General features: G+C 38.0%; 2 protein-coding genes and 2 long non-coding RNA genes across 5 annotated transcripts in view; 2 read left to right on the top strand and 2 right to left on the bottom strand.

Moving 5' to 3' along the window:
• The window catches only part of ptrh2 (peptidyl-tRNA hydrolase 2), a 3582-nt gene extending 2113 nt beyond the window's left edge, over positions 1 to 1469 (bottom strand). Inside the window, exon 1 of one of the 2 annotated variants that reach the window (XM_088321394.1) lies at positions 1372 to 1469. Coding sequence is in view for 1 of the 2 variants with exons in the window: in XM_088321393.1 (XP_088177519.1) it covers positions 1071 to 1087 (17 nt within the window). In the remaining variant the exon portion in view is untranslated. Of the gene's footprint in view, positions 1 to 1070; positions 1259 to 1371 lie in introns of those variants that run through there. The other variant, XM_088321393.1, reaches the window with a different exon arrangement.
• Positions 1470 to 11318: 9849 nt separating this feature from the next.
• Positions 11319 to 107529, top strand: LOC148349607 (uncharacterized). The gene is made up of 8 exons (XM_088321700.1): positions 11319 to 11436; positions 13236 to 13333; positions 23629 to 23784; positions 43341 to 43471; positions 59339 to 59387; positions 72257 to 72338; positions 98797 to 98893; positions 107206 to 107529. The coding sequence occupies exons 1-6, from the start codon at positions 11319 to 11321 to the stop codon at positions 72287 to 72289; spliced, it is 585 nt and encodes a 194-aa protein (XP_088177826.1). The 3' UTR covers positions 72290 to 72338; positions 98797 to 98893; positions 107206 to 107529.
• LOC148349608 (uncharacterized) lies at positions 33115 to 34004 on the top strand. Its single transcript, XR_015847299.1, has 2 exons — positions 33115 to 33212; positions 33629 to 34004. It is a non-coding gene; the product is annotated as an uncharacterized LOC148349608 (long non-coding RNA).
• Positions 34088 to 35551, bottom strand: LOC148349609 (uncharacterized). The gene is made up of 2 exons (XR_015847297.1): positions 35312 to 35551; positions 34088 to 34555 (listed from the first exon to the last, which is right to left on the bottom strand). It is a non-coding gene; the product is annotated as an uncharacterized LOC148349609 (long non-coding RNA).
• Positions 107530 to 123605: the final 16076 nt, after the last annotated feature.

Below are 123605 nucleotides of genomic sequence, written 5' to 3' on the forward strand. Positions count from 1 at the left end.
CATTCGAGGACACCCGATGCTAGCCGGCCGCTCTCTAAATTGCTTTCTTACACTGAAGGGAGAAGCCATCCAGTTTGTTGTACTTTTTGTACAACGAAAACATCCTTTCAACTGCAATTATGTGTTGGGTGTTATTAATTGTAGATCTATATTTTTTTGTTTGTGACAGTTGTGAACACAAATAACCTCCAGTAAACCTACGAAATATAAACAGCTTATTGTCATGGCAGCAATCACAAAATCAGTGGTAACGATATTCAATACCCCTATGAGTATTACATTTAATGAAATTTAAAACTGTTATATGGTGATTTGGTCTGTTTACTCGCCAGTAGCCCTCTTAAAATAGCACAGTATCGGTATCAGAACAACATTAATTATTTTTAGTGTAGTTAAGACGATGTGCAGGTTTTTTTGCATTAAACTCCTGTCACGTTTACTATGCTTTATGTGTGTGACTAGTTCTGTGTCATTGCCTTTTATAACAAGAGTATTTATGATTTAATAGTTTATAAGGGTACACATTCATCATACATCTTGCTCCTTGATTTTGCTCTAAAAATGCACATTTTCTTCCTGGGGGCATGTCACTGGACCACCCACCGGGGTCTCACAGTCATATGGGACACACTACTTTATTTGACCACTAGATGTCACTGTATGGTTCAGTGCAACCGAAAACAAGTACTAAAATAACAAGAACGAATACAAACTATGAGATTTTCAATGACCAAACTACAACCATTTTTGTTCTATTTTTTATGCCCAGGATTTGACAAGGTTTTTGTTATTTGTGGTACCCGTAGCAGCAAGATGACCGACAATCCGGCCAGGTCCCTTTAAGTGAGCCTCACATAATACAAATGTGAATATATTATGTGAAATAAATATAAATTTCTTGACCTACGAGTATTTACAAAATGATAGTTTAAGTATTTCTAATTGTTCTTTATTATTATGTCATGTGTTATAATTATTAATGACATGAACATTAGGAGGCGCTACATCATATACAATGGCCCCTTGCACAATGACTGAATTCTACTGTAGACATTTTAAATCCTACTTACAGTGGATTCAAGGCCATCTTGTCTTAATCGACTCTCGCAGTTATATTGTCATTGTAGAGATAACATTTCAACAAATGTCTCCTCGATGAAACTTAATGAAACAAAAATCCAAGAAAATGATAGTTCGTGTTGATGCAGGTTTAGAATGCGGCAGCGTGACGGGCTAACGTTAGCTTATGTTAACACTTCGTCAGTAGCTCATCGATCACTATGACAGTGGCGTAAACGCCCGATTCGCTCCTTTGATTAAGTGCGACATCATTTTTGGGATGTTTTAATAAAAGGACACATAACAACTTACTCAAGTTTGACTGCTTCACGAAGGAAGTTGGAACACGCATGGACACAGAGACCCTCTTCCTCGTTTTTTTTTAAGTAGAGGCAAAATGGCACGTGTAGCGCCCCCTTCTGTATTGGAGGTCCCATTGCCACCGACCCTTTTTAAATGGTTCGTGACTTTGTCAGGAATGTTTATCTCATCTCGTCCCATTAGCTGCACCGCTTATCCTCAGTAGGGTCGCAGGGGTGCTGGAGCCCATTCCAGCAATCATCGGGCACCCTGAACTGGCTGCCAGCCAATCGCAGGGCACACGGGGACAGACAACTCACTCGCTCAGTCACACCTAGGGACAATTTGGACCGGCCAATTTACCTGAAATGCATGTCTTTGGAATGAGGGAGGAAACCGGAGTGCCCGGAGGAAACCCACACAAGCACGGGGAGAACATACAAACTCCGCACAGTAAGGCCGGTAGCTGGATTTGAACCCACGCAGGACATACAAAATAAACTGAACATTGTTTTACTCCTCTTCATTATAAAATGCTGTAATTTAAATTGTTACATTTCATACCTGTCAACCTCCACGGCTCCATGTGCAAGTTAGATATGTATACCTCTGTGCCAATTAGTCAGGCAGAGCTGAAAACTGGGAAAAAATTCACTCATAAATGCAGCCACAATTACTTAGTGTGTGCGGGTAAAAAAAATACACATTAACAAGATTGATATAGTCATGTCAAGTCATGTTTTTTGTATAGCCCTTTATCAGAAGGAGTCTCAAAGGGCTGCACAGACCACAGATTATTGCAAACTACAGACTACACCATCCCCTGATCTAAAACCTACATGAGAGCAAGGAAAAACTAAAAACCTTAACATGAGGAAAATAAAAAAACTTCGAGAGAGTCATTAGCTGGTATTTATTAGCATGTACTCGTTACCATCCACCCGTAGAGAAATGATATATTTTTGAACTTTTTAAGGACACCGCTAACTAAGCACTCCACTTTTAATGCGTAATTCTTTTTAGCATAAAATTATAGTCAAAGAACACTCTTAATGCTTTCGGTTTAGGGTGTCGGAGGACAAAATTTAAGATTGGTTAATATTGTTTTAATAATTCTCTTTTTTCTATTTCAGTTTCATGACCAGTCCTGTACAAGATTGATGACAAAATGATTGTTTTGAATTTAAATATATAGATGACACTTGTGTGCGAAGCTGAATGAACCAATCATGGTAAAGTATATGGCTCTGGAGGGCAGGACATCGGCCGGGCTGTCATTCCTCCACATTCATTCCGCTGCCGTGTTTGTTCTTCTCAGAAACCTTCACATTTTAAGCGCGTCGAAAGTTAACAGTAAAGCCGGGTATACACTGCGATTTTTTTTAAAGTTATGGCTAAAGCTAGTGCTCACACTGTACGAGTGAATGGCTCAGAAAATGCTCTTGTCTGTTTAAGTGCGTGGCGAAAAATAAACAGCTGACTTTCATGTCTTGTTCTCTGTGTTTGAACACGAGGACGAGAGCTCCTCAGGACATGCTTGACTCAACGGGACCGATACAGAAAGTCGCCACACACAACACATTACATCACTGTGGCTGATTGGCTGAACCAAACACACACATTCACAGACTCCTTATCAAAACAAGAGCGTCAATAACACAGGAACTGTCAAAATACACTGTTAGTTATGATATTAAGATGCCCCTTATGTGCTTCAAATGGAACTCATTGACTTGCAGTGCAACTCTGCACTCAAAGCTAGGTTCAGGGACCTGAGTGGAGAGGCTGACGATATTTGAGAGAGTTGATACCCAGCTTCCATGGACTTTCCCAAGTGTTCAGGTGGTATAATGTGCCTTATTGGGAGCATACTTGTGTGAGAAGCTCTTCTCCAACTTAAACTTGAATATGTCCACGTACAGTTTCAGGCTTACGCATAAGAACCTTCAAGCCTTAAGGGTCTCCGCTGCTTCTTCACTCAGGCCAAATTTGAGACTGGGAGGTCGCTGGTTCGCGCCTCGACCGAGACATACCTAATTGGTATAATGGCGGCGCCCTCTGGCTGCGGCTGCATCGACTCGCTACAACGGGTCAGATGTATCGACATTTCGTTCTGTGTACATTGTTACAAAGAATGACAATACAAAGGAAATTATTATTATTATTATTATTATGTGGCTCGGCTATGTGAGAAGAAGTGCTGCCAAGTCTCAAGCAGCAAGAATTGGCAAGAGAAGACTTGTTCAGAACATCCATCCATCCATTATCCGTACCGCTTATCCTCAGTAGGTTTGCGGGGGTGCTGCAGCCCATCTCAGCTGTCCTCAGGCAGTAGGCAGGGGACACCCTGATCTGGTTGCCAGCCAGTTCCAGGGCACACAGGGACAGACAACTCACTCATTCAAACCTAGGGACAATTTTGACCGGCCAATTAACGTGACGTGCATATTTTTGGAAAATGGGAGGAAACGGGAGTGCCTGGAGGAAACCCACACAAGCACAAAGAGAACATGCAAACTCTGCACAGGAAGTCTGGTAGCTGGATTTGATCCTATGACCTCAGAACTGTGCCGCGGATGTGCTAAACACCCAGCTGCCGTGCCACCCTGTTCAGAACAGTTCAGGTTTAATGTTATATTCCTGTTCAGAAAGCTGAAGGTTAAATAAAAAGAAAACAGACATTTGAAACTGAATAAAAATAAATAATTTCTCTGTTAGCATGCACCTGTCCGAATTTTTGTACCTTGTAGGGGGATGACACCGTATAGGACAATGGAAAACAAACTAATGCCAGCTGTCGTTAATCATAATGGATGAAGAAATGTCAAAGAAAAGCACCAGGGAGCAGTATCAACGTCATTTTAGGCATATTCTTTGAGAAACATGGCAACAATTTCAAGCTAGATTTCAAGCACTCGTACAAACCCTGACACTACCTGTCTTACACATCTGTTTTCTGTTGTGACATTGATGACAATCGCATTTCTGCTAACTATCAAATAAAACGGCCTAATTTAGTGTATCATTTTGTGTTGTCATTCATTTTTTATTTTTATTTTTTTTATTTTTATTTTTTTCAAAAAAAAACCCTAACCCCTTTTTTGTGTTTTTATCATTATTATTGTATTTTAATTTTAAGTTTAAGTTTTTTTTTTCTTAAGGTGACCCTAACCCTAACCCTAACCCTAACCCTAACCCTAACCCCATTAAATATATAGGAGAGACAGGAAATTCTATCAGATGTAGATTAGCACAACACATTTACAACATTAGGAATATTAGACAAAATAATACACATCTTGTCGCCCACTTCATTCAACATGGACTACAGGCTTTAGAAATATGGGGCCTGCAAAAAAATAAACAAAGACTTAACACCCTTTTCCCAGATGGACTAAACGAACGCAGGTGAGAAACGTTCCAGTTTCCTGGATGGCCAGTGCAGAAACTTGGTTTCCCAAGGACCTCCAAAAATTTTTTGGGGGGACCTTGAGAAAGTAAGATTGCTTCCTAACCTAACCCTAACCCCAACCCTAACCCTAACCCTAACCCTAACCCTAACCCTAACCCCAACTCTAACTCTAAATTCTAACCCTAATTTTTTTTTTTTTTTTTTTTTTTTTTTTTTATTGTAACCCTAACCCTAACCCTGCATAGTACAGTGGTAGGAAACCTATGGCTCGGGAGCCATATATGGCTCATGAGTACATATGGCTCCGAAATAAAAGTATACTATTGCACATCTCTCCGTGACGTTCCAAAGTCAAGTGACCAGGGTCCATAAAAAGCGGAAGCAACTTAATGCAGAAGTTCGATAAGAAACCATTTAAACTGATAAATAAAAACGCTGGCAAAGGACTTTGATTGGGTTAGCAGTACAGGTGGGCGGATCCCTGCACACAGCACAAGGCATTTCCTTCTCTCTCTCTCGCTCAGTGCAGTCTCTACCGAAAGTGAATATGACGATATGCTTACCGTTTGCAGTAATTTGTGACATTTTAACAAAAGAACTCTACATGCACATTGTTTTGAAACCGTTATTAAGGACAGATTTCATGGAAAAAAATTGCCTCAACACTCTTAACTTAAGGTGGAAGACAAATTGTAAATGGCATATTTACATTGATTTGGGACACAGGATTGGGCATTATTATCATTTCATACATTTGATTAAATCATCAAATGACACAGTGAAATAAAATGTGCTGAAGAACTAGCTTTTTGTCTAGAGAGCGTGTTTGGCAGTTTTTTCAATTTTGTCTGAAAATATATGATGTGGCTCTCTCAATTTCTTTTTAAAAAATTCTTTGCTTTTATGGCTCTTTGGGTCAAAAGGTTCCTGACCCCTGGCATAGTAACTCAATCTTGTGCAGTATTGTACCATGTTTCCTTTTATAACTTGTATATAAAAATTAGTCCATGCTCGTGTTTCTGTACTGAAAACGTTCTCTGCCACCCAGTGAACCTTTCATCTTGAACTCAATGCCCTCTTTCTTTCTCACTCCCCCTCTTCTTTTTCAGAGTTACTCAACAGGTCTGGGTTGTTTTGGTAGAAGCGATTGCACAATCATCAGGAGCTGGAGCTGCACCATGTCTTGCACGGATTTGAATTTGTTTTCAATGTACAGAAGGTGATTAAAGTTTGAAGCTTCGTCAATCGCACGAAGGTTAAAACATTTATTCTGATACTTGAATAAGTTTTGGGACATTTTGTAATTCTAGGAGTATTTTTAAATCACTATACTTTTTAATTTCACTTCAGTAGATTTGTGAAGAAGAAACAACTCCTACTCTGCTACATTAGGCTACATTAAACCCGTTACTGAAGTAAGTATGCGCATTCCCCCTTTGCTTGTTTTCTTCATGTCCCCTGTGTGAGAGCCGATCTATGCGGCCCGAGCCCCACCCCTTTTAAAGGGGCATTGTTACTAGCCAGGCTGGTAGTGTGTGATTTGCAATGAGACCCAAAGGTAAAAAGGGGAAAATAACTGCACAGGAATCAAACTTAAACTCTATTGATGTGACTTTATTTTCTCTAACTTTTTAGAAAGTTGCTAATTTATTTTTACGAATGAATTTTGGGTTGCCGACCCCCTGGGCTAGCTTGTTGTTCTGCCTGCAGAGACTGTTAAAAAAGTACTGGGGCTTTAAATTTGCCACTGGCGCTTAATTTATTTCTTGGATTTATACTATTATTATTTATTAAAGTACTTTATGTCAAGTAAAGTCATGCTTATTCGTATAGCTCTTTATCACAAGGACTCTCAAAGGGCTTCATAGACAGCATATTATTGCAAACTAAATTATTACACCATCCCCTGATCTAAAACCTATATGAGGGCAAGGAAAAACTCAAATACCTCAACACGAGGAAAATGAAGAAACCTTGAGAAGGGACCGCACATGAGGTCATCCCCCTTCCAGGATGAGCAGGCAGCAAACGGATGTTGCAATAACTAATAATAAACAGACATTGTCAACATAAAATGTAGGTTATTCATATGCTATAGAATAGAAGTGTGTTTTAAGCCTAGATTTAAACTGTTCCACTGAGGTTGCAGATCGAATCTCAGAGGGGACAGAGCATTCCACAACATCGGGACCCGAATGGAGAACGCTTTGAGCCTGTAGTTCTCGTCTTGGCTCTTGGGTACACTAGTAGACCAGCATTTTCAGAGCGGAAAGTAAATCTGAAAGATATGAGGGAGCAAGTCCATGCATGATTTTGTACAATACCAACAGAACCTTAAAATTACATCTTAAGATGACAGGGAGCCAATGCAGGCTAGCTAAAATCGGGGTAATGTGATCAAACTTTCTTGTCTTAGTTCAAAGCCTCGCTGGAGCATTTTGTACCAGCTGAAGGCTCTTGATTTCGGACTTCGGGAGACCGGAGAGTAGTGCATTACAGTAATTGAGACGGGAGATAAAAAACGCATGAATTATAATCCCCGCATCCGGCTGAGACAGCATAGGGCGAATTGTAGCAATGTTTGGAGCAATTTTTGAGAGCAAGTCACAGTATTTAGACCAGTACCAATAACTAACATTTCGATCTTTTCAGAGTTAGGGCGCTAGAAGTTGAGTGACATGCATCTTTAATTTACTTTAATCATTTAATCTATTTCAAAATTTATTTATTGTTGATTGGATGGACTTTGACTATTTGATGATCTGATCCAATGGTTGTTTGAAAAAATAATAAACAAGACGTTACTACATTTACTCAGTACTTCAGTAGTTTTTTTACTTTTACTCAAGTAATCATTTGGATGACCACTTTTTACTTCTACTTGAGTCACGTTATTCTGAAGTAACTGTACTTTTACTTGAGTAGAATGTTGGCTACTCTACCCAAATATGGTGGAAACCCATAACATACCTGTCAACCTGTACGTTTTTGCCGTACAAAGTACGTTTATTATGCATTTTAAGACGTGTAAAACGTACAAGAAAATCTGTACGGAAAAATGCAAATTTGTCACTTATGGGTACCATCTGGTATACACCGACTATCACGAAACGGCAAATCAATCAAGTCAAACGAGTTCGAGTTGTGTAGTGAAAGGAAGTCCGTCTCTTTTTAGAGAACCGGCTTTTTCGGCTCAACTCATTGAAGAGAGCCGGCTCTCAAACGGCTCACTTGCTTTGATGCATTATGATATGAATTATTATGTTGTATAAAGAAGTTAAGAAAAAAAGGTAGTATAAAAGTATAAAAGGAGAAAATGAAAAAAGACAAGTTTGTGGTTATCCCTTTAATCAGTATATTACCAACAACAATGAATTAATAAGTTGAATAAGAAAATATATTATTGTACTTAATTATATTTGCATGTATTTTTTCCTTCTACAGTGAACGTCCAAGCTACTTCAGTTTTGAACTTTTTTTTATAATAAACCTCATTCATGTCAACAAAATGTTAATTAACAATATATATGATATAACGAAACACATGTACAATATAACATGTTAAAATACACAAATAAACACGTTTGGAAAAAAAAAACATGGTGTAGGATTTTTTTGTATTTTGTAAGGAAAAATACGACAGTTTGTAAGGGCATGGAGCCCTGGAGTGCGACAGGTATGCCATAAAGCTCACGCTTGACTTTTTGTCTGTTTGTGTTTTCAATGGAAGTAATTGCTACATTATCTTTGACGGGTCGAGTAGTGGCATGTTTGAAATGCCAGGATTTTGCTTTTAAAGCCTTTTTAAGAACACATGCGATTCAAATTTCCGCATTTCTAACGGCTGAAGATGACGCTAAGAACTACTCCTTTATCGTTATTACAAAGATTTTTTGCCATCATAGTGAAATGCGAGATAACACATAAACACACAACATTCTAATCTTAATTTTAGAAAATTGAATGAAAGTATCTGAAAACCTCTCAATCACAGTTTTGAAAAAGAATAAAAGTTGAATTGTGAATTGTGAGGTCTTTGATAAGTTTATTCTGCTCACTTACAATAAATGTAATTCTCTTTTTGCTATCGGACACCTGCAAAGGAGATTGGATAGGATTCCGTGGTTGTTTATTTTGACAAATATTGCTCAGTTTTTTGTTATTTTGACTATTATGCACTGATTACTGCAAACTCACTATTGGCCGAAAATGTTGCTGTTCTTTGAAATCCACTCCCTTTAAGGCGGATCTGTCTTTTTTAACTTAGGAGATTTATTTAAAAAGGGCTCCAGGTAGAATATGTACGTTTTTGCAGTGGGCTCAAGTGAAGGGGAAGCAGGGGTTCTCAGAATAACGATGGCATCTATGAAGAAAACCAGAAACAGAGTAACAAACAAAAACAAGCATGTGCAAAGCAACTAACCAAATTTCTAAGCCAGAAACGGTAAACAATATTTAACGTAGCAATCATAGTAGTAATGAAATTCAAAGAACAAAGTAACAAACTAAAAAGTAGTGTCACGTCTGGCGCGGTTGCCATGGCGCCCAGTTGGTCCCAGCCGGGTCGCGCCGGATTCTGGCGCGGTTGCCTCAGCGCCCAGTTGGCCCCGCCCATGAACACCGGCTGAGACGCATTTGACTGATTGCTTTTTAGAGTACTTAAACACGTTCCTTTAAACTGTGCTTGGCTGGAGTGTTTGTTACACTTGTTAAACTTTGGTGAGACTTTCTGTTTCTGTTTAATTCTGCCTAGTCTGTAAATCTTCCTGTGTTGGATCCTGTTTTGTTTTTTTGGTCTGATCCATTTGTTTTGGACATCTTTTCTTTTGTTTGGATTTCTAATCCACTCCGCGACCATCGATATCCAGATCGAGTGTGCGCACCTTCCTCATCCTCCCCCAATAAATTGTGAATACGTCTACGAGAATGGGTCCTTATTTCCTGTTTCCCGCTCCGCTCCGTGACAAGTGGCCACTACTAACAAAATGTCCAAATAAGAACCCCTCCTAATAAAATAAACCAAGCATGGTGTGGAAGTAGAAAATCAGAAGTAGATTAGAGAGGAATTTTTGCATTATGACCTAATATATTACTTTGCTTCAATTGAACAATTTGATGAAACTAATCTATATAAAAACAAATATAAAGAAGTATAACATGTAGATGCGGCATGACAGGTGACTGGTTATCGCGTCTGTGACACAGTTCTGGGGTCATGGGTTCAAATCCAGCATCCAGCCTTCCTGTGCGGTGTTTGCATGTTCTCCCCATGCTTCTGTGTGTTTCCTTTGGGCATATTCCAAAAACATTCATGTCAGGTTAATTGGGCGGTCTAAATCTAGGTGTTAATGATCAAGAGAGTGGTGTGACTCTGTATGCCACTGGCTGGCAACCAGTTCAGGGTGTCCCCTGCCCACTGCCCGGCGATGGCTGGGATGGGCTCCAGCAGACCCGAGACCCAACTAAGGATAAGCGGTGTAGATAATGGATGGAGGGATAAGATGTAGATGTCAGTATATACAGTATATTTATTCATAAATGGAAAAAATGGATTGGTGCCTTGGACATATTTTTTTAGCCCAATGCAGCCCCCATCTACAACTAGTTGCCCACCCCTGCGTTACACAGAAACAGGAGCAGGCCACGGGGGTTGTGAAAGGCCCCGAGTTATGATTGACAATCCACCCTATGATGAGCTGCTTGTCAGAGTCCCCACCTCACTGCTCACCGCCACATTCCCTAAATACCTGCAGTGAGAACCACACTTGTAGTCCTCCAAAGGAAACTACATGGGCAAACTTTTTCCTAGGATCGCAACGGATGGACATACTAAGAAAAATGAGTAAATAGTGATGGGAATTTCGTCTTTTTTTATTGAGAACTGGATCTTTCAGCATGGCTCACTCAAAACAGCTCTTCAGATTTTGTTGTTACTTTCATCCAGTGCTTCTCAAATATTTTCTGCCACTCCCCCCATCGGTAGAAGAAATCCTCCCATGCCCACCCACAAGATCGATCTTTTTTTTAAGTGAACACAAAAAAATGGATAGGGACAAAACGATGATTGCTCGATATTGGTGGTAACACGTTACGATCAGTGTGATTGGGTTGTGATTTCTTGAAGCGACAGATTAATTGGTTTGCCTCGATGCTGTCCGCTGCCAACATTTTTAACAGGACAAGCATGCCGGTTTTTGCTCGTCTCCCTCCGTGGTCGCAGTGAAGTGCTGCAAATGCTTCGTCAGACTTCCTTGTCTTAGCTTTCGGGGGGAGACTTTTGTCTGTCTCTTTACCCTGTCTCTCTTTGGCTCTCTACTTATTTCAAGTCAGGTCAAGTCATTTGTTTAGCCCTTAATTACAAAGAGTCTCAAAGGGCTCACAGACCACCAGTTGCAGTATTTCTGTGGTGTTTTTTGAGATTTTTGCAGTAGTATCTCTAATATTTTTCAGTATTTTTTGTTGTAGTATTTCTGTTGTAGTATTTCTGTATTGGAATATTACTGTATTGGTATTTTTGTAGTATTTCTGGAGTATGCCACTGCCCATCATGGCGAAAATTCGGCTAATATCTGAAAAGCGGGATGATGCTTTACAACGAAGACAACAGCCACCAGACGATGAAGGTGCTATATCTGAGTCAGATCAGGAGTTGTATGCTGCCACTGGTATCCATGTAAATCAGTGTTTCATGTTGAGGAGAAAACCCCTGCCCAATAAAACAGCCTGGAGAGACATGGGCACCGCCAGGCTGTCCTTGCCCAAGACACACCATGGGAATTGGTGCCTTGAGGACCCAAGTGGTTGTTTATTTGTTTCATTGCTGCTTTTCGGGATTGACTCTCTTGGCTTTCATTCTGAAAAAGTTGTAAGAGTAATGTTTCACACTCAGTTATGTTTTTATGCTAGTTAAAGGTGGGGTGGGTTCGTGGTTGGATCCCTTCACCATATGGCTCGTGAGCCATATATGGCTCTTTCCATTAGTACATTTGTCTCAGGGATAAAATAGTACATCTGCTATTATTTAAGACACCAATGCATGTAGCCCCGGTTGTCGCACATGCAAAACCGACATTATATTGGGGTGCAATGGGTTCGGTCCAGTATATATAGGACACAATTGTAACTACAGTTTTCAGTCAAGGTGTCACACCAACAGACCCTGTTTTGGCTGTAAATCGATAAAAATCCTTTATATGGAATGTCATTTAACAATCCATGTTCAACAAACTGTTTACCCAAAAGCTCTAGCAAAGCACCTAGAGCAACTTGATTGGGTGAGCGGTAAGAATGGGCAGAGTTATACGCAGGGGTGGCGCACTCTTTTTCCTTACACAGTGCCGTCTGCACCAAAGGTACAGTAAATTCATTGGTACCCTCTTGAGCAGTATTTTGTGACATGCTTTGCCATCACCTTGTTCTGAAATGGGGACGATTTTAGGGACCGAGTTTTGACGATGCTGAGCCCCCAGACTGTCCGGCTGGTTCAAACCCCTTTTAAAATTTCACTTAAAGTGAAATAACATGTAAAATTCTATTACGATAATACTTTAATAAAACATTTTTTGCTAAAGGCATTTTATTTTGAAAAGGCCAATTTTATCAATTGAATGTTCGCTTTAAGACTGTTTTTATCAACTGAATGTTTGTTTTAAGGCAATTTGCATATTTTGAATCCTTTTTTAAATTGAATTATAGCACATTAGACTATTACTCTGACTGTAATACACCAAAGCCTCCACAGACTCCGCCGCTATGCCGCAAGTGACACTAGCCAAGGGAAAGGGTAGTGGGGGGCAGGTGCTAGGAATCAAATCAACCAATTTAAGGCAGTGAAGTATTTCCCTCACTGTGTTTTTCACATTATTGTTTTGTTTTCCTTTTTTTTATATAGTTTACCCGCTTTTTCTTTTATTATATTAATGTCTATACTGTCTTTTGATAAGGAAAATGGAGTGTTAAAAATGCTATAATTTTGGGGGGCTGCTTAGGTGGAATCTGAGCACCCCTGAAAAACGGGTTACACGCATATTTTGAAACCATTATCTGAGACTAAAATGGCAGTCAAAATGAGCCTCAACACTCTTAAGTAACTGCAGGAAAGATATTTATATTGATTCGGGACACTGGCACTGGCATTACTATAATTTCATAGATTTTATGAAATCAAGTCAAGTCATGTTTATTTGTATAGCCCTTAACCACAAGGAGTCTCAAAGGGCTGCACAGACCACAGACTATTGCAAACTACGGACTATCATTACAACATCTCCTGATCTAAAACCTACATGAGGGCAAGGAAAAACTCAAACATCACACAGTGCAATAAAACGCCCTTAAGAATGAGCTTTTGTCTGGAGAGCGGGTGCGGCAGTTTTGTTGATTTTTGTCTCTCTCAAGAAAAAAATCCAAATATTTTTGCTTTTATGGCTCTTTTGGTGAAAAAGCTTTCCGACCCCTGCTTTAGAACTGAGTGAGGCCCCCAAGAGGGTCAGTGCGTGCATTGGGCAAGGCCTGGAAGTGTGTGCCGACAAGTGTTTCCTTGGTGATGGACAAGAGGATGTGGTAAGCCGCAAGCAGCGGCAGCAGCGTGCTGTCTGAGAGGAGCTGCTCTCTCGTCAACAACATTTCCAAGCACGCGGATCCACGCGTGCTTCTCAAGGAACACCGAGTGCAAATGTTTTCAAATTTACAATTCAGAACACGTGAATAGCATCAAGCCACGCGTGTCAAACTCGTGGCCCGCGGACCGTATGTGGCAACGATGAGAAAAATGAGCTGCCACGCATCAAGAATGACTTGTAGTTTTGAATATGTCCACCGAGATTGCAGGTTCGATTCCCGACTCCTTAGGGCTGACTTCGCCCTTGTCATGCAAGTGTGTGTATGAATGGGTGAAGTGTATTGTAAAGGGCTTTGAAGGTCCTCAGTGACTGATAATCGGGGTTGGGTAGGGTTACTTTAACTGGATTACTTTCAATTACTTTTGGATTACTCCAATACCAAATATGCTAATAAAAGACAAAAGAAACTAAATATGAATAAAATGATGACTCACAACACGTGGTAAGCTTTCTCTCCTGGCTTTGATCTCTTTGATCTCCGGCAAAACTAACATAAAATGCGACAGAAACAAAATGAAAATAAATCCAAACAGCTTGCCAACATCATTTTTGCCGTTCCATATATTCCGTTACTCCCCAAACCTGCACAAAATTTAGTCATTTTATTCTTATTTAGTTTATTTTGTCTTTTATTAGCATATTTGGTATTGGAGTAATCCAAAAGTAATTGAAAGTAATCCAGTTAAAGTAACCCTACCCAACCCTGCTGATAATGCTCTATATAAATGCAATCCATTTGCCATTTACCACTGGATGTCGTCAAAGCCAGGCACCGCTCCAAAAGCACCCACTCTAGAAGTATTTGCTGACTACCGTTGATCCACCAGAGAACATTGACAACAAGCACCCCCTTATTTTACTTAACCCTTTTTTGACCAAGTATCATGTAGGGTGCTTGAATTTTTTTTGTTATATTAGCCATGAAAGAGTCAGTAATCATCTCATGAGTGATTACTTTTGGCTCTTTTGTATCTAACATAACTATCGTGAAGAAATTAAGTATTTCAACACCCAGTTATTTTGCTATTTCTCCCACTTAAAAATGATGGAGGGGTCTGAAACCTTTATCGTTATCGGTGTATGTCCACTGTGACAGAGATAAACTAAAAAGAAAAATCCAGAAATCAAAATGCAAGATTTTTTTAATAATTTATTTGTGTGATACAGCTGCAAGTAAGTATTTGAACACCTGTGTATCATCTAGAATTCTGACCCTGAAAGACCTGTTAGTCCACCCATAAGAAGTCAAACTGCACTCCATGTATTAATCCTGAATCATATGCAACTGTTTGAGGTCCTTAGCTGCATAAAGACACCGGTCCACCCCATACAATCAGTAAGACTTTAACTTGTTTGTAACATGGCAAAGACCAAATAGCTGTTCAAAGACACCAGATACAAAATTGTACACCTCCACAAGGCTGGAAAGGGCTACAGAGCAATTGCCAAGCAGCTTGGTGAGAAAAGGTCCACTGTTGGAGCAATCATTAAAAAATGGAAGAAGCTAAACATGACGGTCAATCTCAATCGGAGTGAAGCCCCATGCAAGATATCACCTCGTGGGGTCTCAATGATTCTAAGAAAGGTGAGGGATCAGCCCAGAACTACGTGACAGGAGTTGGTCAATGACCTAAATAGAGCTGGGACCGCCGTTTCCAAGGTTACTGTAGGTAATACACTAAGACATCATGATTTGAACTTATGCATGGCACGAAAGGTTCGCCTGCTTAAACTAGCGCATGTTATGGCTCATCTTAAGTTTACATATGACCATTTGGATGATACAGAGGAGTCATAGGAGAATTTTTTTGTGGTCAGATGAGACCAAAATAAAACCTTTTGGTCATAATTCTACTAAGCGTGTTTGGAGGAAGAAGAATGAAGAGTACAATCCGAAGAACACCATCCATACTGTGAAGAATGGGGGTGGTAGCATCATGCTTTGGGTCGTTTTTCTGTACATGGGACAGGACAAGTGCACTGCATTAAAGAGAGGATGACTGGGGCTGTGTATTATGATATTTTGGGTGACAACGTCTTTCCCTCAGTCAGAGCATTGAAGATGGGTCGTGGCTGTGTCTTCCAACACCACAGCGACCAGAAGCACACAGCCAGGAAAACCAAGGAGTGGCACCGTAGGAAGCATATCAAGGTTCTAGATTGGCCCAGCCAGTCTCCAGACCTGAACCCAATCGAAAATCTTTGGAGGGAGCTCAAACTCCGTGTTTCTTAGCAACAGCCCTGACTGATCAAGAGAAGATCTGTGTGGAGGAGTGGGCCAAGAGCCCTCCTGCAGTGTGTACAAACCTGGTGAAAGACTGAAGGAAATGTTTGAACTCTGTAATGGCAAACAAAGGCTACTGAACCAAATATTAACATTCATTTTCTCTGGTGTTGTAATAATGATTTGCAGCTGTACCACTCAAATAAATTGTTAAAAAATCATGCATTGGGATTTCTGGATTTTTCTTTTTAGTTTATCTCTCTCACAGTGGACGTGCACCTACGATGAAAATTTCAGACCCCTCCATGATTTCTAAGTGGGAGAAATAGCAAAATAGCAGGGTGTTCAAATACTTATTTTCTTCACTGTATGTGTTAAGAGGATGTAATAACAGGTTAAAATGAAAAACAAAGCAAAAAACGGATTTGAAATTTTTGGGATGAACATGAATACATTTTAAAGACAACATACATCGAAAATATCAACTGTTATAAATATATACTCAAAAGGTTTTTGAGTCTTGCTCCCTCAGTTGTCCAAATATCTAAGGTGTTTTATGGCTAGTACAAGGAATGGTCCCCCTACGACATCAATGGTTAAGGGATCACTGACTCCCCTCAGTTAGATTTAAGTAGGGTTCAAGCCGATACGGTTATGATGATATGCATTGCACATTTATTCGCGTATATTGGGCTATTAAAGAAAGCTTGAGCCAAACCGTGTCTGACTATCGTATTCGAAATTAAATGCATGCAGTCCGAAGAACGAACACCAGTTGTTAAAACCTTAAAAACAAAAAGGTCAGTTGTTAAAACCGAAGCTGAGAATTGTAAAGTTCTTTCGTCACAGCCTTTGTGCAGTTGACCACTGAATGTACTTCAAAAAATTGACACATTTGTTCTGTTTACTGTTCTACTGGTGCCAATGCTGTCATGATTACCGATGTGAATCACCTGTGCCCGCTCATTTGGCGCCAACCGCAGCGGGTTCTGATTGGCTCCCTGTCCCTATTTAAACCCAGCCCTGTCAATCCCCTGTTGTCAGTCTGTCTGCGAACCTTTGTTGATACAAGGCAAGCCTTTTTTGACCCTGACTCCCGCCTGTCCCGTTTTTGCTCCCGTTTGTTTTCGGCTACGACCCGTTTTTGATTCCGACCACGTCTGCTCTCCCGTCCCGACTTACGACCCATTTTTTATCCCGACCACGTCTGCTCTCCCGTCCTGACTTACGACCCGTTCTGACCCTGACCACGTTTTTGCTCTACTGTCCTTTCCCGGTTTTTCCATCCCTGACATCGTCATCACCCGCTACGGAAGATCCACTTCCGTATTCGGATTACAATCCTATTGCGAGAGCGACTTGCTTCCAGCGTCCAGCGAGCATCGGATCGCGGGCGCTGCCCTTCCTCTTTCTTTCAATGAAATTGTGAGAAAACGTAACCCGATTGGGTCTACCTTGTGTGCCAGTCGTGACAAATGAGCCTGTTATTGGTTTACACAGGACCTTTTTTTTTTTACTTTGTTTTAATGATTTTTTTCCTTTCCCCTCAGAATAAACAGAAGTTTATTTCTGCATTTACATCTCTACTTGTCGAATACTGTACGTAATTTTCATTTCATTTTTGTAAGCGTCTGCGGTATTTGTAATAATCGATGTATTTTTCATTGCACCCATTTTTCTTGTGTTAATTATCACTTTCTACATACTGAAATTAGCTCTATACTAAATTAAAGAAAAAAACAATGATAATCCGATTTACTCGACAGATAGTCAATTGTCGGCTGCATACTAAAATAGTTGTTAGTTGCAGCACTAATTTAACAGATGTGAACTGAAAAAAACACTCGTTGAAATGTCCAGAACTTTGAAAAAGCATTTATTTTTTTCTATCTATCTATTGTCTTTCTGATGGAACCTCATTGTTTTGTGAACAGGTTTTTGCTATTTTCGTAGGCACCGTTTAAGAATTTGAGTTAGCCGACAAAGTAAGGTAATCATTAACTTCTCACCTCTGTTTGGCTTATGTTAACTAAACATAACAGCCTCAGACACAGAGGCTGAGAAACCCTTCTCGCTGGCCTCTACCGCTGTTTTTGTTGTTGTTCCTGCTGCAAGCCGTCCCTCTTTGAAAGCAGCCTACTTGGACACACACCCGAGTGTTGTGCAATCGCTTCGCAGCAACCTCACATTTACTCTTGGCATGACATTCCGCAGTCGTCCTACAGCAGCAGCGAGAGCGCAGAAGTCTTGTTTTTGTCTTGCAGGGTTCCCCGGCAAAGTCGAGCTCCTCTTTTTCGAACCCATTAAGAGCCTCCCTGTGAAATCACTTCTAATATTTCCGGCCTGGGTAGGCGTAAACATAAGGAGATCGTGACAATAAAGTGTGGTGAGGTTGTTGTCTGGTGAGGCACAGCCAGCGTTCCCAATAAATAAACCTACATCGTATTCATCATTTGATTTGCCAAGCAAGAAGGCAATATATAAACTGTCACAGTTTACAGATTCTTTAACCGGTTTTTGGGGCACCAATGAGAACGCAACTCTGGATTGATTTCTCCACTGTTGACGGTTCCTGGCCTGTTTATGAGGTCGTGGCAAAGTTGACACCAGTCCATTCTATGACAACCTGGCGAAAGGTTGGACAGGAAACTGAAGAAAAATTGTGGGGTTTGATCACTTTGAATCGCAGTGTCAGAACCAGAACAGATACAGGACCCAATCGCGTGACGTTATCACACTAGCTCTTTATTTTATGGGAAATGGGGAGTGATGGACGTTAGGAAGCCGGTCGGGCGTGGAAGGACAGGACGCCAGAGACCGACGAGATTGTTAAAAAATCAGGATAATGAAAATAAACAGGAGAAACGACACAGGAACAAAAACTGGAAAAACTCACAAACAGGACAAAAACCGAGGAAACAAAACTGGAACCCGAAATTAAACAGGATACAAATAAACGGAAACCATACCGGACTTAAAATACCAACAGGAAAAGGGTCAGAAGTCAGAACCCACGTCCTGTGGGGCAGAAGTTCGTTTGTGAGGAAAAAAGGACAGAACCCACGTCTTGTGGGGCAGAAGTTTGCGGCGGCAGTGGCTCAGGAGGTAGAGCGTTCGTCTTGGGATCAAGAGATCGCAGTTCGAATCCCGGCTCCTCCGTGTTACATGTCGAAGTGTCCTTGGGTAAGACACTGAACCCCTAATACCCCCAATAAGCAGGTTAGCGCCTTACATGGCTGCACGCCCGCAATTGGGAAATGTGAAGCACACTGTAATGCTCTTTGGGAAGACTTGACTTGAAAAGCGCTATAAAAATGCAGATCATTTCATTTTATTTCATTACATTCTTTGACGGGCTGAAAGCGAGAGCGCGCTGAGCTTTATATACACAGAAAGTCAATCCCTAAACGAGCCGCAGCTACGCCACGCGTGCGGGGCCAATTGGGCACCATGGCAACCATGACACTCGGGAGGGGCCAATTGGACACCATGGCAACCGTGACACACACGGGCGCGGCCCAGTGGGCGCCACGGCAACCATGACATACATGGGCGCAGCCAAGTGGGCGCCATGGCAACCATGACGCTCTGTAGTTTGCATTCTTTCTTGTACTTTTAGCAATCGCCTTGGATTGCACGACACAATACTGTGCCGTCAAATGATAACCTTTAACTTTCATGTTAAGATTGGGGTCCTTATACCGTTAACTCTGGGGGCCATATTTGGCCCACGAGCTATGAGTTTGAGATCCCTTATTCAATGTATTTTGAATTTGATATTTCCATGATGGCAGGTGAGGCACAGCCTTCCTTGACTGCAGGACTGCATTAGTCTTGTCCTGATTGGAATGACATTATGGATTGTGTAATGCACAAATTTTTACCGGCCCACGACCTTTGTCCTAAAATTAATAATGTGTGACCCTCCAGTAATGTTGATTGCAGTACAAAATAAATTTGTACCAAAATTTAAAAAAAATGTGTTTTCATCATAAAGTGAACGTACATATTTTAAGGAGCTTCCATTTAAAGGATTTCTTGGCGATCTACTGCCAAAACGGAGTATGTTGGTACGACACCCTGTGGTTAAAAATGTGCCATATATATATATATATATATATATATATATATATATATATATATATATATATATATATATATATATATATATATATATATATATATATATATATATATATATATATATGGGCAGCACGGCGGTGCAGTGGTTAGCGCTTGGGTTCAAATCCAGCTCCAGACTTCCAGACTTCCTGTGCGGAGTTTGTATGTTCTCCCCGTGCTTGCGTGGGTTTCCTCCGGGCACTCCGGTTTCCTCCCACATTCCAAAAACATGCATTTCAGGTGGATTGGCCGGTCCAAATTGTCCCTAGGTGTGAATGAGCGAATGAGTTGTCTGTCCCTGTGTGCCCTGCAATTGGCTGGCAACCAGTTCAGGGTGTCCCCTGCCCATTGCCCGGAGATGGCTGGGATGGGCTCCAGCCCCCCCGCGACCCTAATGAGGATAAGCGGTACGGATGATGAGATGAGATATATATATATATATATATATATATATATATATATATATATATATATATATATATATATATATATATATATATATACGGGACTCAACCTCGGGTTGTCCTAGTGTTGCTTCGGCTTCACAAGTATCAAAATTGCGGTTTAACTGTCAAGAACCGGAACAGGAGGAGGACCCAGATGCTTGACATTTCTCACACAAGCTTTATTTTACAGGAAATAGGGCAGTCATGCACGTTAATCCAAATGGCAGTGATGCCGTTTTAGACCCGGCTCTCTGTAAAGAGTTGAGCCGAAAAAGCCGGTTCTCTAAAAAGAGACGGACTTCCTTTCACTACCCAACTCGAACTCGTTTGACTTAATTGATTTGCTTTGTGATAGTCAGTGTATACTGGATGGTACCCATCATCGACAAATTTGCGTTTTTCCGTATAGATTTTCTTGTACGTCGTACACGTCTTAAAATGCATCATAACTGTACTTTGTACGGCAAAAACGTACAGGTTGACAGGTATGTAGATAATCATAGATCACTTTAAACATGCCAGACACTCTGAACCTATCTGTGAACCTATGACCGCCCCCCTGGAGTGGACAACAACATGAAAAAGTGGTTAGCAAAAATGAGCAATTCCGTCTCACTTTCTGAAAAGTTTAGACACCCCTGATGTGATGTCATCTGCCTGTTGTCAGAATCGTGAAGCTGTTGGTGTGTGATTGTGCTCGTAGCCCGGGGCCTTGTCTTTTAAACTCAAAAACAACCTCTGTCTTGTCTCTGGAGGTTTCGCGCACTAGCCCTCCCCCTCCCGCCTTATTTGCCTTCTTTTCTGATACACTAGGGATTCTCAACTGGTGGGTCGTGACCCAAAAGTGGGACGCGAGGCCATTTTCAGTGGGTCGTGGACCGTTGCCTTGGACTGAGGGTCCATGATACTCCTTGACAGTAGGTGGTGATAATATCAAGCAAATGTGAGTTGATACCCGCCATTTAACACCACAGAAAAAGACCCAAAAGTTTGTTTACACAGGTTGAGCAAGGCTAAACGCAATTAAGCGGAGAATATAAGGGATATAGATTCTATAATATTGAAAACGAAGGTACTGAGATTTCATAATTATAATTATTTAACCGCTACGCCTTATTGTGTCTTGCAAAAGAAAACGAATGCTAAGAAGCACAATAAAATAATAAAAACTGCAGAAACACAAAATGACCAAATGTTTTAAAATGCTTGAGCACGCCCCAAAATGGGCTGGTTACCCCCAAGGGGTAGGCACTTAAAAGCTTTGGCTTCAGCCAGGCCCAAGCCTTCATAGGGCCCTAAGCAAAATTAGATTTGGGGCCCCCTATTACTTGATAATTTGCATACCTACTAGAACTCTTTCCATGTTTTACTGCAGGGTGGGCAACTATTTGGAGTCAGGGGCCGCATGTGATATGTTATACTTCTTTTGAAATCAAATAGTTTCATCAAAATAGTATATCATGTCCCTGTTTTAGGCACTTTATTTGTCTTATTGTGGGTTTTTTTTAATCTATTTTTTTTTTAGTATTTCTGAAGTCGGATTTTTATGGAAGTTCTGTAGGTTTTTTGTAGTGTTACTGTAGTTTTATTTTTGTACTTTTCTTTTAGTATTACTAAAGTAAATTTTATGTAGTATTTCCATGGTCGAATCTTTTTAGTATTTCTGTAGTACTTTGAAAGTAGATTTTTTTGTTGTATATCTGTAGTATTTTTGTAGTATTTTTGTATTATTACAGGAGGTTTATGATTGTAGTACTTTTCTGGTAGTATTCTACTTTTTTTGATATTTTTGTATTTTTTAGTGTTTCTATATAATAATTTTTGTTGTATATCTGTAGCATTTATGTAGTATTTATGTAGTACAATGTTACTGTAATTTTATTTTTGTGATATTTCCATAGGAGAATTTTTGCAGTATTGTGATAGGTGTAATTTGCAGTATTTATGTTGTAAACCTCTTGTAGTAGTATTTTTGTAGTAATATTTTTATAGTAGTTTTTTTTATATTATAGGAATTATGTATTGGTATTCTTTTAGTATTTCAGTAGAAGTATATTTGATGTTTTTCCAAAGCAACATTTTACTAGTATTTTTGTAGATTTTCTTTGTAGTATTTCCATTGTAGCATTTTTGTCATATTTATTCGGATTTTTTAGTCATATAGTATTACTGTAGTAATATTTTTGTGGTAATTCTTTACTATTTTTTTTATTTTCAGAATAAAAGCAAAATAATATATGAAGTCCCTGTTTTTAATCAGTATATTTGATATTTAGTTTTGTACTTATTGTGTAGTATTTTTTGTTGTATTTCTGTAGTATTTTGAGTGGACACACAATGGGGACTATGTTGGCACCAAAAAAGTGAACTACTCTTGGGGCCCCCCTAGTGGTTGAGGGGCCCTAGGAAGCCGCTCACCTCGCTTATGCCTTGGCTTCAGCCTACACCAGGGGTCGTAAATCTTCTTGACCCGAAGAGCCATAAAAGCTAGAATATTCAAACAAAATATTTGAGAGAGCCACACCAAACCCGCTTTCCAGTCAAAAGCTGATTCTTCAGTTTATTTCACTGTGTGATGTTTGGTGATTTCATCAAATCTATGAAATAATAATGTAAAAAGCCTGTGTCTGAAATGGTTTCAAAACAAGGTACGAGTAATTTAGTAAGAATGTCACAAAATACTGCAAACGAGTATACCAAGGTATTTTACCTTCAGTGCAGACGGCGCTGGACAAGAAGTAGTGGGTGCGTCGTGTCCTGTGTACTGCTCACCCAACCAAACTGCTCGAAGTGGTTTGCTAGAGCTTCTGGGTGTTTAAAGTTTATTCTGTGGCTTTTCATTAGAAAGTGTACATCACTGAACATGGATGTCCACATAAAGGGTTGTTAAGCCATTTACAGACGAGGAGCCCCGAAAAGTTATCTATACAATATTCAAATCAAGACAGCAAAAATACTAACCACCCCATTCTATTGGTTACATGACATCTGCAATCTGTTTCTTAAGATGCTCACTGGCTCTCTTCTCTCATGTTCACAGATGACGCCCTTTCTTGCGTATGTGACTGTCTGGGTAGAAACACCTCACCATCTGGGTTCCCAGGAGCGGGGATTCTTCGCTCGGCCTTGGGCCCCCCACTCTTTCAATTCCTGTTATATCTGTCCAGCGATTAAGCCTCCAAAGCAACTTTAAAACAGCACTATTCTATCATTTGCAATACAGCCTTGAATAAAAAAAAACAGCATAGCAACCTGTCTGCACAAAATAATAAAATCCTTCACTGACACTCTTGGACACATGTTTTAATTGTACTGTAAGGCAGCTTTTTTTTTTGGTGCAAATACTTTATTGTTTTCTTTGGTTAATGATTGATGCTTCTTGTTTTTGTGCTTTGCGTAAATGTAAAAAGCCACAAAGACTTTGAGTCGTTTACCTTCTCCAAGTCCCGGGTCCGTCCCTTCCTCCCCCTCCCCTCCCTTGCCTTCCTTGTTTTGCTCAGTTTGATAGCAAGTCCCTGCCATGTGCTTGTGCTTTTTCTTTTTGGCCTTCACAGTTTGACGTGCAGAGGAACTTGGACTGCCTGGCCACTAGCTCATTTGGTAAGACACCATTCTTTTCACTTGATTCATAACAACAAGATTGCTGTTATTATATTGTGACTGGGAGGATCTTTCAAAGATAGCAAGGTCTGTAAGGGAGTGATTTTGAGGGCTTTGCGTGGGTTTGCTTTTACTTGGCAAAAAAATGGGGTTTGGGGAGAGGGGAACACAATATATGAGGTTGCTGCACTTGTTTTGACAGGCAGGCGCAGAACAATTGCACTCGCTGACCCCTTTTGCGCATGAGGATAAAATGACTCTCGCGCCTCCCTCAAGTTCCCCCCTTCTGTCACTCACTCACCCTCATTTATGTGTGTATTCTTTGTGTGTTTTTCTATTAACCCCCATCAGTTTGTATTTATTATTATGAATCAAAATGTCCTTTTATTCGATGGTATCTGCGTGTGTTTGTCACCGTAGCTGTCAGTGACGCACTTAAGAGCACTGCGCGCTAGTGATGGGTGGTTAGCGAGCGAAAAGGCCCAGTGAGCTGGCTCTTTGAAGTGAGCGATGAGAGCTGGCTCCCCATCAATGAAGAAGCAAGCTTCTGTCAAAACTTATTTATTTTCCTTCCTTCCTTCTTTCCTCCCTTAATTCATCCCTTTCGGTCTTTCTTTCTATCTTTCTTTCTTTCTCTTGTCCATCCTTTCTTTCTTTCATTCATTCTTTCTTTCTTTTGTTCATCTTTTCTTTCTTTCTTTCATTCTTTCTTTTTCAATTTTTTTTCTTTCTCTCTCTCTCTGTCTGTCTCTCTTTCTCTCTCTTTCCCTCTCTCTCTCTCTCTGTATTACTCTTTCTTTCTCGCTACACTTCCCTCTTTTTCACTCAATCTCTTTTTCTCTCTCCCTTTACAATTTTCTCTTTCTCTCTCTCCCTCCCTCTTTCTATTTTGCCCTTTCTCTTGCTTTCTTTCTCTATCTCACTGTCCCTTCCCTCTGCCAATATGAGAGGTGTCATATCAGTGCTGTGTCCTCATTATAAAAAAAATGAAAGCTTCAATTAGTTAAAAGTTCACTGTAGATTGAAAAAAAATATATGCTATTATTATGCTTATTATTTTTTTCCCCTTTTTTCTCATTTTTTCCCCTTTTTTTTACTGCCTTTAATTTTTCTCATTTGTCCCTTTAAAAAACAATTCTTCTGTTGCTTCTTTATCTTAGCTTTTTACTTGTTTTTCTTGTCTTTATTGTGTTTTTAATTCCCCTTGTAAATTTTTTGTTCTTTTGTTTTTATCATTTCTAGAGTTTAGTTTTTTTCATGCTTTTTTAAAAACCTTTTCCCCTTTATTTTAAGATTTACTTTTCTTATTTTTTTTCTTCATTTTTTTGCTGTATTTTTTCTGTTTAAAAACATATTTTTGTACACAATAATAGGTCATATATGAACTAAAACAGGGAAAAACATCTAAAGAGCCGTTTCTGAACCGAAAGAGCCGACTCTTTTATAGTAAGCTGTGCCAAAAATCGGTTTTCGCTGTTTTGGTAAACCCAAGTGATTCCTTCTCACCTTTGAAGTCAAGCTAATGTCGTCATCTAGCGGATTTAAGATGCAACTGCATGCTTTAGTGTCATTGGGTTCATGATGGAACTCCATGCTCCTTGTCGGGGTTGCTCTCATGCATTGTTTATGAATCAGTTTGTTTTTAATAAAAGGCTTTTTTTCGTTTGACGATTTACCAGTACCTCTTTTCAATTTGAATTTACTTTAGAAATATTTTAAATGAATCCATGTTTGAAATACAATTTAAATTGACAGGTATATCTGTTTTGGGGACAATTTAAATAGGTATTTAGAAGTTGAACTGTCTCTATTGTTATCCATCCCGACGTAGTAAATATTGTTCACCACTATATTAGACTTGTCACATAAAACTTATATATGTTTTTTCTTCTTAATATTGGTGTTATTTATAATATGGAGCATTTTATAGTCCGGAAAATACCGTAATTCACCCCCTACCCAGAAGGCCACGGGTGGTACTGCAGCCCCCATTATAAATGATCTGCATTTATATAGCGCTTTTCAAGTCAATGACTTCCCAAAGCGCTTTACAATGTGCTCCACATTTCCCAATAGCGGCCTTGCAGCCATGTAAGGCGCTAACCTGCTTATTGGGGGTATTAGGGGTTCAGTGTCTTACCCAAGGACACTTCGACACGGGCGAGCCGGGATTCGAACTGGGATCCCTTGATCCCAAGACGAGCGCTCTACCTCCTGAGCTACTGCCGCCCCCATAAATCAACAGAAGCTTATGTTGTAATAGTGGCGCAATGAAAAAACAAACTTTATGGCGAAAGCTGAGAAGTCAGGTATGGGAAGCAAGCGCCAGCAATCCGGTGATCGCTGGGCAGGAGGAACAGGGAACTCACGGCATTGGCGCATGGTCAGAGGGCAGGAATGAGTTGAGTAGCCAGGACGGGACATCAAAGCGTGGTGTGTGGGCAAACACGGGTCAAGTAGCCGAGGCGGGAGATCTGAGCGTGGTCAAAGGAAGAAAAAAGTCAGGGAGCCGGAGACGATCGGGAAGACAGGGGCAAATGAGCAAGATACAGGTAAGGACGGGACAGACGGGAGCCAGAGTTAAATCGTGCTTGCCTTGCATGTGCGGAGGTTCGCTGACGGACTGACAAGGAGTGAACGCAAGCGTTGAGTTTAAATAGGAGGTGAACCAATCAGGCAACGAGCAGTAGCTGGCGCCCAATGAGCGGGCACATGTGAGGGCAATGGGCAATTTAAAAAGTACAATACTGTATAATAGAATAGAAGAATATGTATTTGTCTTTATTGTTATTGATAACAACATAGTGAAGAAACTAGTAACGGCACTCCATGATTTCCCCGAAATAAAGACTTCTAAAAGAAAAATAAGATAATAAGAATGACAGGATAAATAAGCAAAAATATATACACAGTTAAGTTGTAAGTGCATCAGAGCAACAGTTCAATGAAAATGAGCGGCATTAAATTTAGAATAGAAAACAACGGGAATATTGTTAGCAACGAAATCCGACATGGGCGTCCGCGATAAACACTTAATAAAGAATTAAAAGAAAAAAGTTAGATTCGAGTCAAGTCATGTTTATTTGTGACACCCTAAATCACGAGAAGTCTCAAAGGCGCTGTACAGACTACAGACTATTATTACACCATCCCCTGATCTAAAACCTACATGAGGGCAAGGAAAAACTCAAAAACCTCAATATGAGGAAAATGAAGAAACCTCAAGAAGGGGCTAATCCCTCTCCCAGGATAAAAAGCTAAAAAAAAATCTCAGGACAAAATATTTACAGGTTAATACTTGGAGACTGAGCATGAAAAATATTGCAATGACACTGAGTAGCAACACGACTAAAAACTAAGTTGATAAATAAGATTGGAATAACCGTTTTTCCATACACAGGCAAGATATATTTTCTCCAAGGTCTCTTGTCCTTGTTTAGGGGGGTGATGGCCCTAAGTCTCTTCGCACTTGTTTTAAAGGACCAGTAGCGCCTACCAAAGGGCAGCAGGTCAAAGAGGTGGTGCCCGGGGTGAGAGGAGTCCTTTATAATGCCGTTGCCTCTGCTGTGATATCACGAGTTTGTTCGTGATTGATTGTTTATCTATAATTCGATAAAAATTCTGTCTATTGATTTTATTACTATCAAAGTAGGCATTTCTCAACACCAAGTTGTACCAAATTATCCTTGATTGTTGGGAGCCCCTGCTTTTTATAGGATGGATGTTGTTTTTTAAAGGTCAGTGCGGTGGTTTGCCTTACATGCGAAAGGTTTCCGGTTCGAGACCGGGCGTAAACATATGTTGGCCTGTAAGAGGGATTAGCGCCACCAGGCTGTACTTGCACAAGACACACCACAGGAAATTAAGGGACAACCAACAGACACAATCAACCGACCGATCGACCAACCAATCAACCAACAACACTCTAGGTGACTAAACTTAAAGTTGCTTCCCTTTATGACGATTCAATTTGATTCAATGCTAAAGCTTGCTTCTGACCTCTCCTGATAATGTTAAATAATAATAATAATAATAATAATTTCCTCTGTATTGTCATTCTTTGTAACAATGTACACAGAACGAAATGTCGATACACCTGACCCGTTGTAGCGAGTCGATGCAGCCGCAGCCAGAGGGCGCCGCCATTACACCAATTAGGTATGTCTCGGTCGAGGCGCGAACCAGCGACCTCCCAGTCTCAAAGCGGGCACACTACCATCTAGGCTACTAAGAGTGTCAGCTCTATGTTTCCAAATGAACACTAGAGGGAACTAGAGATCCTAAAATGGGCGGTAAGAGACAGTCAAGCACCGGGGTGTAGATTCAAGTCAAAAAACGGAAGAGAGGGGGAGATAAAGAGACGAAGAGATAGAGAGATAAAGAGATAAAGAGGTAACGAGGTAAAGAGGTAAAGAGGCAAAGAGGCAAAGAGATAAAGAGGTAACGAGGCAAAGAGGTAAAGAGATAAAGAGATAAAGAGAGGGATACAGAGAGAGATAAATATAAAGATAGAGCTAAAGATTTGGAGGGATAAAGATAAGGAGGAATAAAGATGAAGAGAAATAACAATAAAGAGATCAAGAGAGAAATAATGGTAGAGAGAGAGAGAGAAAAGAAAAGAGGGAGAGAGAGAGAAAAAATAAGAGAGAAGAGAAAAGAAAGAAAGAGAGTGAGAAAGAGAGAGGGAGAGAAAAATGAGAAAGAGATAGAGAGAATAAAAGAAAAACTGATGAAGGAAGAAGGAGAGAAAGAGAGAGATCAACAGAGAGAGTGCGTGAGAGAGGGAAAGAGAAAGAGAGAGAGAAACCAAAAAGTAAAAACAATAAAAACAATAAGAAATAACAAGATTGGTTCTGTTACCATAGTGACACCGAATTTACAGGTTTTTGTTCAGGAACAGTAACATGTTAACATTTTGGGTTGCTGCCCGTTGCTCTTTGCAGGGTCTGCTTTCTCTGGGTGTTGATTTCAATTTTTGGTGTTGCCACAGTACCAGACCACTTGGCATTGTACTTTCCTGTAGTTGAAACAAAAATGCCTCCTAATGCCCCCTAATAAGCAGGTCAGCACCCTGCATGGCTGCATAGCCGCTATTGGTGTGTGAGTGTGTGTGTGTGTGAATGGGTAAGTGTGAAGCACATTGAAAAGCGCTTTGAGAGGTCATTGACTTGAAAAGCGCTATATAAATGCAGACCATTTACAATTTACCATCTTCTGCCTGGCAGGCAGGATGCAGCAGCAGGCCAGGTAGAGAGAGGGGCTAAACTTGTGCTTGTCAGTCACTAACTGAAGCGCAAAGTGCTCCAGGGTGCTAGGTAAGTTGGAGAGATAGGCCGAGCTCTCCACACTGAGAAGCAGTAATTTGAGGACATTGGTGGCGGTGCGAAATATAGATCTCAGGGCAAGAGTGTCGATCCAATCGACCATACTTGCTTAGTATCAATAATGTCGATATCTGGATTGTTAAAGCCCACCTCTAGCTTTATCTAATAACATACCGAGCACCAATTGACTCTATTTAACAAGATTTTATGTTCAAGTACTGAAAGTCTCCAGTAGACAGCGGTGCAAGTCTTGACTCAAGTGCACAGTTTGATCGCACTTCTCTTGTTTATGGAGAGCTTTTCATGTTCTTTGACTTGGGGGACCAGCGCACTTTCTTGTGTTTTTTCAGGGTTCATACAAGTGCTTGAAATCCTTGAAAATGCTTGAATTTTAATGTTGTGTTTTCAAGGTCAGGAAAATACTTGAATTTTGGGTTAAGCGCTTGAAAATGATTAAAATTATTTCCATTGTTTCTTGGCAGTGTGACTCAATAGACTACGCAATAAATGAAGACAGTTTTTAAAAAGTGCATGAGAATGACGCTGACAGGCCTGCTCTCAGTCATTATGGTGTTGTCATGTGAGGCATCACTGCCTCCTACTGGTAGCACTTAAGAGGACAGCTCTATTTAGAAAAACGGCTCTTTAGGCACGATTCACTTTCGGCTCCCAATCTGCTGTTTTTTTTTTTCAATGATATATTATCAATCATAATAATTAAACCTTATGCACCAAATTATTAAGTGTGAATGGGTAAGTGTGAAGCATATTGTAAAGCGCTTTGGGAGGTCTTCATTGACCTGAAAAGCGCTATATAAATGCAGACCATTTACCAGTAACTATATCAGTAATTTTGTGTTTTGCAGGTGACCCCTAAAAACACATGAAATATAAATTTAAATATTCACAGATCTACAAAAAGGAATTATAAAATACGGAGCAATTTTAGCTTATTACACACTAAACAGATTTAAAGTCGAACAACAACAGAAAATCCCTGAAATTGCAAAACAATACAATGAAAATTGAAAATATTAACTCTTCAGTGCTATAAATAAATTATAAAAAGCACTTTTTAATTATCCATTATCTACTACGCTTATCCTCAGTAGGGACGCGGGTGTGCTGGAGCCCATTCCAGCTATCCTCGGGCAGTGGGCAGTGGACACCCTGAACTGGTTGCCAGCCAGTCGCAAGGCACACAGGGACAGACAATTCGCTCGCTCATTCACACCTAGGGACACTTTGGACCGGCCAATTTACCTGACATGCACGTTTTTTGGAATGTGGGAGGAAACCGGAGTGCCCGGAGGAAACCCACGCAAGCACGGGGAGAACATGCAAACTCCGCACAGGAAGGTTGGTAGCTGGATTTGAACCCATGACCTCAGAACTGTGCCGCACACGTGCTACTCACCGCGCCGCAATTTAGACACGGATCTTCTGAAAAACATGCCAAAAAGCAGTCTCTAAGATTGAAATATTGAATGGATTCCGCTTAAATCAATATCATTAAAATAAGTCTAATTTTGGCTCATTTCTTTGCTTTTCCTACAAACGGTACTTGCTTTCTTTTTGTCTTCCGTATCAAACTCCGTCATTACCCAACATCGATACAACCTTTTCAGTTTTTGTAAACAAATGTGATGTATTGTAGCTGTGGGTACATTGTTGAAGTAGAATGGCAGAATTCGCGTCAGTTTAAAGCAGCCCATTGACAGAAAAAGATTGGAGATCATGGAGAGAAACAATTGAAAATGACACAAAGTTAGTGTTCTTGATGGGCGCTGGATTTGTACCTTTTGAAGGTGCTGGAAAAATGGAAAATTAGCATTTAAAAAGTGCTTGAATTTAGCCATGACAAAGGTTGATGAACCCTGATAAAGCACGCTTTTTGGTGGAACTTGAACCTGCTGTTACCAGGGAGGAGGGCATCGGGAGGTGGCTTCCTAATTTAATGACCAGAAAAGTGTGAAATCAAGTGGGAACACGTCGGAGATCTTGTTTCAATCGGGGGGGCCACAAAAGGTGGGGATCACAATTCTCACTTGCGGAGCAACATGAGCATTTAGTTCTATTGTTTTCAGTATGGATATTACCGTAAATCCCAGACTATAAGCCGCTACTTTTTTCCCAAACGTTCAACTTTGCGGCTTATTCAGTGATGCGTCCAATTTATGTAATTTTTCTAACAGCCGCCAGCGGCGCTCGAGTTCAGGGCACATGACGCAGCTTACAAGCTAAATGCAATCGAGCAGTCCGATAAAGGAGGAAACAGAGCTACTGCACGCAAACTTTGCTTTGCGAGCGTGTTGCTAGCGTGTTTTCGAGTAAGGTAGTGTGGGACGATATTTATATGACAAAGTCTCTTTCCCATACTAAAGGAGGACTACTTTGATGGCATCAGTCATAGGGAGGAAGATGAGAACGGTTTACCGTGATTTTTACATGTACTGTATGTTCTTTTTTACACACCCGTTAACTGTATTGCGAGCGTGTTGTTAGTAGCGTTTTGCTACCCTTCACAGGCACGGTTTGGGATGAAAGTTATAATATTATTATTAAAGCTTTGAAAACTCTCTCGGTGTACCGTCTTTCTTTGTAAATATGTGTAACCGTGTATAATATGTATTTGCAACTGTATATTTTTGTAATGTATTTATTTGTATTTATTTTGGACACTTATTCTGATAAGTCTTGCACTGACCAATTAAAAAGAAAGGGCGGAACAGACGCGGGGGATGACGGTAAAGGTGAGTGTTAGTGGACACAGCAGACAATAGTGGATATATATTTTTCCCACCCTTATCTTTGGAAATATACCCTTTTTTTCCTTGGATTACTTTTAACGGGATCCGGACTCTGCAGGTCTGCATCAAATCTTAAGTACCGGTATCATTTTCCGTTCATTTTGCCGGCTGTGATTTTTGAACTGTGTTCTTTATGTTCAGTTAAAATCGCGGGACTCAAAGTAGAGTTTGGCTTAATTTTATGACTGTGTTACATATTTTAATGTGGGCACATGCGGCTTATATACTGGTGCGGCTTGTGTAAGTACAAAAGCGGTTATCCTCTTAAAATGCGGTGGGTGCGGCTTATAATCAGGTGCGCTCTATAGTCCGGAATTTACGGTATAATAGAGTGGTATAAAAATAAAGAAATACATTCTCATGAGTTTTAAAGCTCTGGAGTCAAAATGTGCTACTTGTTCAATCCTTCACATTACATAAACTCAGAACTTGTAGCTGTTAGCATGCATCATTAGCATATAACCGTCAGTAGCTCAGGAGGTAGAGCCAGTCTTGGGATCAAGAAGTCACAGGTTCGGTTCCTGGCTCTTCTGTGATAAATGTAATAATTGGGCCTAATGCCGCTGATAAGCAGGTAGTTATCTTGCATGGTTAAGAATGGGTAAGTGTGAAGCACATTGTAAAGCATTTTATTTAGGAAGTTTTCAGTGACTTGAAAACTGCTTCTAAATATAGATGCATACAGTTTAAATTTTGGTTTTGCTGACTCGGAATTTTTGTGGTCTCCATCAGGACTCAATCTGAACTCTTTGGGTTTTTCCAATCTCATGTGCCATTGACCCTGCCAAGAGTTGCCACCCAAAATTGCTTTGCGTCTCACTGCAGGTGATGCTGGAACGTTGCACAGACATTTTTATTTATAATGAAATGAAATGATCTGCATTTACATAGCGCTTTTCAAGTCAATGGCCCAATCCCATTTCTCTCACTCGGCCCTGAGGACCCTCCAGTGAGGTCCCTCGATAGAGGAGTGCCCTCCGCCGGTGGAGTGCAAAGTGGAGATGGTTTGGACAAGACTTGCAAGGTTCCACCCCTGTCCAGGAGATGGCGGTAATATTAATTGGCTGTAGACCTCAGTGACGTATTGGTCTACGTCACATGTAAACAACTCGAGTCTCAACCTGTAGTGTGTCAGTTGGAGAGTTCGTGCAAGGTTAAAAATGCCCGCTACTGCTGTGTTATTACCGATTGCCTAAAAGCTCTTCATCTTTTCCGTGTCTCCAATCAACGGAGGAGAAATGTGCTATACTGAAGACAGCTTCGGCGCTATGTAGTGCTGATTCATCTTTACAAGGTACGTACACTCATTAAAAAAATGACCCGTTCGGTCATATACAGTAAGAGTTAACATACAATGCACGTTCACATAATACCCTAGTTTGTGTAGACATAAATGGCAATCTACTTATTAGTATCTTAATGCCATTTTATGACATATTGTAGGGGTCTTGAATCTGTGACATGACGAAACGTAAACAAACACAAGAACAGTCCACCTGACCCTTTAGCTGGCATAATATCGTCACCAAACTTCCCTGTACGACCCAAAAACCTTAGTTCATAAGGAATTTAATTCAAAAGAGTTGTCATTAAATATAAAAAGGTAATTTCAACATTTTTTCATGATGCTTACATCACAGTTAAAGCGGTCTTTTTCTTTTCTATGCCCACATTTATGTCTAAATTGATTTGTTATCTATTGTGTTCCAGAGTGGCTGTCCCATAAGCGTGGACAGGTTGGACAGGAATGTTCCCATCCTGTGCTTATGGTTGGATGTGGAGTCAGAACTCATTCAGGACTTAAGGTTGAGCAAGAAGGTTATGTGGGCCCTGCAGGAGCTGCTAAAGAGGGAACAGGGCCATGGCTGGAGGTCTTGATCTACGTGTACTGGCTGGTCCACGCTCTGTCCTACCGTGTGGTGTCACGGGTCTTCAGGGTTCCCAGGTCCACCGTACAAAGAATTGTCCACAGTTAATATGGAATAAATTGCCCAAAAGCCATATTTTAGGCTCTGGAAGTCAGACCCACATTTGCATTATGTGCTTTTCTGCATTACTATTCAATAAACATCTTCATTTTGAGTAACACCTTGGTGGTTTATTTCATAATGATGTGAGATACTGTGTGTGAACTATGTGACTGTTGGACAGAAAACAACTACAAATCACTCCAGCTTAAATAATAGTTTACTTTCAGAAAAACAAACTCACATTGGGCCAAAATACATAATAGTAAATAAATAATGTGTCACAAATTTTAACAAAAATATACCAATACTTCCATAAAGCTGGAAACACAAACTGGAACTTCATTGAGTTCTTAATAATAATAAAAAAAAAATCCTTTTATAAAACAAAGGGAAACATTGCAGAGATGTCACTGTTCTGGAAATTTGTCCACGAGCTTCCCAAAAAGGACGGGAACCGCTCAGTTTTGGCCACAGTTTCTTCGAGCCTTTTCCTCGCTCCGGCAGACTCCGCTTTCAAAAAGTCAAGGAGTGTATCGTGCTTCCTTTTTTTTCTGGGTGATTTGGGGTTTGGCGCCCGATTAGAAGGTGCCAACGACGTGCCCGGTGGTGTGGATGGCGTGGTAGCTGTGATGGTGACCAGCTCTTCCACGGGACGTTCTACAGTGGCCTTTAGGTTGGGTGGAAAAAACAAGAATTACTTAATGCTGATGTATTGTACAAAAACAACTGTGTATAGGATGCTCAACAAGTTGATATGAGACAGGAAATTATAGGATGTGTTCTGGATAATTATTTGATAGTGAATAGATACAAAAAAATGACATGTTATTCTTATGGCTGTATGAACCTTCTATTGGCCAGCATCACATATGCTTTAGAGTTGTCTCCACATTTGGACAACATTTTGAGAAGGTAATTAGTTTACTTAATATGTGTTTACAGAGAAGGCAGTGGACTATGTGATAGTAGTTTGTTTCAACTGTATTTCCACGAGAAATTCGGAGACATTACTCATAATGCATGATGAAAACTAATGCATTCTGATCTCACATGAGAGAATCATATTGTAAATAAAACACGACACCCGAAATTGTGTGCAGTCAACAAGCGCTATGTCCAGAACGGTATTCTGACTATGCTCCTTTAGCGACTGGCCATGTAAATGTAAAAGCACGACTCGTTTAAGATAAAAACAGGGATGGGCTGAACCGTGATTTTCTGCAGTTATCCTACTTTACAGTTTGTAGCGTGAAGATTTTTTTTTGCCAGCTCCCTTGGTAGATTAGTGCACTTCGTAAAGTAGCGATTTTGCAATGTTCGTGTTTTAACGCGAAAATACGATTTTCTATTGCATTTACGTCTAACTAAGATATCTCAATACATTTTGTTGCAAATACATGCGTGGTTGTGGAAAACTACTTACATTTGTGCGGTTCCTTTTCGGGCATGTTTGTTGATATTGAGAATTCGTAAAGCCTTCTGGGTAGTCACTTCGCTGCCAAGTGAGGTCGAGAGCCCCCTCGGTCTTGAAGTGGTTACGACATGGTTTGAGGGCACTTCTGCCTCGGTCTTGAGAGTATCGGGACACACCCCATTTTCACGTGAACGCGCAAACCGAGTGACTAGGGCACATAGCGAGTGAAAGTGCGAAGAATGGGACTCAGCCAAAGACTTCCCAAAGCGCTTTACATTGTGCTTCACATTTCCCAATAGCGGCCGTGATCTGTGCAGCCATGTAAGGCGCTAACCTGCTTATTGGGGGTAATGGGGGTTCAATGTCTTACCCAAGGACACTTCGACATGTAACACGGACAAGCCGGGATTCGAACTGGGATTCATTAATCCTAAAACGATCGCCCTACCTCCTGAGCTACTGCCGCCCAAACGTCTGTACTCACAAATTTCAATCTATAAAATAATATTGCTGCTTCATTGCACTAGTCTAGTCCTGTCAAGTCAGGTTTATTTGTATAGCCCTTAATCACAAGAAGTCTCAAAAGGCCGTACAGACTACCATTAGACCATCCCCTGATCTAAAACCAACATGAGGGCAATGAAAAACTCAAAACCTCAACATAAGGAAAATGAAGAAACCTTGAGAAGGGACCATATCTCAAAGTCTTGGGGATCATCAAGATGTTTTTTGGCAAAATTTGAGATGACTCTTTGTGGTCTTTTGTGACAGTAGTTGTTTATGCAAGGGAACTCTCTCATGGATGCCACCTTTGTCCAGTGTCTTTCTTATAGTGGATTTATGAACACTGACCTTAACTAAGGCCAGCAAGGCCTACAGTTCCTTGGATGTATTTCGAGGTTTTTTGTAACCTTCTCCTGGATTGATTCTCCTCATTGCAATCTTATTTGGTCGAACACTCTTGGGAAGGTTTGCCACTCTTCCCAGTTTGATCCATTTGTGGAGAATGGCTCTGACAGTGGTTCCCTGGAGCCCTAAAGCCTTGAAAATGGCGTTGTGACCTTTTAGGACAGATAGATTTGAATCACTTTTTTGTAATTTCTTCTGGAACTTTTGTTGTTGTCTCTGTGTGATATTGAAATTGGTTTGATGATCTGAAACCTTTGTATGTGATGAATATGCAAAAAAAACCCACAGAATTCAGGAAGGCGGCACTATACGTTTAAAACTTATACCGCAATGTTATCGATGCACAGGCAGAAAAGGGGCGGGGCGACTGATTTGCCAATCAGAATGATGAACACGTTGCACGATAAAACTCAAACGCAAAGTAGCAAAACAGCGAGAAGGTATCCTGTGTTCACTTTAATTATGTTAGGTACAAACAGTTTAAAGTTTATTCTTGTATATCATAGTTTATTTGTTGTTGCACTGAAAGTAGATCGTTTAACTTAAATTTTTGTGTTGTGTGTCTTTCAGGGATTCTGTGTTGCTTGACTTAAATGTAGTTTAGATAAAAATGTTTATATAAAAGTTCCAAGGATGTAAAAGTTCAATGTAGACGAGGCATGTCAAACATATGGCCCGTGGGTCGTATGTTGGATTGTTAAAATACGCTCTTCCATAAATATCCGAGTATGTCAAAAAATAATTTGGTCCAGGTCTATTAAAAGTTATGATTCTTAAAATAAACGCAAACCAAATGCTCACTCTGGTCACTTAGCAGGCAGTAAAGGATATACCCTTAGCTTCAGCCCAGCCTAGTGATTTAATCTGATATAGTCTAATTTTAAAGCCCCTGCACTGCTAAAACTTTTATTCAGTATTTATTTTTGTATTCATTTACGACGATTCAGGCAAAACTCTAAGTTAGGGTGCATGATTTCACTTATAAAGGGATTAACAAACCCAGGACATGGCAGTGAGAGCACCATACGGACCACTGGTCGACCAGTGATAAGGATGACAGATGAAAACGTTTCATTCAATTATCACACTTTAGTCACAGTACTAGATCCGAATGTTAATTTTGTTGAGCATCTCACATTTTACAATGACATTAAATTTGTCACTTACAATGCTTAGAATAGAAGAACAGAACCTCATTTATTGTCATTGTAACATTAGAACCGCACAACAAAATGAAAGTTTGTTTCTGGTACTGTGACTCAGAATAGTGCGACAATGAGATCTACTGCTTTTTTTTACAAGTCAATACTAGCGATACTGGGGATTATGGTATTGATCTGATCCAAGCAAATATATGGCAATATCGATCGATACTAATCCAATACTGATACCTTTTGCTTGGAAATGTCACGATCATTGAATAATTGAACCTTCCCATCTTGGAATAGTATGGAATTACGAAAAACACAGCACAAAGATTTCAGGCACTAAAAATACTTGTGTATTTATTAAATAATCACAGTATATTAGAAACTGTAACAGTATAACAAATAAATATAAATATTTATATTATAACTGTTTCAGAACAAAAGCCAAGGGTGTATAACAATGTCAGCTATAACTCAAATACACACAATATTTTGAAAAGAAAGTATGTAACCGCGGTGTACGTGTCCCACCAAAGATCCACATTCACGCTGGACTGGATGATGAGGTTTTTATTATTACAGTTTCTGCAAATGGATGAGTCACAACATTAGCTTTTTCTGCTGGGTCTGATCTCTTTGATCTCTTTGTAGTTCTATCTGGTAAGACTAACAACAAAGCATATCAAAGATAGTATTTCGGGGATGAATAAAGTATCTATCTATCTATCTATCTATCTATCTATCTATTTCATGCAAATGAAGTGTCAATTATCTCTTACTGCCTCTACTGCTCATAGTGACAATGGATTGGCAGGTGTTTGTTCAGGAACAGCATGTTTAATTGTAGCTCTTTGCTCTCTGCATTATTTTCATTTACTCATGTAAATTTGTGGTGTTGCCACAGTAGCAGATCACTTTACCATACAATTAACACCTGAGTTTTTTCTTTCCTGTAATTGAAAAAAAGGTCCACACTGTGCTGCACTTTCCTGTTTTTATTTTTAGCTTCTAGTCGAGGTGGGCCTTTTCATCTGCCTAGCAGGCAGTATGCAGCAGCAGGCTAGGTAGGGACAGTGTCTTAAAGGGTTCCTGTCAGTCACACAAACAGCATAATCTTAGGAAGTTACAGAGCATGCTGTGTGAGAGAGAGAAGGGTGGGGGAGTGAAGCGATATGAGGGCAATAGTATCAACTCGGTGCAAGTACTTGTTTAGTATCGATAATATCGATATTTGGACCGATTCTGCCATCCTTAGTTTGTACCACTGGTGGTCCAGTGGTCTGAGAAATAAGCTTAACTTGGACCTGTTAAGACTTTCACAGCACAACTGAGACTTTGTATTCCATGGAGTGAAGAACCAACTGAGTGTTAAATGGTTATTATTCATTTCACTAATATTGTCATTATTCATTTTCTGTCTTTTGTTCTGTGAAGAAACCAGAAGGATTATTTGATAGTGGCTTTTCTTTTACATATATTCCCTCTTGCAATCGTCACACTTTCTTTGTTAAAAACTGACCCCGGCCCCTCGTCATAGAAGGGAAAAGTGAGTGTGGCCCTCACAGGAATATGTTTAGGGACCCCTGATTTGGAGAAAAGCGCAACAGTCCGTGAGTGTTGTGAATTCGTTAGGAACTGTGTCCTCTTTTTACTGTGTCATCAAAAGAAATGGAGTGTCCTTGTCTAAAGACATTCTTCACGCGTGATCGCTTTGGCCTCCCACGTCTGTCAAGTCTTGTCCTGCCCGGCCTAATCTACGTCCGGGACTTCTCATTCCGGGCCCGTTTAGCCAGATTGCTTCGGCGCTCCCTTGCATAATGCCAAACGGCCGAAATGCGTCACCGGCCTCTTTTCTGCACACGCACGTGTTCTTAAACAAACGAAACACACGGCGTTACATTGGCCCCCTTTGTGGCCCACTCAACTGTTACTAAACTGTTTGATTATATCTGTCAATCATCCGAATCTCTTCCAAGGGGCGTACAGTAGAAAACCACCCGGCCTTGCATTCTTAAATAGAAACTGATATTTTTAATCATCTTGCATGGAACAGTCATTAATAGAACTCATGATTCAGTGAAAAAACTTTGCTAGTATAGCCAAAAAATTCGAACTCTTTTGCAATCGTGGGACGTGAGGGCCTGCAACTATAGAATAGAGTAGAATAGAATAGAATAGAATAGAATAGAATAGAATAGAATAGAACGGGATAGTACAAAATAGACAAATAGAATAGAAAAGAATAGAATACGATACAATATAATTGAACAAAATAGAATAGAATAAAATAGAATACAATAAAATTGAATTGAATTGAATAGAAAGGAATTGAACAGAAAGGAATAGAATACAATAAAACAGAAAAGAACAGAACAGAATACGTCTAGACACTGCCCTACTTACGAACAATCCGGACCATCGTTCGTAAGTTGCCTCAGTGCTATATTTTGTATGTTAAAGGATTATATAAGTATGTTTAAGGCTTTTATTAGTAACCTGTATTGTTTTGTACTAAAAAAAACATTTCATTAAATAATCAAGTCAAGTCGCATTTATTTATATAGCCCTTAATCACAAAAATGTCTCAAAGGACTGCACAGGATTACAATTACACAAGTACCCGTTCTTAAACCAACATAATATGCTCTATAAAGATAAATAAAGTAAAGTTTTACTTACTTTTTGAAGATGGGCTTCAAAATTTAGGCGCCTTCCTCCTCCGTGGTAGAAAGTGGCCGAAAAACAGCGATCCAACCGCATCAATCTTTCATATTCAACTTTCGTTTCAAAAGAAATGGCTCGCCTTTTCTTTACACGATCTATATTGAATGGATGCACCAGATATTAAACAATAAAAATGTAAAAGTTCTTAGCACGCTGAAGATACAGTATAGAATGTTTAAACACAAATTAGGAAGAGGAAGCGGATTTCTTCTTCTTCTTAAGGGCGGCAGTGGCTCAGGAGGTAGAGCGCTCGTCTTGGGATCAAGAGATCGCAGTTTAAATCCCGGCTCCTCCGTGTTACATGTTGAAGTGTCCTTGGGTAAGACACTGAACCCGTAATACCCCCAATAAGCAGGTTAGCGCCTTACATGGCTGCACGGCCGCTATTGGGAAATGTTAAGCACACTGTAAAGCGTTTTTGGAAGTCTTAACTTGAAAAAGCGCTATGTAAATGCAGATCATTTCATTTCATTCTTCCAGTTAGATGACCTCTCACAGCGCCACCACACGCTAGTATTAGCGAAAAGAAGCGCGGCAGTCATGTCCTGTACCCGGAGAAAGACGCACAACATACAAAATCTAACTTACAACAATGTCCGGATATTTTTCGACATCCCAAAAAAATGATCGTAAATCGAATGGTCATAAGTAGGGGAGCATCTGTAGAATAGAATAATAGAACGCCTTTATTGTCATTTAACAGTGTTTTGAAATTCAAAGCTGCCCTATACAGTGCACATAAACACATAGAATTTAAGGGAACATAGAATTTAGAAAGTAACATAGAACATAAAAGTAGTGCAATTGCCAATGTGCTAAAATATATTTGTAAATTTACACAACACAAGACAGGACACAATATTAAAACAGCAACTGTGATATTAGCGATCCATGGTCAATATTAGTTATTTACTGAATATTGGTTATTTACAGTGCAAATACAGATTACCTGATATGACAAAGAGGTGTATGTCAGTTCAATGCAGATTTGAGTTAAGTATTGTGACAGCTTTAGGGAAGTAGCTGTCTTTGAGTATATTTGTTCTGGCCCAAATGGATCTGCATTGCCTATCAGAGCGTAGCAGGTTGAACTAATGGAAGCTGGGGTGGGTAATCCTTTATGATGCCTTTTGCCCTGTTCAGATATCAGGAATGGTAAGTGTTAGTCAAGGAAAGCAGTGCAATGCTAAAGATCTTTTGTGCAGTGTTAGTCACCCTCCGTAGCCTCTTCCTGTCTGTCTGCTTAGTTGTTCTTTTTTGAGCACCCTTCGCTGCTGGACTACAAACATCTGAATTATATGATGTGACCTACATTTTGTCCATCAATGCTTAGTAATTATTGACTGATGATGATTTTTGTGCTTTGCCTGAATAAAGCAAAAATGATAGTAAACATGGACGACAGTATTTTCAAAATGTTGGTCAGCTTTCTTTCATTGCTTCTTCCCTGCTTACAGACGTGTGCTTTCATCTCTAAGCATTTAACCAATCAACTTTAAGGATTACTTATTGTTAGGCCCGGGAATCTGCCCTGAGGCCTGCAGAAAAGGATCTACACATTTCATGAAACCGAAGAAGTGAGAATGAAATTGTTGACTTAGCCAATCAGATTCCGAGTTGGTGTATATGTGGATTCTGGAAGGCCTGGGGAAACATTACCGCTTTCAGAAACATAGGGGGCGGTATTCTTCAAAACATTCGTGCCAACTGCCCGCCGTTAATATTTTTTATGTGTCGCAGCTGTAGCTGCAATAAAAGTTTTATAGTTATAGAGGGTTGGATTAATTCAGACTACTAATGACTTGAAAAAAGGCTAACATAAAGCTAAAAATCAGAAAAAAGGAAAAAAGCTCAGAAACAATCAAAAGACAGGTTTTTGGGGGTCACCTTAATCAGTATATCACTATATGACCAATAATGATGTAAAATGATGCAAAAAAGGATTTAGAAAAAGTACATTAGCCTACTAAATTATTATAGCATTTATTTTTTACCCTACCACAAAATGTCACCGTGTTGTGTATCTCATTTAAACTTTGATTTTTTTTTAATTATATGCAACTTTAATGTCAACTTCAAGCAACTCAGAATCTCTGAAAACTCAAAAAATGTTAATTAAAATATTGACTCTTCAGTGCAACAACAAATAAACTAAAGTACAAGAATAAACATTACGATTGTTATGTAAAACACATTAAATAAAAAAATGGAGAAAAAATATTTAGATATTTATAAATACACATATATAATAATAATAATTGTATCCTTTGTTAATTCCTTAACAAATTCAAAATCAACTTCAAAGAATCCCAGAAAAGTGTCATCCACAATTGACATCACTTAATGAGACTGGAGTGAAGGCGTAGGTGTAAACTGCTTTTTTGGCATTTGGAAAATATGAGACCTTTGTTGAGTGGCATACTTCAGGGCTGCAACTAATGATTATTTTAATAATCAATATGTTTTGTTCAACTACGCATATTTTATTGATCAAGAACAAAGAAAGAGAAAAAGAGAGACAGCGTGAAAGTGAGAGAGATAGAGAGTGAGAGAAAAAGGGAGGAAGAGAGAGAGTTAGAGGGAGAGTTATTAATATTGGACATTGGCAAAGGAGTTTGCGTGAGAAGCAAGTCCATTATTTTGACTAATATGCACTGTTGACATCGTTATCACTATTGGCCAATCATGTTGCTGTTCTGGTTTTCACACCTTTTAGGGCAGATTTTCTTTTTGCAACTTAGATTTAACGAAAAGAAAGAGCTTAGGGAGGGCTTTTAGAACCGATTGGAATTTCTCAACGGAGGTTTCGGTCTTCTCCTGTTCTCCTTGCAAGTTCAAAATCCATTGATCTCTTCTGTCCTTATCTTGAGTGTCTACTAAGGTATAAACATCTCAATTTGTCATTGTCATTTGTTGACATTGTTGTATTTGTATTTTGTTCCAATGCTGCATTTTTGGTTTGACTCTTGAAACAGTTGTAATAGTAATATTAATACTTATTTCTTTTACTGTTAAAGTTTTGATTGTAGTTATTCTATAAAACACTTTATGTGCCAAAATCTTTGTGCTATGTTTATTGTGATTTTAAATGAATGCAAAGTGGTCATTTATCCAATGATCTTGACCTTTCCCAGCAACAAAGATCGGTATGGAATCGGTATTGATCAATTCTAGCTTGTATAAACTTGGATCGAATGTAGACCCATTTTACCGGTGTTTATATTTTGGACCTCTTCTCTTCTCGTCTGCTTCTGCAGAATACAACCCACAGTCTTTGCTATTCCTCCAAACTTTTCCTGCGAAGCAAAGATGAAGACCGGACTGTGGGACACACTTCCATGTCATGGGAACGCCTACCGGATCTGTCAGGCTGTTGCTGTTTATATAGGTGAGTACCTCTGGCCGTTTAATTCACATTTTCAAAATGTATTAAAGCGCTTTACTGGTATCACCAGAGGAGGGTAGTCAAGTCACATTTAAAGTGAAGAATATTAGTATTTCTACACCCTCCTATTTTGCTCTTTCTCCCACTTAGAAATCATGGAGTTATCTGAAATTTTAATTGTAGGTGCATGTCCGCTGTAAGAGAGATAAACTAAAAAGAAAAATCCAGAAATCAAAATGCATGATTTTTTAAATAATTTATTTGTGTGATACACCTGCAAGTAAGTATTTGAACACCTGTGTATCATCTAGAATTTTGACCCTGAAAGACCTGTTAGTCCGCCCATAAGAAGTCCAACTGCACTCCATGTATTAATTCTGAATCAGATGCAACTGTTTGAGGTCCTTAGCTGCATAAAGACACCTGTCCACCCCATACAATCAGTAAGGCTTTAACTTGTAACATGGCAAAGACCAAAGAGCTGTCCAAAGACACAGAGACAAAATTGTACACCTCCACAAGGCTGGAAAGGGCTAGAGAGCAATTGCCAAGCAGCTTGGTGAAAAAAGGTCCACTGTTAGAGCAATCATTACAAAATGGAAGAAGCTAAACATGACGGTCAATCTCTATCGGAGTGGAGCCCCATGCAAGATATCACCTGGTGGGGTCTCAATGATTCGAAGAAAGGTTAGGGATCAGCCTGGAACTACACGACAGGAGTTGGTCATTGACCTGAGAAGAGATGGGACCACCGTTTCCAAGGTAACTTGTAGGTAGTACACTAAGACATCGTAGTTTGAAATCGTACATGGCACGAAAGGTTTCCCTGCTTAAACCAGAACATGTTAAGGCCTGTCTTAAGTTTGCATATAACCTTTTGGATGATAGAGAGGAGTCATGGGGGAACGTTTTGTGGTCAGATGAGACCAAAATATAACTTTCTGGTCATATTCCACTAAGCGTGTTTGGAGGAAGAAGAATGAAGAGTACAATCCAAAAAACACCATCCCTACTCTGACGCGTGGGGGTGGCAGCATCATGCTTTGGCGGTGTTTTTCTGCACGTGGGACGGGGCGAGTGCACTTCATTTAAGAGAGGATGACTAGGGCTGTGTATTGTGAGATTTTGGGGAACAACCTCCTTCAGTCAGAGTATTGAAGATGGGTCTCGGCTAGGTCTTCCAACACGACAATGACCCAAAGCACACAGCCAGGAAAACCAAGGAGTGGCTTCGTAAGAAGCATATCAAGGTTTTAGCATGGGGCCTATTCACCCTGATAGTCTTTTACCTCTTTTCTCTTCAAAGTCTCTGTATTATGTTTTACCCTGGAGTGCCATTGCTAATCTCATTTCATACAATGTTTCCCAATATTGATATCAATGACAGTTCTAATTCTAATTTCATGTTCTTTCCCCCACCCCCTCGTTAGGTGTGCTTGTTTTCTGGTTTCTTTGTTATTCAGCTCCTCGCATTTTACTTTTCCTGCTTCGGTCTTTGTTTCTGATTTGGACTTTGTCAGGCTTTATTTTTGTGTAGACATTATCATTTTTCTTGAACCCCAGGTTTGTTTGTCACTTTGTACCTCCCTTTGTTATTAAATGCAATCCCTCTCCAGTTCCTGCTTCCCCCTACGTGGGTCCATAATCCTCCAAAACGTAAGGAAAGGGAATTCCAGTGTTTCTTTCTCAGAAGTCAGGGTTTGATTCAGCACATGTTGAAATGCTCACGCTCACTTTATTTTTACTTCGCCTGACTGGTACGTTTTTTATTTTGTAAGCGATCACGCATTCATTTTAAGTAAGCCTGTTTTTACACACAAGCGTGTGTACTGAGCCACACCTTAGTGCGTCACTAGTGTGTTGTTTCACAACCTAATGACTAAGAGAACCAGAAATGATGCTGTGGAATTTAATCTTTCCATCACTTATGCCCATTTCATAACTATGCCTGTGCTTACAAAGTGTTGTATTTTCCCTTACAAAATACAAAAAAAATCTTACACCATATTTTTTTTTTCAAACGTGTAGTTTAACATGTTATATTGTATATGTGTTTCGTTATACCATGTATACATTATATTGTTAATTAACATTTTGTTGTGAGAGTTGCTCGACATGAATGAGGTTTATTATAAAAACAGTTCAAAAATGAAGTCGCTTGGACGTTCACTGTAGAAGGAAAAAATACACGCAAATATAATGAAGTAGAATAATACATTTTCTTATTCAAATTATGAATTCATTTTCTGCAGTAAATTATTGTTGGTAATATACTGATTAAACCTGTCATTTTTCATTTTCTCCTTTCATACTTCCTTTTTTTCTTAACTTTTTTATACAACATAATAATTTGTAATATAATGCATCAAAGCAAGTGAGCCATTTGAGAGACGGCTCTTTAATGAGTTGAGCCGAAAAAGCCGGTTCTCTAAAAGAGACGGACTTCCTTTCACTACATCAAACCGCTCGCTTCGTTTGCAACGGAAAAAAATAAACATGCCGAGATAGAGGCTACCGCGGCGGACTGGTTTGACTTGATTGATTTCCGTTTCGTGATAGTCGGTGTATATCGGATGGTACCCATCATTGACAGATTTGCGTTTTTCCGTATAAATTTTCTCGTACGTCGTACACGTCTTAAAATGCATAATAAATGTACTTTGTACGGCAAAAACGTACAGGTTGACAGGTATGATAAAATGATATCACAGAAGACTATTTTTGAGGGTGCGCCTTTAACTCTTGAGCGCCATATAATGCGGAAAGTACGGTAATTGCATTCCAGGAACGTTCATGGAACTGGAATCGGGGCCATCTGCATTGGGCGGTATGGCTGTCCGTGCCCTCCCCACTTCCCCCACCTCCCCCGGTCCCGCTCTGGCCTACTGCACTCAAAGGCCCAGTGTGCTGCGGTTTGCCCGGTGATGGTGATATCACGTGACTTCTCTGAAAGTGGCGCCCTCCCTCTTCTTCCTTCCTCCCTCCTTATTTCCAGTAAACCGTTTGAAAAGAGAGACGGGGTGACTCAGAGAAGAAACAGCTTCCTTTTAACCACAGCTTGTTCAAGAATTTGTCAACGTGGACTCGGGTACATTGTTTTGTGTGTGAAGGCGTCTCCAATTCTATTCTTTTTTGTTTTGCTTTTTATGTTTTATTTTTCGACGATTAGGCGTGGCGGGAGTTAATGAGAAGAACGTTTGTTGTAGAGTCTTTCTCTCTCTGTCTCTCTCTCTACCTCCATCTCTCTCCCGCCGTCCTTCTCTCTCTCTTTCTCTCTCTCTGTCTCGCTCTCTCTCCCGCCATCCGTCTCTCTCTCTTTCTCTCTCGCTCTCACTCTGTCGGCAAGTTGGCTTGTGTATTTAAAAAAGGCGTGCCCCCCCCCAAAAGACCATCAACTAATTTAAAATACGCATTGGGTTTAAATTTGTTTTCTCTCTCTCTTTTCCTCTCTCTCTCTCTCTCTCTCTCTCTCTCACTCTCTCTCTCTCTTACTCCCCTCACCCCTCTCTTCTCTTTTTTTCTCTCTCTCTCCCCTTAACTAAATCCCTCCCTCTGTGTCTCTCTCATTCCACTCTCTCTTTCTCCCACTTCGCCGCTCTCATTCTTTCTCTCTCTATTTCTCTCTCCGCCTCCCTCCATCTTTCTCTCTCTCTCTCTCTCTCTCTGTATTTCTCTCTTTGTCTCTCTCTGTCTCTCTCCATCTTTCTCTCTCTCTTTCTCTCTATGCCTCTCTTACTCTCTCTCTCAGTCTGCAAGGTGAAAACGAAGGCATGCCCCCCAAAAAAAACCCCAACCAATTTAAAATGCGTACTGGGTTTTAGATTGTTCTCTCTCTCTCTTTTCCTCTCTTTCTCCCTCTCTCTTGTTCACGCACCATCTCTCTCTCTTTTTCTCTCTCTCTCTCTCTCCCTCTGTTTCTCTCTCTCAGTTGGCAAGGTGGTACATTAACAAATTTAAAAAACGCACTGGCTTTCAATTTGTTCTCTCTCTCTCTCATTGTCTCTTTCTCTCGTTCACGCTCCTTCTCTCTCTCTCTCTCTCTCTCTCTCTCTCTCTCTCTCAACCCTCTCTCTTTCATGCTACTAGTCTCTCTCTTTCACTCTCTCTCTCTCTCTCTTTCCCTATCTCTCACTATCTCTTTCTCTTTTTCCCTGTCTGTACCCCCCTTTCCCTCTCTCTCTGTCTATCCCTTTCTTTCCCTCTTCTTTTCTCCTCTTTTTTGACCATTAAGCGCGTCAGCAGTTAATGAGAGGAACTTTAGTTGCCGAAACTTGTGTCCTCTGCATGAAACACTTTTGTTTTGAAAAAAAAAAAAAAAAAAAAGACAGGGAGGGCCGAGGAAAATCTGTGTGGGTGTTGTCTTGTGTGTGCATCATTTTTTCCTTCTCCGACGTTTTCTAAATGGATTTAAATGTCTTGTTACTGGTCACCAGCCGTTCTCCCAAATCCGCTCCATCAAAGGGATTTTTTTTCATGATGTAACCAGGAAGTCATTCAAATATACAGGAAACACATTCTGGAATGAAATTCGAAAGATAAACTGCTCAATGGTGTTTTATGATTTTGTGCGTCATTAATCAAGAAATGTTTGTGGTTTTCTGCCGGCCCGCCATAATTCTCTGAGTATGTCAAAAAAGAAGTGAGTCGCTTGGTCATTTTTATTAAAAGTTATGATTATTTATCCACATATGCAGTAAAACTCGGTTAATCCAGATTCAAATGGAGAGAGAAATTTTTACGGATTATCCGAGTATCCGGATTAGCCGATATCTGGTACTCTCAGATGTTTAGAAGAAAAGACATGAATAACTCATCTGGTTTTGATTGAGCATGAATTCACACATTTATATTCACACCGATAAAGTGAGAACTGCAGCGTGTAAGAACGGGAATCTGAGGCGGAGTACTAAATGTCGGCGCAAACGAGGGCTTTATTGACATAGCTCTTCAAAACAGGGCACAACAACAATAGCACGTTGCTATCTCTCTAACTGGAAGAAGGGACAGCGCAACTTCCTAACCTGTCCCACTGGAACTCTCTACTCAACAACAATGTTCCGTGGGTGAATTATCTAAACCCACTACAGAATATTCCATCCATCCATTATTTGCAACGCTTATCCTCAGTAGGGTTGCAGGGGTGCTGGAGCCCATCCTAGCTATCTTCGGGCAGTGGGCAGGGGACACCCTGAACTGGTTGCCAGCCAGTCGCAGGGCGCACATTCACTCGCTCATTTACACAATTTGGACCGGCCAATTAACCTGACGTGCATGTTTTTGGAATGTGGGAGGAAACCCACTCAAGCACGGGGAGAACATGCAAACTCCACACAGGAGGTTGTATCGTATGACCTCAGAACTGTGCCGCACACGTGCTAACCACTGCGCCGCCGTGCTGCAGAATATTCATGAAACAAATACCGTGTTATTCAGAATATCTGACACTGTTTGAGGTTTCATGTGAAAATAAGCCGCAATATCTTTCTTCTTCATGCCAGCGTGATCGTTACACTATTGTATGATCTTTAATTTGTCTTCTAATGGTTCTCTCGACTCCACTGACTCCACGATGTGACACTCAGCGTAGTCTCCTTCAGTGTCGTTTTGCACGAATAGATCACAACTCGAATTGCAGCACAATGAGATACTGTCAGTCAGTGATAACCGAGAAGACTTCCCATCAAGGAAACCGCATGGAGAAATTTGTTTGTCTATGGACAAAAGGATGGCAAACAGTTTCCGGGAAGGTTACGTCACCCAGCCTCTACACATCAAAGACGGCATGTCGACTTGGAATATGACTCTGGAATAGACTTGGCAAAATGCATTGGAATGGATCCGGATAGCCGAAATCCGGATTATGAAATCTGGAATATGCATAGATTTTTCGTAAGAAATACATTAGAAATCATCCGCACCAAACTTTTTATCCGGATTTTCCGAACATAAACACACTGTACAGACGCTGTCCTAGTTCCGGACGAAGTTGAATTTGTTCGTAAGTTGCTTCAGTGCTATATTTTGTATACTGAAGGTTTGTATAAGTATGTTTAAGGCTTGCATAAGTAACCTGTATTGTTTTGTACTAAAAAAATAAACATTTCATAAAATAATATGCTCTATAAAGATAAAGTTAAGTTTAACTTATTTTTGGAAGATGGGCTTCAAGAGGTCCTCCTCCGTGGTAGAGAGTGGATGAAAAAAAGCGATCCAACCATTTTCTCAACCGCGTCAAGCTTTCTTATTCCACTTTAATTTCAAAAAATAACTACTCGCCTCTTCTTCACACTTTACAGCAACCATATTGAATGGATGCACGAGATGTTAAATAAATATGTCAAAGTTCTTGGCACGCTGGAGATACAGTATAGAATCTTTACACACGAATTAGAAAGAGGAAGAGGATTTCTTCTTCGGGGTGGATGCTGGGTAAGCTCTCACAGCGCCACACGCCGATAACTGCGGAAAGAAGTACTACAGTACTGTCCTGTACTCGGAAAAAAGTGCACATGATACAAAATCTAACTTACAGCAATGTCCACAGATTTTTCGACATTCCGAAAAAAACGTTTCTATCTACCGTTTTTCGTAAGCAGAATGGTCTTAAGTAGGGGAGTGTCTTTATATATAAACCATATGCTCTCTCCGGCCGCTAGAGGGCAGTGTTTGTATAGCGTGGTGAGTTGGTTCAGGTATAAAGCTACATTCACTCAACAGTTAAAATAAATCAGTTAACAAATTCAATGCCAAAGAGGAAAATCGTTTTCTCCTTGTTTTTAAATATTTATGCTGTGTTTAGAAAAGATCCCTTGTCATCAATTATAATATTTTGAGTAAGTTATACTAATGTACGCTACATGACAAAGTATAATCCTAACAAACAAAGCAAAACATTTGGAGTTGTCATTCTTTTCCTGATCCGGGCCAACTGAGAACAGAAATTCTGGAACAGGTGCAAAACTGAGTTTGACATCCCTGGATCAAAGGGGCAGTGAGTATTATTTGACCACGTGATGTCACTGTATTGTTTATTGCCACCAAAAACAAGTGCTAAAAAGCACAAGGAAGAATGCAAACTGCAGAGACCTAAGGTGACGGTAAAGCACCATTTTTCGGCTCATATTTTTGCCCTGCCTTTGAAGAGGTTTTTGATTGATGGATAGCAGCAAGATGGTGGACAATTACGCTCCCTTTAGGTAAGGCTAATGCTATCTAACATACATGCATGATTATCCTCTATCTTGCTGTTACGTGGTACCCCTCGAAACCAAAAACTTTGTAGAAAAGGTTGGACAAAAAAACTGCAGTTTGGTCACTTTGAGCCTTGTGTTTTTTGGCACTCATTTTTTGTTGCACTACACAATACAGCGCTATCTAGTGGTCTAAATAGTGGTCAAATTTTAGTTATTATCCCTTCAAACTAAGGTTGGCATTGGCCGGGAAACTTGACAGTGGTATTCTTAGACTACAAATGCATAAACACGTGTGTTATAACAAAACTGTAAAAACCAGCAATTTAAAAAGAAGAGGTATTTTGCACATACTTTTTTCTTTTTTCCATTGTTAAAGAAGTAGAATTATACTTCACAATCAAATATTGAGCTAATTTGAAACAATTACTTCTTTTATTTTGGTGAAATATAACTCTTGCAATTAGAAAATTGATCTGCTCAAATGATCTAACTTACCTAAATATATATTTTTATATCTAATTTCCTGCAATGAAAATGTACATGGATAATGGAATAAATCCACCTGATTCTGATGTAAAAGTAATCATTCAGAGCTATTTTTGGTTGTATCACAATATTAATATCACACAATATTAATATAGTTGAATTCAGCCAATGCTAAAGTCTTCATGTAATTTCTTGTTTAATGATATAAAAAATGAGCACGTTTACGTTTTGTGGACCAATTTTAATGACACTGCTCTCTCGACTAGCTGTCGCCAGATGCTTAAGCAACTAGGCCGTCTCCTCATTTGAATAACATTTTTATTTAGATGCATGACAAAATACACAAAAAATACACGACCACAAGCACCACAAAATACAAGACAATATACACGACAAAATACATGACAACACCCACTAAAAACGACATGACAAACTACACGACATACTACACAACAAAATAAACGTCAAAATTCACAAAAAATAATTTACGACAAGCACTACTAAACACACCAAAAAATACCCGGCAAAATACAAGACAATATACACGACAACACTCACTAAAAACTACATGACAAACTACACAACAAACTACACGACAAAATACATGACAAAATACACGTGAAAATACACAGAAAATCACAACAACAAGCACTACAAAATACTGGACAAAATACCCGACAAATTACACCACAACTCTCACTAAATACAAAATGAAAAACTACACGACAAAATACATGAAAAAATACATGTCAAAATACACGAAAGAATTCACGGTGACAAGCACTACTAAATACACGACCAATTCCAAGACAAAATACACGACAACAAGCACTACAAAATACAGGACAGACAACTTTTTTCTTTTTTTCTTTTTCTTTCTTTCTTTCTTTCTTTCTTTCTTTCTTTCTTTCTTTCTTTCTTTCTTTCTTTCTTTCTTTTTTCTGTCTTTCTGTCTGTCTTTCTTCCAGGCTCATTTTCTTTCTCTCTCTCTTTGACTTCTCTCCTCAACTTTCTTTCCTCTCTCTTTTATCTCTTTTTTACTTTTTATTTCTTTCTATCTTTCTCTGGTTCGCCTGTTCTCTCTTTCTCTCTCCCACCTCCTCTCTCTCTCTCTCTCTCTCTCTTCTCTTTCTTTCTTTTCCCCTTTCTTTCCCCATTTCTCTCTTTCTCTGGTTCTCTCTTTCTCTCTCCCACTTCCTCTCTCTCTTTCTCTCTCTCTCTCTCTCTCTGTTATTTGCTAAATAATGTTGCACACTGCTCCTTTAAATTGTGTATTTTCATGTATTTTTGTAGTATTCAAATTTATGGTTTGATTTTTATAGGTAAATTGACTTTTCAACAAATCTGATCTATTTTTCTCTCTCTTTTTTCTTCTTTCTTTCTTTTTCCATTTTTTCTATCTCTCTTTTCTTTTCTTTTTTTCTTGTTCTTTCTATCTTTCTTTATTCGCTCAGGAGGTAGAGCGCTCGTCTTGGGATCAAGAGATCGCAAGTTCGATTCCCGGCTCCTCCGTGTTACATGTCGAAGTGTCCTTGGGCAAGACATTGAATCCCTTATGCCCCCAATAATCAGGTTGGCGCCTTGCATGGCTGCATGGCCGCTATTGGTGTGTGAGTGTGTGTGTGAATGGGTAAGTGTGAAGCACAATATAAAGCGCTTCGGTAGGTCTTCACTGACTTGAAAAGCGCTGTATAAATGCAGGCCATTTACCAGTTATCAATCTTTCTTTCTTTATTTATTTATTTCTCTCTCCTCTGTCACCTTCTCTCTACTCAGATCTCTCTTTTTCTTTGTCTCTCTTTCTCCTTTCTCTATACTTCCAACAACTCACCTGGTAAACACATAGTAACAACATAGCAAGTAGTACAAGATAAGTTGTTATTATATAAATGCACGTCAAACTGGGTGCCCTGATTTATATCAATGCTTCATGTTTTTATTGAATAAATATTACACACTGTCCCTTTAAGAAATGGGTTCGGTCGGTTCCGCTTCACCTGGTGTTTCCGGCCCACACTCCGTCTCAATTGGTCCTGCCTGAAACCGCCCTTACGCATTCTTTCCTTTCACAAAATCACACACAGGCTCAAATTCAAATGAAGGTCTTGTGGGAAGGAGGAAGCGTCCCCATTGGCTGCGAGAGGAAACTGAAATTCAAATTGGCAACAAATCAGATGCCGCGCCCTCTCGGTTACCCCCCTGCCCACCAAAACCTTATGAGGCGACCTCCCACTCTCTCAAATTTCCTGCACCCTGCAGAGCGTGTCATCGCTACTGTACCAGATTTGTTGACCATATTAGGTCAGATCATGTATTCCCCTCCCACTACAGTTTTTTTCTAAATTACCATGATGCTTTGGAGGATGAGGCCTTCGTTTGGAAGGAAAACGAATACTCATCTGTGATTTATATCTTGTACATAGTCTCTTGTATTTTTTCCTTCCTTTTTAGTGTTTTTGTCAAATGATGTGGTGTAAATCAGCAAACATATGTATTCATATTTAATTATCCATAAACTAAAGTTCTTAATTAACAAGTACACATTTGTGGTATATAAAACATTCAAATAGAGTACACAGAGCAGCTGAAAATCCTCTCGATAGTTCAGTGAAACATTTAGAAACTCGTTTTTTTTAGATCTCAAATCTGATGACAAAAGTACATTTATTTCTACATTAAAACTAACTACGACAAATATTACCCAAGTTCTAGTTGTAAAGAAATATTTTATTAACAAACTGCCTTACATAGTGCTCATTTTATTTAATTTTATTCTTTGTACTTTTTATCTTTATTTTTATTGATATTGCTCATTTTATCCTGTGTCCAGCGACCTGGGGTGCCCTGAAAGGCACTTCAAAATAAAATAGATGTATTTTTTAATAAGAGTTTGATTTAAACCACATTACTGTTTTTTAACTGACTGAGGTATCATTAGAAAGAAAATGATATCCACATTATTATTTTTGGTTTCATTTGATAATTCTAACAAATAAGTGCCGTCTTCTTTAATAATAACCTGAGTAAAACATAAAGAAATTGTTTTCAAAATCTCAAATGTGACCAAAAAAGTACCGTAATTTCAGCACTATAAGGTGCACCCAATTATAAGGCGCATCCTCAAATTATTCCTACATGAGATTTTTTTATATGATACAAGGTGCACCGGACTCAAACATTTAATTTAAATGATCACTCGTATTATTCCTGATTTCACCTTCGTATCTCTAGAAAGAAAATTTTATGCGTTTTATTCTATCTACAGCTCATTCTTTGGTTCAGGTTGAGCTTGATAATTCTAACAAGCATTAGCCTGTGTGAAACATTTTGAAATATTTTTTTTCTAAATTTCAAACCTGACCTCACAAGTGTTAGGGATGAGTCATTTTTCATTTCCACTGTCATGGCTACCTCTTGTTTGTTTTTGTTTTTTGTCCTGTTTCTTGTTTGGGCATTTTTGTTGTTGTTTTTTTGTTACTTTGTTCCTTGTATTTTTACTGCCATGTCAAATTTGTTTTCTTTTGTTTCTGGTTCCTAATTTGTATATTTGGTTAGAAGTTTAGAATTAGAATTGTATTAATTGTCATTGATATCAACGTTGTGAAACATTGTATGCTACGAGATTAGACATGGCACTTCAGGGTAAAACATATCATATAGAGACTTTAAAGAGAAAATAAATTAAAAGACTATCACGACGATTGTGATTTGAAAGTAAAATTATTTTTTTATTGGCTGACTGAGTCTATTTAACCCTATTCTTTTAAGCGTTAACCTGGTAATAACATAGTAACAACATAGTAATAACATAATAAGTTGTTTTAGCATGACTCAGAACTTTTGTTTATAAAGGTACCGTATACACTACATGACTTATGTGTCCGCACTGTCTATTTATGTGTCATACTGTTTATTTGGGTGTCTTAGTGTAGTTTGTCCTAGCAAAGTGTCTTTTTGTATCTTCTAGACCAGGGGTCGGGAACCTATGGCTCGCGAGCCATATATGGCTCTTTCTATGAGTATCTGTGGCTCAGAGACAAATTTGATTGCATGCAAAATTTCTCCATCTTGTTCAAAACCAGAGTTGTCTATCATATTCAGGTACACGCAAAGCCAAACCAAGGCTAAATAACAAGGTATTACTTCGCAGTATATATATAGGGCACGTTTTTCACTACAATTTACAGTCAAGGTGTCACACAAAAAAAGGGGAAAAAAAACTCGTTTTGACTGTACAACGCTAAAGAATCCTTTATTTAAAAGTTCACTATATAATCTGTGTTCAGTGTTCAGATACTTTATGATGAATCCACAGAACTGTAAATACGCCAAGACACCGGAAAAGAACTTAGTCATTTGATTGGGTGAGTGGGAGGGATGGGTGGAGCTATGCAAAAAGTGCAAGCACTCCCTCCCATCTCTCGCCTTAGGCCGTCTGCGCCAAAAGTGAGCTTATCAGGCTCCCTGTTTGCAGAATGTAGTGACATTTTTACACAATAACTGCTTGCATCTGGTTTTGAAACCAATATGTATGAAAAAAAGGGTCAAAGGGAGTTTAACCGATCTTGAGTCATTGCAAGAAAGAGACAAGTTTAAAGTGGTATGTTTGTTGATTTTGGGACAGGGGCTCTGGCATTATTCTCTTTTCATAATTTTTATCAAATCATCAAAAATAAATGTGCTGAAGACTAAGCTTTTGTCTGGGGCGCGGGTTTAGCAATTTAGTAAATTTGTCTCATAATATATGGTGTGGCTCTTTCCCAAAATAAAATTAATATTTTTTGCTTTTATGGCTCTTTGAGTCAAAAAGGTTCCCGACCCCTGTTCTAGACAGTGAGGGCAGAGAAACGTAATTTCAATTCTGGTTTTGCTGCTGAATTGATAATAAAGCTGACTTTGCCTTTAGAAATTTAATTAAATAAAATCTAGTAAATGGGTATTATGGACAAAATAAATCAATCTAAGTAATGGTAATTATTTTTAAACAATTAATTAAGAGAGTGGAATGAGAATCTATTTGTGTATTAAACAAATGAATTCATTCATCTTTTATTGATTTATTTTACCGGAAATACAAACTCAATTCCAATGTATGGGTTTTATCTATCTTCCTACCTTTTTAGCTATTAAGCTAGTTATCATTTTACTTTTTTTGTGTATGCTATCTCTCTAACATTTTCCCTTTTTGCTAGTTATCAAGCTACATTTTGGCCTCGTTCCTAGCTATCTATCTAGCTTTCTTTTCTCTCTTTAGCTTTCTATGTGGCTATTTAGGTGTTTTTTCTCTTATAGTTAGATATCTTGCTTCCTTTTAGTTTGTTTACCTGTTTACCTTTCAAACTAACTATCCAGCTACCTTTTTATCTATTTAGCAAGCCATTTAGCTAAGTTGCTATTTCAGAAATTCATATCAAATGGGGTACTCTTTGCGCTAATTAGAAACAAAGGTTGGAGACCCCTGGTTTAAAATATCTTATTATCATTCCTCAACCTGTTCTGATATCTCTAGAAAAAGAAATAAAATCCTTATAATTTCACCCACATTCTGTTTTATTTAGCATAAATAATGTCGATTCATTCGTCCCCCCCCTAAAAAAAAAAAATGGAAAGGGGAGCCCGCTGTGTTCCTAGAACGATCAGGAACAAAGATGATGGCGCCCCTTCCCAGAAAAACGTATATTGGGCAAAGATCTGTGTCATTGCTGTGAAAAGAGTCTTTGTGATGCTGTCAGAAAGAATTGGGAATTTTCATACCCGAAGAATTTGTGAGTCAGTGTCACCACAAAAGTCTTTTGTCTCGCAATTAAACAATGGCGTAGGACGTATAAGATAGATACGTGATTAACACTTTATCATTCTAGTACATTAGCCAAACACAATTATTGGACCAATTATAGTTAATTTGCTAAAAAGCTAACTAAGTCATTGCAAATTGTGGAGGAAAATTTGTTCCAGGAACAAATTGTAAATAATTTGCATCAATTTAGGAAAATAACCTGGGAATTGATTAATTACCATTTTTATTATGTTGTGAATTCAGTTTGTTTTTATTTTCTCGTTTGGACTTATTTAACAAATGGAAAAAAATTGTGAAATGACACAGTCTTAGTTATTTTGATAATTGTTCGCTTAACTTTAATGTCCTTAACTGTAACAAATGTGGTTAAATGTGTTATTTTGTTAATTATTAGCTAAATTTTAATGTTCCTAACTGTATCAAATGGAACTAGAAATGTTACTTCTACTTTTAGTTACATTTGTTACGTGTAAGGACATTCAAATTAACTAGTGTAAAATATTCTATATTTTGCACTTGATCAAATGTAACAGCAAGTGTTACTTTTACTTTTAGTCACGTTTGTTATGGTTAAGGACATTAAATTTAAGCTAACAATTAACAAAATAATTACTACGAGATATTTTTTGATTTATACTCTATCAAATATAACTAAAAGTGTTACTTTTACTTTTAATTCCGTTTGTTAAGGTTAAGGACATTAAAATTAAGCTAACAATTAACAGAATAGCTAATATTTTTTTTAATATGTTGTACTTTATCAAATGGAACTAAGAGTATTACTTTTAGTTACATTTGTCACGACTAAGGACATTAAAACACGCTAACAATGAACAAAATAACTAAGAAATAGTTTGTGTTTTGTACTGTATCAGATGGAACAGAAAAGTGTTTTACTTTCATTTGTTACAGTTAAAGATGTTAAAGTTGAGCTAACAATTAACAAAATAACTAATACAAAATATTTTGTAAATTGTTAGCTTAATTTTAATGTCCTTAACTGTGACAAATGTAGCTAAAAGTAAAAGTAAGAGTTATAGTTCCATTTGATACAGTTAAAGAGTTTTAAATTAAGCTAACAATGAACCAAATAAGTAGCATAAAATATGTTGTGCTTTGTACTGTATCAAATGGAACTAAAAGTGTTACTATTATTTACATTTGCTACAGTTAAAGAACAACAAACAAAATAACTAATATAACATATTTTATGTTAGTCATTTTGTTAGTTGTTAGCTTAATTGGAATGTCCTTAACCGAGACAAATGTAACTAAAAGTAAAAGTAACTCTTTTAATTCTATTTGACACAGTTAAAGACATTAAAATTAAGCAAGAAATGAACAAAATAACTAAAAGTGTCTTGTTCAGCTTTTTCCCACATTTTCTGATTTAAAGTTTTGTTAAAGGAATCTAAAAGATTCAAATCCGTAGTGGAAACTATGCAAAATGTCAGTATTTACTTCATCAAACGTTTTTAATAATTACAAATGAATTAAAATATATAAATACTGATAATTTGCACCACAGATTTGAATCTTCGAGCAACTGTTATACTTCATCCGTTTAGAGAGAAAAATCATCAATAACAAACCAATGCGATTTATTCTTTCCTGTTTTTCCAGCCATTATTCGTTTCCTGGTGATATATACGTGTTTTGGGGAATTAAAATAAAAGATTTAATGTTCATTTAGAATCTTTAAAGTTAAAACAAGAAGGAGAGACCTATTTTTTACTTTTACTCTATTTTGTCTTTTGATTTTAGTTTAGAAAACATTAAATAACGTGTATATTTTACCCAGATATACATTTTAAGCATTCCTAATTCCCATGAACATTCCCTGAATTAGCAAAAAAATATAAAAGAAATATACAAAAACTAATCGTAATCGTAAAGATTCCATAACATTATTGTTTTCCAATTGTAGTTTTTGTCATGTTTTGTCTGAAAACCAATAAAATACTTTGATAAAGTATAATATGTGCACAATTCTTAGCATTCGAAATTTTCATAAACATACTACGAATTTATACTGTATAAAACAAATCACACAAAATTAATCAAAACGATTCAATAACATTATTGTTACAAAAGTTTACCAATTGTAATTTTTTTTTCATGTGTAAAAACGAAAAAAATATGTAATTTCAATCATAAGAATGACTCATTCTCGTAAACATCTTTTGAATGTATACAAAAAGATTCATTAACATTACAGTATTGTAAGAAGGGTTTTCCAAATGGGGTGAGTTTTTTTATGTATTATCTGAACACCAAAAATATACTCTGATGAAGTTTATTCTGAGCACAATCATCTAAATATACGATTGAAATGCAAGATAAAAAATACACTGACTTTTTCTCTCTTTTTTTCCCTTTTTTTTCCCTTTTCAGGACTTTTCTCTGCACATTGAAACACCCACATGGAAACTCTACTAGGAAGGTAAGAATATTCATTTATTTATCTATTTCATTATTACTTGTATCTATTTATTTTCAATTCAATTTGTTAGGTATGAAGTAAGGGTTGCCGGTTTTTCTTTATTTTGAAAACCTCTTTTATGAATGGGATGGGGGAGGGGGAATATTTATAAGTAGTAAATTGTGATTAAATAATAAGAAAAATACATTTTGTCGACAGTAGTTGATTATGAAATTAGACTTCCTTGCTTCACACTAAAAAGAGCGTTTTCCCTTTAATTATGTTTGTTGCTTAAAGCTATGTTGTTATTATTACTATTATTTTTATTCTCATTGTCATTTTGTGTTGCTGAGATAATTAGTGGCTAAAGCAGGGGTCTCCAACATGGCACACTTGTGCCGTTTAACCACCATCATCAAGCAGATATGCAGGCTTGAGACCACCTGAGTAGCCCGCAGACTGTTTTGGGCACGTTACTGGAGGAAAAGTAATCAGTTGCAGTAACTAGTTACTTCATTTAAAAAGTAATTCCGTTACCACCCAGGTTACTGACACCCAAAAGTAGCTCGTTACTCTGAAAGTAACTATATTGTTACATATTACCGTATGCACTCACATGGAAGCCGACCCCCTAAAACTGATGAAAAATAGCCAAGAAATAGAATAAATAGAAGGAAATGTCTACACCAATCTGTGGAATCGGTGAAGCCTTCATATTTCTTGGCTTTCAAAATTTTGAAAGCTGGCAAATCTTAAAGTTGAGATACTCCATATCCATTTTGTTGTTGGTCTTCAAACCACTTGAATGTTTCCATCTCAACTTCTGGGTTATGTCCAAGAAGTTTCCTTTCTTTTCTTCAGGCATGGTTTATTTATTTCAAAAGTAATTTTACAAAAAACAAATACCAAAATTCGACACTTGTTTACCGTATTTTCTGTGCCTTTTTTGCACCCATCGATTTAGTTGTTCATGTACAAGCCACGCCACATCCTCATGTTCTGCCTACCATTTGCTACTGGTGACACCCGACAAAATGTGTGCGCATACAAACTGAAACCCTTATTTCAGTACTTTATTCCTTAGTTGTAAATATGGCTTTGACGCGAGTAAATACAGTAGGAAGAATATCCGATTATCAGTAGGGAGAAATTGCGCCTCCTCGTACTCTGTGATTCAAAACAGCGCAACTGTAACTGTATTCAGTTGTATTTTGGAGGTACATTGTCACATTTGCCCATTGCCCTCACCTGTGCCCGCTCGTTTGGTGCCAGCTGCTGCTCGTTGCCTGATTGGCTCCCCACCTATTTAAACTCAGTACTTTCATCCACTCCTGGTCAGTCTGTCAACAAACCTCTGCACTCGCGAGGCATGCATTTCGACTCTGTCCAGGATCCTGCTCTTGTATCCAGTATCCGGTATCAATCCCGTCTGTCCTGTACCGTCCGGTATCTTGCTTGTGTATCCGGTATCGATCCCGTCTGTCCCGTCCTGTCCAGTTTCGATCCCGTCAGTCCTGTCCTGTCCGGTATCTTGCTCGCGTATCTAGTATCCGGTATCGACCCTGTCTGTCCCGTCCTATCCGGTATCTTGCTCGTGCATCCTGTATTTGGTATCGACCCCTTCTGTCCTGCCCTGTCCGGTATCTTGCTCGTGCATCCTGTATCCGGTATCGATCCCGTCTGTCCAGTATCCTGCTTGTGTATTCAGTATCCGGTATTGATACCGTCTGTCCCGTCCTGTCCGGTTTCTTGTTCATGCATCCTGTATCTGGTATCAACCCCATCTTTTCCCGTCCTGTCCGGTATCTTGTTCGTGCATCCTGTATCTGGTATCCCGTCTTTCCTGTCCGGTTTCTATCGCGTCTGCCCTCTCCTCTCCGTCTCACTTCTTCTGCCCAGCGATCGCCGAATCGCTGGCGTTTGTTTTCCCGCGCATAACTGCCCCGTTTCTGTAAAATAAAGCTTGGTGTGAAAACGTTACACGTTTGGGTCAGGCATCTGTTTGGGTTCTGACATAAATATAGAAATCCCAGCCTTACTTGATTGTTGTATTCGGCGTCTTGCTGCTAGCAGTAGGAGAGTTGCATGTCACTTCATGGGCAAAGGAGAAACATCCGAATTTTAAATTTTCCTAGCAGTACTTGAGTCAGTTAAACAGACAGGTAGTAGTTGTGTTATAGAACACACACAAAAAAAGTATGTGAACAGGCACAAATACGCACATAAATACGTTCGAAAACTATGTACAAACGCACAAAAACGTACGTGAACGCGCAAAACCTATGCAAACACGTGAGATGTACGTAAATTCTTTCAAAAACGTACATAAATGGACGCACAAAAACTCACCTGAAAACACACCAAAATGTACTCAAACTCACACAAAAATATACGTGACCACGCAGCAAAACATATGTAAAAAACAGAGAAACGTACGTACACACATCGCTTTTTTCTTTTTCTTTCTTTCTTTCCTTCTTTCTTTCTTTCTTTCTTTCTTTATTCTTCTTTCTTTCTTTCTTTCCTTCTTTCTTTTTTTCTTTCCATCTTTCTTTTTTTCTTTCTTTTTTCTTTCCTTCTTTCTTTTTTCTTTCTTGCTTTCTTCTTTCTCTTTCTTTCTTTCTTGTTTTCTTTCTATATTTATTTTTTTCTCTCTTTCATCTTTCTTTCTTCCCTTCTTTCTCTTTCTTTCTTTCTTTCTATCTTTCTTTATTTCTTTCTATCTTTCTTTTGTTATTTCTTTCTTTCTTTCTCTCTCCTATGTCAGCTTCTCTCTACTTATATCTCTCTTTTCCTTTGTCTCTCTTTCTCCTTTCTCTATACTTCCAAGAACTAACCTGGTAAACACATAGTAACAACATAGTAAGTAGTACAAGATAAGTTGTTATTATATAAATGCATGGCAAACTCACACAAAAATATACGTACACACACCGCTTTTAACCGTGACTAACGGTAACGGTGTTGTAACTGCATCAAAATTAATGAATTAGATTAATCTGTTACTTAATAAATAATGTGGTTGCGTAAATGCGTTATTTATATCGCTGTATTCCTAACACTGGTAATAACATAGTAATAACATTTAGTTTTAGGAATGCATATCAAAGTAGTTCTCAGCTTGGATATGGTCTGTGAAACCCCGGGCTAAAGAATTCCTCCGAGTAAATCACGGCTCCTCTTGCCTTTGTGCGGGTGCCATTTTGTGCATTCCAGTCGGCCATTTTGTGCTTGTTGCCTTGCCGGGGTCCCCGCCCGTTGCATTGCTCAATGTACTGGTCAGACTTAAACTATTCAGGAATGTCTGGCAAAGAAATATAGACAAACTTCCCCTTTAAGGAAAGTGCTGTTAAAGGCGGATGGGCTCCATTGATCTCATCCAGGGAAATCGGCGAGGTATTTGCACTCTGGACCATTGCCATCCAGGGCTTAACTGTGTCGGGAGATTCCGCTCGTTGACGGAAAAGCCCAGACATTGTCCTGTGGATAGGCAAGACGGTGTCAGACATACGGTTCGCTGGCCGGATCGGGGCCCGCGAGACCACACTGAGAGAAATGAAAGGGAAAAAAAGGGCCAAACAATGACTTGCAGTGTTAAATTTTTCTTTAACTATTTCTCTTGCTTTCTCCCTCGCTTTCTGTCTCTCTCTTCATTCTTCTCTCTCTTTCTTTTATTTTCTCCCTTTCTTTATCTTTCTTTCTTTCTTTCTTTCTTTTTTTCTCAATTTTTTAATTCATCCTCTCTCTTTCTTTATTTGTCTTTCTTTTCCTGTACTGTTCTTTCACTCCTTCTCTTCTCTTTGTGTTTCTCTCTCTTTTTCTCCATCTTTTCATTTGTTTGCTCTCTTTCTTTCCTTTATTCCCTCTGTCTTTCTCACTTTCTATCTTTTTCCTTCTTTCTTTCCTTCTTTCTCTTTCTTTCTTTCTTTCTTTCTTTCATTATCTCATTTTCTATCTTTCTTTTCCTTTATTTTTCTATTTATCTCTTTCTCTCTTTCATCTATTTTTGTCTCTCTTTGTCCCTATGTCTCTTTCTCACTTTCTTACTCTGTCAGCCTTTATAGCTCTTTATTTTTCTCTCTCTCTCTCTGTCTTTGTCTTTTTCTTGTTGTTTTCCCCTCTTTTTCCCCTCTTTCTCTTGCTCTCTAATTTCTCTTAATCGTGTTCCACTTCATCTCTTTTTGTCTCTCTTCCTCCCTTTCTGTACTTCTCTGTCTTTCCTTTTCTTTATGTCTATTTATGTTTCTGTTTCTCTTTTACTTTATCTTTCCTTTTCCTCCCCTTTCCTTTCTCTCTTTTACTCTTTTCTTTTACTTCTTTCTCTTTCCTTCACTTTCTTTCTCTTTCTTTCTCGTTCTTTCTCTTTATTTTGCTTTCTTTCTTTTTCTTTCTCTTTCTTTCTGTTTCTTTCTCTTTCTTTCTCTTTTTTGCTTTTTCTTTCTCTTTCTTTCTCTCTCTCTAATTTACTTGTTCGGCCTCCATGGGAGGGCTTTCTTTTACGACGCGGCCTCTGAGCTAAATTAACTTTGACACCCCTGGTATAGGAGGGGGTGGGAGTAAGGAACCCATCATAAATAGCTGATGTGAAGGAACATTGTGGGGAGGTGATGATGAAGAAGAGGGAGTGATGGGGAGGGCTTGTCATGCATGCTCAACATGCTTGCTCACACATACTGTATGAGAGAGCATGACTCACAGGGGCCCCTGTGCCCGATGTCTCATTCTGAAAAAGAAAAGACCTAAGCGACATGACCCGGTGGGCCCTCTTATCGTATTATCCTTAAGCAGGTGTCGGAAGGTGATTCAACATAGTCAGTTGTTTTGCTCATTGTTAAGGAAAGCAGGTGCAGTAAGACATTACTGTAAATTCCGGATTACGGAGTGCACCGGGTTAATGCCGCATGCTCAAATTTAAAGGTGGGTCGTTTTAGGTGTCTTAAAAGAGTTGAAAGGAGAATATTTTCTCGATGAAAAAAGTGTTAACAATGCTCAACTGAGTTTAAAGAGCCCTTATGCTCTCCACAGCGCCTATCTGCTTTTATCTTACTTTAAGGCAGGGGTGTCAAACTCATTTCAACTCGGGGGCCACACGATAGATCAAGCATTCTGTCGGGGGCCGGACTAGTAGATTGAAGAGAAAGAAAAAGAGATAAAGAGAAAGAGGGAGGTGAAAGGAAAGAGGGCGGGACAAAGAAAGAAAAAGAGAGAGAGGGAGAGAGAGAGCGTGGGAAACAAAAGATAAAAAGTCCTGAGAGAGGAGGAAAAGAAAGGAGAGGAAGAAAGAAATCCAAAGAGAAATAGAAAGACAGATGGAGAGAAAAGAGAAAAGAAAGCGCAAATGATATGAAGAGAGAAAAGGAAAAAAAGGAAGTTAGAAGAAGTTAAAAGACAGAGAGAGAAAGAGACAGAGTGGGAGAAAAGGGGTGGAAAAAAAAGAGAGAGACAAAGAGAGAGAGAGAGAGAGAGAGAGAGAGAGAGAGAGAGAGAGAGAGAGAGAAATAAATACAAGTACAGTGTCTTTTTGAGAGGCACCTGGCTTTGGCAAGATCGAGTTGACATATTTCAACCTGCAGCTTGTTTTTCTCTTGCGCTTCTCTGAGTGTTGTCTCGCGGGCCGGATTCAATCCCTTAGCGGACCTGATCTGGCCCGCGGGCCGCCTGTTTGACGCCTGTGCTTTAAGGAAAGGTGTTTGGGCCGGAACACGTCGGGAAACCGGAATCGAATCGAATCAAAATGTATTTGTATAGCACTTTTCAGACGCTGAAACGCAACTCACATTGCTGTACACAAATATCAAATATAATGGGAGGAGGGGGGTGGAGAGTGGCGCGTAATCTGGAATTTACAGTCCTTTTTTATGCGTATGCGCGTATGTGTGTATCACTATAATACCATCTGAAAGAGTTATTCGACTTGGCTTTGTACCTGCTCCAGGTGCGTTTCGCGGGCGTTTCGATGATGTCTTTTGTTTCGCCTCAGTTCCTCCTCCCCCAGACTTTTAATCGAATGCCCGTTGTCATGGAAATGCGTTCTTCGGGCCCTCCAGATCGGTGATGGGCACGAGGTGTGGCAGAGGTGAATTCGATACGATGCTCAGAAACGTTGTACTTAAAGGAACTGCGTGTTTTGAAAGGCACTTCAGCTAGATAGCTAGCTTAAAAGTGTTTTCAATGCAAACTACAAGTTTGAACTAATTTCAGGAACTTTAAGTGAAAAAACAAAGTTCAGTCTGATGTCAAGTAACTACAAGACAGAGGTGCAAACAGGGGTTGGTGGAATTTTCAATAAAGGCTGTTAAAAGCACGATATGGTTCAAACTGAAATAATTGTGTCATGATTACTAACTAGCATCACCTGTGCCCTCTCATTTGGCACCAGCCGCTGCGGGCTACCTGATTGGTTCCCTGTCCCATTTTAAAGCCCAGTCCTGTCACTCTCTGGTTGTGAGTCCGTCTGCAAACCTCTGTTGTTACAAGGCTAGCCTTTTTGACTTCCGCTGTCCCGTTTTTGCAGCCGTTTTTCCACCTGTCCATTGCTGACCCCCCCCTTTGTCTCTGGCTACGACCCGTTTTTGATCCCGACCACGTCTACTCTCCCGTACCAGCTTACGACCCGTTTTTGGTCTCGACCACGTCTGCTCTCCCGTCCCGGCTTACGACCCGTTTTTGATCCCGACCACGTCTACTCTACCGTGCCAGCTTACGACCTGTTTTTGATCCCGACCACGTTTTTGCTCTCCTGTCCCGGGTATCGACCTGCTTTTCCGTCCCTAACAACGGCCATCTCCCGCTACGGAAGATCCACTTCTGTGTTTGGATCACGATCCGATTGCGAGAGCGACTTATTCCCCGCGTCCAGCAAGCATCGGATCGCAACTGATTACCCAGCTCTTTCTATTTAATAAACTTGTGGTTACGCTACATATTTGGGTCCTGATTCCGTTCTGGTCGAGACAATTTAAGAATTGGCTGATAACACAAAAATGTAAAAACGGTGGCAAGCAGAAAACTGAAGTTGCGGTGTCCTGTTGACCTATACAACACGTTAAAAAAGGTATACAAATCTTGCATCAAAATGTCATAGAGAGACTATTGCTAAAATTGTCAGTTTGAAAACTTGTATTGCGGTGGTCTTCAGAAAATATTCTGCCAGTAAAAACTTCTCAAGAAGAAGTTCATCTCCAGCCTCTTAACTTACCAAGATTCTCCTCGCCCAAAATACATGATCCTTTTTCAATCTCAACAGAGGATAAAGAATAACTAAATATTTATTCATCTAATCGGTAATGCTAGTTCAAACTTTGAGTTATTGATGGCTAAAGATGTTACTGGCACTGAATTAATCAAAATTAAAGGGTATACTTACTGGGACGTAGACCAGAGACTCACACCAAAATTAGAAAAATCAATATTTTCAAGGATAAGGAAGCCTAACAAATAACCAAAAGAAAAGGAAAGGAAATAAATTAAAGGATTTTATACATTTTACTATAAAGGATTTTATACAATTAAATACAAGTTACATTTATCGAGTGCAATGAAGCCCCTTGAGAAATGTAACTTGTATTTAATCGTATAAAATCCTTTATAGTAATATGTATAAAATCATTCAGGGTGATGTACTATTGTTGATTTAAGTTACTGGTCGCCACTGACCTCCTTACATGGGGCGCGCTACCTGAAAGTTAGCATCATGGGAGGGTTAGTAATTCACTTGCCTCTGTAATTCGCCAGTATGTATTTCGTATTTGGAAAACTTGGGGTTCCGGAGTACAATTTGAATTGAGATCCAGGGGTTTTAAAGGGCTCCTTTTTTATACACAGACGCTCCCCTACGTACAACCATTCGACTTACAAAAAAACGGTAGATACGATCATTTTTTTCGGGATGTCGAAAAATATTTGGACATTGCTGTAAGTTAGATTTTGTATTGTTGTTCACCTTTTTCCGAGCACAGGACAGTACTGTAGTGCTTGTTCCCGCCGCTACCGTTGTGTGGTGGCGCTGTGAGAGGTCACCCAGCATCCACCCTGAAAAAAAAAATCTGCTTTCTTTTCCTAGTTCGTGTGTAAACATTCTATACTGTATCTACAGCGCGCTAAGAACTTTGACATTTTTATTGTTTAATATCTTGTGCATCCATTCGATATGGTTGGTGTAAAGTGTAAAGAAGAGGCGAGCTGTGTCTTTTGAAACGAAAGTGGAATAAGAAAGCTTGATGCGGTTGAGGAAATGGTTGGATCGCTTTTTTTTCGGCCACTAACACGGAGGAGGACCTCTTGAAGCTTATCAATGCAGGTTACATATACAAGCCTTAAATATTGTCAAAAGCCAGAAACGGAGACAGGACCCAATAGCATTTGTTTAACTCAGTTTTATTAAAAAAAAAAGAGCAGTGCTTGCTTCCACGATCCGATGATTGTCGGACACGGGTAGCTGATGGCAGGAACACGGAAGTGGCACCTCCGTGTCGAGCGAGGAAAGTCGTGGGCGGCAGGAAAGCTGGTCAATAGCCGGGACAGGAGAGCAAGTGCGGTAACGAGTCCAGAAAAAAGGTCGGCAACAAGTATCTGGCAGGAAACAGTGCAAAACAGGTCAATGGCCGGGAAGGAAGAGCAGTGCAGAAATAGGTCCACAAACAGGTCGGCAACAGGTAACAGGCAGGAGAAAACAGGGCAGGAGATTGTCGGAGGGTACGGAGCTTGCCTAGCAAAAGCGTAGGTTCGCAGGACGGTCTGACAGCTTCCTCTTGGAAGCCGGGGGTTTAAAAAGGGTCAAAGAACCAATCAGCGCTACATAAACCTTAAACATACAAAACATAGCACTGAAGCAACTTACGAACGAGCGTCCGGAAATCTCGTTCGTGAGGAGGGCAGCGTCTGTATACAGTTAGACTTGGAAGATGCTCTGCCCTTTTCCTGGTGAAATATTTCAAATCAGCGAATTTTTGTTACAGCATGGCTAGAAGTCGCCTTTCAGTCCCCGACAGGCCTGGTGACTAAGCAGGAATCGGAGCAGACGGGAGTCGGCCTCAGGGCATCTCTCGGCACCAATGACACATCCTGCGCTTACATGAGCCATCCCTTCTTTTTTGCAAGGCGTCACATGATATACTAGCTCACAACACTGTGTCAGCGCTGTGTCATACACCTTTTAAGCTCTAAATCGGGGGGTGTCTAACACATTTGAGTCCGGAGGCCAAATGTTAGGGGAAAAAAAACTCTCATGGACTAATAGATTGAAGAGAAAGAAAGAGAGGGATGAAAAGTGTGTGATACCCGTTTTTTAGCCTCAACATAAAACTAAACATCCAAGAATGGCTATAGTTCATCGTCACATTTTTTCAACCAAACACTGATAACAGGGTTCGTACAGGTGCTTGAAATCCTTGAAAATTTTATGTTTTCAAGGTTTGAAAAGTAGTTGACGTTTAGGTGAAGTGCTTGTAAATGTTTGAAACTCTTGCCATGTTACTTAGGGGCCGGTCACACAGACATTTGCGGCTGAATCACGGCCAGAAATTTCTGCCTTTGAGGCGGACGCTATTGGACGCATTGAGATCGCCATTCAGACGAGATACAGCTGTGCTCAACACGAGGTCGGAATTTCGCGCGCGGGTGGCAGCGCGAATTAGTTTTGTGCTGCTCAATTTTTCAGAGTGCGGGTACACAGCCTTTCACGAGCGTATTGAGGCTGAATCACGGCCAGAAATTTCTGACCGTGAAGCAGACGCTGTTGGGCGCTGTTGGACGTTTAGAGACCGCCATATAGACGAGATAGAGCAGTGCTTTACTCGCGGTCGGAAATTTTCACGTGGTTGGCCGCGCTCAAAACTTTTGAGCTGCACAAAAGTTTGAGCACGTGTTAAACCGCGTGCCGCACACGTGGTCAACACGAGGTAATGACGCGGAAATGACGCGGAACGACGTGCTTTGGCCGCGGCTAGGGCGTGGTTACACATGGGTAGGATGGGAAATTTCAGCGGGTAATCGTGGGTGGAGCATGGTAATAGCATGTTCTGCGCCTGTATCGCGGTGTTATTACGTGAAATTAGCGTGTTACGCGTGTGACGGTCAAACGCCTTTCACCGCGTATAAACAGCGCGAATGCCGAGCACACGTCAGTTGTGCTCGAGACGTCAAGGGGGTGAACATGGATCCCCGTCAGCGTAGTGACCTCGTCTTAATCCATTTTTATTTCTTGACATTTCTTTTCAAGATAATAAAATAAAAATGATGCCATAGCTTGAAATCTTGATCTTCACGGGACTGTGTCTTGTGCGGTTATGATTTCTACAGCCCGGTGCCGAGATTTGTATCCCCTCGCTACTACAACCACTTTTACCTCGTTTTATCTCACTTTTAGGGAATGTAATGGCGAACATATAACAAAAACCACTTCGTCTTGCATTTGTTGGAAATGTAATACAACTTAAACCATTCCGTCTTTGTTTTTGTTGTGAACGTAATCGAACGGTAAATCCTCCCCCCCTCGTGTGAACGCGCATTCTGCTGCGCTTCCAACGAAAGCGATCGTATTCGATATAAAACGCTTACTAAAACTATAAAGCGAGCTAATTATAACAACTGGGAGATCCTAGTCAATATAACGCGTTTATTTAAACAATAAAGTGCGATCGTATTCTACAAAATGCGTTTGTTAACGCGGATGAAAAAGTCACCAACGTCAATGCACGCGAGGCGGTGGGGGGTGGGGGGTGTTGCGTAGGAGTCGGATTTGGGCACAACACCGGCTCGGGAGCTTTTATACCCGTGGTCCACACGAGAAAATGACGCAGAAATGACGCGATGAGGAAGCGGAACAGTCGCCGGCGTGTTTTGCGGGCATACCACCGATGAACAGCGGGTTGGCCAATTTTGCGCATTTTCCATCGCGGGCAACCACGGGCAAAAAAAACCGCAAAATTATAGCCGTGATTCAGCCGCAAATGTCTGTGTGACCGGCCCCTTAGGTTAGGTGATGGGCTCTGGTTGGGAGCTTGGGTTTGTGCTTTTTGGGGTTCTAAACTAGGATTGGCGATAGGGTTAGAATCTAGCGTTTGAGGTCCTTATTTGGGTATTAAACTAAATTTAGGGTTTTGAAATAGGGTTGGCGCTACGGTTTACAGCAAGGGTTAGGTGTAGGTTTAGGGTTAGAAACTTTGGTTTGAGCTCCATGTTAGGGTTCTAAACTGAATGTAGGATTACAGAAAAGATTTAGGGCTAGGGTTACAATTTGAAAAGGGGGTTAGGGCTAGGAACTGGGGTTTGAGTTTCATTTTATGGTTCTCAACTCAATGTAAGGTTCCAGAACAGGTTTAGAGCTAGGGTTATAATTTTAAACAGAGTTAGGGCTAGGAACTAGGGTTTTAGTTTCATGTTAGGGTTCTAAACTGAATGTGGGATTCCAGAATAGGTTTAAAGCTAGGTTTACGGCTTCAAACCGGGTTAATGCTAGAAACTAGGGTTTGAGCTTAATGTTGGGGTTCTAAACGGAATGTAGGATTCCAGAACAGATTTCGAGCTAGGGTTACAATTTGAAACAGTGTTAGGGCTAGGAACTAGGATTTAAGTTTACGTTAGGGTTCTAAACTGAATGTAGGATTATAGAAAAGATTTAGAACCAATTTGAAAAGGGGTTCTGGCTAGGAACTGGGGTTTCAGTTTCATGTTAAGGTTCTCAACTGAATGTAAGGTTCCAGAACAGGTTTAGAGCTAGGGTTACAATTTTAAACAGAGTTAGGGCTAGGAACTAGGATTTAAGTTTATGTTAGGGTTCTAAACTGAATGTAGGGTTCCAAAATAGGTTTAGAGCTAGGGTTACAATTTGAAACAGGGTTAGGGCTAGGCACTAGGGTTTGAGTTTCATGTTCGGGTTCTAAACTGAATGTGGAGTTCCAAAACGGGTTTAGAGCTAGGGCTACAAATTGAAACAGGGTTAGGGCTAGGGTTACAGATAGGGTTGATAAAGTTGTAGGGTTTGGCCTGCAAGTTAGGGTTTTAAACCGATTTTACGGTTCCAAAAAAAGGTTTGGGTTTATAACTAAGGTTTTGGCTCTTGTTCTTTTGATCGCAGCTGGATTTCTTCTTTTAACAGTCCTGGAAAAAAGAGGAAAATTGGCTTGGAAATTCCTTAAAAAGTGCTTAAATTTAGCCATGAAAAAGGCGTACAAACCCATCTATAAAGTCAACATAGTTTTGCCTAGAAGGTGCTGTAAAATGACCCGTCGCGTTATCATGAGTAATTCTCGATGTTTGAAAAAATCTTTGTCTCGTTATGTGCTGGTTATGGATGACTGGGACTTTACCACAGATTTGCTTTACTACATTTTTTCTGTCTGCATCATCGGGATAAGACGGTCTTGAGGTTGTTGTTTTTTTTTTTAGAAGAGGCCCAGTCTCTGTTTTATCTCTCAAGGTAGGATTTCACATGGACTTTCTTGGGGCGTGCTAAAAAAATAAGAAATAAAGAATGCCTCGGTGTGACCTTTTCCTTAGATCTTTCCTTGATTCTTCGCAGCCAAGACTTAAGCAGTATTTTGTGTATCATTGTGATTCAGGAGTATAGGTAACCTATTTTCACGACCATAGGGTGTTGACAGGCGCAATCTACGCAGCTGGTTCTATTTCTGTACTTAACACATACACAAGGCGCACCGCACTATAGGACGCAGGTGCCCTCTGCTGAGGCCGCCTTACAACAACACAGACAGGCATACAAGTGTCCGGATTTAAAAATACAGCCGGAGAAAAACTAAATTCCGTTTTAGTTTATTTAAGTATTGATTACAAAGTAAGACACACAGATAAAAACTTGTCGCAGATCGATTTGCAGCTTCTTCCACTTCCACGAATCATCCATTCATTAATCTTCAATTCTCTCCCGGCAGCTGCTTGGATTCCATGTTCTTCGCGTAGCATGAAAATCAACACACCATGGTGGACGTAAACACAGAAAGCATTTAATGGGGGGTAAGTGAGGTTTTGGATTGATTTGATATTTTGGTATTCTCCCTTGTGTTTTGGAGCACTTGTTTTCGGTTGCACTTTAAAATGCAGCGACATCCAAAAGGTGTCACATTAAAGCAGGGGTCAGTTATGTCAATAGCTCATTGTGTTTTTTAGGGAAATTTGAATATAAAAAAATTGAAAAGTTATATGCAATATGTTTTATTCTATTCTATTCTATTCTATTCTATTTTTTTCTATTCTTGTCAGGACCAGAACGGAAACAGGACCCAATTGTGTAACATTTACCACAGGTTTTATTGAAAGAAAGACAAAGGGCTGCGCCTACGATCCGGTGTTAGCTGGACGCGGGAAGCAAGTCGCTCTCGGACTTGGACTGTGATCCGAACATGGAAGTGGATCTTCCGTAGCGAGCAATGGTGGTGTCAAGAACGTAAAAACTGGTCGGTAGCTGGGACTGGGAGAGCAAAGCGTCGTCTGGGTCGGGAAACAAGTCGTTAGCCAGGACGGGAGAGTAGACGTAGTCCGAAACAAAAATGGGTCGTAAGCCGGGACGGGGGTGTAGACGTGGTCGGGAACAAAACAGTTCGTAGCCGGAGACAAACAGGAGCAAAAACGGGACAGGCGTGAGTCAGGAATGAAAAAGGCTTGCCTTGTATATACAGAGGTCCACAGACGGACTGACAACAGAGGATTGACAGGACTGGGTTTAAGTAGGGACAGGGAGCCAATCGTAGCCCACAGCGGTTGGCGCCAAAAGAGCGGGCACAGGTGATTCCCATTGGTAAACATGACAATTATTTTCTGTTGAAATAATTATATGAACCTACTAACACTAAAATATAGTTAGAACAAAACTTTAAACTCTAGTATACCTTCAAAATAAGGAGAGAAGACGTCAATGGATTTGAAACTTGCAAGGAAGACTGGGAGAGGGGTGATCAGATAAGAGAATTCCACCCTGTGCCATATCCCTCCCCTGTGTTCCCTTTTTTTATTTAATTAAAAGTTACAAAACAACAGATCAACCCCAAGGGAATCAAAGAACATCAACATGATTGGCCAATAGCAACAATGATATAATAGTCAAAACAACAGTGCATAATCTCATCTCATCTCATTAGCCGCACCGCTTATCCTCATTAGGGTCGCGGGGGGGCTGGAGCCCATCCCAGCCATCTCCAGGCAGTGGGCAGGGGACACCCTGAACTGGTTGCCAGCCAAGCAATTAGTATCCTATTTCTCCTTTGTATTTGCCCAATAATAAAACAGAGTAAACTTATCAGTACTGTGGGACTTCGCTACTTCGCGGTTCCACGTTCGCGGGTTCAGAGCTTCGCGGGTATAAAAAATAATGATAATAAAATAAAATATTTTTTTTACATTTTTTAATTTTTTTTAAGCATTTTTGAAGGGGTATCGCTACTTCGTGGTTCCACGTTCGCGGGTTCAGAGCTTCGGAGGTCTAAATAATAATAATAAAATAAAATAATTTTTAAAATATATAGATATTTTTACGAATTAGAGCAAAGGGTTGATATGAATTTCGATATAGCCACTGTATAACATACTCTCACCATAATACACCGGGTCTTCCACAGACTACGTTGATAAGGAACAAATGACACTAGCAGAGCCTAAAAAGAGCGGTGCTCGGAATCTAATGGACTAACCCATCTTAAGACAGTTGCATTATTTACATTTGTTTTATTTTTCTTTTTATGTAGTGTTAAACCTATCATTTCCTTTATGAAGGAAAAGAGATATTTTAAAATGCTACATTTGCAGCTACATTTGAACTATTTAGCAAGCCATCTAGCTAAATTGCTATTTTAGAAATTCATGTCAACCTTTTGCTCTAATTCGTAATTATTATTATTTTTTAATCATTTTATTATTACCATTTAGACCTGCGAAGCTCTGAACCCGCGAAAATATATATATATATTTTTTAGCATTTTTGAAGGAGCGTCGCTACTTCGCGGATTTTCACTTTTCGCGAGTGGTTTTGGTCCCCATAAACCGCAATAACCGAGGGATTATTGTAATAGTTAATATTTCACAAATATATATCCAACCAGTAGCCTGTCCGTGACCCTATTTATTCACGTGAAAGTAAACTCGTTTCAATGGAAATACAAGAAAGGGTAAAGCTGCCTCACCCGTATTAACTGTACCTTAAAGAAATTCTAGCGGCTTGGAAGCATTTTTTGACACAGGGTGACTCACACATGAGTAATGTTGTGTTATCTTTGTAGTATAAAATTTACCGTGTCAATTCTTTGGGATTTGGTCAAAGTATGATGACTCATTCATGTTAGCCATGTTAGCGTTTGGACTTTTGCCTGTCAGGCTGGAAAACATCATCGTCATTGGGTCATTGTGATTTTCTACTCAAATGGCGTTTTATTGGTTGACTGACTCGACTATTTTTAAGAATTGACCTGGTAATAACATAGTAATAACATGATAAATGGTTTTATAAATTTAAATCGATATATTCCAATATCATGGGCTTCATGAAAAAATCTATTCAAGTATTGATCATTCTTTTTAAGTAATTAATTAAGAGAATCAAATTACAGTTTAATAATTTATTAAACACATTTATTTACTCATCATTTAATTGATTTATTTTACAGGCAATACAACAAACTATACTCAAATTCATGGGTTTTATTAAGCAAATGAGCCAAAAATGTGCAGGTTTTTTTTTTAAAGCTAGCTATCTGGCTACCTTTTAAACTTTGTAGCTGGCTATCTTCCTACATTTTTAGCTCTTTAGCAAGCTATCTAGCTAACTTTTTAATTTTTGCGCTAGTTTTCAAGCTAAAATGTGGCCTGCTTTCTATCTAGCTATCAAGCTTTTTAGCTCTCCATCTGGCTACTTAGTTGTCTTTTTATCCTTTTAGCTAGCTATTTAGCTCCCTTTTAGTTTTTTACCTGTTTATATTCTTAGCTAACTATGCAGCTACATTTTAACTATTTAGCAAACCTTCTAGCTAAATTGCTATTTTAGAAATTCATATAAACCCTTTGCTCTAATTCGTAACCAAAAGTAGCTCTACGCTTGAAAAAGGTTGGAAACCCATCTCCTGAATTTGAAATTTCCTAATCCTAATGTTTTTCTAAAGGAAGAATTTGGCAGTGAAAACGATTTTTGGATCGCCGTGATTCATCTTACTGTCGTCTTTTTTGCTTTGATGGTCATCTGACATGGCTTTGTAATCTAGATTCATAGCCATTCTGTTTTCCTTTTTTTCCTAGATACAATGTTTTACGGTGTTACCGTATCTGAGAACTGTTTGGTCGAATTGATAAACATTGCTGACATAAATCGCAAAGCATTGTATTCAACGGGAATTAAACCCAAGTAGTGGGAGCGCCGGCACGTTACAACAACCGGACCACCAGTGATACAAATGACATACGAAAAAGCATTAAACTTTCTCTCGTTATCACACTATTTTACGGTGCCACAACACTGATATGCATAGTGCATTCTAAAAGGTCCCTTCACTTATCCAAGCTCTTTTAAGTACGCATACATAATACAATATGCTGAGAGATTATTGACAAACGAGTAAAGAAGTAAAAATACTGTAAAGATAGTGTTACGAAGCGATAACCTCCAATGCCTTTTTAAATGTTATCTGTACCACTGATGGTCTAGTGCTCAAACTCGCCGGGGATAGTTTTAGGCTCCAGCCTTAATATAAAAGTCTACAGGGACAGTGAGTATTATTAAGAGCCTCTTAGTGGAAAAAATATAATTCATTAAAAAAAAACAGATATTCATGAACTAGGAAATGCACGTTCATGGTTTAAAATACTCATAGGTAGAGAAATTTATTTGCCACAACATTAGCCTCACTTAGATGGAGCTGACATCATTGTCGGCCATCTTACTGCTACAGGTACTCCTCAAACAAACGAAAAAATGTATTTTTTCCCCTTGTAACATAGTGTAAAAAGTGATGAGTGTAAAAGCTTTAAATCATATTATTTGGTTCAGAATCTAATTGGGTGGTTACTGATTCCGCCAGCCGGTAGTGCTCCCGGTTTTCCACCTGAATTAATTCGAAATAGCCTCATATTGTTACTAGCATTAATCATGAAGAAAGCAATACCCTAAACATATTTCAACTTTAGCTTTAAATGATCAATTTTTCAGTTCTTTGAAGCAGATAATGATTGGTCAGTCCAGAAGGAAAATAAAATGGTAGCGGGTGGAGTTGGCCGGGGTGGCTTCATCCTTACAATAGTAACAACATAGTAAGTAATACAAGTTATTATTTTAGAAATGTTTTTACTTAGAAACTATTAAGTAGCAAAAATAAGTTCTGCTGGAAAAAGGATGGCCCTCTGGAGTAGACCAATGTCAACTGACTAGATGTTGCCACACATAATTTGAATCCCTGTGTAAAAAAAGCGCAATGTTTATGAATCAACCAATGTGATCTGTAACCCAAAAAAAACAAACTGCCATGTTTATAATGACAGTTGATTGGTTATGAGCAATTCCTCTCTGACTCACTTCCTGCTTAGCACTACGGGAAGTTTCACTCTTTAACCCATCTTTTCAACCATGCGGCACCTCTTTGATAAGGCCGCTCTTTCTCTTTACCTGCGACTCATCTTATCAATGCCCCCCCGAATGGCATTCAGATTTCACCCCTTAGCGTGTATCAGAGGGTGGCCAAAAGCGCCTTGAACATATTGCATAATGAAATTCCACCTTCCTTACAACCACAAAGACAAAACCAGGAACTCTTGCTTTCCAGCAGTTGCGTTTGTTTCGAGAACTTTTTGAGACTCTTATATTTTGGGGATTCTTTGTCAGGTACCAGGACAGGAAACTGGAAGCAGAACCCATTCGTGTAACGTTACTCACAGGTTATTGGGGAGAAGAGAAAGGAGTGGTCAAAATCAAACAGCGAGAGCAAAACAGGAGCAAAAACACAGGAAAAAAACGGAGGTTTACACGGCTTGGCAAAACGAGACCAAAAACACAGGGAAAACGGAGATTCTCAGGGCGTAACGAGTTTTGCAGACGCTCCGACGAAAAGCGACTCACAGGACAGCGTTTAAGTAATGACAAAAGAAATCTGTCAATGGGTTTCAGCTGGTGTCCATGGGCAGGGCCAATTGGGCGCTCTGGCTACTGTGACAGAAGCTGGCGCCACACAGCAGGGGCCAATTGGGCGCCATGGCAACCGTGATATTCTTGACTTTATTTTCAAATTCAAATTAAAAAAAATCTGGACCGTAAGGCGCACACAGAAAACCAAAAAATTGCCTGAATTTCAAGAGTGCATCTTATTATCCAATAGAAGCTTATTGACCGGAAATACAGTAAATAGCATCAGAAATGCATAGTTACAATGGAAAGCTTTCGCATACCTTAAAAATTTGTGAAATGAATGAAAGTTATTTTAGTTCTGAAACCAGATTTACAAATAGTTATGTACTATAATCTTATTCTATTTTTGTTATAGCAACCCTTGCTCTTTCTGTAGTTTTGGTGTCATCGGCCTTATACTCAGTGTGAAAAAATATCTCATTCAGGAATATTTTAAGGGTGTGCCTTACAATCAGGTGCGCCCTAGAGTCCTTTAAATACAATAATTACTGTTAATTCCCAATTACAGAATGTACCTAATTGAAAACGTCCTGAAGTGATTATGAAATTTAGCACATATTTACTACTGTACCGAAAGAAAATGCAAATGTGGGCTAGGTCACATGAAATGTGATCCCTATATTTCTTAGACGACAGCCCCCAGGGCAACCTTACTGAGGAGAACAGTGACAGACTGCAACACAGGCCTGTTATTGCCTCGTTGACGGACCAAATTGCATTCACTTATCATTGTTCCACAAGGATTAAAGGACAGTCCAGTGACCTGAAAATAACTCCTATGATATGGAAAGAGAAGTGTAGCGTTTTAATAGACAACTTCCACTGCTGTTCAATTTGGATGTAAAAAATAGAAGGACTTGATTTCTGGGGGAAAGGTTTACATTTTAGGGGTACGTAATAAATATTGAGTATATTGCCATCAAATCCCTGGTTTTGCTCAGTTTATGTATTATAAGAATAACGTTGGCGAAAACATCAACTAATTTATCTTCCAGAAGGGCTTTATAAATGTTTTCAGACATCAACACGGTGTTTTGTATTTAGATGGCATGCGTCTTGGAAAAGGGCAGCTCGCTGTTATCCTCGGTGTCACGGAGGAATGGAGGAATTTGGTGACAAAGCGCCAAAATACATTCACACAACTGATATTAGTTGTGATCACAAATACTAATATCTTACACAAATAGTATAGGCATGAGATATTATTGGGATTGGTACATGGCAATCCCTAAATAATACTTTTTTTGTTTATTCATTTTAGTGTGATGTTCATTTTTATCTCCAAAAGTAGTCTAGTGGGAAAAAGCTGTTTTTTTCACCCCTGCAGACATCATATGAAACATTTTTATTCATTCAAGATTATTGATAAAGGGAACTTTGATGTTTATGTCAGCATTCTTAACAAAAACAGGTATTTTTAAAAAAGTCCTGTGTAGTAAACGTAATGTAATTGTCCAATAATCCCTAGTCGGCGAAAGTAATTAGCTACAGTTAGTAGTTGCTTCATTTAAAAAGTAACTCAGTTATCCGAGATTATCTAAAACATTTTTGAAGGGGCGTCGCTATTTCGCAGATTTTCACTTTTCGCGGGTGGTTTTGGTCCCCATTAACCGGGTCTAAAATATAATAATAAAATTATATATTTATTTATTTTTTTTATTTTATTTTTTTTTTTGAGGTGCGCAGCTACTTCGCGGATTTTCACTTATCGCGGGTGGTTTTGGTCCCCATTAACCGCGATAACCGAGGTCCCACTGTATACTCACATAGAACTCCCTTCATATGCTTTTAAAATGACAAATAATTAAAGAAATAGAAGAAATTGTGCACACCATCCTGTGGAAGCAATAAAGCCTTGATATTTCTTGCATTATTGTACAATCTTGAGAGCTGGCTAAGCAACACCGAGTTGAGACACTCCATAACCATTATGTTTCTGGGCTTCAACACAAGAACACAAGATTTCTTTCTCCATTTCTTGGTACTCTCCAAGATGTTTTCTTGCTTTCTCTGTGGATAGTGTCTTTTTTTTTTAAATTGATTCTACATAAGTCCAAAATTAAGCATACTTGACCGTATATTCTGTGCTGATTGGCCCATTTATTTCATGTTGTTTCGTTGTTCCTGTATAAGCCATGCCCCACTTTTTCTGTCTACCACTTGCCTCCGGTTGAGTAGTGGCACACAACCAAATTTGCAAATATAAGCTGATTCCCTAATTTCAGTCTTATATTCTATAGTTGTAAATTTGAATTGAATGTGAATATATACGGTCGGGGAATATCTCCATGAGTAGAATTTCTGCGTTCTATATGCTTGAGATGGCACCACCATAAATTGATCAAGTGGTACTTTTTAGGTGGATATAAACATGTCCACCCTTTAAATACGGTAATGTTGCTGGTGGATCGTAAGTTGGATGTGACAACGTAGACGATGCAGTATTGTTCAGCAGTCAGAGGACATTGGAAGTCGTAATGCGCATTTAAAAAGTAGCGGAAGAACGCATCATGTCGTAACGACAGTAGGGTTACGACCTTTTATCAATAACACATTACAGTACTTATTACAGAGTAAAGCAATTGTTCCAGGACCGTATTCCTGTGTAACACGTTGGTCCCAACACTGGGCGGCAGCAAAGGTGGTCGGTTACATTTAGTCCATTACATATCCTTCAGTAAGTTTTGGGACAGTTTGTACTTCTAGGAGTATTTTTAAATCACTATACTTTTTCCTTTCCCCTGAGTTGATTAGTGAAGAGGAAAGTGTACTCTTAGTCCGCTGAATTAGGTTACATTGAAGGCGTTACTTAAATCCCCTCCACTTAAGTAAGCATCTGTCTGTCTTGTCTCTGCTACGGCGCATTATTTATTTATTTTTATTTATTTCTTTATTTTTTTTTTTTTATTTGACCGGTGACCAGAACAAGCACTAGGTGGCACTTGTGAGCATTTCTTTTTTAATCCAAACAAACTGAGTACACAGACTTACAATTACACAGCATAGTCATTTATTGTTGAGTGGATGGACTTTGATGATTTGCTGACCTGATTGAGTGGTTATTTTAAAAAATAATAATAAGACGTTGCTACAGTTTCTCTGTACTTGACTAGTTTTTCACCAAGTACTTTTTGATTTTTAAGTCATGTCATGTTTATTTGTACAGCCCTTAATCACAAGAAGTCTCAAAGGTCTGCACAGACCACAGACTATTACGGACTACAGACTGTTATTACACAATCCATTGATCTAAAACCTACACGAGGGCAAGGAAATACTCAAAAACCTCAGCATGAGAAAAATGAAAAAACCTTGAGAAGGGACCGCACATGAAGTAATTATTTGGATGACTATTTTTTACTTCGACTCGAGTCATATTATTCTGAAGCAACAGTACTTTTACGTGAGTAAAATCTTTGGTTACTCTACCCAGCTCTGGTGGGAAGTACCTTGATACGATCGTCATCGAGATAATTTATTGTTGAGGTGAATGAAATTTACAAGGGCCTCCTCCCTGCGAGCCTGTTGTGCCGACTGAGCTCTCCGCACGGCGTCTGATCCGACTCGCATCCTGTGACTAATGTACGTGTCTCCTCTGCAAGAAGTCAGGACATGTACTGCAAAGTCCAAAGTAATAACGCAGCTTTGATCAACATCTGAAGCAGTCACACGCCGCAGGCTTTTAGTGTGTTTTGTCTGCCTTTTAACCACATCAAGAAAGTATCGGCCTTGTAGCGATGAATAAAAAAAATGGTGTTCTATCAAGTCATCATCATTTCAAATGTTTTTAATCCTTATTCTTAAAATCTGTAAGAAAACAATTTCAGGATGTATGTTTAACGTCCTCTTTGACCTGTTGCTTTCTGGTCGGCGCTGCAGGTACCTCAAAACTTGGACAAACATGGCAGGGGCATCACAACCCTAAACAGACACACAAAACTGAAAACATACCTTGTGCCTTTTTTTGTTGCTAAATGAAACTGTGAAAAAATATTTACTATTACATGAAACTTTGAAAATGCATACCTTGTGAATTATATTGGTGTTTTATAGACTGCTGCTGTTCAATGTTATTGCACTTATTTTAATTGCACTGTTACAATGCAATATTCCTTTTATTACATTATTATCATGACTCAGTTTTGTGAGCGCTATGTTGTAATTATTGGTTTTGCCTATTTATCCTAAAGGTATTTTATCTTTTTTTCTCTTCAAAATCTTTATTACATGTTAAATGACGGGACTCCTATCTGGTGCTCGCAATCACCAGGGTGCCCCATAAGGACCGCTGAGGTGCCCGCGGACCTGTTCTGAAAATAGCTCACCTGCGCTGGGTCATTTTGATTTTATGGTAAAAGTATTGTTTTAGTGGTTGACTTTGTCTATCTAACCCTATTCCATTAATAACTTGGAAGCATCATCGTAATAACATAGTAACAGCATAGTAATAACATGATAAGTTGGTTTAGAAATCTATATCAAATTGGGGGCCCTTTGCGCAAATTAAAACCCAAAAAATAGCTCTTGGCTCGAAAAAGGTTGGAAACCTCTGGCCAAGAGTGCCATGTCTAATCTCATTTCATACAATGTTTCACAACATTGATATCAATCCCCTCTTCTCTTCTATCCTATCCTATCCTATCCTATTCTATCCTATCCTATTCTATTCTATCCTATTCTATTCTATTTTATTCTATTCTATTCTATCCTGTCTTGTTCTGTCCTGTCTTATCCTATCCTACCCTATCCTGTCCTTGTCCTCTCCTTTTCTAAAACAAAGCTGCGGTGAATTGTCACTTTTTCTAGAGGAAGCATGTTGCAATGAAGGTGACTTTTGGACTGCTGTGATTCATTATGTCTGTTTCTGTCTGTACTATCCAACCATCTATCTAAACATATCTTGTATAGAAAAACAGCTATTCGGATCTTATTTATGGACTTATTTTGGAACGGTGTTGCTGCTCAATGTTATTGCACTATTTTCCATTGAACTGTTCTGATGCATGTACAACTTGGGCCAGTCTCCAAGCAGTACCCTGTAAATATGTTTGCCTATAAATTGTGTAATTATTCTTACCGTATTTACTCTTTCAAGACTTAATTACGTGTTTATAATGGAGTTCCATGTCTAATATTGTTGTAAACAATGCAAACTGCATTGTTATCAATGAAAATACAGGCAATTCCAATTCTAATTTAAATTTTGAGTCTTGTCTGTCTGACTGTCTCTTCGTAAGTAGAGACGCATTTTGAATGTAAATGCGTTAATCCGTTCCAAGCCCCGCAAAAGTACAGTATATTTTTAATAAATCAGAAAAGAGCATCAGAAAACGAAACAAATACATGTTCAAATTAGATCACCGCAAAATAAACATAAAACATAAGGTCAAAAAAACAAAGAATTTAGGAAATAATAAAAATATTCCTTTACCTTTTTGCCTCGCCTTTTTTGAAAAACTGTTCAAATGACGTCTGCTTTTGCCCGCCAAATGCACAAGGCCAACATCATAATAAACGATATCACTTTTTCTGGGTTATTCCTTTTCACACATTCCTAGATTTTATTGAATTTTGATAAAATGTCTTAAACTTTAATTTTAATCCTCCCCCGCGCCATCTTGCCAGAAACCCTTCCATCTCCTCGTCTCCGAACTCTGACGGTGACACAAAGAGCATGCTGGGATACATGCTATCCACTGGATTGCTAGCCCGTTTTTTTACGTTTGTGAAAATCTGGGAGCGGCTAACTGCTCTATCTCTCCATTCATATCTCCATAACTCTATGTCTATATCTCTAGATATATGTATCTCTTTATCAGTACATTTCAACTGACCGCTGTCAATCGTCCGTCTCAATTGATGTGTCTTGTGTATTGTGTTTAACCATTCCTTGAGACTTCTGCGTCGAGGTGAGTCTATCACTGCCATTGACATGCAGAAAGGAAAAAGACGAGTCCTGAAAAGGTGAGCCGCTATTAAGTAGTGTGCCAAAGCGTGGGGGCACTTGCACGTCTCCATGAGAATGCAATCATTTCCATGTGAGTCCATCTTTTAGGCGGGAGATCATTACCAGCACAATGAAATTGCAGATGGCGGTTCCTGCCTCACAAGGCGGCTGCCTTTAGGGGGCCACAGCAGGAAGTCTTGCTCACAAGGAGGCCGGCCCAGAGATAGGGATCCCCTGGAGTTGCACCAGTCCTTGCTGGATCACTCCAGATTTTCTTTAGCATTCAAAGTAGAGGTGGGCAGGACTGGGAATTTTGGTGTCGATCTGATCCTAGTAAATACCTGGTAATATCGATGAATACCGATCCGATACGAGACTTTTTTTCTTAGAAATGTCCGGATCGTTGAAAAAAGATACCCCCTCGTTATGAATTCATTTTTGATTACAATAAACACAGCACAAATATTTTACACACTATAAATGTTTTTATTTTTTAAAATCATAAAAACATCTTTACAGTATAAAACAATTGAAATATTTCCGTTACAACTGTTTCAGAACAAAAGCTAAAAGAGTCAAACATTGTTTTCGTTTTGTTTTTAGTTAGTGGGTTTTAAAAGGGTATTATGTTTGGGGAGGTTACTTCTTTATGAATATTGAGTACATTGTATAATTGAGAATATTGCATATCACAAGTTTTTATTATTTATTTTTATTTGCAACGGAGAGAAAAATAAAACCAAAAAATGATTGCCTGTTATTTTAAACGATTTTTAAATCAAATCAATTGCAATTTGAATAAGAGTCCAACCAAAAAAGGCAGCAATGTTATGAAAATACAAATATAACAATTTTAACTAAAGCTGGAATATCTTCCATTGCACAATATATTGAAAAAAAGGTCAGAAATAACAGGTCAATTGTCTCTTTCAATGGCCCTGTCGACCACAGATTTAAAGGTTTTTATTCAGAACAGTAACATGCTTGATGCTCTCTGCAGTGTTAGCATTAGGTAAAATGTTGGTGTTGACACAGTGGCAAACCAATTTATCATACAAATTACAGCTGGCATTGTCCTTTTCTGTAATTGATAAAAAGTTCACGCTGCGCTGCACTTCCTGTTTGTCATTGTCATTTTTAGCTTTTGGTGAGAGATAGAAGGGCTGCACTATCTACATTGATAAGTGGAGCTTTGAGAAAGGTGGAAGAGCAAAGTATTGATCCCAGGGTAACAGCAAGGATACGATTCAAGTACTTGCTTAGTATCGATAATATCGATATTTGGATTGGTCCGCCCACCCGTAATTTAAAGGCACATTAGAATGCGGGAGTGTGAAACAGCCCTCAGAAATTTAAGAATTCTCTTTTTTAAAATACCCAAAATAATAATTCAGCATTTGTTTGTCCCACTCATGTTTTGGTCACATTTTAAGGCAGCTCCCGAGTTCATGTTTAGCAGTTTAGCTTACTGTAAGGATGTATTTACGTCTCAAATTCTTATGAAAGAACAAAGACCCCTGGGAAGAGGGGCCTGATAAGTTTGATATGCACTTCTAAAACGTAGTCAGTAGGTCCAGGCACGCGTGCGATTTTGTTTTATCAATCAGTAATTAAAAGTTGCCTGTCATGACTAAATTTAGCAACTGTGTTACAACAAAAACTGGAATCATTTTGCTTTAGATTAGTGCTTCTCAAGTATTTTCTGTTGTTTAGTAAGGAAAAGAGTTCAAAAATGCTAGCATTTTTTGGAGGTGATTGGGTTAAATCAGGTTGAGCACCCCCAAAAACGGGCTGGTTACCCAACGCTGAAAGTGCAGTGGTATATGGTGAAGTCACATGAGAGACCCTTCATCTATTACACCGTCGGGGCCCTAAAACTGCGCCAGCGAGATGTATTGTGGCATACTTGGGGTCTCTTTCTGCACTCGATAGCTCAATTGACGGAGTGTGAAGGGGTGAACAATGACGGCCATGTAATTGTAGCTTTGGTGCGTGTCAGAGTGAGACACAAAAGGAAGGGAGAGGTCTCGCCTGTTTCATGCCTGGTGTCAGGTTGTTGGCCGATTGGAAAAGCATTATTTTAAAAAGCCGGCCGATATCTTCCTCAACGGTCTTATGTTACTCTCTAGAAACACTTGGGTCAGAAATGACCCACGTTTGGGTCAAGCAAGGACTGATCCATTGCTTGGGTTAACCTGTCTCAACCTCCTGTGCTACTCAAAAACCTAAAAAAAATGTATATGCTGTGACCCAGGGATGTCAAACTCAGTTTTGCTCTGAGACCGATCCAGACTCTCTGTTCTCAGGCGGGCTGCATAAAAGCAACTGAGAATATTCAATTTACCATAGTTTTTCAGTATTTTGCCTACTTAAGTACCCTACCATACATATTCTGATCACGGATGACAAGGAATTTGTTTCTAAGATTAACAGATTTAACAAAGGGAAAATAGTTTCCTGATTGACATTGAATGCATCAACTGGTTTATTGTAATAGTTGAGTTAATACAGTTTTACACCTGAACCCACTCACCACACTATAAAAACTCAAATGGGAGCTATGAAAAAATAAAGAATCTTCAAAATAAAAGTTTTAGCTGGGCATGGACAATAAAATTAAGCTACATTAGATCAAACAAACTGGCCTGGGTCTACTAATGCGCAGAGTATATCCTTAAGTCCCCTCTTGCGGCCAGAGAGAGCATTCAGTTCATAACATTTGAAAGAAATGACCAAGAGATTCACTTTTTTGGACATCCTCAGAAATGTATGGCAGAACAGATTTAATCATTCATCCCCGCTGGCCATATGTTTGACTCGATTGCTGTAAATCTTCGGATTCAATGAACAGTATTTCCATTAATGTCATCCGTCATCTGAAAATTACCAAAGAAAACCAAACAAGTAGATCAGATTTGTCAAGAAGTCGATTTACTTATAAAAATCAAACTTGAACAATATTCCATAAATTTCAATACTACAAAAATAAATGAAAATACACGAGAGAAAGAGAGAACCAGAGAAAGAGAGAAACAGGGAAAGAAAGGGGAAAAGATAGAGACAAAGAGAGAGGAAGAGAGAGAGAGAGAGAGAGAGAGAGAATAGGAGAACGACAGAACAAGAGAACCAGAGAAAGAGAGAAAGAGAAAAAAAGAGAGATAAAGAGAATAAAAGAGAAAGACATAGAAAGTAAGAGAAAATTAGAGAGAGAATGACAGAAAGAGAGAATACAAGAACAAGAGAATGAGAAAATGAGAGAATGAAAGAAAGGAAATTAAAAAAGACTTAGAGAGAAGAAAAAGGGAGAAAGAGACAATGAGAGAACAAGAAAATGGGAGGACGAAAGAAAGGGAAGAAAGAAAGTCTAGGAGAGAGAAATAAAGAGAGAGAAAGAAAATGAGCCAAGAAGAAAGAGAGAAAGACAGACAAAGAAAGAAAGAAAGACGGAAGGAAAGAAAGAAAGAAAGAAAGAAAGAAAGAAAGAAAGAAAGAAAGAAGAACGGACAGACGGGCGGACAGACAGACAGACAGACAGGCAGACAGACAGAGAAAGAAAGAAAGAAATTAAGAGAGAAGTAGGAGGTAGGGTTAAATTGACTCACGTCGACCACTGAAAAACAAATTGTTTGACTAGTAAATCATAATGACCTAGCACTTTTGAGCTCATTTCAGACCAGGTCCGCGGGCACCTCAGCTGTTCTCAGGGGCCAACCCTTGCCTATAAGAATGATGTGGGTACCTGCTTTTGGGTGCCATTTTGGATGCAAACAGAATCCGATTACACAGTGGTCCCCTGACCTCAAAGGCTGGGGATCAGGATAGATTGTGGCCAACGTGATAAACACTCTCCATTGAGGAGTGGGCTCTCCATGCTTTAGTGGTGAGGTCATTGGGAAAAAGCCCACATGAACCGATGGAGGAAATAGCTTGCTAACGCTATTGCACGTGACTCATCAGTTTCAAGTCAAATATTTCCTTGTGACTCGCTCTGTCGAGCAGATTGGATATGGTGAAACTCTTAATTTCCTGCTTCCAGGGGGGATGGGGGATGTTAAGGGGGTTGCATTGTGCCAAATCCCAGCGTCTCCTTGTCGGTGCTGTTATGTTAGGTGTGAACTGTGGCCCTTTCGGTGTGTTTGGTCAATGAGTTGCCTAAGCTCCTTGTTGTGAAGAACGGCCGATCTGTCGTGTGAGCTGTTGTCTTTATAATGATTCCTGCTCGGAAAGTCGTTTGTTTCCATCACTAATTACATTGCTACTTCTACTTACGAATATGATTTGTAACCTGAAAACTTTGTAAGTAGAGACGCATTTGAATGTAAATGCGCTAATCCGTTCTGAGCCTCGCAAATATACGATTTCAAAAAATAAAATAATAATCATAAAAGAGCATCAGAACATGAACAAATACATGGTGAAATAAGATTACCACACATTAAACAAAAAACGAGTGGCACATAATGTAAATTTAGGATATAATATATTAATTTACCTCTATGCCTTGAAAAAATATCCAACAACGTCTGATTTTACCGGCTTACTTGTAAGTAGAGATGCTTTTTTATATATATATATATATATATATATATATATATATATATATATATATATATATATATATATATATATATATATATATATATATATATATATATATATATATATATATATATATATATATATATATATATATATATATATATATATATATATATATATATATATATATATATATACATGGATTTGCTATACATGCTCATACTGTATTATGTATATTACACAATGTCATATATAATTTTTTACCCACACACACACACAAAGCTACTAGCAGACACACCTAGGTATACATATAAAATTTGATAATTTTGCTGCAGGCCACTTTATTTTTACCACTGTTTTCTTTATTTTTAGTTTAATATTCCCCTTTTATAGCTACACATTATATTTATGTCATTTTTGGAGCACAACAATCTAACATATGACTCGGATTATTGGGGAACTCCACTGACAAAAATGAAAACCGCTACAAACACATTGGTAATTGTGAAAAATAATGTTTTTATTTAGTTTTGAATTTGAAACACATTTTTATACATTTCACTCGTATGTCACAATAGAGTCCATACAAGTTTTTCAACATATACATTCCTGAATTTAATGAACTGAATAGTCTACATTGTCATTGATAATAGCATAGTAGACATTGTTTGCAATGAGATTAGACATGTTACCCCAGGATAAAAAGGAGAAACACAGAATAAAAACTTACAAGAGAGAGAGAGAAAAAAAGTAAATCGAACAATCGATAACATCGAAAAGAAAAAAGGCAGGAAAAAAAGAGAAAAAAATGGAAAAAGCAAGAGAAAGAAGTAAAAATCTCAGGAAAATAGAAAAGGGAGAAAAAAATAAAAGAAAATAGAGGACCAAAGATGAAGAAAAGCAAGAAGAAAAAAAGTAAATACCTCGGAAAAAATAAATATTTTGAGAAACAATTAAAGTAAAAACAGTTTTTTTAAACAAAAGAAAATAAGTAGAAAAAAAGCAGGGAAAAAGATTTAAAAAAACAGGAAGAGAATAAAGAAAGGTTTTTTTGTGGTTGTTTTGATCATTTTCAAATAATTTCCAAATATATCAGGTCAGTCTTTTCGCCAACATTTTATTCCCACTAAAAGAGTGACTAAATACAGCTCTGTATTGTGAAACTGACTCAACAAATCCCCAAAAATGTTAGTAACATGTAACAAAAAGATTTAAAAAAAGGGTTTCTCATGCAAAAGTTGTTGTAATAACAACTGACATTTGTGGGCTGTACAACTTTTCCAATAGTACATGAGTCTATTTATTAGAATCCGAAAAACAATTTAGCATTGCCGGAAACTCAGCAAAATGTAACTTGATTCAGGTTTTGGACATGTTTTGAGACTTTTTGGGATTGCTCAGACACAAAGAAGGGAACATTGGATGTACCCATTTTTCTAATAAAAATCATTATTGCTAACCTTCTCGATTATCTCCACGATACTTTCTACTTAATTTGCAACTCTTTTGATCAATAAAAAAACTCAAAATTGTCTTGGTTACCCCAAACTTTTGAATGGTAGTTTATATATGCTATGCATTTTTTGCTGGGTTTCATTTGTTTTTGCTTTTTAATAACACATTGACAATAATACATGATGAATAATGAGTCTTGTATTATGAATAATGAGTACTGTAAATCTTAATAAAAAATGGCCTCTTCCTTTGATTATGAAATATTTGGTTTTACATTTATTTGTTATTGTTGGGATTGTGGGGTAAGAAACTTACTGAAAATTTGATCATAGGCACAACTACATCCTATTACCACTATACAGGCATCTCTGTGTCTCCTAGAATTAAAAATTGTGCTTCTTATTTGCATTTAATTTCCGATTTTACACATTTTTTACACATTTCACATATAGTCTTGTTTGAATACATTATGTTTGAAAGCTGAAAGTACTGATCACATCAAATTTACTACTATGTGCATGATGTTCATTCGTTTTAAAAACATATTCAAAATAATACAAGATTAATAATTATTATTATATTGTGAATCATGATTAGAAATGACTCTGATTATGAAATAGTTGACAAAAGCCTTTTTGGGCTTCACATTTATTGTTACACATAATCTTTTTTTGTTACTGTTTGGATTTATGGGAAGAAACATTGTTATTTGAATCTCTTCATCCCCTAAAACTTAAAATAGTGCTATTTATTTCCGTCTAACATTGGATTTGACACATTTTTACAGATTTCACATGTAGTCTATACATGTTTTTGATTGAATACATTATATTTTAAAGCTAAAGGTAATGATCACATCTAATTTACTACTTTGTGCACGAGGTTCGTTGCATTTAATAACATTTTAGCAGTAATATAAGATCAATAATGATTCCTATTATGTGAATCATAACTGAAAATGACATTTCCTTCGACTATGAAATAATTGACAAAAGCCTTTTTTGGTCTTTACAAGTTTTTGATTAAATACATTATATTTCAAATCTAAATGTAATGATCACATCTAATTTACTATATACTTTGTGCACCAGGTTCATTACATTTAATAACATATGAACAATAATATATGATAAATAGTGATTTGTTTAGTGTGAATCACAGTTGAAAATGACATTTTCCTCTGATTATGAAATAATTGACAAAAGCCTTTTTTGGTCTTTACATTTGTTCCTACACATAATAATTTTTTGTTACTGTTGGGATTTTTGGGACAAAACACTGTTAATTTGATCAGCGGCTGTTGTAAATAGCCAAATTACACCTTATAACCACTAAAATAAAAAATGGTGTTATTTATCCATATTAAACACTGGAATTGACACATTTTTACAAATTTCACACGCAGTCTATTCAAGTTTTTGATTGAATACGTTATATTTAAAAGCTCAATGTACTGATCACATCAAATTTACTACAATGTGCATGAGGTTCATTATCTTTAATGACATATTTAAAATAATACAAGCGGAATAATGATCCTTTTATTGTGAACCATAATTAAAAATGACATTTGATTATAAAACAGCTAGCAAAAGCCTTTTTTGGCTTGACATTTATGGTTACACATAATCGTTTTTTGTTACTGTTGGGATTTTGGGGAAGAAACATTGTTAATTTTGTCAGCGGCTGCTGTACATTGCCAAATTACATCTTATAACCACTAAAATAAAAAATGGTGCTATTTATTTACACTGGATTTGACACGTTTTTACCCATTTCATATGCAGTCTTTACGCATAGAAGTACATTCTGTTTGAAAGCTGTATGTAATGATAAAATCTAATTTCGTATATACTTTGTGTATGGAGTTCATTATTTTGAATTACATTTAGGGTGTTTCACACACTTTGGGTTTAAATAGCTAACAGACTTTTAGATTTGGTTTAGGTGTAAGAATGGCATTTAATGGGCTTAAGCTTGTGCCCAAAAAAAGAAAATATAGCTGAAGTGCAGAGACACGTTAGAGCATTTGTGTGTGGAACTATTTGCACTTCAACTTCCCCATTTCCAGAATATTTCCAGAAAGAAAACAAAGTACGAACGTAAGCCTAGTATCTGCCATTCTTACCCAAAAATCAAATCTGAAATAGATAAAAGGTGAATTAGATGTTTAATTTCAAGGTCTGTGTACAATCTTTGGGACACTCTGTTTTTACAATAATACAAGACGAAAATGGTGCTATTTATTCACATTTAAGATTGGATTTGACACATTTTTACACAGTTGACATGCAGTCTAGTCAAGTTTTTGATTATGTTTGGCATCTAATTTAATGTAAACTTGATGCATGAGGCGCATTGTTTTCAATTACATGTTTACGATGATACTAAATGGATAATGAGTCTTATATTGTGAATCATAATTTAAAAAAGACATTTTCTTTTGATTATAAAATATTTGATAAAAGCCTTTTTCGGCTTTATGTTTATAGTCACATTTAATCTTTTTGGGGAGATTTATTTGGTCGGCTTATTGTTAGTTGGATCAGTGGCTACTGTAAATAGCTCACAGCCAAATTACATCTTATGACCACCACCACAAGTCTCTCTTTTTTAAAATTTGGCCCAGCTTTTCCAAAGAATTTACCCGGCGTTAAACTAAGTTGTTTTTTTGAAAAACAAAGGCTTTTTTTTTTCTAACAAATCTATATTGGTCAAATTCTACCAATGTAGCTATAATTAATACAAATATACACTACCATTCATAAGTGTGTTTTCAATGAAAAGTCACTTTTTTTTAAATGAATAGCAAAACAAATAGAAATTATATTACTGACATTGAGAAGCTTAGAAATAATGTTTACAAAAAATATATTAGCCTTCAAACTTTGCCATGTTTGAATGGGAAGCTCTAAGCAACTTTTGACTGGTATTCTATACGTTCCACGTTTTTCAAAAAGTTAGATTCTAATACTGTTCTTGTACAGCCAAAAAAGATATTTTTTTATGGTATCACATTTAATATATTAAGATTGAACAAAGTTATTTTATTCTTAAAAATGAGGGACATGATGTGTCTCAGTGGCCATAAAATCAGATACAATTGGAATACATGGTTATGGATGCATATATCAATTGTTAGGATGTAGTATTAATTATATTCAGTGATACTCCTTTCTTTCTGCTGGTCAGGACTTAGTTAGACCTGTGTCAACATTGACAAAGGGTTAGTGGTTCCGATTACTAATACAACGTTAGGGTTAAAAACACCCTGCACTGTACAAAGCTTAATTGTTTATTTCATTTACAGGCAGAGATCAGTGCTACTCACAGGTTAGTGTTGAATATAAAATTCCATATTTTTGCATCCAGGCCAAATATATTCCCCACAAAACAAAAATCCAGCTCAATTTTGTGTCTGTTTCCTGGAGCACGGGCGACTCTCTGACTGAAAGTGTATTTTGCGGCGTCGGCCGTGAATCCGGCCGCGATAGTGACTCAGTATTACTCATTTGGTTGCCGATGAGTCGCCTGAAAATGCTTCATCCCAGTGCCGGTCGTTTCATTTCTTGAATTGTCTTTATTGTCGTTGATACCAATGTTGTGAAACATTGTGTGCAACGAGTTTGGACATGGCACCCCAGGTTAACGACTTTGCAGAGAAAGATTCGAATCAGAATCACCTTTATTATCATTGTATATCTACAACAGGATTACGGTTGCACTCCAATAAGCAAAAAAGCAAAAACATTATTGGTAGAGTCTGATATGTATCATGTGTTCACCTTTAGTACAACTTCATCTAGAATCAGAACTATACACAACTGGGGTATTATATTTATTCCGGGTGAAATTGCACTCAAACTCTCACGGTCACCAGAAAAATCTTCCATTGCACAAAGTTATGGATATGTAGTGTAAATAAGTAAACAGTACGTAAAACCTTTAACAATACAAAAATAAATGAAATAAATAACTTTTCCGTAATAAGATACTCCTTCTGCAACTAAAATACTTCTGAAGTAAAACGAAATTTTAAAAATAAGATAAAAGACTGTCAGAATAAATAGGCAAAAATATCTACTCAGACTACTATGGTCTTTCTTTTATTTGAGCACTAGGTAAGCAGTTTTTATTACGACCGTAGTACGCAATACTACATCCATGCCTTATTGCTCATACAGTGGTAATAATTGTACCTACTAGATAATAACATATATTACAAGCAAACACTATGCACAAATGCAGTAATGAGGATTTTTTTTTGGTTTGAACAAATTTATTGACACTAATAACAGAAAACAATCTTGAGGATATATGTTTTAGGTGTGTCAGTTTTAATTTTACATATGGGCGTTATTGATATATTTTCCTTTGCTGCTACATAAAATATTGGATATGATGAAGATATTTATTAAAAGGTACATTTGATCAAGTCCATGAATTAACGGCATGTGCCTGTGCCTTTAATATGTCACAAAAGCAAAGGAGATCATGTCATCACCACAAAGTTTTTTTGTTCGACAAAAATATTAAAGCCACAAATGATGAGATGCGTATTGTACAACCTGATCCTCAAAACTTCGGAACAAAATAGTTTTCCCCCAGTGATTTAGGACCTAGCATTATACAAACGCCGCTCCCCGTCATTGCTGAGGTCCGACTCATCTCTGAAGAGAAGGATGACACTTAAACAGTGACAAAACAGTGACCAGATGATGAAGGTGCTGTATCTGAGTCACATCCGGAGGCTTCTCCTGCTTCTGGTAACAGTTTCTTGTGGGGGAGCAAACCCTTACTCAAAAAAGATGGGTGCTGAAAGGCTGCATTTGCTCAAGACACACCACAGGTAGTGATTGTGAATTGAGAGGAAAAATAGCCAAAATTATAACAAAGTAGTGCTTAGAGACTATATCAGTAGTGCAATGAAAATGAGTGGAATAACATTTAGCAGCAACAACAAAATATTCCCAATATATTTTCACAGTTTTGGATGCTTTTTTAGGGCGGAAACCTGGGGAAAATTTAACCGGTGATATGTTTTGATTTTTACTCTGTGTTAATTCCTGAGCGTGCATTTGTTCACGAAATTCCACTTTGAGTCATCGTGACTTTGTGTCACTTGTTGTTGTTCTGAGCCTTCTATAAATATGAATTGAATAGAATTATCTCTTTTGTCATTGATATGAATGTCGTGAAAACATTATATGCAATGAGATTAGATATGGCAGAATAAGAATAAATAGGCAGAATTTTTTGCAAAAAGTTAAGTTAAGTTATAATAATAAGTGCAATGAAAGAATAGTGCACGTGTAACAGCAGTGCAATGAAAAGTAGTGCAAAAAAAAAACATTTAGAAGCAACAATAGCATGTCAAAGGAAATTGCATTACCGATATATATATATATATATATATATATATATATATATATATATATATATATATATACATATATATATATATATATATATATATATATATATATATATATATCTTTTCACAGTTTTGCATTCTTGTTTCGGATGGTGATGGCCCTGGGGAAAATTGAACACATATTTAGTGATTTTGTTCTTAGTGTGTATTTGTTCACAAAGTTCCACTTTGAGTCATTGTGTCTTTGTGTTACTTGTTGTTTTTAGAGCTCTCTATAAATATGAATTTAATTGAAATGACTTTATTGTGATCGATATCAAAGTTGTGTAACATAGCACTGGGGGTAAACATGTAATAAAGACTTTAAAGAGAAAAATAAGATAAAAGAGTGACAGGATATGGATGGAAAAATATCAACCAAGTGGTGCTTAGAAAATGTCCTAAATTATAAATGCATTATAGGAATAGTGCATCGTAACAGTAGTGCAATGAAAATATATAGACATATATTCTCACACTGCATGCTTGTTTAGGGTGGTGGTGGCCCTGGGGAAACCTGAGGAAAATTGAAACCCGTGTTTTGTATTTTTTTGTTTTCACTGTGAATTCCCAAGTGTGTATTTGATCACAACGCTTCGAGTCTTTATGACTTTTTGTTACCTGTCGTTTTTAGAGCTCTCTAGAAATACAGTACAGCGTAGTAGTCCAATGTTAATCATTTCTGTGAGTTGGAGGAAGTGGGAAGGAACGGAAACGAGAAAGTTATCAGCTATAAAGATAACTACCGTTGATGTAAAGGAGTACAGTTTATGAACACTTCTACAAAAAATAAAAAATAAAAAAGGGATTGTCAAAGGATTTACAATCAATGCAGATAACATGCTCAAATGTTGTAGAAAGTACAAAAGTCCACCCAATTCCTTTTTGGTTTATGGTATAAAAACAGCAACATTTACACTTAAATCTGATTATCTTTATTGTCATCTATTGATATTGTTGTGAAACTCTGAATGCAAAGAGACAGTGACAGTATGTGTCAGTGTTTTTTATTGCAGCATTTTTCAGAAAAACACACTTGAAATAAGCAAAATTGTTTATACAGCGGATGGTAAGATAAGATAAAATAATCCTTTATTCGTCCCACAATGGGGAAATTTCTTTTGTTACAGCAGTAAGACAATGAATAATAAATAACAGCAAAGAATATGAACAATATAAACAAGTATTTAGAAATGTAAATAAATAAAAACCAGAATATTTCCAGTGACAGGTTTGCAAAACAGTCAAAGTCATGGAGGGTGTGCAGATTATTATTATTATTATTAGTTAATTTTAAAACATATTTTCTACCACAAAAATGCTTAAAACAGGGAAAATGATCTACTATGTCCTACAAAGTCCTGTAGTGTCAATGCCTCAAAGACAATGTATTGTTTGACCGATCGATATCACTGTATGTACTCGATCCAAAAACAAGTGCTAAAATAGATACTACCGACGCATAAAGTGACTAAACCATACTTTTTTACTCCTTGTTTTTTGCCCAGCCTTTCGCAAGGGTTTTGGGAGTACCCGTAGCAACAAGATGGCACGAAGAAATAGCTACCTTTGGGTGAGGCTCATGCTGTGTGTGTAAAATAATTCGGTCACGGTTTGTAATTAGGGTGCAATGGTAGGTCCTAAAGTCAGACCAGTTGAGAGCTGCTTGCGAAATAATACACACTCTCCCTTTAAGGCAAGGGTTGGGATCCATTAAAGCAAAAATATGAAAAAAATAAATAGAGAGAGCCACACCATTTATTTAAGACAAAATTAAAAAAAACTTTCAAGCTTCTCCAGATAAACACTAACTCTTAAGCACATTTTATTTCACTGTGTGTCATTTGATGATTTGATTCAATCTATAAAACTATTGTAATAATACCAGAGCCTGTGTCCTATATCAATATAAATATACCACTTGAAAATAGTCTACCGCTCGCAATTACTTACGAGTGTTGGGCTCATTTTGACCATCAATTTTGTCCTAAATAATAGTTTCAAAACAAGGTGCAAGCAGAGTTCTTTTGTAATAATGTCACAAAATACTGCAAACGATGCAGATTTTGTCGTATTCACCTTCGGCGCAGACTGAACTGAGCGAGAGAGTGTGTGCAGAAATCTTCCCACCTTTACAGCTCACCCAATTTAATTGCTCTGAGTTGTTTGATGGTGTTTTTGGAGTTTTCTGTGGATTTTTGTCGTAAAGTATCTAAACAGTGAACATACATAGTTTTGTGTGTGTTTAAAGGATTTCTTAGTGACTCACTGCCAAAACTGGTATGTTGGTATGACACCACCATACCTGTCAACCTCCATGCCCTTACTGTCGTATTTTCCCTTACAGAATACAAAAACATCTTACACCATATTTTTTTTCAAACGTGTTTATTGATGTAGTTTAACATGTTATATTGTACATGTGTTTCGTTATATCATATATATTGTTAATTAACATTTTGTTGTGAGAATCTGAGTTGCTCGACATGAATGAGGTTAATTATAAAAAAAGTTCAAGAATTAAGTAGCTTGGACTTAACTGTAGAAGGAAAAAATACATGCAAATATGATTAAGTAAAATAATACATTTTCTTATTCAAATAATGTATTCATTTTCTGCATCAAATTATTGTTGGTAATATACTGTTTCAAGGATAACCACAAACCTGTCCTTTTTCATTTTCTCCTTTTATACTTCCTTTTTTCTAAACTTCTTTATACAACATAATAATTTGTAATATAATGCATCAAAGCAAGTGAGCCGGCTCTCTTTCATGAGTTGAGCCGAAAAAGCTGCTCCTCTAAAAAGAGACGGACTTCTTTTCACTACATCAAACCGCTCGCTTCGTTTGCAACGAAAAAAACCGAGAGATAGAGGCTACCGCGGCGAACTCGTTTGACTTGATTGATTTGCCGTTTCGTGATAGTCGGTGTATACCAGATGCTACCCATAATTGACAATTTGCATTTTTCCGTACAGATTTTCTCATACGACGTACACGTCTTAAAATGCCTAATGTACTTTGTACGGCAAAAACGTACAGGTTGACAGGTATGACTGTAAACTGTATATTTTTTTGGGTTTGAACAAATTTATTGACACTAATAACAGAAAACAATCTTGACAATCTCAACAGCAATCAAGCACATTCACAATCTTATATTTCAATATGACGTTTAACAGCATGCTTGACTGAACCTTAATTTTGACTCAGTGTTGCTCTGGTTTCACATGTCCCTAAACCGCAAATCAACACTATGACGTTGGAATGGCGCAGAGAAATGCGTAATGTTCATGTTTGATCTCCGAGCCCTATGTAATTGCCATTTACTGTTCCTGACCTCTGCTATAAGGGGAGAAAAGAGGTTCGTCTGACGCAGAAAACGGTCATGTCGGCGACTCGTATATTGTATCTGTATCTGAAATGAGAATTGGAGGGAAACCTTTATTCACGCCAAGAGAGAGCGCGCCCTCAGTTGTGCGGCTTGTACTTGGTGACTAAACATGGTAAAGGCTTTCCTAATATGGGCCGTCTTAGAAGGGGCCTCCCCGCCCTTGGGGCCCTCGGGGGCCACCTCCCTCGTCCGGGTTTCAGCCAGTGATGACACAGCTCGCTACGACTCACTTCCCCATTAATTGGCTGAAAGCAGTTCTTACAGGAAGCGGCCGTGATAAATGCGAGAGTTCTGAGAAGTCATTCATTTCTCTTCGCTCCGGCGGCGAAAGGAGGCGGCAGCAGCGGTCGTTGAGAGAGTTGAACGGGTTCATTCGCGCCCCAATGCGCATGCGCGAAACAGCGGTAGAGCGTCGGGGACGAAACGGCTTCGGCTATCGCGGATAACCTTCTTATTTTTAATTTATTTATTTTAACATTTTTTTCCCTGTGTCGTGTTTCTTTTTGTGTTTATATTTATATAAAAAAAACGTTTTTATTTATTTGCTGTGTCTTTTTGTGCGTGTCAGTAGTGACGAGCTGCACTCGTTGCCCTCTCGACTGGCTTCCACACGGGACATTAGGAAACGGCGGAGACGGCGAGGACAACCTGCCTCCTTTGGCCCGGTAGGTCATAATTGTTAACGGATATCATTTGTATACAGTTACCCCTCGCCATAATTCAGTTTTAATGCATTTTTTTTATTTTTTATTATTAGTACAGCAATTATTCGGTTTTCGCGGTTGACGGGGAGCAGAATCAACCGCGAAAAGTCAATAACCGCGAAATAGTGGCGCACTTTTTGATTTTAATAACCAACGAAGAAGAGAGGGAGAGAAATAAAGAGAAGGAAGGAGAGAGAGATAGAATAAATAATAATTTAGAGAGTGAGAAAATTATTATTTAGAGATATGATCATTGAGAGAGAATATTAATAATCTAGAGTAAGAGATATAATTAATAATAATTTAGAGATAGAGGGTGAGTGGATAATAAATCATAATTTAGAGAGAGATAATAGATAATCATTTAGAGATAACAAGATAATGAATAACAATTTAGAAATAAATATAAAGTAATACTTTAGAGAGAGAGAAAAAAAATAGTTAAGAGAGAGAATATATCATTATTTAGAGTGAGAGAGCTAATCAACAATAATTTTGAGAAAAAGATACAATGAGTAGGAATTTAGAAAGAAATAATAAGAAATACTTTAGGGGGAGAGAGAATAAATTATTTTACAGAGTGAGTGAGAGAATAAATAATTTAGAGAGAGGAGAGGGATAAACATAATAAATAATAATTTAGAGAGAGAAGGATAATAAATAAAAATTTAGTGAGAGAGAGTAAACAATATTTTAGAAAGAGTAAGAGAATAAATAATAACAGAGTAAGAGAATAAATAATAATTAAGAGAGAGGAAATAGATAATAGAATGTTTTATAGAGAAAGAGAGATATGTTTGGCATTGAATGAGTTAACTGGTTTCTTTTAACAGTTGAGTGAATGCAGTTTAACACCTGAACCAATTCAACACTGACCTCTAGCGGCCAGAGAGAGCATTTGGTTTGCATTTTATAAATAGATAAAAAAATCATAACTTTTGATATAAATTATACTTAACTGGTCTGACTTCAGGACCAACCATTCAATTTTAATGACAAGCTGCAACCCAACTCAAGAAATGATGATGATTTAATTGTGTAGCTAATAAAGATGACAGAGATATTGAAAAACACGCCAAAATATGAATTAAAATGAGTAAAACAGGTGTGACGCATTGAAGCTGTGCGTGCATTGTTAAGGCACAACGGCAGAATTTATGTCATTTTATAGCAGTCCATTGACACAAAAATATGGTAGAGCATAGATAGGAACAGCTCAAAATAGCACAAAATATGTTGGGGCAGAAAGATAGCCACTTTATTCTCGTCATTAAAGTCAACCCAAAAAAACTGTTCTTTTGATTGACGCTGGATTTCTTACTTTAAAGGTACTAGAAAAATAATAACATTGGCCTTGAAAGTGCTTGAAAAGTGCTTGAATTTGGGCATGAAAAAGGTGTTCGAACCCTGTAAAACATGTCTGGTGACAATTTTTAATATCGTTTTTTGTCGCCAATGCCGACTGATCGTTGCAGCCCTACTTAATCTATCTCTCTCGCTCTGCTGCTCTTGCTCTCTCTTGATTCTTTCTCTGCTGGGTGCGGCACTGCAGTGGGCTTTTGGGGGCGCCCCCTGAGGGCCAAGCTGCCATGGTAAGGGGATCCTGACTTTAAGTACAGGGGGCTCCAAGGACCCCTCCCCTTTCTCTCTCACTCTCACTCTCTCTCTCTCTCTTGCTCACTGTCTCTCTCTCCCCGCCCCTCCCAACTCACTGCATTCATTCATTCACATACGCACACCGAAGAAGGAATTTTGCTTTGATGCGCTTTGTTCTCCACTTCTATTTTCTCACTCATTCCTTTTACCCCCCAAAGTCGGATTTTTGTAGTATTTTTGCAGTAGTATTATTGTAGTATTTCCATATTGGTATTTCTGTAGTATTTCCTTAGTAGAACCTTTGTAATATACCTGTAGTATTTATTTTTAGGATTACTGTATTTATATTTTTCCAGTATTTTTGTCATAATATTTCTGTAGGAGTACTTTCTATTATAGTATTTCCGTGATAGTATTTTTCTAGTATTTCTTTAGTATTATTGTAGTATTTCCATAGTGATATTTTTGCCGTATTTCTTTAGTATTTCTGTGAAGTTACTGTAGTTGTATGTTGTAGTAGTTCCAGAGTAGTACTGTTCGAGTATTTTTGTAGCATTTCTGTAATGTTTTTGTCTTATTTCCATCGTAGTGTTTGTGTAGTTTATCATTAGTATTTCCAGCTAGACCTTTTGTGGTATATCTGTAATATTTTTAGAGTTATTGTATTTTTGTGATATTTCTGTCATATTTCTGTTGGAATATTTTCGTATAATAGTATATCCGTGGTAGTATGTTTGTAGTACTTCTTTTGTATTATTGTAGTATTTCCCTAGTGATATTTTTGTAGTATTTCCAGACTAGTGTTCTGTGGTTATTTCTGTAGCGTTTCCATCATATTTTTGTAGTATTTTCATAGTAGTATTTGTGTAGTTTTTCCGTTGTATTTCCATATAGAACTCTTGTGGTATATCTGTAGTATTTATTAGTTTTACTGTATTTGCATTTTCTGTAGGAACATTTTTGTATTATAATATTTCCATGGTAATATTTTCCTAGTATTCCCATCATAGTGTTTGTGTAGTGTCTTGTTGTAATATTTTTGTAGTAGTATTTTTGTATTATAGAATTACTGCAGTAGCATTTTTGTAGCATTTCTGTTTATTTTTTTTATTTTCATAATGAAAGCAAAATAGTATTTTGAAGTACATGTATGAATATTGTTGAATTTTTGTAGTATTTATGTCGTAATATTTTTGCAGTATTTCTGTAGTAGTATTTCTGTCATTAACACACAAAGGGACAATAGGGACAAAAGGGGCACCCCAAAAAGAACCTAGATTTTTATGGCACTGGTTTTAAAAAATAGGGCTCGAGGGCCAATGCCGGACCGCGGGACGATATTGTGGAGCCCCGCCTTAATACTTTTAAGTTCAATGTAAGAGTCTGATGTAAATCCTCCATCTGAGGAGATCATCACCACTGTTGAACTGAAGCTTACCTTTTTGTTTACTTTGCAAAAAGGCTGGGTAAAAAAAGTAGATGAAAAATGGCGCCCTTTGGTCTCTTTCCATAGTTTGTGCTCTTCCTCGTGCTTTGTAGCACTCGTCTTTACTTGCATGAGACAATACTGCAATATCATTCCTGATTGATTTTTTTTTCCCGGATTTTTTTCTATCTTTAGAGCTTATGTGGAAATGTGGCCCGAGAAAATAAGAGTTTGATATCTCTGTTGAAGGGTGCTTGTTTGGGGTTTTCAGGAAGCAGGTATATGTTAGCATGTTAGCATGCTGACTCACGCTCCGTTTTAGCAATGGGGAGGATGTGAGTGAGCGAGCGCGCATGCTAGCTAGCGTGAGGGCGCTCACTCTCCTTCGCACATACACTTGCACTCGGTGCCCCGCCTGAACCCGATGCTCGCTGTAGTATTTCTGTAGTATTTTTTTTTGTACTTTTTCTGTATTAGCATTTCTGTAGTTTTTTGTATTTCTGGAGAAAAAAATCTAAATAAAAGCACAATAATTCATTGGGTACCTGCTTTAGGCACTAAATTCGATATTTTGTTTTGTCGTATTACTGTTGTTGCAGTTTTGTAGTATTTCTGTCGTAGAATTTTTAGATTTTTTTTTAAGTATATTTGTGAAAGTATTTTATATTTGTCTTTTCAGAACGAAAGCAAAATAATACATTAGGTACCTGTTTTAAGCACTAAATTTGATATTTAGTTTTGTAGTATTACTGTTGTTGCATTTTGGTGGCATAACTGTAGGAGTATTTTTGTAGTATTCTTGTAGTATTTCTGTATTTTTTGTATATCTATAAATGTATTGAAGTATTTTTTTCTTATCAGAATTAAAGCAAAATAATACATTAAATACCTGTTTTAAGCACTAAATTTAATATTTTGTTTTGCTTTATTACTATAGTAACACTTTTGTAGTATTCCAGTAGTTGTATTTGTAGATTTTTTGAGTATTTTTGTAAAAAATAATTACAGTATAGTATTACTTATAGTATAATCTCGTCTTTTTTAGAATGGAAGAAGAACAATACGTATCATGCAACAAGTCCCTGTTTTAAGCACTAAATCGAATATTTTTTTTGTAGTATTAATGTAGTTACATTTTAGTAGTATTTCTGTAGGTTTTTTCAGTATTACTGTAGTTGTATTTTGTAATATTTCTGTAGTAGTATTTCTGTAGTAGGATATTTGTAGTATTTTTGTCGTATTTTTTACTTATATCGTAGCCTCATTATTGTTGTATTCTGTATTAGTATTTATGTAGTAGGAAATTTGTAGTATTACTGTAGCTGTATTATTGTTTTAATTCTGTAGTAGTATTCCTGTAGTAGTATATTTGTATTTTTTTTTCCATATTTTTTTCGTACTATCGTACATGTATTTTTGTAGTACTTCTTTTAAGCAATGGGGAGCATGTGAGCGAGCGAGCATGCTAGCTAGTATGAGGGCGCTCGCTCACTCTCCTTGCACGTCTCGCACTTGCACTCGATGCCCCGCCTGAACTCGGCGCTCACTGTAAAAAAAAAACGGGGCGGGGGCTGCTAACCCCCCCTCTCCCCACCCTCTCCCATCATACACACTAGTGACAATCCATCAAAAACTCCCCGCCTGGAACAAAAAGAGTCAGTTGTAGGGACCGCTATGTTGCGAGTGATTTGCAGGTTATTGTTTTTTACAGTTTTTCTCTTGGGTTTATTTTTCAATAAGAAGACAGCCTGACTTTTAAGGTAATGCTCCTTTTCAATTTCCCCGGTAACTGGAGCTTGCTGCACTTACCGGGGAGCCAGGCGGCCATTTTCACTCGGGGGTCAGCAAGGCCGTTTGGGATGAGTGGTGGGGGCCGCGACGGGATTTATTACCCCCGCCATCTCTATCCGTGCCGCACATGGCGCTGGTTTCCGGCGGAGGTCGTCGCTCTTACCTGGCGGCTGCTTTGATTTTGTCAGACCCGAGCAATCGAGAACAGAGACGGTAAGCGCACACGGAGTTTGTACGGGTGCTTGAAATCCTTGAATTTTCATGTTGTGTTTTCAAGGTCGGTAAAATGCTTAAATTTTGGGTGAATTGCGTAAAAATGACACTGTCACGCCTGCTCTGGTGGCTTGTCATTATGGCGTTGTTATGTGGAGTGTCAATGCCCCCTACTGGACACACCCAAGAGAACAGCTCTATTTAGAAAACCGGCTCTTTTGGCTCTGCTCCCAAACAAGTTTTTTGTTTTTTTTAGTGACATTTTATCAATAATAAGAAAATGCACTTAACTATTTAGTAACGAGTTTTTGCATGTTTTTCAGAGGATCCCTGAAAAACACAAAATACAGAAATGAAAATCTTGACAGGTGTACAAAAATGTGTAAAATACTAAACAATTTCATCTTTTTACACACTGAACATATTTCATGTTGAACTACAACACAAAATCCCTGAAAATGCAAAACAATAGTATAAAAATTAAAAATATTAACTCTTTAGTGGTATAAATAAATGATAAAATACTATTCAATTTCAACCAATTTAGACTCGGATTAACTGAAAAACACGCAAAAATATGGATTAAAATAAGTTAGCTGAGCCAAAAAAGTCTGTTTTCTAAATAGAGCTGTCCTTTTGGGTGCATCCAGTAGGGGGCAGTGACACTCCACATAACAACGCCATAATGACAAGCCACCAGAGCAGGCGTGTCAGTGTCATTTTCACGCAATTCACCCAAAATCCAAGCATTTTCCTGACCTTGAAAACACATGAAAATTCAAGCATTTTCAAGGATTTCAAGCACCCCTACAAATTCCATCCCTATGATTGGAAGATTGAATGCACTCTGCATCGGATCGATCGTTAGCATTAAAATGAGTCAGAATTTTTCTGCTACAGCTACAGTATTACAGGTGCATTGTTAAAGCAGAATGACAGAATTCATGTCAGTTTAGAGCAGCGCATTGATACGAAAGGATTGGAGATCATAGATAGGAACATCTTTGTTTTAGTCATTAGAGTCAACAAAAAAAGTGATTTTGATCAGCGCTGGATTACTTCCTTTGAAGGTACTTGAAAAAAAATGGCCTTGAAAGTGCTTGAATTTGAAAAAGGTTGTACGAACTGCGCAGGATTAAAAAGGCGCGGCGTGTGACCCACGGACTGTCGTCTTCTTTGTTTTCTTATATCTTCACTGCTAAATGTGACACTGGAGTGCCACGTCCAATTTCGTTGTCACAATATGTTCAACCCATTTTGTAACAATGACAATAAAGGTATATTCTATTCTATTTTCCACCCCCGGTATAAAATGTCTGGTGTTTTGTGAGCGAGAGACAGAAGAAAAGAGGGAGAGAGGAGAGAGGATGGTAAAGGATGGGAGGGGGTTTCTCAAGCGAGCGTCTGCAGCGTTACCTCAGATGAACCCCGCAATGAACTCGTTGCACTGCCCCTTCGGCGTCACACACGGATCCCGAAAAGCGGAGGCACCAGACGGTGCGCGGGTTTCTCCGGTGAGCGGGATCATTCCTGCCTGTTTCCCTCCCCCGGTGGGTCGCTGCCCCCCACCCCCTTTCGGGCTGTCACATAGCTTATCAGACTGGTGTTGGCTTTTAAGGTTACAAGGCGACAACGGTCTGTAGGCTGTCTGACATTCCGGTCTCTTTCGCCGGATCCGGAATCCAGGTTTTCTTTCCCCGTCCTCCTCCTTGGCTTCTTTGTCTCGGCGAGCATCGGTTCCCGTTTTTAGGATGGCCGCGCTGCCCTTTTATCCCGGGGGTCCGTCGAGCATCAAGGGGGGGGGGCGCTTTGTGTCTTAGTAGTAGACTAGAATTGGGCTTGGGTGCAGATAAGATTAGTGTCATTAGGCGGGATGATTATGGGCGTAACCAGCTTTTGGGGGTGCTCAAGCACAATAGAATACAGTAGAATTTTTGTAGTATATCTATAGTATTACTGTAGTTGTGTATTTGTACTATTACTGTAGTAATATTTTTGTGGTATTCTTTCTCGTATTTCTGCAGTTGTATTTGCGTATGATTTCCATAGTAGAATCTTTGCAGTATAACTGTAGTATTTCTATAGTATTACTGTAGTTGTATTTTTATTGTACGTCTATAGTAGTCTCTTTGTGGTATATCTGTAGTATTTCTATAGTATTACTATAGTTGTATTTTTGTTTTATTTCATAGTAGAATCTTTGTAGTATATGTGTAGTATTTCTATAGTATTACTGTAGTTCTATTCTTATTGTATTTCCATAGTAGAATCTTTGTAGTATATCAGTAGTATTTTTATAGGATTACTGTAGTTGTATTGTTGTACTATTACTGTAGTAATATTTTTTGTTGTATTCTTTCTAGTATGTCTGTAGTTGTATTTTTGTATGATTTCCATAGTAGAATCTTTGTAGTATATCTATAGTATTTCTATAGTAGTACTGTAGTTGTATTTTTGTCGTATTTCCATAGTACAATTTTTGTAGTATATCTGTAGTATTTCTATAGTGTTACTGTAGTTGTATTTTAGTAGTATTTCCATAGTAGAATTTTTGGAGTTAGTATTTTGATAGTGTTACTGTAGTTGTATTTTTGTAGTATTTCCATTGTCAAATCTTTGTAGTATATCTGTAGTATTTTTATAGTAGTACTGTCGTTGTATTTTTGTAGTATTTCCATTGTCGTATCTTTGTAGTATATCTGTGGTATTTTTTCTTTTCCATTATTTTTTCTTTCCTTTATTTTTGTTTTATTTTCATTTTTTGCAAAAGACTGGACTAAATGTCCGGTTACTTTTGATGGAAGCATTCCCCCCCCCCCTTTTTTTTCTCCATTTTTCTTTTCTTTGTTTCTTTTGTCCTTTTACTTCTTTCTTTTTTCTTCTCCTTTTATTTCTTTTCTCTTTCCCTTTTTGTCTAATTTTCCAGTTTTGTAAAAGGCTGGACTATAATGTCCGGTTGATTTTGATGGAAGCATTTCCCTTTCCTTTATTTCCCTAATTTTTTTCTTTCTTTTGTCCTTTTCTTCTTCTCCCTCCTTTTTCTTTCTTCCTTTGCAAAAGGCTGGGCGAAAGATGGGAAGAAAATTGTGCTTTTTAGTCTCTTTCCTAAGTTGTCTCGTGATGCTTCATAGCACTCGTTTTTGCTGGCATAACACAATACAGCAATCTCTACCGGACAAATATTATACACTGCCCCTTTACATTTCATTCAATGGATTTTTTTTGCATTTTTTCTCTTTTTGTGCAGACGGATCGACGTCAGTCTGGAGGATCCAGACACCTTGTGTCATGGAGCGGTGTGAGTACACACTCTTCCCTTTCGTACTTGCTCCATTCAACCCCCAGCCCCTTTTGGATTTATTCTTAAAACACAACAAACGGTCATAAAATCTTAAGAGTTTTGATTTTTCTACCATGCATGACTGGGCCCCCCCCTGGCCCTTGTAAATATTTCAATATTTTGTCCTTGAGATTCTTTTATACTGTATAAAAATGCCCTCTTGTTCTGTGAACTAGTGCTGCTTGTATTATTTTTGTTTTACCTCTGTCTAATAAAAAATATTTTGAGAGATGTGTGCTGTCTGGTTGATTTGGATTCAAGCGTATACTACAAAAATACTTTTAAATATTACGACAGAAAATACGACAAAAAAATACAGTAATACCACAATATTAAATATAACATATGCTAAAAACAGTAATGTACTGTCTGGTTGATTCAGATTCAAGCATATACTACAAAGATACATCTATAGTAATACTATAAAAGATACACGTCTATAGTAATACTACAAGAATGCTACAGAAATACTATAAAATATTTCTACAGAAATACACAAACAATACTTCTATATAATACTATAAATGATGCACGTCTATGGTAATACTACAAAAATGCTACTGAAATACTATAAAATATTACTACAGAAATACACTAACAATACTTCGATAGTAATACTATAAAAGATACACGTCTATAGTAATACTACAAAAATGCTACAGACATACTATGAAATATTACTACAGAGATAAACAATACTTCTATAGTAATACTATAAAAGATACACGTCTATAGTGATACTACAAAAATGTTACTGAAATACTATAAAATATTACTACAGAAATACACTAACAATACTTCGATAGTAATACTATAAAAGATACACGTCTATAGTAATACTACAAAAATGCTACAGACATACTATGAAATATTACTACAGAGATAAACAATACTTCTATAGTAATACTATAAAAGATACACGTCTATAGTGATACTACAAAAATGTTACTGAAATACTATAAAATATTACTACAGAAATACACTAACAATATATCGATAGTAATAATATAAAATATACACGTTTATAGTAATACTACAAGAATGCTACAGATATACTATAAAATATTACTACAGAAATACACAAACAATACTTCTATAGTAATACTATATAAGGTACACGCCTATAGTAATACTACAAAAATGCTACAGACATACTATGAAATATTACTACAGAAATACACTAAAAATACTTCTATATAGTAATACTATAAAAGATACACGTCTAGTAATACTACAAAAATGTTACACAAATACTATTAATAGTACTACAGAAATACACTAACAATACTTCTATAGTAATATTAGAAAAGATACACGTCTATAGTAACATTACAAAAAGAATACAGAAATATTTAAAAAAAACAATACTGCAGAAAATACAACAAAAACACGCTAAAAATACAGTAGTACTACTATATTAAAAATGATATGTGTTTAAAACAGGGACCTACTGTCTGGTTGATTAGGATTTGAGCGTATACTACAAAAATACTATAAAATATATTGACAGAAAAACAAGAAAGATACATCTATAGTATTAGTACACAAATAAAAAAGCAGTAAATTGTACAATAATAAATATAATATGTGCTGAAAACAGGGACCTACTGTCTGTTTGATTTGGATTCAAGCGTATACTACAAAGATACATCTGTAGTAATACTACGAAAATAATACAGAAATATTAAAAAAACAATACTAAGGAAATACAAGTAAGACAAGAAAAATACAGTAATACTACTATACTTAATATAAAAGGTGCTGAAAACAGTGATCTACTGTCTGTTTGATTTGGATTCAAGCGTATACTACATCTGATACATCTGTAGTAATACTATAAAAGATACACATCTATAGTAATACTACAAAAATGCTACAGAAATACTTCAGAATATTACTACAGAAAAAAACTAACAATTCTTCCATATCATAATACTATGAAAGATACATCTATTCTAATACTACAATAATAATACAGAAATAAAAAATACTACTACAGAAAATACAACAAAAACACACTAAAAATACAGTAGTACTACAATACTAAATATATGTGTTCAAAACGGGCCTACCGTTTGGTTGATTTGGATTCAAGCGTATACCACAAAAATACTCTAGAAATATTACATAAATATTATACAAAAATATGACTACAGAAATACGACAAAAATACTACTACAGATATATTCCTTCAGAAATACTACAAAAATACGACTACAGAAATACGACAAAAATACAAAGACATATTACTACAGAAATACCACAAAAATACTCCAGAATTACATAAATATACAAAAACACGACTACAGAAATACAAGAAAAGTACTACTAGATATATTACTACAGAAAAACCACAAAAATACGACTTCAGAAATACAACAAAACTACTACTACAGATATATTACTATAGAAATACCCCAAAAATACTCCAGAATTACATAAATATTATACATTAATACGACTACAAAAATACGCCAAAAATACTACAACAGATATATTACTACAGAAATACTACAAAAATACTCCAGAATTACATAAATATTATACAAAAACATGACTACAGGAATACGAGAAAAGTACTACTAGATCTATTACTACAGAAATACCCCAAAAATACGACTACAGAAATACAACAAAATACACTTCTACAGATATATTACTACAAAAATATGACTGCAGAAATACTACTACAAAAATAATACAACATTGATATAGATGTTTTTCCATTTTTTATTTTTCTATTCTTTTTTCTCATTTTCCCTTTTTTTCCTTTTTCTTTTCTTTTTACTTTTACTTCTTTTCTTTTTCTCTTCCTTTTTTCTTATTTCCTTTTTTCCTTTTCTCTTTCTTTTTTTCTTTTTCCCTTTTCTTCTTTTCTTTATTTCCTTTTCCCCATTTTCTTCTTTTATTTTTATTTTATTTTTTTCCTTTTCCCTATTTTTGCTTTTTCTTCTTTTCTTCTTATTTTTTCCCTTTATTTTTGACTTTTTGTTTTTTCTTCTTCTTTGCCTTTTTTAAATTGTCTTTGTTTGCAAAAATGTCAACTTTTTATCCTTAAGATACTTTTATATTGTGTAAAAAAGCCTCGTGTTGCAATCTTCCCCCTGCTTTTTTTTTTTTTTCATTTTTAATAAATGTTCTTTAAAAAAGATGTCTGCCGTCTGGTTGATTTGGATTGAAGTATTGAGCAACCGGACCTTGACTAGGAAGCCTGTGAAGAATGTCAGGTGTCGGCCAAGAGAGGATGAGGAGGATCCATCAGCTCTCAACACAAACGCTTCTAAGGTTTCACATGATCGCATTACCGTGCTGACATCGACTCCATTTTGGATTTGCAAGCAAAACCTTTCTTTTTTTTTATATCACTATCAACATCGCTTTAATACGGGGGTCTTTGACCTCTTTCAAGCCGAGAGCTACTTCTGGTATGATATGTATTTCTAAAATAACATGAGTTGGGGAAACTGAATTTTAGACATGAGAAATACTTAATAAAACAAAAAAGGCAAAAAAACACACAAAAAACATTGTCAACGTAAAAGGTCCGAAAAGGAATAGGAAGAAGCATATGCTTATGTAATCCCACCCCTTTGACTTCTTTATTAGTTATGTCTATTACAATAACAATCGTTCTCATTGGTGCTTGTGGTGACAGCTGACTGTTTTGTTGTGTGTTTGGTTCATCATGTAAAGTTCATTTGAACCTCCTGCTAGAGGGGATTCGCCACTAAGCAGCAGGACCACCCATAGCTGAACTGTGCATTAGAAAGACAAGACATGGGAGCTTGAGCCAGATGCCTCCAGCAGCCGAGCTCCCGCTTGTCTGCCCTAACTTTGAGTTGTGCAGTACTTGTCTATTTTGTGTTCTCATTCTCTCTTTATTTCTCTCTCTTTCCCTCTTTATTTGTTTGTATTCTCTCCTCCCTACCTCTCTCACTCTCTTTTCCCCTCTCTATTTGTTTTTATTCTATTCTCCCTCTCTCTCTTCTTCTATGTCTGTCATTCCCTCTCTATCTTTCTCTCTTTGTCTGTTGGTCTCTCGCTTTTATCTTTTTCCCTTCCTGTCTCTCCCTCTCTTTCGGTCTCTCGCCCCTCTTCCTCCCTCTCTCCCTCTCTCTCTCTCTCTCTGCTTCACTCTCTTTCTCTCTCTCTCTCTCTTTCTCTCTCTCTCTCTCTCTCTCTCTCCAGTAAATAGAAAAAAATGACAAAAACCAAAAACAGAAAAGAATGATAACACAACATATCCAGAAAAGGAATAGGAAGAAGCACGTGCTAATTTAATCCTACCCGTTTGACCTCCTTAATAATTGTGTCATACAATAGGATCTCCTGTGTATTTACATGTAAAAAAATAACTTACGAATATATATTTTTACATGCACAGTCACTTCATCTACATTGTTATCATCACCATCACTATTTTCACCATCATCGTTATCGTCTTTATACATTTTCAGCATACTATACAGTAAGAGTATCTACTAACAATAATCCAATAATTGGTGCTCATGGTGAGAACTGACTAAAGTACCTTAAGACCTCCTGCTAGAGGGGATTCGCCCCAGGCAGCAGGACCACCCATTAGTAGGTGTCCTGATCTGTGCATTAAAAAGACAAGACATGGGAGTTTGAGCCAGATACTTCCAGCATTAAATCTCCCACTTGTCTGCCCTAACTATGAGCTGTGCAGGTATGTCTGTTTTGTGTTCTGATTAAAAGTTAAAAGTGAATCTCTATGGTTGTATCTGCATTGATTTTGTTTTTGTGTAGTTTTAACCATCATGACCAACATATTTATTATCCTCATTGTTTTGTCTATAAATAAATAAATAAACACATGAATAAATAAATAAATAAATAAAAAGAGGGAATGAGAAAGAGTGAAAGAAAAAAAAGAGAGAAAGAGTGAAAGAGAGAAAAAGAGAGAGAAAGAGCAAAAGAAAGAGAAAGAAAGAGAGAGAAATAGAAAGAGAAAGAGATATAAAGAGTGAGAAAGAGACAGAGAAAAAAAAGAGAAAGAGAGAAAAAGAAAAAGAGAGAGGAAGCAGTGGATGGATGGATAGCTAGCTAGATAGCAAAATAAATAAACAAATAAAAAGAGAGAAAGAGGGAATGAGAAAGAGTGAAATAAATAAAAAGAGAGAAAGAGGGAATGAGAAAGAGTGAAGGGGAGAGAAAGAGCAAAAGAAAGAAAGAGATAAAGGAAGAGAGCGAAAGAGAGAGAAAGAAAGAGGTAGAAAGAGAAAGAGAGAAAAAGATAAAGAGAGAAAAAGAGAAAGAGAGAAAAAGTGAGAGAAAGATAGAGAAAGAGGAAGCAGTGAATGGATGGATAGATAGCTAGACAGACGGACAGAAGTTATTGGAAGTGTTTACTTGTAGCTAGTTAAAAACGCTTGAACATATTTTTCTTCAAATAAACACATTTTTCACAAATATCATCTAAAAAAACACATTATAATCTAGATATAATATGAATACATAAATTATGAGGATGTTTACTGAGTATATATGAGATTTAGTTTTCAAGAGGACTCTTTTTATTTATAAATGAGGATAAGATAATCTGAAGTGCTAAATACTGTAAAACCCTGGAATAGCGTATATGTGTTAGATCATATACTTTTGCTTCTTTTTTGAATCAATGTATAGCATTCTATTTTTCATTTCAATACATCAATCATTCGGATGGGCGCCGCCAGACCGTACATGCTCAAGACTCACCAAGGTAAGTGATGCTCCTACAACTCAGGTGATTAAGGGATCTTTGAGGCGTGGATTGAAATAAAGATACAAAAATATACAAAACACAGTTACTTGAGCCTTTAATAAGTCACAAAAATTGTTTTTTAACAAAAATAGGAAAGTCTCAAGTGAAGGTAAACATGTATAAAACTAAAAGGGAACTAGAAAGCTAGCGAAAAGAGTTAAAAGCTAACTAAATGGCCATAGAAAAAAAAGCTAAAAACAAAGCTAGAGAGCTAGCTAGAAAGGAGAATTCAGCTTGAGAAACGATCAAAAAATGTAAAAAATTAGCTAAATAGCATGCAAAGAGTAAAAAACTAGCTAGATAACTTACTCAATAGCTAAAATGGTAGATTGATAGTTAGCTAGAAGGGTAAACAGGTAAAATAAAACAAAGGCAGCTATAAAGCTAGCGAAAAGAGTTAAAAACCAATAAATGGCAATAGAAAAAAAGCTAAAAACAAAGCTAGATAGCTAGCTAGAAAGGAGGCCAGAATTCAGCTTCATAACTAGCAAAATGGTAAAACGTTAGCTAGATAGCATGCAATGAATAGAAAGCTACCAAAGATAACTTACTAAATAGCTATAAAGGTAGATTGATAGTTAGCTAGAAGGGTAAACAGATAAAAAAACTAAAAGGAAGCTATAAAGCTAGCTAAAATAGTCAAAAGCCAACTAAATAGCCAGATTCAAAAGCTAAAAACAAAGCTAGATAGCTAGCTAGAAAGGAGGCCAGAATTCAGCTTCATAAATAGCAAAATGGTAAAACGTTAGCTAGATAGCATGCAATGAATATAAAGCTACCAAAGATAACTTACTAAATAGCTATAAAGGTAGATTGATAGTTAGCTAGAAGGGTAAACAGGTAAAAAAATAAAAGGAAGCTAAAAAGCTAGCTAAAATAGTCAAAAGCCAACTCAATAGCCAGATTCAAAAGATAAAAACAAAGCTGAACAGCTAGCTAGAACGGAGGCCAAAATTTAGCTTGATAACTAGCAAAAAAAGGTAAAACATGGGCTAGATAGCATGCAAAGGTTAAAAAGCTAGCTAGAAAACTTACTAAATAGCTAAAATGGTAGCTTGATAGTTAGAAAGGTAAACAGGTATAAAACTAAAATGGCACTAGATAGATAGCTACAAGAGTTAAACGTCAACTAAATGGCCGGATTGAAAAAGCTAAAAACAAAGCTAGATAGCTAGCTAGAAAGGAGAATTCAGCTTGATAACTAGCAAAAAAAAAGGTAAAACATGAGCTAGATAGCATGCAAAGATTAAAAAGCTAGCTAGATAACTTACTAAATAGCTAAAAAGGTAGCTTGATAGTTAGTTAGAAAGGTAAACATGTATAAAACTAAAAGGGAGCTAAATACCTAGCTACAAGAGTTAAAGGCCAACTAAATGGCCGGATAGAAAAGCTAAAAACAAAGCTAGAGAGCTAACTGGAAAGGAGAATTCAGCTTAATAACTAGCAAAAAAAGGTAAAACATGAGCTAGATAGCATGCAAAGATTAAAAAGCTAGCTAGATAACTTACTAAATGGCTAAAAAAGTAGCTTGATAGTTAGTTAGAAAGGTAAACATGTATAAAACTTAAACTATCTATTCTTTCTCTCTTTATATTTTCTTCTATTCCCCTCCCTCCCTATTTCTTTCTAACTCTCTTCCTCTTTTTTTCTTTTTCACTTTCTTTCTTTTCTCCTTTTTCTCTCTCTTTGTCTTTTCTCTTCTGTCATTATTTTTTTTATTTTCTCTCTCTCTCTCTCACTCTCTTTTTATGTTTCCTTTCTTTCTCATTATTTATTACTTTATATTTTTTATCTTTCTTTTTCTCCATTTCTCTGTTCTCTCTCTCTTGCTTTCTCTCTCTCTTCTCTGGTTTCCCTCCCTTTATTGTTTCACACTTTCACACTTTTTCATTCTTTCTTTTTTTCTCTTTCTTTCATCCTTTCTTTCTTTTTTTCTTTCTTTTTTATCTATTTTTTCCATTTGTTTTACATTTTTTACCATTTTTTATGTTTCCTTTTTTCTTTCTTTTTTCTTTCACTTTCTCTTTCTTGCTCTCTTTTTGTCTCTCTTTTTCTTTTATCGATTTTTTCATTACACACAATTTCTTCATCTCTTTCTCTTTATCATCATTTCTCTATTTTTCTTCTTCTTTTCTTTTCTAATTTTTCTTTTTTTTCTTTCTTTTTACTTTCTCTTTTTTAAATTTATTTTTCAGTTTTCTCATACTTTTCTTTTTTTCCTTGGTTCTGTGTTTTCTTCTTTTATTTATTTCTATTTTTTATTTCCTGTTTCTTTTTCTTGCTTGTGCTCCCTTTGTCTCTTTCTTTTTCTCTTCTGTGATTCTTTTTCTCTACCTTTCGATTTCTTTATCTTTCTATTTCCCTATATTCTTATCTCTCTATTTCTTTAGCTCTCTTTTTCTTCTTTTCTTTTCTAATGTTTTTTCTTCTTTCTTTCTCATCCTTTACAGCCCCTTCGAGACTCAATGGTTGCGTGCGATGCGTCCTAGAAAACCGACGGTTACTTTATGATTCAGCGTTTGAACATCCGGCGTTGGCTTTCATGAGTCACAAAGGTGCCGCGTGGGTTATTCCATCCAAAGCAAACAGAAAAAGGTGTGCGGAGCGTCTTGGTCTCTCCTTCGGGCTTTTGTCCTTGGCGGGACTTTTGCCAGGAAACCTGCGTCAATAAGGCGTGGCCGGAAACGCTAGAAGCCGAAAACCAGTCCTGTTAGGGAACAATACAAGCGTCCAATACCTGACACACACCTTGCTTTTGACCTATTTCGAAAGCTTGATACCACGATGCCTTGCAAAAGTATTGCCCCCTGACAAATTGCCATATTTTAGGTTTCAAACTCATACCTGTCGCACTCCAGGGCTCCATGCCCTTACAAACTTTTCCCTTACAAAATACAAAATAATAATGTGTTTCGTTATATCATTCTCTACATATTCTTAATAATAAAATTAAAAAATCAAGAACAATTGTAATCAACATAGCTAAAATATCCATTAATAACACTTTAGATTTAAATTTGTAAATAAAGATAGTTTTGGAGGAAAAAATGAGTTGGCATTTCTATTTTGTAAACCAAACTACAATATCAACCATTGAAGGATTTTATATAATTGACTATAAGGGATTTGGTACCATCAAATACAAATTACATTTAAATGCAAAAGATATTCACTGGTTGAGCTGTGGGGCAGGTCATTGCAACCTTGTGAAGAATGATGTTTACAGAAACAACGGGAACTGGACCAAGGGCTGATATGATAGCAGCGCTTCCCGGCGCAAGAGGGGCCTTCGTGACGCAGGGGTCCAGACATCGAGGCGATGAGGTGGAGCCCACATCGGCGTTCCTGGCCCGACCATGGGAGGAGCCGGCGCGCCGGCTCGGGAGAGACGTGGATCGGAAAAGATCGAGAGAGACAATCGAAAGAGGGGGCGAAGCCTCGAGCGACAATATTTCGGCTAATTCGATGGAGTTCACTTAGTTAATTTGTTTAAGAAATTAAATCTGCCCCATGTGGAAATGCCGGTCTCTTGTCCGTCTTTTCACAAAAAGAAACAAGCATGCATTGTTAGGTGAATGAAGGTTATGTTTGAATAATGGAGTCAGATAACTAATTTGAACAATTTGGTAAACGCTACATTTTTCATATTTATTTCCTAACAGTACCCATAATTGACAATTTCTCATTTTTTTCTCTATTGTTTTCTTTCTCTGTCTTGCTGTCTTTTTTTCTCTTTCTCTCTCTCTAACTTTCTTTCTTTCTTTCTCTTTTTTCTCTTTCCTTCTCACTCTCCGTTTCTCTCTTTTTCTCATTTTCTATATTTCTCTGTTTTGCTCTTCCCTTCTTTTTTCTCACTTTGTCTCACTCTTCCTCACTGTCTTTCTAATGCTCACTCTTGTTCTCTCTTTTTTTTCTCTTTTCTTATTCTTTTGATCTTTCTCTTTCTTTCTCTCTTTCTTTCTTTAATTTTATTTTTCGGTCTCTTTTTACTCTTTTTTCTCTCTACTTGATTCTCTCCTTTTTTCTCACGTTCTCTCTATCGTGTTCTCTCTCTGTATTTCTCTCAGTTTTTCTCCATGTTTCTGTGTCTCTCACCTTCTCTGTCTCTTACCCTGTCTCCCATGTTCTCTCTCTCTTTATATTTCTCACTTTCCTTTTCTCTCTTCTTTCCCTCTCTCCTAGTCTCTCTTTCTTTTTCTTAAACCTACTAGTCCGGCACCAGAGAGATTTTTCTTTTTAGCATGTGGCCCCCAGCTCAATTGAGTTTGACACCGCTGGTTTAGACTATTTCTATGTAAATTTTGCTTTATGTCTAGGGTCATTGTCCTGTTGGAAGGTAAACCTGCGCCCCATTCTCTGTCTTGCAAATTCCAACCATTTTTTGGCCGGATTCACCCTATATTTGGTGCTATCCATCTTCCCATTACTATCACAATCTTCCCAGTCACTGCTGAAGAAATGCAACCCCAGAGCACGATGCTGGCACCACCATGTTTGACAGTGAGGACAGTGTTTTCAGGGTGATGAGCAGTGTTACTCCAACGCCAAACATAACACTTCGCATTTAGCCCAAATAGTTCAATTATGGTCTCATCTGGTTCCACATGTTATCTGTGTCTCCAATTTGGCTTCTTGAAGAGAGCTTTCTTTTTGTGACTCTACTACAAATGGGAGATTTATGAAGTGTACAACTAAGAGTTTTTTTTAAGCATAGATTGTCCCACCTCAGCTGTGCATCCTGTCACAGACCAGGAACGAAGACAGGACCCGATAGCGTTCGTTTTACACAGTTTTTATTAAGAAAGAGAGCAGTGCTTGCATCCACGATCCCATGATCGTCGGTCACGGGTAGCAGATGGCAAGAACGCGAAAGTGGCACTTCCGTGTCGAGCAAGGGTAGCCGTTGACAGCGAGATAACAGGTCGATGGCCTGGACGGGGGAGCAAAACAGAAACGGGTCCAGAAAAGAGGTGGGCAACAGGTATCAGGTAGGAAACAGGGCAAAACAGGTCGATGGCCGGGACGGGGGAGCAAAACAGAAACGGGTCCAGAAAAGAGGTCGGCAGCAGGTATCAGGCAGGAAACAGGGCAAAACAGGTCGATGGCCGGGTCAGAGGGGCAAAACAGAAACGGGTCCAGAAAAGAGGTCGGCAACAGGTATCAGGCAGGAAAAAGGCAAAACAGGTCGATGGCCGGGACGGGGGAGCAAAATAGAAACGGGTCCAGAAAAGAGGTCGGCAACAGGTATCAGGTAGGAAACAGGGCAAAACAGTTAGATGGCCGGGACGGGGGAGCAAAACAGAAACGGGTCCAGAAAAGAGGTCGGCAACGGGTATCAGGCAGGAAACAGGGCAAAACAGGTCGATGGCCGGGTCGGAGGGGCAAAAGGAAAAACGGGTCCTGAAAAAGGTCGGCAACAGGTATCAGGCAGGAAAACACGGCAGGATAAGGTCGGAGAGTTCAAAAGCTTGCCTAGCCAAGAGCATAGGTTCGCAGACGATCTGACTGGTTCCTTTTGGAAGACGGGAGTTTAAGAAGAGTCCAACAGCCAATCAGGTCCCGCGGCTGTTGGCGCCAACGGGGCAGGTGCCCCGAATCAGAAATCATGACACGTCCAATGTTATCGTGGGACTTTTTGTTACCTCCGATTAATTTCTTCCTTGTTTAGGACGAAAATTCAGAGGGATGGCTGGCGACTGGGTAGTTAGCGCGCAGGCCCATGGTGCCAGGGTTCGATTCCAGCTACCGGAGTCTCACCGTGTGGAGTTTGCATGGCGCAAAGAAGCCCTATTGGTTCTGTTGCCATAGTGACAACAGATTTACAGGTTTTTGTTCAGGAACAATAACATGTTTACGTTTTTGGTCACAGGTTGTTGCCCTCAGTAGGATGAACCTTTTCATGTCATTATGTAAAGTTCACATCACTTTACAAGACAAATTACACTTCGCATTGTCCCTTTCTGTTGTTGAATAAAAACACTGTGCTGCACTTTCTGTTGGTACATTTCTGCCTGGCTAGCAGCACAAGGTCAGGTAGGGAGAGGTGCCAAAGTGTGTCTGTCACTCACCTATTCAGGCACAAAGGGGTTTCAAACACATTTTAGCTGGGAACCACGTGCTCACGGGGGGCCAGGCTAGTATATTTTAGGGAAAGACGGAGATAAACAGGGAGAGACAAAAAGAGAGAGAAAAAGAAAATGCAATGAAGAGAGAAAACGAGAAAAAAAAAGAGAGGAAGCAAAAGACATGGAAAAAGAGGGGGATAAAAAGAGATAAAAAGTTATAAAGAGAGAGACAAAGAGAGAGGCATAGGAAGAGTGAAAGTAAGAAGAGAAGTGGAAGGGACAGTCAAGGAGGGAAAGAGAGAGAATAAGAGTGGGCACGTAAAACAAAGAAAGCCAGAAAGACTGTGAAAGAGGGAGAGAAAGTGAAAATAAAAGAAAGAGCAAAGTGGAAAGGAAGAAAAAAAGAGAGAAAGAAAAATCCAAAAGGAAAAAAGGGAGAGTGAGTGTGAAAAAGATAAAAAGAAACAAAAAAAGAAAAAAATACATAAAAAGAAAAAAATGAGAAAGAAGGATGGAGAGTAAAATAAAAGAAAAAGAGAAAAAGAGTGACACAGAAAAGAGAAAGAAAGTAGGATAAAAGCAGAGAGGAGGGGGGGGAATTTGTAAGGTTTATTGTTCTATATTCTTTATCAATTGTCCATTATCCGTTATCATAATACGCTACAAAGCCAAGGGGCCGAGACACTTGCTCTCAGCCAAGAGGCCGAGTCAAGGTCCTAGCCACAAAGCCATGCAGTGATCAGCGAGAGAAAGCAAGAAAGGGAGAGAGAAAAAGAGAGGAGAGAGAGAGAGATACAGAGAGATTGAGAGAAAGAGAGAGAGAAAGAGAAATACAGTGCTGGTTGCTTTGCGAATGGCACCTGACTTTGGCGACATCAAGTGGACATATTTATGACTACAGCTCTTTTTTTTTTGCGCTTCTATTGCTGTTGTCTATATACTGTGTATACTCGCATCCGAGCTGTATTTACAACTATAGAATAAAATACTGAAATCACGGGGCAGTTTATATCCAGAAAAAAAAGAAGAAAATGAAAGAAAGAAGGAAAAAAAACAAAGAAATAATGAGAGAAACAAAGAAAGAAGAGAGAAAGGAAGTGTCATGATTACTGATGTGACTCAGCTGTGCCTGCTCATTTGGCGCCAACTGCCGCGGGTTCTGATTGGCTCCCTGTCACTATTTGAACCCAGTCCTGTCAGTCCCCTTTTGTCAGTCCGTCTGTGAACCTCAGTGAACACTAGGCAAGCCTTTTTCGACCCTGACTCCCACCTGTCCCGTTCTTTTGCTCCAGTATGTCTCCGGCTTCGACTCGTTTTGATCCTGACCACGACTGCTCTCCCGTGCTGGCTTATGAACTCTTTTAGTCCCAGACTACGTCTACTCTCCTGTTCTGGCTTCCGACTCGCTTACGACCCCGACCACGCCTTGCTCTCCCAGTCCCGGTTACCGACCCGTTTTTCCGTCCCTGACACAGCCATCGTTCGCTACGGAAGGTCCATTTCCGCGTTCGGAGCACCATCCGAGTACAAGAAAGACTTGCTTCCCGTGTCCAGCAAACACCGGATCGTGGGCGCAGCCCTTTCTCTTTCCTCCGATAAAACTCGTGAGAAACGTAATGCAATTGGGTTCTGTTTTTGTTCTGGTCCTGAAAGAAAGAAAGAAAGAAAGAGAGAGAGAGAGAGAGAGAGAGAGAGAGAGAGAGAGAACAAATGAGAGTGAGAACAAAAGAGTGAGAACAAAAGAGAGACAACTAGAGATTGAGAAGGAGAAAGAGAGAGAGGGGTAGAAAACAAAAGAGAGTGCAGAGAGAGAAAAAATGAGAACAAGATAGAAAATGAGAGAGACAGAGAAACAAGAGAGAAAATGAGAGAGACAGAGAAACGAGAGAAAATAAAGAGAGAAAGAAAAAGAGAGAGAGACGTAGATATAGTGATAGGGAAAGAAATAGAGAGAAAGAAAAAAGAAACAAAGCGAAAAAAATAGTGATATAGAGTAACAGAGGGAAAAGAGACAGAAAAAGTAAGAAAGAGAGAGCAAGAAAGAGAAAAAAATAAAGAGATGAAGAGATAAGAAACAAGGGGAGTGAGAGAAAAAGAAAGATAGAAAAAAATAGAGGGAGAAATAGAAAGATAGAGATAAAAAGAGAGGAAAAGAGCGAGAGGAAGATAAAGGGAAAGATAAAAAATCAGAGTGAAACTGGTAGAAAGAAGAGAGGAAGAGAGAGAAAGACAGAGGGAAAGATAGAAAAAGAGTGAAACTGGGAGAGAAAGAGAGAGAAAGAGAAAAATTTAGTGGAAGCAGAATCGAGAAAAACAGAGAGAGAGAAAGAGAGAGAGAGAGAGTATAATAAAGAGAGAAAGAAAGAGAAAGAGAAAGCAATACAGTCCCAGTTGCTTTGCGAGTGGCACCTGGCATTTTAGAATCTTTCAAACTGCAGCTCAATTTTCTCTTGCACTTCTTTGGGTGTTGTCTTGTGATTAAAACCCTGGGCGGGCCAAATCCGGCCAGCGGGCCACAATTTCGACACCTGTGCCCGAGGATACCAAAGTTTGATTAATCGGATGAGTTTTAATATACAATGGGAGGCTCCATACTAACACTTAAGCAGTGGTCTCCAACTCAATTGAGTTGGGGGCCTTGGAAGCTGGGATCCGGGTGAGCTTGGGCCAAATAGGGTTTTCCACAAAAACAGCGTTGACAAAAATATTCCTATGTTCTTAAAGGGACAGTATTTCATTTTTAACCACTAGATGTCGCTGCATTGTGTAGTGCAACCCAAAATAAGTCCAAGGAAGACAACAAACTGCAGAGACTGAAAATGAGCAAAAGAACCATTTTTCTTCCAATCTTTAACCAACATTTCTAAATAAAAAAGAATAAAAAATAGGAAAGAATAAATATGAAAAATAGGCAAAAAAGAAAAACAGGAAAATAGTAAAGGAAAAGAAGAAAAGGGAGAAAATGAGAGGAAAAACGGGAAGTCATAAAAGAGATAAAAGACAAAAGGGTTTAATAGAAAATGCAATTTACTCTATTTTTCTTCTCTTTGTTACATCAGAGTGTGTGGCCGAACTTATTGGACTTTACCGATAGCTAACGAATTTTACCGAGCGTTCCCGGAAATAACCGCGCAAAGCCAAGAAAGTGTCAATAGAAGTCGCTAGAGAGGTGGGAAATGATGGGAATTTCATCTCCTTTTGGAGATCTGGCTTTTTAGGCTCGGCTCACTAAAAAGGTCGACTCTTTAGGCTCACAAATATTGTTTTTGTTGCTTTCATCCATGTATTACAATTTAAGATGTAACAGTAGGCACGTAAAGGTTTTAAAAAGAGGGGAAGATAAAGCAAAAATAAGAGAAGAAATCAAATAAAAGTGAAGAAGCAAAAAGAGAGGAATAAGAAAAAGAAAAGTAGTAAAAAGGTACAATGCTAGGGAATAAACAAGCAAAAATGGGAACAAAATAAAGGTAAAAAACAAAGCAAAAAGAAGTATGCGCAAGGGGGAAAATAAAAAGATAAAAAAGCAAAAGAGATGAAAAATAATTTCAGAAAAAAGCTAGCGAAAATAAGTGATATGCTTGTAGAAAAGGAACAAACAGGAAAAATATAAACAAAAAAAGCAATAAAAATGAGAAAAAAAGAAAAAAAAGCGACAAAAAAGAAGAACTAAGGAAAACTAATTCGTATGTTATTATTCTACTAGAATTTCCCTACGGGGATGAATAAAGTATCTATCTATCTATCTATCTATCTATCTATCTATCTATCTATCTATCTATCTATCTATCTATCTATCTATCTATCTATCTATCTATCTATCTATCTATCTATCTATCTATCTATCTATCTATCTATCTAGATTTTGATATGATTTATTTTACTAAACAACTTAAAAAGTCTGAATCTCTAAAAAACACACAACAACAAATTAAATGTATTGACTTTTCATTGCAACAACAAGTAAACTAGGAAACACAAGAATAACTCTAAGTCAGGTCAAGTCATTATTATTTGTACAGCCCTTAATCAACAGAAGCCTGAAATGGCAACAATTTCCATCATTTACAAGATCTCCAAACAAAATTCAAGCACTTTTCAATCTTTGAAAGCACCATTCAAATTTAAGGATTTTCAAGCACCCGTATGAAGCCGTTTTTAAATTATTTTTGCTAGTTTTTTTAATTCATTTTTTTTTGTATTATTCTAGTATCCATTTTTGTTAGTTTTTTGGGCAGTTTTTTATTGTTTTTTTTTTGTGTTATCTTTCTTTGTCGTTTTGTTTGATTTTAGACCCTTTTGGTCGTTTTGTTGTCATGTTTTGGTGATATGCTGGTTGACTTTAGTTTTTTTGTGGTATTTATTTTGTCTGTTGTTGTTTTTGTTTAGTTTTTCGATTATTATTTTTTTGGTCATATTATGGTAATTTCCTGGTACATTTTTTTGTTTTTTTGACATTTTTGTTTAGTTATTTGTGT

This window comes from Urocampus carinirostris, chromosome 17 (genome assembly GCF_059441175.1).
Source record: "Urocampus carinirostris isolate Australia breed hairy pipefish chromosome 17, RoL_Ucar_1.0, whole genome shotgun sequence".
Lineage (NCBI taxonomy): Eukaryota > Metazoa > Chordata > Actinopteri > Syngnathiformes > Syngnathidae > Urocampus > Urocampus carinirostris.

Excerpts from the sequence above, each read along its gene's own strand:
- LOC148349607 (XM_088321700.1), top strand. The coding sequence starts at position 11,319 with ATGGCGAAAATTCGGCTAATATCTGAAAAGCGGGATGATGCTTTACAA. Across the intron at positions 13,334-23,628 it reads GTGATGGACAAGAGGATGTG|TCCCGGGTCCGTCCCTTCCT; the intron begins GTAAGCCGCAAG and ends ACCTTCTCCAAG. Across the intron at positions 43,472-59,338 it reads GGCTGTTGCTGTTTATATAG|GACTTTTCTCTGCACATTGA; the intron begins GTGAGTACCTCT and ends TTCCCTTTTCAG.